Source organism: Pseudophryne corroboree, unplaced genomic scaffold (genome assembly GCF_028390025.1).
Source record: "Pseudophryne corroboree isolate aPseCor3 unplaced genomic scaffold, aPseCor3.hap2 scaffold_397, whole genome shotgun sequence".
Classification (NCBI taxonomy): domain Eukaryota; kingdom Metazoa; phylum Chordata; class Amphibia; order Anura; family Myobatrachidae; genus Pseudophryne; species Pseudophryne corroboree.
In genome coordinates this window covers 446,706-590,078 of record NW_026970038.1, presented here as the reverse complement: position 1 = coordinate 590,078, position 143,373 = coordinate 446,706, and the positions used below count along the sequence as shown (strand labels likewise).

At 47.1% G+C, this 143,373-nt stretch overlaps 26 non-coding genes and 2 pseudogenes across 26 annotated transcripts; all 28 read left to right on the top strand.

The window, feature by feature from the left end:
- Positions 1-42,172: 42,172 nt before the first annotated feature.
- On the top strand, positions 42,173-42,335 carry LOC135023463 (U1 spliceosomal RNA). The gene has a single exon (XR_010220412.1). It is a non-coding gene; the product is annotated as a U1 spliceosomal RNA (small nuclear RNA).
- A 671-nt stretch (positions 42,336-43,006) lies between these two features.
- Positions 43,007-43,170, top strand: LOC135023440 (U1 spliceosomal RNA). Its single transcript, XR_010220390.1, has one exon. It is a non-coding gene; the product is annotated as a U1 spliceosomal RNA (small nuclear RNA).
- Positions 43,171-43,322: 152 nt separating this feature from the next.
- LOC135023470 (U1 spliceosomal RNA) lies at positions 43,323-43,485 on the top strand. Its single transcript, XR_010220418.1, has one exon. It is a non-coding gene; the product is annotated as a U1 spliceosomal RNA (small nuclear RNA).
- A 675-nt stretch (positions 43,486-44,160) lies between these two features.
- On the top strand, positions 44,161-44,324 carry LOC135023442 (U1 spliceosomal RNA). The gene has a single exon (XR_010220392.1). It is a non-coding gene; the product is annotated as a U1 spliceosomal RNA (small nuclear RNA).
- Positions 44,325-44,476: 152 nt separating this feature from the next.
- LOC135023474 (U1 spliceosomal RNA) lies at positions 44,477-44,639 on the top strand. The gene has a single exon (XR_010220422.1). It is a non-coding gene; the product is annotated as a U1 spliceosomal RNA (small nuclear RNA).
- Positions 44,640-45,315: 676 nt separating this feature from the next.
- LOC135023453 (U1 spliceosomal RNA) lies at positions 45,316-45,479 on the top strand. Its single transcript, XR_010220402.1, has one exon. It is a non-coding gene; the product is annotated as a U1 spliceosomal RNA (small nuclear RNA).
- Positions 45,480-45,631: 152 nt separating this feature from the next.
- Positions 45,632-45,782, top strand: LOC135023479 (U1 spliceosomal RNA; annotated as a pseudogene).
- Positions 45,783-46,470: 688 nt separating this feature from the next.
- On the top strand, positions 46,471-46,634 carry LOC135023446 (U1 spliceosomal RNA). Its single transcript, XR_010220396.1, has one exon. It is a non-coding gene; the product is annotated as a U1 spliceosomal RNA (small nuclear RNA).
- Positions 46,635-46,786: 152 nt separating this feature from the next.
- LOC135023434 (U1 spliceosomal RNA) lies at positions 46,787-46,948 on the top strand. The gene has a single exon (XR_010220384.1). It is a non-coding gene; the product is annotated as a U1 spliceosomal RNA (small nuclear RNA).
- Positions 46,949-47,623: 675 nt separating this feature from the next.
- LOC135023444 (U1 spliceosomal RNA) lies at positions 47,624-47,787 on the top strand. The gene has a single exon (XR_010220394.1). It is a non-coding gene; the product is annotated as a U1 spliceosomal RNA (small nuclear RNA).
- A 152-nt stretch (positions 47,788-47,939) lies between these two features.
- On the top strand, positions 47,940-48,102 carry LOC135023468 (U1 spliceosomal RNA). The gene has a single exon (XR_010220416.1). It is a non-coding gene; the product is annotated as a U1 spliceosomal RNA (small nuclear RNA).
- A 7,802-nt stretch (positions 48,103-55,904) lies between these two features.
- Positions 55,905-56,067, top strand: LOC135023458 (U1 spliceosomal RNA). Its single transcript, XR_010220407.1, has one exon. It is a non-coding gene; the product is annotated as a U1 spliceosomal RNA (small nuclear RNA).
- Positions 56,068-69,296: 13,229 nt separating this feature from the next.
- LOC135023478 (U1 spliceosomal RNA) lies at positions 69,297-69,438 on the top strand (annotated as a pseudogene).
- Positions 69,439-70,130: 692 nt separating this feature from the next.
- On the top strand, positions 70,131-70,294 carry LOC135023441 (U1 spliceosomal RNA). The gene has a single exon (XR_010220391.1). It is a non-coding gene; the product is annotated as a U1 spliceosomal RNA (small nuclear RNA).
- A 152-nt stretch (positions 70,295-70,446) lies between these two features.
- Positions 70,447-70,609, top strand: LOC135023477 (U1 spliceosomal RNA). Its single transcript, XR_010220425.1, has one exon. It is a non-coding gene; the product is annotated as a U1 spliceosomal RNA (small nuclear RNA).
- A 673-nt stretch (positions 70,610-71,282) lies between these two features.
- Positions 71,283-71,446, top strand: LOC135023452 (U1 spliceosomal RNA). The gene has a single exon (XR_010220401.1). It is a non-coding gene; the product is annotated as a U1 spliceosomal RNA (small nuclear RNA).
- Positions 71,447-71,598: 152 nt separating this feature from the next.
- Positions 71,599-71,761, top strand: LOC135023469 (U1 spliceosomal RNA). The gene has a single exon (XR_010220417.1). It is a non-coding gene; the product is annotated as a U1 spliceosomal RNA (small nuclear RNA).
- A 673-nt stretch (positions 71,762-72,434) lies between these two features.
- LOC135023443 (U1 spliceosomal RNA) lies at positions 72,435-72,598 on the top strand. Its single transcript, XR_010220393.1, has one exon. It is a non-coding gene; the product is annotated as a U1 spliceosomal RNA (small nuclear RNA).
- Positions 72,599-72,750: 152 nt separating this feature from the next.
- Positions 72,751-72,913, top strand: LOC135023471 (U1 spliceosomal RNA). The gene has a single exon (XR_010220419.1). It is a non-coding gene; the product is annotated as a U1 spliceosomal RNA (small nuclear RNA).
- Positions 72,914-73,583: 670 nt separating this feature from the next.
- LOC135023437 (U1 spliceosomal RNA) lies at positions 73,584-73,747 on the top strand. The gene has a single exon (XR_010220387.1). It is a non-coding gene; the product is annotated as a U1 spliceosomal RNA (small nuclear RNA).
- Positions 73,748-73,899: 152 nt separating this feature from the next.
- Positions 73,900-74,062, top strand: LOC135023466 (U1 spliceosomal RNA). Its single transcript, XR_010220414.1, has one exon. It is a non-coding gene; the product is annotated as a U1 spliceosomal RNA (small nuclear RNA).
- A 670-nt stretch (positions 74,063-74,732) lies between these two features.
- Positions 74,733-74,896, top strand: LOC135023436 (U1 spliceosomal RNA). Its single transcript, XR_010220386.1, has one exon. It is a non-coding gene; the product is annotated as a U1 spliceosomal RNA (small nuclear RNA).
- A 152-nt stretch (positions 74,897-75,048) lies between these two features.
- Positions 75,049-75,211, top strand: LOC135023464 (U1 spliceosomal RNA). The gene has a single exon (XR_010220413.1). It is a non-coding gene; the product is annotated as a U1 spliceosomal RNA (small nuclear RNA).
- A 670-nt stretch (positions 75,212-75,881) lies between these two features.
- Positions 75,882-76,045, top strand: LOC135023451 (U1 spliceosomal RNA). Its single transcript, XR_010220400.1, has one exon. It is a non-coding gene; the product is annotated as a U1 spliceosomal RNA (small nuclear RNA).
- A 152-nt stretch (positions 76,046-76,197) lies between these two features.
- LOC135023467 (U1 spliceosomal RNA) lies at positions 76,198-76,360 on the top strand. Its single transcript, XR_010220415.1, has one exon. It is a non-coding gene; the product is annotated as a U1 spliceosomal RNA (small nuclear RNA).
- A 671-nt stretch (positions 76,361-77,031) lies between these two features.
- On the top strand, positions 77,032-77,195 carry LOC135023439 (U1 spliceosomal RNA). Its single transcript, XR_010220389.1, has one exon. It is a non-coding gene; the product is annotated as a U1 spliceosomal RNA (small nuclear RNA).
- Positions 77,196-77,347: 152 nt separating this feature from the next.
- On the top strand, positions 77,348-77,510 carry LOC135023432 (U1 spliceosomal RNA). Its single transcript, XR_010220383.1, has one exon. It is a non-coding gene; the product is annotated as a U1 spliceosomal RNA (small nuclear RNA).
- A 12,271-nt stretch (positions 77,511-89,781) lies between these two features.
- Positions 89,782-89,855, top strand: TRNAN-AUU (transfer RNA asparagine (anticodon AUU)). Its single transcript has one exon. It is a non-coding gene; the product is annotated as a tRNA-Asn (tRNA).
- The last annotated feature ends 53,518 nt before the right edge of the window (positions 89,856-143,373 follow it).

Genomic DNA, 143,373 nt, shown 5'->3' with positions numbered 1-143,373 from the left:
CGAGGTGGAATTCAACCCTCTATATGCTTCAGAGGTTGGAGGAGCAGCAAAAGGCCATTCAAGCCTATACAATTAAGCACGATATAGGAGGTGGAATGCACCTGTCTCAAGTGCAGTGGAGAATGATTTCAACGTTGTGCAAGGTTCTGATGCCCTTTGAACTTGCCACACGTGAAGTCAGTTCAGACACTGCCAGCCTGAGTCAGGTCATTCCCCTCATCAGGCTTTTGCAGAAGAAGCTGGAGGCATTGAAGAAGGAGCTAAAAGGGAGCGATTCCGCTAGGCATGTGGGACTTGTGGATGCAGCCCTTAATTCGCTTAACAAGGATTCACGGGTGGTCAATCTGTTGAAATCAGAGCACTACATTTTGGCCACCGTGCTCGATCCTAGATTTAAAGCCTACCTTGGATCTCTCTTTCCGGCAGACACAAGTCTGCTGGGGTGCAAAGACCTGCTGGTGACAAAATTGTCAAGTCAAGCGGAACGCGACCTGTCAACATCTCCTCCTTCACATTCTCCCGCAACTGGGGGTGCGAGGAAAAGGCTCAGAATTCCGAGCCCACCCGCTGGCGGTGATGCAGGGCAGTCTGGAGCGACTGCTGATGCTGACATCTGGTCCGGACTGAAGGACCTGACAACGATTACGGACATGTCGTCTACTGTCACTGCATATGATTCTCTCAACATTGATAGAATGGTGGAGGATTATATGAGTGACCGCATCCAAGTAGGCACGTCACACAGTCCGTACTTATACTGGCAGGAAAAAGAGGCAATTTGGAGGCCCTTGCACAAACTGGCTTTATTCTACCTAAGTTGCCCTCCCACAAGTGTGTACTCCGAAAGAGTGTTTAGTGCCGCCGCTCACCTTGTCAGCAATCGGCGTACGAGGTTACATCCAGAAAATGTGGAGAAGATGATGTTCATTAAAATGAATTATAATCAATTCCTCCGCGGAGACATTGACCAGCAGCAATTGCCTCCACAAAGTACACAGGGAGCTGAGATGGTGGATTCCAGTGGGGACGAATTGATAATCTGTGAGGAGGGGGATGTACACGGTGATATATCGGAGGGTGAAGATGAGGTGGACATCTTGCCTCTGTAGAGCCAGTTTGTGCAAGGAGAGATTAATTGCTTCTTTTTTGGGGGGGGTCCAAACCAACCCGTCATATCAGTCACAGTCGTGTGGCAGACCCTGTCACTGAAATGATGGGTTGGTTAAAGTGTGCATGTCCTGTTTTGTTTATACAACATAAGGGTGGGTGGGAGGGCCCAAGGACAATTCCATCTTGCACCTCTTTTTTCTTTTCTTTTTCTTTGCATCATGTGCTGATTGGGGAGGGTTTTTTGGAAGGGACATCCTGCGTGACACTGCAGTGCCACTCCTAGATGTGCCAGGTGTTTGTGTCGGCCACTAGGGTCGCTAATCTTACTCACACAGTCAGCTACCTCATTGCGCCTCTTTTTTTCTTTGCGTCATGTGCTGTTTGGGGAGGGTTTTTTGGAAGGGACATCCTGCGTGACACTGCAGTGCCACTCCTAGATGGGCCCGGTGTTTGTGTCGGCCACTAGGGTCGCTAATCTTACTCACACAGCTACCTCATTGCGCCTCTTTTTTTCTTTGCGTCATGTGCTGTTTGGGGAGGGTTTTTTGGAAGGGACATCCTGCGTGACACTGCAGTGCCACTCCTAGATGGGCCCGGTGTTTGTGTCGGCCACTAGGGTCGCTTATCTTACTCACACAGCGACCTCGGTGCAAATTTTAGGACTAAAAATAATATTGTGAGGTGTGAGGTATTCAGAATAGACTGAAAATGAGTGTAAATTATGGTTTTTGAGGTTAATAATACTTTGGGATCAAAATGACCCCCAAATTCTATGATTTAAGCTGTTTTTTAGTGTTTTTTTTAAAAAAACACCCGAATCCAAAACACACCCGAATCCGACAAAAAAAATTCGGTGAGGTTTTGCCAAAACGCGTTCGAACCCAAAACACGGCCGCGGAACCGAACCCAAAACCAAAACACAAAACCCGAAAAATTTCAGGTGCTCATCTCTACTTTCTATAACCATCACTGCATTACTGACCCCTCTTTAGAGATGTGCACTTGAAATTTTTCAGGTTTTGTGTTTTGGTTTTGGGTTCGGTTCCGCGGCCGTGTTTTGGGTTCGACCGCGTTTTGGCAAAACCTCACCGAATTTTTTTTGTCGGATTCGGGTGTGTTTTGGATTCGGGTGTTTTTTTCAAAAAACACTAAAAAACAGCTTAAATCATAGAATTTGGGGGTCATTTTGATCCCAAAGTATTATTAACCTCAAAAACCATAATTTCCACTCATTTTCAGTCTATTCTGAACGCCTCACACCTCACAATATTATTTTTAGTCCTAAAATTTGCACCGAGGTCGCTGGATGACTAAGCTAAGCGACCCTAGTGGCCGACACAAACACCTGGCCCATCTAGGAGTGGCACTGCAGTGTCACGCAGGATGGCCCTTCCAAAAAACACTCCCCAAACAGCATATGACGCAAAGAAAAAAAGAGGCGCAATGAGGTAGCTGTGTGAGTAAGCTAAGCGACTCTAGCGGCCGACACAAACACCTGGCCCATCTAGGAGTGGCACTGCAGTGTCACGCAGGATGGCCCTTCCAAAAAACCCTCCCCAAACAGCACATGACGCAAAGAAAAAAAGAGGCGCAATGAGGTAGCTGTGTGAGTAAGATAAGCGACCCTAGTGGCCGACACAAACACCTGGCCCATCTAGGAGTGGCACTGCAGTGTCACGCAGGATGGCCCTTCCAAAAAACACTCCCCAAACAGCACATGACGCAAAGAAAAAAAGAGGCGCAATGAGGTAGCTGTGTGAGTAAGATAAGCGACCCTAGTGGCCGACACAAACACCGGGCCCATCTAGGAGTGGCACTGCAGTGTCACGCAGGATGTCCCTTCCAAAAAACCCTCCCCAAACAGCACATGATGCAAAGAAAAAAAGAGGCGCAATGAGGTAGCTGTGTTAGTAAGATAAGCGACCCTAGTGGCCGACACAAACACCTGGCCCATCTAGGAGTGGCACTGCAGTGTCACGCAGGATGGCCCTTCAAAAAAATACTCCCCAAACAGCACATGACGCAAAGAAAAATGAAAGAAAAAAAAGAGGTGCAAGATGGAATTGTCCTTGGGCCCTCCCACCCACCCTTATGTTGTATAAACAGGACATGCACACTTTAACCAACCCATCATTTCAGCGACAGGGTCTGCCACACGACTGTGACTGAAATGACGGGTTGGTTTGGACCCCCACCAAAAAAGAAGCAATAAATCTCTCCTTGCACAAACTGGCTCTACAGAGGCAAGATGTCCACCTCATCATCATCCTCCGATATATCACCGTGTACATCCCCCTCCTCACAGATTATCAATTCGTCCCCACTGGAATCCACCATCTCAGCTCCCTGTATACTTTGTGGAGGCAATTGCTGCTGGTCAATGTCTCCACGGAGGAATTGATTATAATTCATTTTAATGAACATCATCTTCTCCACATTTTCTGGAAGTAACCTCGTACGCCGATTGCTGACAAGGTGAGCGGCGGCACTAAACACTCTTTCGGAGTACACACTTGTGGGAGGGCAACTTAGGTAGAATAAAGCCAGTTTGTGCAAGGGCCTCCAAATTGCCTCTTTTTCCTGCCAGTATAAGTACGGACTGTCTGACGTGCCTACTTGGATGCGGTCACTCATATAATCCTCCACCATTCTTTCAATGGGGAGAGAATCATATGCAGTGCCAGTAGACGACATGTCCGACTCCGTAATCGTTGTCAGGTCCTTCAGTCCGGACCAGATGTCAGCATCAGCAGTCGCTCCAGACTGCCCTGCATCACCGCCAGCGGGTGGGCTCGGAATTCTGAGCCTTTTCCTCGCACCCCCAGTTGCGGGAGAATGTGAAGGAGGAGATGTTGACAGGTCGAGTTCCGCTTGACTTGACAATTTTCTCACCAGCAGGTCTTTGAACCCCAGCAGACTTGTGTGTGCCGGAAAGAGAGATCCAAGGTAGGTTTTAAATCTAGGATCGAGCACGGTGGCCAAAATGTAGTGCTCTGATTTCAACGGATTGACCACCCGTGAATCCTTGTTAAGCGAATTAAGGGCTCCATCCACAAGTCCCACATGCCTAGCGGAATCGCTTTGTGTTAGCTCCTCCTTCAATGTCTCCAGCTTCTTCTGCAAAAGCCTGATGAGGGGAATGACCTGACTCAGGCTGGCAGTGTCTGAACTGACTTCACGTGTGGCAAGTTCAAAGGGCAGCAGAACCTTGCACAACGTTGAAATCATTCTCCACTGCGCTTGAGACAGGTGCATTCCACCTCCTATATCGTGCTCAATTGTATAGGCTTGAATGGCCTTTTGCTGCTCCTCCAACCTCTGAAGCATATATAGGGTTGAATTCCACCTCGTTACCACTTCTTGCTTCAGATGATGGCAGGGCAGGTTCAGGCGTTTTTGGTGTTGCTCCAGTCTTCTGTACGTGGTGCCTGTACGCCGAAAGTGTCCCGCAATTCTTCTGGCCACCGACAGCATCTCTTGCATGCGCCTCTCGTTTTTTAAATAATTCTGCACCAACAAATTCAAGGTAGAGATGAGCGCCTGAAATTTTTCGGGTTTTGTGTTTTGGTTTTGGGTTCGGTTCCGCGGCCGTGTTTTGGGTTCGAACGCGTTTTGGCAAAACCTCACCGAATTTTTTTTGTCGGATTCGGGTGTGTTTTGGATTCGGGTGTTTTTTTCCAAAAACACTAAAAAACAGCTTAAATCATAGAATTTGGGGGTCATTTTGATCCCAAAGTATTATTAACCTCAAAAACCATAATTTACACTCATTTTCAGTCTATTCTGAATACCTCACACCTCACAATATTATTTTTAGTCCTAAAATTTGCACCGAGGTCGCTGTGTGAGTAAGATAAGCGACCCTAGTGGCCGACACAAACACCGGGCCCATCTAGGAGTGGCACTGCAGTGTCACGCAGGATGTCCCTTCCAAAAAACCCTCCCCAAACAGCACATGACGCAAAGAAAAAAAGAGGCGCAATGAGGTAGCTGTGTGAGTAAGATTAGCGACCCTAGTGGCCGACACAAACACCGGGCCCATCTAGGAGTGGCACTGCAGTGTCACGCAGGATGTCCCTTCCAAAAAACCCTCCCCAAACAGCACATGACGCAAAGAAAAAAAGAGGCGCAATGAGGTAGCTGTGTGAGTAAGATTAGCGACCCTAGTGGCCGACACAAACACCGGGCCCATCTAGGAGTGGCACTGCAGTGTCACGCAGGATGTCCCTTCCAAAAAACCCTCCCCAAACAGCACATGACGCAAAGAAAAAAAGAGGCGCAATGAGGTAGCTGTGTGAGTAAGTTTAGCGACCCTAGTGGCCGACACAAACACCGGGCCCATCTAGGAGTGGCACTGCAGTGTCACGCAGGATGTCCCTTCCAAAAAACCCTCCCCAAACAGCACATGACGCAAAGAAAAAAAGAGGCGCAATGAGGTAGCTGACTGTGTGAGTAAGATTAGCGACCCTAGTGGCCGACACAAACACCGGGCCCATTTAGGAGTGGCACTGCAGTGTCACGCAGGATGTCCCTTCCAAAAAACCCTCCCCAATCAGCACATGATGCAAAGAAAAAGAAAAGAAAAAAGAGGTGCAAGATGGAATTGTCCTTGGGCCCTCCCACCCACCCTTATGTTGTATAAACAAAACAGGACATGCACACTTTAACCAACCCATCATTTCAGTGACAGGGTCTGCCACACGACTGTGACTGATATGACGGGTTGGTTTGGACCCCCCCAAAAAAGAAGCAATTAATCTCTCCTTGCACAAACTGGCTCTACAGAGGCAAGATGTCCACCTCATCATCACCCTCCGATATATCACCGTGTACATCCCCCTCCTCACAGATTATCAATTCGTCCCCACTGGAATCCACCATCTCAGCTCCCTGTGTACTTTGTGGAGGCAATTGCTGCTGGTCAATGTCTCCGCGGAGGAATTGATTATAATTCATTTTAATGAACATCATCTTCTCCACATTTTCTGGATGTAACCTCGTACGCCGATTGCTGACAAGGTGAGCGGCGGCACTAAACACTCTTTCGGAGTACACACTTGTGGGAGGGCAACTTAGGTAGAATAAAGCCAGTTTGTGCAAGGGCCTCCAAATTGCCTCTTTTTCCTGCCAGTATAAGTACGGACTGTGTGACGTGCCTACTTGGATGCGGTCACTCATATAATCCTCCACCATTCTATCAATGTTGAGAGAATCATATGCAGTGACAGTAGACGACATGTCCGTAATCGTTGTCAGGTCCTTCAGTCCGGACCAGATGTCAGCATCAGCAGTCGCTCCAGACTGCCCTGCATCACCGCCAGCGGGTGGGCTCGGAATTCTGAGCCTTTTCCTCGCACCCCCAGTTGCGGGAGAATGTGAAGGAGGAGATGTTGACAGGTCGCGTTCCGCTTGACTTGACAATTTTCTCACCAGCAGGTCTTTCAACCCCAGCAGACTTGTGTCTGCCGGAAAGAGAGATCCAAGGTAGGCTTTAAATCTAGGATCGAGCACGGTGGCCAAAATGTAGTGCTCTGATTTCAACAGATTGACCACCCGTGAATCCTTGTTAAGCGAATTAAGGGCTCCATCCACAAGTCCCACATGCCTAGCGGAATCGCTCCGTGTTAGCTCCTCCTTCAATGTCTCCAGCTTCTTCTGCAAAAGCCTGATGAGGGGAATGACCTGACTCAGGCTGGCAGTGTCTGAACTGACTTCACGTGTGGCAAGTTCAAAGGGCATCAGAACCTTGCACAACGTTGAAATCATTCTCCACTGCGCTTGAGACAGGTGCATTCCACCTACTATATCGTGCTCAATTGTATAGGCTTGAATGGCCTTTTGCTGCTCCTCCAACCTCTGAAGCATATAGAGGGTTGAATTCCACCTCGTTACCACTTCTTGCTTCAGATGATGGCAGGGCAGGTTCAGTAGTTTTTGGTGGTGCTCCAGTCTTCTGTACGTGGTGCCTGTACGCCGAAAGTGTCCCGCAATTCTTCTGGCCACCGACAGCATCTCTTGCACGCCCCTGTCGTTTTTTAAAAAATTCTGCACCACCAAATTCAAGGTATGTGCAAAACATGGGACGTGCTGGAATTTGCCCATATTTAATGCACACACAATATTGCTGGCGTTGTCCGATGCCACAAATCCACAGGAGAGTCCAATTGGGGTAAGCCATTCCGCGATGATCTTCCTCAGTTGCCGTAAGAGGTTTTCAGCTGTGTGCGTATTCTGGAAAGCGGTGATACAAAGCGTAGCCTGCCTAGGAAAGAGTTGGCGTTTGCGAGATGCTGCTACTGGTGCCGCCGCTGCTGTTCTTGCGGCGGGAGTCCATACATCTACCCAGTGGGCTGTCACAGTCATATAGTCCTGACCCTGCCCTGCTCCACTTGTCCACATGTCCGTGGTTAAGTGGACATTGGGTACAACTGCATTTTTTAGGACACTGGTGAGTCTTTTTCTGACGTCCGTGTACATTCTCGGTATCGCCTGCCTAGAGAAGTGGAACCTAGATGGTATTTGGTAACGGGGGCACACTGCCTCAATAAATTGTCTAGTTCCCTGTGAACTAACGGCGGATACCGGACGCACGTCTAACACCAACATAGTTGTCAAGGCCTCAGTTATCCGCTTTGCAGCAGGATGACTGCTGTGATATTTCATCTTCCTCGCAAAGGACTGTTGAACAGTCAATTGCTTACTGGAAGTAGTACAAGTGGGCTTACGACTTCCCCTCTGGGATGACCATCGACTCCCAGCGGCAACAACAGCAGCGCCAGCAGCAGTAGGCGTTACACGCAAGGATGCATCGGAGGAATCCCAGGCAGGAGAGGACTCGTCAGAATTGCCAGTGACATGGCCTGCAGGACTATTGGCATTCCTGGGGAAGGAGGAAATTGACACTGAGGGAGTTGGTGGGGTGGTTTGCGTGAGCTTGGTTACAAGAGGAAGGGATTTACTGGTCAGTGGACTGCTTCCGCTGTCACCCAAAGTTTTTGAACTTGTCACTGACTTATTATGAATGCGCTGCAGGTGACGTATATGGGAGGATGTTCCGAGGTGGTTAACGTCCTTACCCCTACTTATTACAGCTTGACAAAGGGAACACACGGCTTGACACCTGTTGTCCGCATTGCTGGTGAAATACCTCCACACCGAAGAGCTGATTTTTTTGGTATTTTCACCTGGCATGTCAACGGCCATATTCCTCCCACGGACAACAGGTGTCTCCCCGGGTGCCTGACTTAAACAAACCACCTCACCATCAGAATCCTCCTGGTCAATTTCCTCCCCAGCGCCAGCAACACCCATATCCTCCTCATCCTGGTGTACTTCAACACTGACATCTTCAATCTGACTATCAGGAACTGGACTGCGGGTGCTCCTTCCAGCCCTTGCAGGGGGCGTGCAAATGGTGGAAGGCGCATGCTCTTCACGTCCAGTGTTGGGAAGGTCAGGCATCGCAACCGACACAATTGGACTCTCCTTGTGGATTTGGGATTTCGAAGAATGCACAGTTCTTTGCTGTGCTGCTTTTGCCAGCTTGAGTCTTTTCATTTTTCTAGCGAGAGGCTGAGTGCTTCCATCCTCATGTGAAGCTGAACCACTAGCCATGAACATAGGCCAGGGCCTCAGCCGTTCCTTGCCACTCTGTGTCGTAAATGGCATATTGGCAAGTTTACGCTTCTCCTCCGACAATTTTATTTTAGGTTTTGGAGTCCTTTTTTTTCTGATATTTGGTGTTTTGGATTTGACATGCTCTGTACTATGACATTGGGCATCGGCCTTGGCAGACGACGTTGCTGGCATTTCATCGTCTCGGCCATGACTAGTGGCAGCAGCTTCAGCACGAGGTGGAAGTGGATCTTGATCTTTCCCTAATTTTGGAACCTCAACATTTTTGTTCTCCATATTTTAATAGGCACAACTAAAAGGCACCTCAGGTAAACAATGGAGATGGATACTAGTATACAATTATGGACTGCCTGCCGAGTGCAGACACAGAGGTAGCCACAGCCGTGAACTACCGTACTGTACTGTGTCTGCTGCTAATATAGACTGGTTGATAAAGAGATAGTATACTCGTAACTAGTATGTATGTATAAAGAAAGAAAAAAAAACCACGGTTAGGTGGTATATACAATTATGGACGGGCTGCCGAGTGCCGACACAGAGGTAGCCACAGCCGTGAACTACCGCACTGTACTGTGTCTGCTGCTAATATATAGACTGGTTGATAAAGAGATAGTATACTCGTAACTAGTATGTATGTATAAAGAAAGAAAAAAAAACCACGGTTAGGTGGTATATACAATTATGGACGGGCTGCCGAGTGCCGACACAGAGGTAGCCACAGCCGTGAACTACCGCACTGTACTGTGTCTGCTGCTAATATAGACTGGTTGATAAAGAGATAGTATACTCGTAACTAGTATGACTATAAAGAAAGAAAAAAAAAACACGGTTAGGTGGTATATACAATTATGGACGGGCTGCCGAGTGCCGACACAGAGGTAGCCACAGCCGTGAACTACCGCACTGTACTGTGTCTGCTGCTAATATATAGACTGGTTGATAAAGAGATAGTATACTCGTAACTAGTATGTATGTATAAAGAAAGAAAAAAAAACCACGGTTAGGTGGTATATACAATTATGGACGGGCTGCCGAGTGCCGACACAGAGGTAGCCACAGCCGTGAACTACCGCACTGTACTGTGTCTGCTGCTAATATAGACTGGTTGATAAAGAGATAGTATACTCGTAACTAGTATGTATGTATAAAGAAAGAAAAAAAAAACACGGTTAGGTGGTATATACAATTATGGACGGGCTGCCGAGTGCCGACACAGAGGTAGCCACAGCCGTGAACTACCGCACTGTACTGTGTCTGCTGCTAATATAGACTGGTTGATAAAGAGATAGTATACTCGTAACTAGTATGACTATAAAGAAAGAAAAAAAAACCACGGTTAGGTGGTATATACAATTATGGACGGGCTGCCGAGTGCCGACACAGAGGTAGCCACAGCCGTGAACTACCGCACTGTACTGTGTCTGCTGCTAATATAGACTGGTTGATAAAGAGATAGTATACTACTAATATTATATATACTGGTGGTCAGGTCACTGGTCACTAGTCACACTGGCAGTGGCACTCCTGCAGCAAAAGTGTGCACTGTTTAATTTTAATATAATATTATGTACTCCTGGCTCCTGCTATAACCTATAACTGGCACTGCAGTGCTCCCCAGTCTCCCCCACAATTATAAGCTGTGTGAGCTGAGCACAGTCAGATATATATATACATTGATGCAGCACACTGGGCTGAGCAGTGCACACAGATATGGTATGTGACTGAGTCACTGTGTGTATCGTTTTTTTTCAGGCAGAGAACGGATATATTAAATAAAACAAACAACTGCACTGTCTGGTGGTCACTGTGGTCGTCAGTCACTAAACTCTGCACTCTCTTCTACAGTATCACAGCCTCAGGTCAATCTCTCTCTCTCTCTCTCAACCCTAATCTAAATGGAGAGGACGCCAGCCACGTCCTCTCCCTATCAATCTCAATGCACGTGTGAAAATGGCGGCGACGCGCGGCTCCTTATATAGAATCCGAGTCTCGCGATAGAATCCGAGCCTCGCGAGAATCCGACAGCGTCATGATGACGTTCGGGCGCGCTCGGGTTAACCGAGCAAGGCGGGAAGATCCGAGTCGCTCGGATCCGTGTAAAAAAAGCTGAAGTTCGGGCGGGTTCGGATTCCGAGGAACCGAACCCGCTCATCTCTAATTCAAGGTATGTGCAAAACATTGGACGTGCTGGAATTTGCCCATATTTAATGCACACACAATATTGCTGGCGTTGTCCGATGCCACAAATCCACAGGAGAGTCCAATTGGGGTAAGCCATTCCGCGATGATCTTCCTCAGTTGCCGTAAGAGGTTTTCAGCTGTGTGCGTATTCTGGAAACCGGTGATATAAAGCGTAGCCTGCCTAGGAAAGAGTTGGCGTTTGCGAGATGCTGCTACTGGTGCCGCCGCTGCTGTTCTTGCGGCGGGAGTCCATACATCTACCCAGTGGGCTGTCACAGTCATATAGTCCTGACCCTGCCCTGCTCCACTTGTCCACATGTCCGTGGTTAAATGGACATTGGGTACAACTGCATTTTTTAGGACACTGGTGAGTCTTTTTCTGACGTCCGTGTACATTCTCGGTATCGCCTGCCTAGAGAAGTGGAACCTAGATGGTATTTGGTAACGGGGGCACACTACCTCAAGAAATTGTCTAGTTCCCTGTGAACTAACGGCGGATACCGGACGCACGTCTAACACCAACATAGTTGTCAAGGCCTCAGTTATCCGCTTTGCAACAGGATGACTGCTGTGATATTTCATCTTCCTCGCAAAGGACTGTTGGACAGTCAATTGCTTGGTGGAAGTAATAAAAGTGGGCTTACGACTTCCCCTCTGGGATGACCATCGACTCCCAGCAGCAACAACAGCAGCGCCAGCAGCAGTAGGCGTTACACGCAAGGATGCATCGGAGGAATCCCAGGCAGGAGAGGACTCGTCAGAATTGCCAGTGACATGGCCTGCAGGACTATTGGCATTCCTGGGGAAGGAGGAAATTGACACTGAGGGAGTTGGTGGGGTGGTTTGCGTGAGCTTGGTTACAAGAGGAAGGGATTTACTGGTCAGTGGACTGCTTCCGCTGTCGCCCAAAGTTTTTGAACTTGTCACTGACTTATTATGAATGCGCTGCAGGTGACGTATAAGGGAGGATGTTCCGAGGTGGTTAACGTCCTTACCCCTACTTATTACAGCTTGACAAAGGCAACACACGGCTTGACACCTGTTGTCCGCATTTCTGTTGAAATACTTCCACACCGAAGAGCTGATTTTTTTGGTATTTTCACCAGGCATGTCAATGGCCATATTCCTCCCACGGACAACAGGTGTCTCCCCGGGTGCCTGACTTAAACAAACCACCTCACCATCAGAATCCTCCTGGTCAATTTCCTCCCCAGCGCCAGCAACACCCATATCCTCCTCATCCTGGTGTACTTCAACACTGACATCTTCAATCTGACTATCAGGAACTGGACTGCGGGTGCTCCTTCCAGCACTTGCAGGGGGCGTGCAAATGGTGGAAGGCGCATGCTCTTCACGTCCAGTGTTGGGAAGGTCAGGCATCGCAACCGACACAATTGGACTCTCCTTGTGGATTTGGGATTTCAAAGAACGCACAGTTCTTTGCTGTGCTTTTGCCAGCTTGAGTCTTTTCATTTTTCTAGCGAGAGGCTGAGTGCTTCCATCCTCATGTGAAGCTGAACCACTAGCCATGAACATAGGCCAGGGCCTCAGCCGTTCCTTGCCACTCCGTGTGGTAAATGGCATATTGGCAAGTTTACGCTTCTCCTCTGACAATTTTATTTTAGATTTTTGAGTCCTTTTTTTACTGATATTTGGTGTTTTGGATTTTACATGCTCTGTACTATGACATTGGGCATCGGCCTTGGCAGACAACGTTGCTGGCATTTCATCGTCTCGGCCATGACTAGTGGCAGCAGCTTCAGCACGAGGTGGAAGTCGATCTTGATCTTTCCCTATTTTTGGAACCTCAACATTTTTGTTCTCCATATTTTAATAGGCACAACTAAAAGGCACCTCAGGTAAACAATGGAGATGGATGGATACTAGTATACTTATGGATGACGAGCGACTGCCGACACAGAGGTAGCTACAGCCGTGGACTACCGTACTGTGTCTGCTGCTAATATAGACTGGATGATAATGAGATAAAATTTAAATATATATATATATATCACACTAGTACTGCAGCCGGACAGGTATATATTATGTAATGACGGACCTGCTGGACACTGTCTGTCAGCACTGCAGACTCCTAAAGTAAGCTACTAGTATCAAGAAGATAGAAAAAAAAAAAAACACGGGTAGGTGGTATACAATTATGGATGGACGAGCGACTGCCGACACAGAGGTAACTACAGCCGTGGACTACCGTACTGTGTCTGCTGCTAATATAGACTGGATGATAATGAGATAAAATTAAAATATATATATATATATCACACTAGTACTGCAGCCGGACAGGTATATATTATGTAATGACGGACCTGCTGGACACTGTCTGTCAGCACTGCAGACTCCTAAAGTAAGCTACTAGTATCAAGAAGATAGAAAAAAAAAAAACACGGGTAGGTGGTATACAATTATGGATGGACGAGCGACTGCCGACACAGAGGTAGCTACAGCCGTGGACTACCGTACTGTGTCTGCTGCTAATATAGACTGGATGATAATGAGATAAAATTAAAATATATATATATATCACACTAGTACTGCAGCCGGACAGGTATATATTATGTAATGACGGACCTGCTGGACACTGTCTGTCAGCACTGCAGACTCCTTAAGTAAGCTACTAGTATCAAGAAGATAGAAAAAAAAAAAAAAACACGGGTAGGTGGTATACAATTATGGATGGACGAGCGACTGCCGACACAGAGGTAGCTACTACAGCCGTGGACTACCGTACTGTGTCTGCTGCTAATATAGACTGGATGATAATGAGATAAAATTAAAATATATATATATATATATATATATCACACTAGTACTGGCGCCGGACAGGTATATATTATGTAATGACGGACCTGCTGGACACTGTCTGTCAGCACTGCAGACTCCTAAAGTAAGCTACTAGTATCAAGAAGATAGAAGAAAAAAAAAAACACGGGTAGGTGGTATACAATTATGGATGGACGAGCGACTGCCGACACAGAGGTAGCTACAGCCGTGGACTACCGTACTGTGTCTGCTGCTAATATAGACTGGATGATAATGAGATAAAATTAAAATATATATATATTATATATCACACTAGTACTGCAGCCGGACAGGTATATATTATGTAATGACGGACCTGCTGGACACTGTCTGTCAGACTCAGCACTGCAGACTCCTAAAGTAAGCTACTAGTATCAAGAAGATAGAAAAAAAAAACCACGGGTAGGTGGTATACAATTATGGATGGACGAGCGACTGCCGACACAGAGGTAGCTACAGCCGTGGACTACCGTACTGTGTCTGCTGCTAATATAGACTGGATGATAATGAGATAAAATTAAAATATATATATATATCACACTAGTACTGCAGCCGGACAGGTATATATTATGTAATGACGGACCTGCTGGACACTGTCTGCAGAATGCGTTTATAAAAACACCACACGACGAGTGTTTAACTTTTTCAGGCAGACAATCACAATATACTGGTGGTCAGCAGACAATCACAATACTGGTGGTCAGTGGTCACTGGTCAGTCACACTGGCAGTGGCACTCTGGCAGCAAAAGTGTGCACTGTACTTAAAATATGTACTCCTGCTATAACTGCTCCCCAGTCTCCCCCACAATTAAGCTGTGTGAGCAGTGAGCACTCAGCACAGTCAGATAATGATATACAGTATTACATATAATGCAGCACACTGGGCTGAGCACAGATATGGTATGTGACTGTGTCACACTGTGTATCGTTTTTTTTCAGGCAGAGAACGGATTAATTAAACTGGTGGTCACTGGTCACACTATCAGCAGCAAGTAGTACTCCTCCTAATAATATGCTCCCCAAAATTTGTGTCTCTCTCTAGTACTCTAGTCTAAACGGAGAGGACGCCAGCCACGTCCTCTCCCTATCAATCTCAATGCACGTGTGAAAATGGCGGCGACGCGCGGCTCCTTATATAGAATCCGAGTCTCGCGATAGAATACGAGCCTCGCGAGAATCCGACAGCGGGATGATGACGTTCGGGCGTGCTCGGGTTAACCGAGCAAGGCGGGAAGATCCGAGTCGCTCGGCCCCGTGTAAAAAAACCTGAAGTTCGGGCGGGTTCGGATTCCGAGGAACCGAACCCGCTCATCTCTACCCTCTATACAGTACACTGACCTCTATATACCTGCTAGTACATCCTTGATGCCTATATTCCCTAAGCTAAATCCCTGACGCCTCTATTCCCTACGCTACATCCCTGACGCCTCTATTCCCTATGCTACATTCCTGACGCCTCTATACCCTACGCTACATCCCTGATGCCTCTATTCCCTACGCTACATTCCTGATGCCTCTATAACCTACGCTACATCCCTGACGCCTCTATACCCTACGCTACATCCCTGACGCCTCTATACAGTACAATGCATTACTGATCCCTCTAGACCATACATCCTCATTACATCAGAGAGATAGTGAAACACTGGAAAAAATAAGGATAAAGTGGACTACAGAAACTGATGCTCTAAACAAAGGAGAGAGAGAGAGAAAAGCACAAGGGAAAGTGGGCAATCGGAACACCATAGAGAGAGGAGAGATAGAAATGCCTGAAAAAGTAAAGGGGGTTGGGTATGGCATCCGGCGCTCGGGATTCCAGCAGTCATATGATACCTAATCCTAACCCTCTGGGGGGGTGGCGGATAGGGCTAACCCTCAGGGGGTGGCAGCTAGGACTAACCCCCCCCCCCTCCTAGTGCCTTCCCTAACACCCCCTCCCCCGGTCCTAACCCTCCCTCCAATACTCGCCTTCTGGATGTTGGCTGTCTGTGTGCCGGCACCAGTCTCCCAAGTGGTGTCAGGATTCCAACATCGGTCAAATGACCGCCGGTATACCGTCTGCCGGGATGGTAAATGTATCCTGAGGACAGGTAGTGAGTGTGGAGGGATAGGTGGTTCAGTAAAATGTAACAGCTCAAACTGCGATCATTCACTGATAAATTGATTTATAGCTCTCCCTTTTTAACCATTGCAGTCATAAAAGCAATGTTTTTTAAACTTTTAAATAAAGCTTGTTAGCATCCCCAGCACACTGTATATGCTGGGAGATGTAGTTCTCAATATGAAAACATTTAATTACTGTATGAACTCTAATTCCCCAACTGAAACCTCTCACAAACACACACTCCTAAATCTAGTACACACACACACACACATTTCCCCAGTACTGACAACTCTCATCACTTCCACACACTGACAACTCCCTCCTGCTCCTCTCCCCACTGACACTGACAGCTCCCTCACAGTCACACACATCCTCCACCCCCCCACACACACACTGATAGCACACACCCCCCCCTCCTCGACACTAACTGTCACGGACTGCTTGGGCAGCAGGGGGCAGGCTCTGACTTGAAGTGCTGAAATTCAACAGCTCTCTCGAACTTGCAAGGCATGGCTGTGCAGCTGTCTCCAGCCATCTCCTTGCCCACTGTGTAATTTGTGGCGTTCTCTGATGTTCCCCGCTCTGCCTCTACAACCGGCACATAATGTACAGCAGTGGTGACTCCTGAGTATGGGCCTGGAGAACTCCGCCTACCGGGGGGTAGGGATTAATAATTTCAAAGGGGCAGAGCTAGGAGTGAAGCAGTGGACAGCAGTTGAGGGGCGTTTCAAACTGTAACAGGGTTGGGACAATTTCAGTATCCTTCCCTCACCGTCTAATTGGTCAGTCCCACGCCGAGACTGCAGAACTCTATCCCTTAGCCACGGTTGGCACAGCTGGATGGTGCCCCTGGCAAGTGCCATCCTGGCCAAGGGGTAGATACGCCCCTGAGGGTCAGGGCCAGCAACAGAAATCTCGGGGCCCAGTACACTGATATCTCTGGGGCCCCCTCAACCCCCCCTTAACTTGGCAGAGGGATCTTTAAAAAAAAATGGAGCCTTTGACTCGGACCGTCAGTGAGGCCGGCAGGTGGTTTTCATACTGGGCTATCCAGCTCTTCGGTGGCGGTGGCAGGGACATTCAGAAAAGGGCCAGCACAGCAACATGCATAATAATGGCAATACAGTATGGACCACAGGGACTGGACAAAGTGATGGGGTAAAAGGAGGGGGGAGGGTTTAGTTGGCCTGTTAATTGTTTTCCTGCTTAAATTGAGCAGTTGGTGGATACACTTTAAAAAGCAATATTGGCACTGTGGCCCCATTATTTCTGTTCTTAATACTTGGAGCCCTGAACAAGTGTCCCCTTTGTCCCCCCTGTCACCGGGCCTGTTCAGGCGTTACCTATGGAGAAGCTGCGACATGACATCCTAGGACACGATACTGCACCATGCATCACCATTATATTTCAGTGTGCCTTGTCAATATTTAAATCTTGTTCTGTGTGACGTGAGTTGTAAATGGTTGAAAATCTCTGTGCTACAGTATCGTCACCATGTAGTTATAACAACACCGCAAAACCACCAAAAGACGTGTTTTGGTAGAGGGACTGCTGGAGGGGCCCATTGGGGCCCCCAGTTTGCTACCCCACCCCAGTATACCTGTGCTGTAGCCAGTGGAAGGGGCACTATCTTCCCGGTGATCTCTTCGGGAAGATGGTGCCGCACATAGAAAGCAAAGACTCTGGCTGCACTCTCCTGCCCTCGCTCTAAGCAAGGTGATCGGGCCACAAAAGCACCCCTGTCGGACCCCGGCCTGTGGGCCACAAAAGGATGCATTGGGGGCGGCATGCGGCCCATGGGTTTGACACCCCTGCCCTAGAGTATCACAATTTGTTTCACGGCACCCCTAGGCCAAAGTTTTTTTTATTGAGAAATTCAGAAAAAAATATAAAATTAAGTAAATTGTGTTTATAGCATGTCATCCTCAGGTTCAGTTATGTTGTGAGGGAATGGTTTTGCCAATTTAATAAAGTATAAATAATTTTAATTGGTCCTGGACCACCAAACTATGCTACCAGTGCAAGAACCCCAGTTTGGAAACTACTGCCATAAAATAAACCTTTTTTGTTTTTTTTAAACTACATGTAATACACCTTCGATCTCAGTTCCTAAAAGGTTTTAAACCTTTGCATACAGTAAACTACACATATTTAAAAATCCTACACCGGGCACAAGTGCTCACGGGCCAATTTCATGGCAGTCTCGGATAGGAGGGCATTGTGGATTCACCAAGGGAATGCTGATGCTGACTCCAAGAAGAAAGGGAGTCTCTTCCCTATGAAGGTGAAGCCTTGTTTGGCGACGGCCTAGTTAATTTGATCTCGGCAGCTCCCGCAGGTAAGTCATCCTTCTTGCCCTATGTTCCCTCTCAACGGATGAAGACGCATCATTATCTGACGCAGTCATTTCGTCCCAATAGATATGCAAGAAGTTAAGATTCCCCTTTCTTTGCAGGTAGAGGAAGGAAAAGAGGGAAGAGGTCTGTAGCCTCTTCAAGATCGCAGGAGCAGAGATCGTCCTCTGCTTTTGCCAAATCCACTGCATGACGCTGGGGCTCTCTTGCAGGAGCCCGCACCAGTGGGGGGCACGTCTAAAACTCTTCAGTCAGTTCTGGATTCATTCGGACCTGGACTCGTGGGTTTTACAAATAGTGTCCCAAGGGTACAAACTGGGGTTTCAAGACGTTCCCCCTCACCGATTGTTCAAATCAGCCTTAGTCAGCAGGGAGAAGGTTTTTATTCAAGCCTCTTCGTGGTCCCGAAGCCGGACGGCTCAGTCAGACCAATCTTAAATCTGAAATCCCTTAATTTCTACCTAAAGAAATTCAATTTCAAGATGGAATCTCTCAGGGTAGTGATCTCCAGTCCGGGGGATAAAGGAGATTTCATGGTTTTGGTAGACATAAAGGATGCCTACTTATATGTTCCCATTTAGCCACTGCATCAAGCTACCTGAGGTTTGCAATTCAGGATTGTCATTACCAATTTCAGACGTTGCCGTTTGGTCTGTCCACGGCTCCGAGGATTTTCACCAGGGTGATGGCGGAAATGATGGTTCTCCTTCGCAAGCAAGGAGTCACAATTATCCCGTACTTGGATGATCTCCTGATAAAGGCGAGATCCAGGGACCAGTTGGTGCAAAACATCTACTCTCCCTGACAGTTCTTCAACAACATGGTTGGCTCCTAAACTTGCCAAAATCGCAGTTGGTCCCAATGACGCGGTTGTTGTTTTTGGGAGTGATACTGGACACAGAAGAGGTTTTCTTCTAGTGGAAAGGCTCTGGAGATCCAGAGTCTGGTCAAACAAATTCTGAAACCAGCAAGAGTGTTAATCCATCATTGCATTCAGTTGCTGGGGAAGATGGTTGCGGCCTACGAGGCCATTCAGTTTGACAGGTTCCATGCCAGAGTGTTCCAGTGGGACCTGTTGGACAAGTGGTCCGGATCCCACCTACACATGCACCGGAGGATAATCCTGTCTTCCAAGACCAGAATCTCACTCCATTGGTGGCTGCACAGTTCTCACCACCTAGAGGGGCGATGGTTCGGGATCCAGGACGGGATCCTAGGGACCACGGATGCAACCCTCTGAGGCTGGAGAGCAGTCACACAGGGGGAAAACATCCAAGGAAGATGGTCAAGTCTTCCTTGGATGTTTTCATCTCCACATAAATGTTCTGGAGTTAAGGGCCATTTAATAACTGCAGACACAGTACGCACTGGGACGGGTGCCCAGCATCCTCTACGGACTAAGAGAAAAGGATTTACCGGTAGGTATTAAAATCCTATTTTCTCTAACGTCCTAGAGGATGCTGGGGACTCCGTAAGGACCATGGGGATAGACGGGCTCCGCAGGAGACATGGGCACTTTAAGAAAGACTTTAGTTCTGGGTGTGCACTGGCTCCTCCCTCTATGCCCCTCCTCCAGACCTCAGTTTGATACTGTACCCAGTGGAGACTGGGTGCTTTTCAGGAGCTCTCCTGAGCTTTCTGACAGAAAGTATTTTGTTAGGTTTTTCATTTTCAGGGAGCACTGCTGGCAACAGACTCCCTCATCGAGGGACTGAGGGGAGAGAAGCAGCCCTACTCTCTGAGTTGCAAGGTCCTGCTTCTTAGGCTACTGGACACCATTAGCTCCAGTGGGATTGGTACGCAGGATCTCACCCTCGCCGTCCGTCCCAGAGCCGCGCCGCCGTCCCCCTCGCAGAGCCGGAAGATAGAAGCCGGGTGAGTATGAGAAGAAAAGAAGACTTCAGAGGCGGCAGAAGACTTCATGATCTTCACTGAGGTAACGCACAGCACTGCAGCTGTGCGCCTTTGCTCCCATACACCTCACATACTCCGGTCACTGTAAGGGTGCAGGGCGCAGGGGGGGCGCCCTGGGCAGCAATATAAACCTCTTTAGCAAAAATATAACATATATACAGCTGGGCACTTTATATATGTATAAGCCCCCCACCAATTTTACAGTTTAAGCGGGACAGAAGCCCGCCTCCGAGGGGGCGGGGCTTCTCCCTCAGCACTCACCAGCGCCATTTTTTCTCCACAGCACCGCTGAGAGGAAGCTCCCCGGACTCTACCCTGCTTATACCACGTTAGACAAGAGGGTTGAAAAGAGGGGGGGGGGGGGGCACATAATTCGCAAATTACATACAGCAGCACTACTGGGCAAACATTAAGTTACTGTTTTATTCCTGGGTTATATAGTGCTGGGGGGTGTGCTGGCATACTCTCTCTCTGTCTCTCCAAGGGGCCTTGTGGGGAAACTGTCTTCAGAAAAAGCATTCCCTGTGTGTGAAGTGTGTCGGTACACGTGTGTCGACATGTCTGAGGAAGAAGGCTATATTAGAGAGGAGCGGGAGCAAATGAATGTGGTGTCTCCGCCGACAGCTGATTGGATGGATATGTGGAATGTTTTAAATGCTAGTGTAAACTCATTGCACAAAAGATTAGACAAGGCAGAAGCTTTGGGACAGTCAGGGTTTCAACCCATGCCTGATCCTATGTTGCAGGGACTGTCAGGGTCTCATAAGCGCCCACTATCCCAGATTGTTGACACAGATACCGACACGGATTCTGACTCCAGTGTCGATTACGATGATGCAAAGTTACAGCCAAAATTGGCAAAATCCATTCGATTTATGATTATGGCAATAAAAGATGTTTTGCACATCACAGAGGAACCCCCTGTCGCTGACAAGAGGGTACATATGTACAAGGGAAAGAAGCCTGAGGTAACCTTTCCCCCCTCACACGAGCTGAACGAGTTATGTGAAAAAGCTTGGGAATCTCCAGATAAAAGACTGCAGATTTCCAAAAGGATTCTTATGGCGTATCCTTTCCCATCAACGGATAGGTTACGATGGGAATCCTCCCCTAGGGTGGACAAAGCATTAACACGCTTATCCAAGAAGGTAGCCCTCCCGTCCCAGGATACGGCTACCCTCAAAGAGTGTGCTGACCGCAAACAGGAGATTACCCTGAAGTCCATTTATACACATTCAGGTACCTTACTCAGACCGGCAATTGCGTCGGCCTGGGTGTGTAGTGCTGTAGCGGCATGGACAAATACCTTATCTGAGGGGATGGATAGCCTAGACAAGGATACTATTTTATTGACCCTGGGGCATATAAGAGATGCTGTCCTATATATGTGTGTATGCAAACTACAGGTGGTGCTGCAGGGCCCACACCCTTTTACTTGTCTTGTAGAGCAGCTCTGAAGCTGTTACAGTGCCCAGCTGCTGCAAGAAATCAGCTTGAATGCTTCAGGGGCTTGGGCATGGCCAACATGAGCCCCACACCGAAGGAGGGTGGGGGTGTTTAATGCAAACTTGGGGTTATCCAAGCGCCGCAAAAGGCCGCCATGCCCTGCATGCCCCTTTTCTCTTTTCATATACAGATGAGGGTTCCAGCCAACTTTGGCCCACTGCTTGGATGACATCACCGTATGCAAATCCGTCTGCTGCAGACCTTCCCCCAGGAATGCTTGCAATAGTTGTTGCATATGGTTTAATGTCTGAGGGTGCTTCAGTATTAGGCAGCCTTCCGCCCTCCCATGTTCATCTGAAAAGATGTGGTCTCCCTGCAGTTGTTGTCCCCAGACGAGAGTTCCCTTGTGCTTCCTCAGTTAAATCTCCTTAACTTGACGGGGGTGTGCCCGAGCAGCCACCCTCCCCAGCCCTATCCCAACACATACTTATCTTGCATATGAGATCTCTTGATCATGAAGATAGTTCTCACAGGTTGAGGTTCATCCTGGCCCCGCTCCCCGCTGGAGAGGGCTTCAGCAGAAGGGTGAGTACGTGTGGCCAGAGACCTCCCTTCCCATGTGCAGGCCTGCAGAGTCTGCCGCGCAGGATGGGGCATGTGGCATGTGGCACTCTCCCTCCCAGGGGCTCTTCCAGATGTAGCTCCTCAGCAGTATTTTTCCCGGGCTGCGCGGCGCTCTCCCCGACTGGCATCCGCCCTGGAACACTGCCTTCCTCAACGCAACATCAGCAGGGGGCCCTGGCCTCATCTTTCTCATGTATGTATCATGTATGTGTGTGTGATATATGTATGAATCATATATGTTTGTGATATCTATCTATCTATCTATCTATCTATCTATCTATCTATCTATCGTATGTGTGTGTATATATATGTATCTATCATGTATGTATGTATGTATGTATCTATCTTGTATGTATGGGTTCTATCTATCTATCTATCTATCTATCTATCTATCGTGTGTGTGATATATGTATGTATCTATCATGTATGTGTTATATGTATGTATCACACCTTCCTCTATACATATACATACATACATACATACATACATACATACATACACACACCTATATCTGTACGTACACTGACATACACACACCAACATCTATACATTAACACGCTGACCCCTAAACGTACACCAACGTACCCACACCTGCATCTATACCTACACATGCTGACACGTGGACGTACACCGGCTTACCCACATGTGAATCTATACATACATGTGCTGACACCTGGACATACACTGATGTACCCACACCTAACATCTATACATACACATGCTAACACCTGGACGTATACAGACGTACCCACATTTGCATCCATGCATATATAGATGTAGGTGTGTGTACGTCAGTGTACGTCCAGGTGTCAACGCGTGTATGTATAGATGCAGGTGTGGGTACGTCTGTGTATGTCCAGGTGTCAGAATGTGTATGTATAGATGCAGGTGTGGGAAGGTCAGTGTAGGTTCAGGTGTCAGCGCGTGTATGTATAGATGCAGGTGCTTGTATGTCCAGATGTCAGTGCATGTATGTATAGATGCAAGTGTGGGTACGTCGGTGTATGTCCATTTGTCAGCGCGTGTATATATAGATGCAGGTGCTTGTATGTTGGTGTATGTCCAGGTGTCAGCATGTGTATGTATAGATGCAGGTGTGGGAATGTTGGTGTATCTCCAGGTGTCAGGGCGTGTATGTATGGATATTAGGTGTGGGTACATCAGTGTATGTCCAGGTGTTAGCGCATGTATGTATAGATGTATATATACACACACATACGATAGATAGATAGATAGATAGATAGATAGATAGATAGATAGATAGATAGATAGATAGATAGATACATATTATAAGGGCACGGTCGTGCCCTTATATTAAGGCTGAATCGAACAAACGGAATTCTCCCATAGGGAACTTCTGAGATGGGGGCATGGTGTTTGAGGGGCTACACCTCAAAACTGATTGGACGTACTGAGCTGAAATTTGGCATGGGCGTGTAGAATCGTCACCCGGTGCTGCATGCCAAATTTCAGGGCAAAATAATAAAAAATGAGGAATTGGGAGTAACCTAAAGTTCCAACTGTCAGTTTTTTTCTGTGACTTCCTTTGTGGCTTTTTGACACCGTTTTCCTATAGAGTGAATTAGATATTTTTTGGGAAGGCATAACTCCGGATAGAGGACGAATTAAGACTTGGGGTTTGTTTTACTAGATAGAGTATGCCCCAGTGTAGTGCCTTTTGGGGTTGTGGTTTTTCAGAAAGTTATAGGGTTTTTTTAATTAAGAGAAATATGCCCCATTATAGAGATAGGGCTTTTCAATTTGTTGCGGCTGCGCAGTGGCCGCCAGGAGAGCGAGCGAGAGTGAGTGAGGGAAGGGGTCTCGTGCAGGCTGAGGTTATAAAAGTAGCTGCTGGCGGCGGGAGGAGAGCCAGCGGTTCCTGGTTGTGTGCACCTGCGGTCCCTTACAGACTGCAGCGACCCATTAGGACTGTGGAGGAGAGGGGTAGCGGCATAGCAGCCGCAGGCTTACCGAAAGTGCTCACTACTGAGCAATATGGTCCCCTTACCCGAAGTGGGAGCCGCAGCGGGAGGAATAGCTGGAGTTGCGCCGCAGGAGAAAGTCAGAGGACATCCAGAAGAGACATCCGGTGCAGCGCTGACTCCTGACTGACAGCGCTTGCCTACTGAGCGGTGTGGTACCCCCACACCTGAAGCGGGAGCGGCAGCCGGAGAAGACAGCTGTGCTGCACGGAAGAAGTCAGGCAGCAGCAGCACCAGCGGGCTGAGGTGGGGAGGATCAGTATGGTCCCTTACGTGCGGCTCACATTCAGATCCATCCGGCTCCCTTCCCCTCCTCCCCTGCACCCTTAGCAGCCTGCCCCCACATCTCATTCACCCACCGCCGCAGACTCCTCCCCCACACGGTTATTATAATAAGGCCACCCCCCTACCCCCTTCCCTCCCTGCTGTGTGTCCAGCCACCCCCCCCTCTCACCTGCTGTGTGTCCGGCCTACCCCCCCCCTCACCTGCTGTGTGTCCAGCCCCCCCCCTCACCTGCTGTGTGTCCAGCCCCCCCCCTCACCTGCTGTGTGTCCGGCCTACCCCCCCTCCCTGCTGTGTGTCCAGCCACCACCCCCTCACCTGCTGTGTGTCCGGCCTACCCCCCCCCCTGCTGTGTGTCCAGCCCCCCCCTCCCTGCTGTGTGTCCGGCCTACCCCCCCCCCCCCTCCCTGCTGTTTGTCCGGCCTACCCCCCCTCCCTGCTGTGTGTCCAGCCCCCCCCCCCTCACCTGCTGTGTGTCCAGCCACCCCCCCCCCCCTCACCTGCTGTGTGTCCGGCCTACCCCCCCCCCTCCCTGCTGTTTGTCCGGCCACCCTCCCCTCCCCTGCTGTGTGTCCGGCGGCCTACCCCCCCCCTCCCTGCTGTGTGTCCGGCCTACCCCCCCCTCACCTGCTGTGTGTCCAGCCCCCCCCCTCACCTGCTGTGTGTCCAGCCCCCCCCTCCTCCCCTGCTGTGTGTCCGGCCTACCCCCCCCCCTCCCTGCTGTTTGTCCGGCCACCCTCCCCTCCCCTGCTGTGTGTCCGGCCACCCTCCCATCCCCTGCTGTGTGTCCGGCCACCCTCCCCTCCCCTGCTGTGTGTCCGGCCACCCTCCCCTCCCCTGCTGTGTGTCCGGCCACCCTCCCCTTCCCTGCTGTGTGTCCGGCCTACCCCCCCCTCCCCTGCTGCGTGTCCAGCCCCCCCCTCACCTGCTGCGTGTCCAGCCCCCCCCCCTCACCTGCTGTGTGTCCAGCCCCCCCCCTCACCTGCTGTGTGTCCAGCCCCCCCCTCACCTGCTGTGTGTCCAGCCCCCCCCCTCACCTGCTTTGTGTCCAGCCCCCCCCCTCACCTGCTTTGTGTCCAGCCCCCCCCTCACCTGCTGTGTGTCCAGCTCCCCCCCCTCACCTGCTGTGTGTCCAGCCCCCCCTCACCTGCTGTGTGTCCAGCCACCCCCCCCCCTGCTGTGTGTCCGGCCTACCCCCCCCCTCCCTGCTGTTTGTCCGGCCACCCTCCCCTCCCCTGCTGTGTGTCCTGCCTACCCCCCCCTCCCTGCTGTGTGTCCAGCCACCCCCCCCCTCACCTGCTGTGTGTCCGGCCTACCCTCCCCTCCCCTCCCCTGCTGTTTGTCTGGCCACCATCCCCTCCCCTCCCCTGCTGTGTGTTCGGCCACCCCCTACCCCCTCCCCTCCCTGCCGTGTGTCCGGTCACCCTCCCCTCTCTGCTGTGTGTCCAGCCACCCCCCCCCCCTCTCTGCTGTGTGTCCGGCCACCCCCCCAGACACGCAGCGCCTGAGACACACAGACATGCAACGCCTGACACGCATACGCATATGCAGCGCCTGACACACACGCACACACACAGCACCTGACACACACACACACACACACACACACAGCACCTGACACACACGCACACACACAGCACCTGACACACACACACACAGCACCTGACACTCACACGGACCTGACACACGCGCACACACACTCACACGCAGCACCTGACACACACGCAGCACCTGACACATGCACACAGACGCAGCATCTGACACTCACACGGACCTGACACACACGCACACACTCACACGCGGCGCCTGACGCACATAGACATGCGGCGCCTGACGCACACGCGGCGCCTGACTCACACGCGGCGCCTGACGCACACGCGGCGCCTGACGCACACGCGGCGCCTGACGCACACGCGGCGCCTGACAGACACGCGGCGCCTGACACACACGCACAGGCAGCGCCTGGCACACACGCACAGGCAGCGCCTGGCACACACGCACAGGCAGCGCCTGACACACACGCAGCGCCTGACACACACAGACACGCAGCGCCTGACACACACAGACACGCAGCGCCTGACACACACAGACACGCAGCGCCTGACGCACAGGCAGTGCCTGACACACACGCACCTGCACAGGCAGCGCCTGACACACGCAGCGCCTGACACACGCAGCGCCTGACACACACACGCACCTGACACTCACATGCTCCTGACACACGCAGCACCTGACATACTCACGCGCAGCACCTGACACACACGCAGACATGCAGCATCTGACACACACACACGCAGCACCTGACACACACACGCAGCACCTGACACACAAACACGCAGACACGCAGCGCCTGACACACACGCAGACACGCAGCGCCTGACACACACGCAGACACGCAGCGCCTGACACACATGCAGACACGCAGCGCCTGACACACACGCAGCGCCCGACACACACGCAGCGCCTGACACACACGCAGAGCCTGACACACACGCAGACACGCAGCGCCTGACACACACGCAGACACGCAGCGCCTGACACACACGCACACACGCAGCGCCTGACACACACGCAGCGCCTGACACACACGCAGACACGCAGCGCCTGACACACACGCAGACACGCAGCGCCTGACAAACACGCAGCGCCTGACACACACGCAGCGCCTGACACACACGCAGACACGCAGCGCCTGACAGACACGCAGCGCCTGACAGACACGCAGCGCCTGACACACACGCAGACACGCAGCGCCTGACACACACGCAGACACGCAGCGCCTGACACACACGCAGACACGCAGCACCTAACACACACGCAGACACGCAGCACCTGACAGACACGCGCACACACACACACACACACACACACCACCTGACACAGATATGCAGCGCCTGACACACACACGCAGACATACAGCGCCTGACACACACACACGCAGACATGCAGCACCTGACACACACATGCAGCACCTGACAGACACACACACCCACACACACACACAGACATGCAGCACCTGACACACCCACACACACATGCATCACCTGACACACCCACACACACAGACATGCATCACCTGACACACCCACACACATATACAGACATGCAGCACCTGACACACACACACACACACACACAGACATGCAGCGCCTGACACACACACACATACAGACATGCAGCACCTGACACACACACACACACACATACAAACATGCAGCACCTGACACACACACACACGCAGCACCTGACACACATATATACATGTGGCATTTAACGCACACACGCACAGCACCTGACACACAATCATATACACTCAGAGCACCTAACACACACATACACTCGCAGCACCTCACACACACTCGTATACACACGCAGCACCTGCCACTCACACATATATACACATGCAGCACCTGCCACTCCCACATACATGAACAGCACCTGACACACACATACACGCGCAGCACCTGACAGTCACACACATACAGATGCGACAGCTGACACAAACACATACACGCTCAACACCTGACACCCACGTGGCAGCTGACGCATACAAATGCAGCACCTGAAATACACACATATACACGTGCAGCACCTGAGACACACACATACACGTACAGCACCTGAGACACACACACACACATGTATGTACACGCGCGGCTCCAGGCACACACATACGTACGTACACACGCGGCACTTGACACACACACGTACACGCGCGGCACCTGACACACACACACACACACACGTACGTACGTACGTACGTACATGTGTGGCACCTGACACACACACGTATGCACACGTGTGGCTCCTGACACACACGCGCGTTGCTCCTGACACACACACATGTACGTACACGCTCGGCTCCTGACACACACGTATGTATACGCGCGGCACCTGAAACCTACACGTATGTACGTATACGCGCGGCTCCTGACACCCTCACGCATGTACACGCGTGGCTCCTGGCACACACACACACACACACACACACACACACGTACGTACACGCGCGGCACCTGACACATACACGCGTGTACGTACACACATGCACAGCACCTGACATACACACATGTAGGTACGCGCCACCTGACACACACACACGTACACGCACGACACCTGACACACACGTACGTACGTACGTACGTACGTACGTACGCGCACGGCACCTGACACACACGTACATACTAGTGATGAGTGGGTTCGGTTCGTCGGAATCCGGACCCCCCGAACTTCACCCATTTTACATGGGTCCGAGGCAGGTTCGAACCTTCCCGCCTTGCTCGGCTAACCCGAGCGCGCCCGTACGTCATCATCCCGCTGTCGGATTCCCGCGAGATTCGGATGTCTGCATTCGTGGAAAGGGGTCCCATGTGTAAACATGGGACCCCTTTCAGTCCGTCTGGTCCGGGTGTTCGGTTTGTTGTTTTGCCAAGTACGTGGATTTAATATGGAACCTGGATCAGGTGAGTATAATTATCTTTTATTTTCAGGTACCCGTGGATTCTACTTGGAGAAGAGGACCGACTGCTTCGTGTCAACATAGGTAAGTATGTGTGTGTCGGCAGGTGTGAAATAAAGTTATACTTTCACGGTGTCTGTGTCCTGTTTTTATTTGGGTATTTTTTCCCCAGTAGAACTACAGGTACCAGCGGGCCCATTTTTCTCCCGCATGCTGGTACTTGTGGTTCTCAAAGTACCAGATTGAGGGGGAGGCTTGCTGGGACTTGTAGTACTACTGGAAAAAACAATATTCTTTCAATTTTCTCAAGGCTATCAGCCTCCCATCCGCAGCCCTCGGGCTTCAGCCCTGGCCCTTGGGTGGCTGGGGGGGGGACCCCTTGATTGAAGGGGTCCCCACTCCCCCAGGGTACCCCGGCCAGGGGTGACTAGTTGGATATTTAATGCCACGGCCGCAGGGCACTGTATAAAAGTGACCCCCGGCTGTGGCATTATCTGTCCAGCTAGTGGAGCCCGATGCTGGTGTAAAAATAATGGGGGACCCTACTCTTTTTGTCCCCCGTATTTTTTGCACCAGCACCAGGCGCAGAGCCCGGAGCTGGTTTTAAAAATACGGGGGATCCCCTGTCCGTTTTTCCCCCGGATTTTTAGAACCAGGACCGGCTCGAAGAGCCCGAGGCTGGTTATGCTTTGGAGGGGGGACCCCACGCAATTTTTCTTTTCCGGGTTTTTCACATTCCATTTAAAAAAAAATAATAATAATAATAATAATCTTTTAAAAAATATATAAATAATACTTGTGCCTCCAAAAAAGACAAATAAAGTACCTAATCCCTTCTAATATAAATAGATATGCTATTACCCCAAAAAAAACATGTTTTAAATTTTTTTTATTAGATTCCGCCTGCAAAGTGTGGCGGATTGAAAATGACGAATTTACTGTTTAAAAGCACTGTTGTCGAATTTACAAACTTCAATTGAATATACTTTTGTTGAATTGCCGCATTTGTACCATTGCAGAAAAGTCGAATTTGTCAAATGTCGAATTTTAAAAAGTCGAATTTTGAAAGGATGCAAGAATAGGCCCCGCCCCCTTCTTCACATCAGCCGTCCCCTTCTACCCCTGTACATTGCTCTCTCCTGTCTGTGCTCTCTCCCGTCTGTAGGACTAGGCCCCGCCCCCTTCTTACCCTCCAGTGACTGCTCTCTCCTGACAAGTGGACCAGGCTTGCCCCCTACACGCTGCTGGTGTCTTCATTGTTACTTGGTCTGGAGCTCCGTTGGGGAGAGAACTCACGTGAGCTCATTAAGAATGAGGAACTGGGATGTTTTAATTTTATTGTGAGTAGTGTAGTGTGGTGATGTAGTATGTTGTATGGGGGGTATAGTGTAACTATGAAGTGCAGCATATGGGAGGGCTATAGCATAGTGATGTAGTGTGGCATATGGGGGGTGGTAGCGCATAGGCGTGCGTACAGGGGGTGCCTGGTGCGCACAGGCACTCCCTAATGTCCAGCACCGCTGCACGCCACGCTTGCTGTGGCACAGTGATCGCTGAGTGTGTGATCGGTGGAGCCTAGCCTGTAGCTCATTTCCGTACCTCCCACCACCGCTGCGCCCGCCCCTCCCTCTGCCTGCTGCTAATACTATGCTGAGTGCATTCGTCGGCGGCCTCACTGGGGGGACTGGTGTCACCTTGCAATGTGACGTGGTGATGTCCGCCTATGCTCTCCTCCCGCCCACCCGTGCTTTCCTCCCGCTGCGGTCTCTCAGTCCTAGTGTGCCGCGGCTGCCACACCACTGGCAGTGTTCCTCTAGGGGGGACTGGGAGCCGCCGGCAGACACATTCTGCTGAGACTTACTTGTCAGTGCGGGTTCCGGATGGCAGGCGGCGGGTGGGAGGGCAGACGGGGAGCAGGTGTCACAAGGAGTGTGTGGGTAACTAATTCACAATACTTCCGCTCAACGTGGCACTGCTGGTCCTTCATCTCCCATGTCTCTTCACCAGGTGGCGGGCGGCCCGGAAATTAAGTGATGTGTTGTGCAGCAGTCAGTGTGAAGTGACTGTGAGTAACACTGATGGTGCTGATGATGCTGCTGCAGAATCGGGAAGCAATTAATTCATAAATATAATGTACTCAGTGTATTATACATACATAAACTAGAGATGAGCGCCTGAAATTTTTCGGGTTTTTTGTTTTGGTTTTGGGTTCGGTTCCGCGGCCGTGTTTTGGGTTCGAACGCGTTTTGGCAAAACCTCACCGAATTTTTTTTGTCGGATTCGGGTGTGTTTTGGATTCGGGTGTTTTTTTCAAAAAACACTAAAAAACAGCTTAAATCATAGAATTTGGGGGTCATTTTGATCCCAAAGTATTATTAACCTCAAAAACCATAATTTACACTCATTTTCAGTCTATTCTGAATACCTCACACCTCACAATATTATTTTTAGTCCTAAAATTTGCACCGAGGTCGCTGTGTGAGTAAGATAAGCGACCCTAGTGGCCGACACAAACACCGGGCCCATCTAGGAGTGGCACTGCAGTGTCACGCAGGATGTCCCTTCCAAAAAACCCTCCCCAAACAGCACATGACGCAAAGAAAAAAAGAGGCGCAATGAGGTAGCTGTGTGAGTAAGATTAGCGACCCTAGTGGCCGACACAAACACCGGGCCCATCTAGGAGTGGCACTGCAGTGTCACGCAGGATGGCCCTTCCAAAAAACCCTCCCCAAACAGCACATGACGCAAAGAAAAAAAGAGGCGCAATGAGGTAGCTGTGTGAGTAAGATTAGCGACCCTAGTGGCCGACACAAACACCGGGCACATCTAGGAGTGGCACTGCAGTGTCACGCAGGATGGCCCTTCCAAAAAACCCTCCCCAAACAGCACATGACGCAAAGAAAAAAAGAGGTGCAATGAGGTAGCTGACTGTGTGAGTAAGATTAGCGACCCTAGTGGCCGACACAAACACCGGGCCCATCTAGGAGTGGCACTGCAGTGAATTGTCCTTGGGCCCTCCCACCCACCCTTATGTTGTACAAACAAAACAGGACATGCACACTTTAACCAACCCATCATTTCAGTGACAGGGTCTGCCACACGACTGTGACTGATATGACGGGTTGGTTTGGACCCCCCCCAAAAAAGAAGCAATTAATCTCTCCTTGCACAAACTGGCTCTACAGAGGCAAGATGTCCACCTCATCTTCACCCTCCGATATATCACCGTGTACATCCCCCTCCTCACAGATTATCAATTCGTCCCCACTGGAATCCACCATCTCAGCTCCCTGTGTACTTTGTGGAGGCAATTGCTGCTGGTCAATGTCTCCGCGGAGGAATTGATTATAATTCATTTTAATGAACATCATCTTCTCCACATTTTCTGGATGTAACCTCGTACGCCGATTGCTGACAATTCTCCATATTCTCCATATTTTAATAGGCACAACTAAAAGGCACCTCAGGTAAACAATGGAGATGGATGGATTGGATACTAGTATACAATTATGGACGGGCTGCCGAGTGCCGACACAGAGGTAGCCACAGCCGTGAACTACCGCACTGTACTGTGTCTGCTGCTAATATATAGACTGGTTGATAAAGAGATAGTATACTCGTAACTAGTATGTATGTATAAAGAAAGAAAAAAAAACCACGGTTAGGTGGTATATATAATTATGGACGGGCTGCCGAGTGCCGACACAGAGGTAGCCACAGCCGTGAACTACCGCACTGTACTGTGTCTGCTGCTAATATATAGACTGGTTGATAAAGAGATAGTATACTCGTAACTAGTATGTATGTATAAAGAAAGAAAAAAAAACCACGGTTAGGTGGTATATACAATTATGGACGGGCTGCCGAGTGCCGACACAGAGGTAGCCACAGCCGTGAACTACCGCACTGTACTGTGTCTGCTGCTAATATATAGACTGGTTGATAAAGAGATAGTATACTCGTAACTAGTATGTATGTATAAAGAAAGAAAAAAAAACCACGGTTAGGTGGTATATACAATTATGGACGGGCTGCCGAGTGCCGACACAGAGGTAGCCACAGCCGTGAACTACCGCACTGTACTGTGTCTGCTGCTAATATATAGACTGGTTGATAAAGAGATAGTATACTCGTAACTAGTATGTATGTATAAAGAAAGAAAAAAAAACCACGGTTAGGTGGTATATACAATTATGGACGGGCTGCCGAGTGCCGACACAGAGGTAGCCACAGCCGTGAACTACCGCACTGTACTGTGTCTGCTGCTAATATATAGACTGGTTGATAAAGAGATAGTATACTCGTAACTAGTATGTATGTATAAAGAAAGAAAAAAAAACCACGGTTAGGTGGTATATACAATTATGGACGGGCTGCCGAGTGCCGACACAGAGGTAGCCACAGCCGTGAACTACCGCACTGTACTGTGTCTGCTGCTAATATATAGACTGGTTGATAAAGAGATAGTATACTCGTAACTAGTATGTATGTATAAAGAAAGAAAAAAAAACCACGGTTAGGTGGTATATACAATTATGGACGGGCTGCCGAGTGCCGACACAGAGGTAGCCACAGCCGTGAACTACCGCACTGTACTGTGTCTGCTGCTAATATATAGACTGGTTGATAAAGAGATAGTATACTCGTAACTAGTATGTATGTATAAAGAAAGAAAAAAAAACCACGGTTAGGTGGTATATACAATTATGGACGGGCTGCCGAGTGCCGACACAGAGGTAGCCACAGCCGTGAACTACCGCACTGTACTGTGTCTGCTGCTAATATATAGACTGGTTGATAAAGAGATAGTATACTCGTAACTAGTATGTATGTATAAAGAAAGAAAAAAAAACCACGGTTAGGTGGTATATACAATTATGGACGGGCTGCCGAGTGCCGACACAGAGGTAGCCACAGCCGTGAACTACCGCACTGTACTGTGTCTGCTGCTAATATATAGACTGGTTGATAAAGAGATAGTATACTCGTAACTAGTATGTATGTATAAAGAAAGAAAAAAAAACCACGGTTAGGTGGTATATACAATTATGGACGGGCTGCCGAGTGCCGACACAGAGGTAGCCACAGCCGTGAACTACCGCACTGTACTGTGTCTGCTGCTAATATATAGACTGGTTGATAAAGAGATAGTATACTCGTAACTAGTATGTATGTATAAAGAAAGAAAAAAAAACCACGGTTAGGTGGTATATACAATTATGGACAGGCTGCCGAGTGCCGACACAGAGGTAGCCACAGCCGTGAACTACCGCACTGTACTGTGTCTGCTGCTAATATATAGACTGGTTGATAAAGAGATAGTATACTCGTAACTAGTATGTATGTATAAAGAAAGAAAAAAAAACCACGGTTAGGTGGTATATACAATTATGGACGGGCTGCCGAGTGCCGACACAGAGGTAGCCACAGCCGTGAACTACCGCACTGTACTGTGTCTGCTGCTAATATATAGACTGGTTGATAAAGAGATAGTATACTACTAATATTATATACTGGTGGTCAGGTCACTGGTCACTAGTCACACTGGCAGTGGCACTCCTGCAGCAAAAGTGTGCACTGTTTAATTTTAATATAATATTATGTACTCCTGGCTCCTGCTATAACCTATAACTGGCACTGCAGTAGTGCTCCCAAGTCTCCCCCACAATTATAAGCTGTGTGAGCTGAGCAGTCAGACAGATATATAATATATATAGATGATGCAGCACACTGGCCTGAGCCTGAGCAGTGCACACAGATATGGTATGTATGTGACTGAGTCACTGTGTGCTGTGTATCGCTTTTTTCAGGCAGAGAACGGATTATAAATAAAAGTGGTGGTCACTGGTCACTATCAGCAAAACTCTGCACTGTACACTACTGAGTACTCCTAATGCTCCCCAAAATTAGTAAATCAAGTGTCTAAACGGAGAGGACGCCAGCCACGTCCTCTCCCTATCAATCTCAATGCACGTGTGAAAATGGCGGCGACGCGCGGCTCCTTATATAGAATCCGAGTCTCGCGATAGAATCCGAGCCTCGCGAGAATCCGACAGCGTCATGATGACGTTCGGGCGCGCTCGGGTTAACCGAGCAAGGCGGGAAGATCCGAGTCGCTCGGACCCGTGAAAAAAAACATGAAGTTCTGGCGGGTTCGGATTCAGAGAAACCGAACCCGCTCATCTCTAACATAAACATGTACATACGTGTATTTGTGTATACATGTATATACATGAGTGTGTGTGCATATATATATATATATATATATATATATATATACACAGCCAGTTCCCAGGAACAAAAGTCCTCCCCCGCTTCCGCTAAGTCCACAGCATGACGCTGGGGCTCCACTGGTGGAGCCAGGTGCGGTGGGGGCCCGTCTCAAGTGCTTCAGCAATCAGTGAGCTTGCTCACAGGTGGATCCCTGGATTCTACAAGTAGTGTCTCAGGGATTCAAGCTGGAATTCGAGACGTCGTCCCCTCGCCGTTTCCTAAAATCTGCCTTGCCAACATCTCCCTTGGACAGGGAGGCTGTGATAGAGGCAAATTCACAAGCTGTATTTGCAGCAGGTGATAGTCAAGGTACCCCTCCTTCAACAAGGAAGGGGTTACTATTCCACAATGTTTGTGGTACCGAAACCGGACGGTTCGGTGAGACCCATTTTAAATTTTAAATCTTTGAACACGTATATAAAACGGTTCAAGTTCAAGATGGAATCGCTCAGGGCGGTTATCTCAAGCCTGGAGGAAGGGGATTACATGGTATCACTGGCCATCAAGGATGCTTACCTGCATGTCCCCATTTACTCTCCTCACCAGGAGTACCTCAGATTTGTGGTACAGGACTGTCATTCTGCGGCGGGACTGCCGCATTCTAGATCAGTAAAAGCCCATTCCACGAGGAAGGTGGGCTCTTCTTGGGCGGCTGCCCGAGGGGTCTCTGCTTTACAACTTTGCCGAGCTGCTACTTGGTCGGGGTCAAACACATTTGCAAGATTTTACAAGTTTGACACCCTGGCTGAGGAGGACCTGGAGTTCGCTCATTCGGTGCTGCAGAGTCATCCGCACTCTCCCTCCCGTTTGGGAGCTTTGATATAATCCCCATGGTCCTTACGGAGTCCCAGCATCCACTTAGGACGTCAGAGAAAATAAGATTTTACTCACCGGTAAATCTATTTCTCGTAGTCCGTAGTGGATGCTGGGCGCCCATCCCAAGTACTTGTACATAGTTATTGTTAACAAAAGGGTTATTGTTGAGAGCCATCTGTGCAGAGGCTCCGTTGTTGTCATACTGTTAACTGGGTATAATATCACGAGTTGTACGGTGTGATTGGTGTGGCTGGTATGAGTCTTACCCGGGATTCAAAATCCTTCCTTAGTGTCAGCTCTTCCGGGCACAGTATCCTAACTAAGGCCTGGAGGAGGGTCATAGGGGGAGGAGCCAGTGCACACCAGGTAGTCCTAAAGCTCTCTTTAGTTGTGCCAAGTCTCCTGCGGAGCCGCTATTCCCCATGGTCCTTACGGAGTCCCAGCATCCACTACGGACTACGAGAAATAGATTTACCGGTGAGTAAAATCTTATTATATATATATATATATATATATATATGACTTGGGGTTTGTTTTATTAGATAGAGCATGTCCCTGTGAAGTGCCTTTTGGGGTTGTGGTTTTTCAGAAAGTTACAGGTTTTTTTTAATTAAGAGAAATATGCCCCATTATAGAGATCGGGCATTTCAATTTGTTGCCTGCGCAGTGTCCGCCAGCAGGGGGTGTACTAGAGTGCCTTCTCTTGAGAGCCGCAATATGGCCGCCTTCTCCCCGGTTATTCTGTAAATAGGAAAATAACCTCACAGGTTCACATAGGGCAGAGTTGCCACTACTAGTGCAGGGCTGTAACTTACAGTACTAAGGAAAAGCCATATACTAAAGCGGCACGGTGACCTCACCCCTCTCAGAGACACCAGGGCGCAGCACACTGGTACACACACCTGTTAGCTCAGGGCAGCACTATAGGACCCTCCTGTAATGCTGTGCTGGCGGCGTGTAGTGATCAGGGCACTGGGAGACTGGCTGGCTGGTCTCCGTCTCTGCTGCCTATAGAACTTCCACCTCTGTTATATATCAGGGCTGCTCTCCTGTTGTTATGATTCCAATACTCTGGTCTGGGGATATCTTATAGCAAGGACCTGAGTACTGGAACGTAATGCTTGGAAAGGGAGTGGGAACGGGAATAGCCCCTGGCGCCCTATCTCCGTTGTCTCGCCCGTGCTGTCAGAAATCTCTTGCGAGACTATGGTTGCTTGGGCCCATGGCAGCCGCGTTTGAAGGGCGGATTACGTCTGCCCAACTCCGATGCCCCCTCAGGTCTTAATGGGAGACCAAGAGAAATCCGAGACAGGGTGATAACAAGGGGCCCTCTACTAAACAACAAAGCCAGGGGCTCAAAACTAACTTTAAACTAGAGTATGTGCGGAAAACCGCCAGGGAAAAGGACAACCAAAATACCCACTTGTCCACTCTTCTACCCGGCACCGGCGAGTTCCGGAGAGGAGTGTGGGAGCGTAAACCTCCGCAAATGCACCAACACAGAATACAAAATAAAGCGGCCTAGGCCGCAGCACGCGGCAGAGCCGCCACTCACGAAAACCACACGAGATCCTCTAGCGACTGTTGCGGGTAAATGAGGACTGGAAGACTCCTTGGGAAGAGATGACAACACTAAGATTCAGGAACTCTGAGGACAGGAATGACCGGACACAGCAGAACTGGAACAGACGTCAGCAAACCAAAGCAGCATGCAGGAAGCTATTACCGGCGTCTGTGTGAAGCACTGAAAAGGTATTTAGCAGGGAGTCCTTCAATCAGAAGTTCAGAGCCTGATTAGCACAATGCCGTGCAGCTGCCTTGCTGCACGACCAGAAGACAAGTGTGTGTGTGTAGTTCACTTGATTGACCCTGCAAGGGGAGCGCAGTCCGTCCATGGCGTCCCCGTTGCTAGGGTCCAGGCGGCTCAGCGCGCCCGGCGTCCTAGCGTTGCTAGGGAGCCGGCGGCTAGCACGCTTGGCGTCCCTAGTTGCTAGGCGCCGGGCCGCGAGGACATCGCGGACCACGGCGCCTAACACCTGTGTGTTCTCTTCCTCTCCTACCTCACACTGGAACTGGCTGCCCAGAGAACGAGAGGGCAGCGGCTGACATCAGAGAGGGTGCAGCAATCTGTGTGGGCAGAGCCCCTCACAGCAAGGTGTCCTTATGCTGTGCCCCGTGTAATCACTGTGATCCATACAGACTCTCACCCTGGTATGCTCTCTATTATTTATTTTTTTACACTGCGGCATGCTCGAGGGAAGGGAGCAGGCACCACCCCACCGCCACTACTCCTCCGCCAGCATCACTGCCGAGCCGGTCAGTGTTCCGGCGGCAATGAGCAGTAGGCAGCCACCAGCAACAACAGTCAGGAAGCTGTTACTCCCGGCAGCAGTAGCGTCAAGCTGCAATTCAGCCAGCGGCACGATGATCCGGGAGACAGTGGCAGCACAGGGAAGCAGTACCCCCTCCAATCGCAGCACCAACTAGGAGACTGAGGCAGCAACCTGCCCCCAGCAGCAGCACCACCCTGATGATAGGTAAGATGCATTTTGGTGTCACAAGAAGGTGGCCGGAGTAGTGGCTGGCTGTGGTCACACCCCGGGGAAAAGTGATAGTGATTTCAGTGTTCCCTTGCGCGGGGATTGGATGTGTAGATGTATGGAGGCTATGTATGTATAGATGTGAGCGGCAGTGTGCGGATGTATGAGAGCGGCAGTGTGCGGATGTATGAGAGCGGCAATGTACGGCTGTATGAGTGCGATGGTGTGCGGCTGTATGAGTGCGATGGTGTGCGGCTGTATGCGTGCGGCGGTGTGCGGCTGTAAGAGTGCGGCAGTGTGCGGCTGTAAGAGTACGGCTGTAAGAGTACGGCTGTAAGAGTGCGGCTGTAAGAGTACGGGGTTGTACGGATGTATGAGAGCGGGGTTGTACGGATGTATGAGAGCGGGGTTGTACGGATGTATGAGAGCGGGGTTGTACGGATGTATGAGAGCGGGGTTGTACGGATGTATGAGAGCGGCAGTGTATGGATGTATGAGAGCAACAGTGTACAGTTGTGTGAGAGCGGCAGTGTGCGGATGTATGAGAGTGGCGGTGTACGGATGTATGAGAGCGGCAGTGTATGGATGGCAGCGTCATAGGGAGGGATGTCGGAATGCTGTTATAGGGTTCCTAATACAAAATGCCACGTTGGGCTTGATGGGCAGGTAGTGCGGCAAGCACACCCAAATTGGCATCTGACGTCGCCTGCAGTCCACACTGTTGTGAGGAGTCAGAGTTAATTTTGACTGTGTAGTGTACTCACAGAGGACCTACCGCCCGTCCCCTCCTCGCATCTGAGCAGCAGGTCAGGCTCTTATTTTCTTTTTAATCAGGAGAGGCCGAGTGAACTGTGAGCAGGGGGGCAGAGCTACATGGGACCCAGAGGGGCTGCTGTGCTGTCAGAGAGGGAGAGGAAGAGAGAGATGAAGCTACTGCAGATCCCCAGCTGATTGTGAGGTGCCGGGTTGAAGGGTGATGTGATCACCCTTCTCCCTCGCTGCCGCTGGGGACCGCATCTAGGCTTCCTCCATCGAGGGCATGCGGCGCAGCAGTGGGCAGCGTGTAATGAGTTTGTCTGACTCATTATACTGCTGCCTGTTGTGGACACCTCCGTCCGTACGGACTGGTGTACATGCCCAGCACAGAGGTGACAGTGTTGGTGGAAGTGCTGCCCAGTTCTGACCCTGCAGGCCTCCCTGATCTGACTGCGGCCGCTGCTACTGCTGCGGCCCGAAACCCCTGCCGGTCCCCCCCATAGACTTCTGCCTGTCCAGCGCTGAGGTACTAGGGGTATCCCAGCTACGGGAAGGGTATGTCTCTGGCTTTCTCTCCGGCAGGGGAAGGTGACAGCGGCGGAGGAAGTGTTGCCCACCTCAGACACTGCAGGCCTCCCCGATCCAGCTGCGGCCACAGCTGATGCTGCCAGAACCCCCTGCTGGTCTCCTTTGTTGACTGCCGCATGGCCAGTGCTGAAGTACTGGGGGTAGGCCAGCTACGGGAAGAGTGTATCTGCCTCGGGCTCTCTCTCTCTGTCAGGGGAAGGAAGGGCTGATTCTCTGGCACAACAGGGAGGGCTAGGCTGCAGGAACACAGCACTGGAAGAAACAGGAGGCCGAACTCATGACCAAAAAGTGAGCAGTGCAGTGATCAGCCCCCTAGTCTTTCCCTCTCTCTGGGTGCAGAGCTGTATTCTACAGAGAGAGCTGGGATGGGAAGAAGGGGAACGGCACCTGACACACACATACACGCGCGGCACCTGACACACACATACACGCGCAACACCTGACACACACACATACACGTGCGGCACCTGACACACACACACACGTAGCATCAGACACAATAAAATAAACATGCAGCACCTGACCCACACATACACGCGCAACACCTGACACACACACACATACACGTGCGGCACCTGACACACACACACGTAGCATCAGACACAATAAAATAAACATGCAGCACCTGACCCACACATACACGCGCAACACCTGACACACACACACATATACACGTGCGGCACCTGACACACACACGTACCATCAGACACAATAAAATAAACATGCAGCACCTGACACATGCATATACACGCAGCACCTGACACATGCATATACACGCAGCACCTGACACATGCATATACACGCAGCACCTGACACATGCATATACACGCAGCACCTGACACATGCATATACACGCAGCACCTGACACATGCATATACACGCAGCACCTGACACATACATATACACGCACACCATCAGACACACACATACACACGCAGTGCCTTACTCACACACACATAGACACGTGCAGCACCTGAGGCACACTCATGTACACACGCAGCACCTGACGCACACTCATGTACACGCGCAGCACCTAATGCACACTCATGTACACGCGCAGCACCTGACGCACACTCATGTACACGCGCATCACCTGACACAGACATACGTATTCATGCACAGCACCAGACATACACTTGTACACACGCGGAGCACCTGATACTCACACACATATACACCCGCAACACCTGACACACACACACACACGTGCGGCAGCTGACGCATACACACGCACCATCAGACACACTCATATATACACGCAGCACCTGACACACACATACACACAGGAGCTGACACACACATACACAGGCAGCACCTGACACACACACACATATACACGCGCAGCACCTGACACCACGCACTCACACGTACAAGCAATGCATTTCACGCCTACCTCCAGCCTCAGTTACAGGCTGCTGCCGCCTACCCCCCTCCCTGCATCAGCTGCAAAATATTTTGACCAAAGTCTAAAGGCCCGTACACATTAAACGATGTCGCTCTGTGAGCTACATCGTCTAATGTTTCCCCTCCCGGGCCGGCCGGCGGCCGACCGCTCATATCACTCAGTGACGTCACGCCCCCGCCAGCCCTGCATGAAGGTCGTGGACGACAGTCCACATCCTTCCTGCATGCCCTACCGACAGCGAAGATTGTTGCCGACCCGCGGGGCCGCGCATCGTTTGTCGCTGGCTGCATACACACTTAACGATAAAATGAGCGACGTCGCTCATTAAATCGTTAAGTGTGTACGGACCTTAAACAATTTGGTTTGGTTAATAAAATAATTTTGCACAGAACAGTGATGTTATACGAACATTTTCATTAAACATTTAAAAAATCAAATGTTTATTCTTACAGTGAAATTTTACATTTCTGAATAAAAAAAATAAATTTAAAAAAAGCGATGAAATTCCATAGACAAAAAACCTTACGGTTTCACATGTCCCATTAAGGCTTCTTAGACATGATCGAAATTTCAGAAACCTGTTGTAACTCTTCCACTCAAACTCCAAAAAGCAATGAAATTCCGATCATTAAGGCTGACGCCTTAATGGACGTGTTCCTTGCGCAATACAGATATGGTATGCCATCACAGCCTGTGGGTAAGTGCAGATTCAGCACTCTCACAGAGTGAGATTGCTGTCACTCACACAATGGTGGAGCTGCTAATTCACAGATTTGTGTGCTCATTGGAATACACACATGCAGTCTATGCTGCCTCAGTTGGATCTCCTTCACTTGACAGGGGGGTGCCCGAGCAGCGACCCTCCCCAGCTCTAGCCCAACTCCTACTTACCTGCCAGGTGAGATACTATGATCATGAAGGTGCTTCTCCCAGGGCAAGGCTCACCCATTGCACTCTGGGTGTGCTGCTCCTGCGATTTCCCCAAATGTGGGACACTTGACTGCATAATTTGTGTTTCCTCTGGTCGGCTCTCGTATAATTCAGATCTCTTTGTCTCAGGTCTCTCTCCAGCCTAGTTTGCTGTCTGTTTCCACTTCTCTTTTCTTGAGCCGCTCCCTTCTATGCCCTTGCGCACTATCCTGACTTCTCCCGTCTGCTTACTTTGTGCCATCCAACGCACAATGCGAACTTCAGGTAGTGCTGCAGGGCCCACACTCTTTTAGTTGCCTTACAGAGCAGCTCTGGAGCTGTTACAGTGCTCAGCTGCTGGAAGAAATCAGCTTGAATGCTTCAGTTGCTGGGGCATAGCCAACATGAGCCCCACACCGAAGGAGGATGGAGGTGTTTAATGCGAATTAGGGGTCATCCAAGCGCCGCAAAAGGCCGCCATGCCCTGCACATCCCTTTTTTCTTTTCATATGCAGACGAGGGTTGAAGCCAACTTTGACCCACTGCTTGGATGACATCACCATATGCAAATCCATCTGCTGCAGGCCTTCCCCCAGGAATGCTTGCACTAGTTGTTGCATTTGGTTTGTTGTTTGGGGGTGCTTCAGTATTAGGCAGCCTTCTGCCCTCCCATGTTCATCTGAAAATATGTGTTCTCCCTGTAGTTGTTGTCCCCAGATGAGAGTTCCCTTGTGCTGCCTCAGTTGAATCTCCTTTACTTGACAGAGATGTGCCTGAGCAGCGGCCCTCCCCAGCCCTATCCCAAATCATACTTATTTTGCATAGGAGATACCATGGTCATGAAGATTGTTCTCCCAGGGTGAGGTTCATTCATTGCATTCTGGGTATGCTGACCCCTGTGATTTCCCCAAATGTGGGAAACTCGACTGCATTATTTGTGGTAGTGGGGGACTGTGTTTGTGCTTTCCTCTGGTCAGCTCTGGTAAAAGTCAGATTTATTTGTCTCAGATCTTCCTCTAGCCTTGTTCTTCTTTCGAGAGTTCCCTTGTGCTGCCTCAGTTGGATCTCCTTCACTTGACAGGGGGGTGCCCGAGCAGCGACCCTCCCTAGCTCTAGCCCAAATCCTACTTACCTGCCAGGTGAGATACTATGATCATGAAGGTGCTTCTCCCAGGGCAAGGCTCACCCATTGCACTCTGGGTGTGCTGCCCCTGTGATTTCCCCAAATGTGGGAAACTTGACTGCATAATTTGTGTTTCCACTGGCCGGCTTTCATATAATTCAGATCTCTTTGTCTAAGGTCTCTCTCCAGCCTAGTTTGCTGTCTGTTTCCACTTCTTTTTTTTTTGAGCCCCTCCCTTCTATACCCTTGTGCACTATCCTGACTTCTCCTCCTGTCTGCTTACTTTGTGCCTTCCAATGCACAATGCAAACTACAGGTAGTGCTGCAGGGCCCACAACCTTTTACTTGCCTTACAGAGCAGCTCTGGAGCTGTTACAGTGCCAAGCTGCTGCAAGAAATCAGCTTGAATGCTTCAGGGGCTGGGGCATTGCCAACATGAGCCCCACACCGAAGGAGGGTGGGGGTGTTTAATGTGAACTAAGGGTCATCCAAGCGCCGCAAAAGGCCGCCATGCCCTGCATACCCCTTTTCTCTTTTCATATGCAGATGAGGGTTCCAGCCAACTTTGGCCCACTGCTTGGATGACATCACTGTATGCAAATCCGTCTTCTGCAGACCTTCCCCCAGGAATGCTTGTACTAGTTGTTGCATTTGGTTTGTTGTTTGGGGGTGCTTCAGTATTAGGCAGCCTTCTGCCCTCCCATGTTCATTTGAAAATATGTGTTCTCCCTGCAGTTGTTGTCCCCAGATGAGAGTTCCCTTGTGCTGCCTCAGTTGAATCTCCTTTACTTGACAGAGATATGCCTGAGCAGCGGCCCTCCCCAGCCCTATCCCAAATCATACTTATTTTGCATAGGAGATACCATGGTCATGAAGATTGTTCTCCCAGGGTGAGGTTCATTCATTGCATTCTGGGTATGCTGACCCCTGTGATTTCCCCAAATGTGGGAAACTCGACTGCATTATTTGTGGTAGTTGGGGACTGTGTTTGTGCTTTCCTCTGGTCAGCTCTGGTAAAAGTCAGATTTCTTTGTCTCAGATCTTCCTCTAGCCTTGTTCTTCTTTCGAGAGTTCCCTTGTGCTGCCTCAGTTGGATCTCCTTCACTTGACAGGGGGGTGCCCGAGCAGCGACCCTCCCCAGCTCTAGCCCAACTCCTTCTTACCTGCCAGGTGAGATACTATGATCAGGAAGGTGCTTCTCCCAGGGCAAAGCTCACCCATTGCACTCTGGGTGTGCTGCTCCTGCGATTTCCCCAAATGTGGGACACTTGACTGCATAATTTGTGTTTCCTCTGGTCGGCTCTCGTATAATTCAGATCTCTTTGTCTCAGGTCTCTCTCCAGCCTAGTTTGCTGTCTGTTTCCACTTCTTTTTTTTTTTGAGCCCCTCCCTTCTATACCCTTGTGCACTATCCTGACTTCTCCTCCTGTCTGCTTACTTTGTGCCTTCCAATGCACAATGCAAACTACAGGTAGTGCTGCAGGGCCCACAACCTTTTACTTGCCTTACAGAGCAGCTCTGGAGCTGTTACAGTGCCAAGCTGCTGCAAGAAATCAGCTTGAATGCTTCAGGGGCTGGGGCATAGCCAACATGAGCCCCACACTGAAGGAGGGTGGAGGTGTTTAATGCGAACTAGGGGTCATCCAAGTGCCGCAAAAGGCCGCCATGCCCTGCACGCCCCTTTTCTCTTTTCATATGCAGATGAGGGTTGAAGCCAACTTTGACCCACTGCTTGGATGACATCACCGTATGCAAATCCATCTGCTGCAGGCCTTCCCCCAGGAATGCTTGTACTAGTTGTTGCATTTGGTTTGTTGTTTGGGGGTGCTTCAGTATTAGGCAGCCTTCTGCCCTCCCATGTTCATCTGAAAATATGTGTTCTCCCTGCAGTTGTTGTCCCCAGATGAGAGTTCCCTTGTGCTGCCTCAGTTGAATCTCCTTTACTTGACAGAGATGTGCCTGAGCAGCGGCCCTCCCCAGCTCTATCCCAAATCATACTTATTTTGCATAGGAGATACCATGGTCATGAAGATTGTTCTCCCAGGGCGAGGTTCATTCATTGCATTCTGGGTATGCTGACCCCTGTGATTTCCCCAAATGTGGGAAACTCGACTGAATTATTTGTGGTAGTGGGGGACTGTGTTTGTGCTTTCCTCTGGTCAGCTCTGGTAAAAGTCAGATTTCTTTGTCTCAGATCTTCCTCTAGCCTTGTTCTTCTTTCGAGAGTTCCCTTGTGCTGCCTCAGTTGGATCTCCTTCATTTGACAGGGGGGTGCCCGAGCAGCGACCCTCCCCAGGTCTAGCTCAACTCCTACTTACCTGCCAGGTGAGATACTATGATCATGAAGGTGCTTCTCCCAGGGCAAGCTCACCCATTGCACTCTGGGTGTGCTGCTCCTGCGATTTCCCCAAATGTGGGAAACTTAACTGCATAATTTGTGTTTCCCCAGGTCAGCTCTCGTATAATTCAGATCTCTTTGTCTCAGGTCTCTCTCCAGCCTAGTTTGCTGTCTGTTTCCACTTCTTTTTTTTTTTTGAGCCCCTCCCTTCTATACCCTTGTGCACTATCCTGACTTCTCCTCCTGTCTGCTTACTTTGTGCCTTCCAATGCACAATGCAAACTACAGGTAGTGCTGCAGGGCCCACAACCTTTTACTTGCCTTACAGAGCAGCTCTGGAGCTGTTACAGTGCCAAGCTGCTGCAAGAAATCAGCTTGAATGCTTCAGGGGCTGGGGCATTGCCAACATGAGCCCCACACCGAAGGAGGGTGGGGGTGTTTAATGCGAACTAGGGGTCATCCAAGCGCCGCAAAAGGCTGCCATGCCCTGCACGCCCCTTTTCTCTTTTCATATGCAGACGAGGGTTGAAGCCAACTTTGACCCACTGCTTGGATTACATCACCATATGCAAATCCATCTGCTGCAGGCCTTCCCCCAGGAATGCTTGCACTAGTTGTTGCATTTGGTTTGTTGTTTGGGGGTGCTTCAGTATTAGGCAGCCTTCTGCCCTCCCATGTTCATCTGAAAATATGTGTTCTCCCTGCAGTTGTTGTCCCCAGATGAGAGTTCCGTTGTGCTGCCTCAGTTGAATCTCCTTTACTTGACAGAGATGTGCCTGAGCAGCGGCCCTCCCCAGTCCTATCCCAAATCATATTTATTTTGCATAGGAGATACCATGGTCATGAAGATTGTTCTCCCAGGGTGAGGTTCATTCATTGCATTCTGGGTATGCTGACCCCTATGATTTCCCCAAATGTGGGAAACTCGACTGCATTATTTGTGGTAGTGGGGGACTGTGTTTGTGCTTTCCTCTGGTCAGCTCTGGTAAAAGTCAGATTTCTTTGTCTCAGATCTTCCTCTAGCCTTGTTCTTCTTTCGAGAGTTCCCTTGTGCTGCCTCAGTTGGATCTCCTTCACTTGACAGGGGGGTGCCCGAGCAGCGACCTTCCCCAGCTCTAGCCCAACTCCTACTTACCTGCCAGGTGAGATACTATGACCATGAAGGTGCTTCTCCCAGGGCAAGACTCACCCATTGCACTCTGGGTGTGCTCCCCTGTGATTTCCCCAAATGTGGGAAACTTGACTGCATAATTTGTGTTTCCACTGGTCGGCTTTCATATAATTCAGATTTCTTTGTCTTAGGTCTCTCTCCAGCCTAGTTTGCTGTCTGTTTCCACTTCTTTTTTTTTGAGCCCCTCCCTTCTATACCCTTGTGCACTATCCCGACTTCTCCTCCTGTCTGCTTACTTTGTGCCTTCCAATGCACAATGCAAACTACAGGTAGTGCTACAGGGCCCACAACATTTTACTTGCCTTACAGAGCAGCTCTGGAGCTGTTACAGTGCCAAGCTGCTGCAAGAATTCAGCTTGAATGCTTCAGGGGCTGGGGCATTGCCAACATGAGCCCCACACCGAAGGAGGGTGGGGGTGTTTAATGCAAACTAAGGGTCAGCCAAGCGCCGCAAAAAGGCCGCCATGCCCTGCATACCCCTTTTCTCTTTTCATATGCAGATGAGGGTTCCAGCCAACTTTGGCCCACTGCTTGGATGACATCACTGTATGCAAATCCGTCTTCTGCAGACCTTCCCCCAGGAATGCTTGTACTAGTTGTTGCATTTGGTTTGTTGTTTGGGGGTGCTTCAGTATTAGGCAGCCTTCTGCCCTCCCATGTTCATTTGAAAATATGTGTTCTCCCTGCAGTTGTTGTCCCCAGATGAGAGTTCCCTTGTGCTGCCTCAGTTGAATCTCCTTTACATGACAGAGATATGCCTGAGCAGCGGCCCTCTCCAGCCCTATCCCAAATCCTACTTATTTTGCATAGGAGATACCATGGTCATGAAGATTGTTCTCCCAGGGTGAGGTTCATTCATTGCATTCTGGGTATGCTGACCCCTGTGATTTCCCCAAATGTGGGAAACTCGACTGCATTATTTGTGGTAGTGGGGGACTGTGTTTGTGCTTTCCTCTGGTCAGCTCTGGTAAAAGTCAGATTTCTTTGTCTCAGATCTTCCTCTAGCCTTGTTCTTCTTTCGAGAGTTCCCTTGTGCTGCCTCAGTTGGATCTCCTTCACTTGACAGGGGGGTGCCCGAGCAGCGACCCTCCCCAGCTCTAGCCCAACTCCTACTTACCTGCCAGGTGAGATACTATGATCAGGAAGGTGCTTCTCCCAGGGCAAGGCTCACCCATTGCACTCTGGGTGTGCTGCTCCTGCGATTTCCCCAAATGTGGGACACTTGACTGCATAATTTGTGTTTCCTCTGGTCGGCTCTCGTATAATTCAGATCTCTTTGTCTCAGGTCTCTCTCCAGCCTAGTTTGCTGTCTGTTTCCACTTCTCTTTTCTTGAGCCGCTCCCTTCTATGCCCTTGCGCACTATCCTGACTTCTCCCGTCTGCTTACTTTGTGCCTTCCAACGCACAATGCGAACTACAGGTAGTGCTGCAGGGCCCACACCCTTTTAGTTGCCTTACAGAGCAGCTCTGGAGCTGTTACAGTTAGAGATGAGCGGGTTCGGTTTCTCTGAATCCGAACCCGCCAGAACTTCATGTTTTTTTTCACGGGTCCGAGCGACTCGGATCTTCCCGCCTTGCTCGGTTAACCCGAGCGCGCCCGAACGTCATCATGACGCTGTCGGATTCTCGCGAGGCTCGGATTCTATCGCGAGACTCGGATTCTATATAAGGAGCCGCGCGTCGCCGCCATTTTCACACGTGCATTGAGATTGATAGGGAGAGGACGTGGCTGGCGTCCTCTCCGTTTAGAATAGATTAGAGAGACACTTGATTTACTAATTTTGGGGAGCATTAGGAGTACTCAGTACAGTGCAGAGTTTTGCTGATAGTGACCAGTGACCACCAGTTTTATTTATAATCCGTTCTCTGCCTGAAAAAAGCGATACACAGCACACAGTGACTCAGTCACATACCATATCTGTGTGCACTGCTCAGGCTCAGGCCAGTGTGCTGCATCATCTATTATCTATATATAAATAATATTATATATATCTGTCTGACTGCTCAGCTCACACAGCTTATAATTGTGGGGGAGACTGGGGAGCACTACTGCAGTGCCAGTTATAGGTTATAGCAGGAGCCAGGAGTACATAATATATTATATAGTGAGTGACCACCAGACACACAGTGCAGTTTATTTAATATATCCGTTCTCTGCCTGAAAAAAGCGATACACACAGTGACTCAGTCAGTCACATACCATATCTGTGTGCACTGCTCAGGCTCAGGCCAGTGTGCTGCATCATCTATATATATTATATATCTGTCTGACTGCTCAGCTCACACAGCTTATAATTGTGGGGGAGACTGGGGAGCACTACTGCAGTGCCAGTTATAGGTTATAGCAGGAGCCAGGAGTACATAATATTATATTAAAATTAAACAGTGCACACTTTTGCTGCAGGAGTGCCACTGCCAGTGTGACTAGTGACCAGTGACCTGACCACCAGTATATATAATATTAGTAGTATACTATCTCTTTATCAACCAGTCTATATTAGCAGCAGACACAGTACAGTGCGGTAGTTCACGGCTGTGGCTACCTCTGTGTCGGCACTCGGCAGCCCGTCCATAATTGTATATACCACCTAACCGTGGTTTTTTTTTCTTTCTTTATACATACATACTAGTTACGAGTATACTATCTCTTTATCAACCAGTCTATATATTAGCAGCAGACACAGTACAGTGCGGTAGTTCACGGCTGTGGCTACCTCTGTGTCGGCACTCGGCAGCCCGTCCATAATTGTATATACCACCTAACCGTGGTTTTTTTTTCTTTCTTTATACATACATACTAGTTACGAGTATACTATCTCTTTATCAACCAGTCTATATTAGCAGCAGACACAGTACAGTGCGGTAGTTCACGGCTGTGGCTACCTCTGTGTCGGCACTCGGCAGCCCGTCCATAATTGTATATACCACCTAACCGTGGTTTTTTTTTCTTTCTTTATACATACATACTAGTTACGAGTATACTATCTCTTTATCAACCAGTCTATATTAGCAGCAGACACAGTACAGTGCGGTAGTTCACGGCTGTGGCTACCTCTGTGTCGGCACTCGGCAGCCCGTCCATAATTGTATATACCACCTAACCGTGGTTTTTTTTTCTTTCTTTATACATACATACTAGTTACGAGTATACTATCTCTTTATCAACCAGTCTATATATTAGCAGCAGACACAGTACAGTGCGGTAGTTCACGGCTGTGGCTACCTCTGTGTCGGCACTCGGCAGCCCGTCCATAATTGTATATACCACCTAACCGTGGTTTTTTTTCTTTCTTTATACATACATACTAGTTACGAGTATACTATCTCTTTATCAACCAGTCTATATATTAGTAGCAGACACAGTACAGTGCGGTAGTTCACGGCTGTGGCTACCTCTGTGTCGGCACTCGGCAGCCCGTCCATAATTGTATATACCACCTAACCGTGGTTTTTTTTTCTTTCTTTATACATACATACTAGTTACGAGTATACTATCTCTTTATCAACCAGTCTATATATTAGCAGCAGACACAGTACAGTGCGGTAGTTCACGGCTGTGGCTACCTCTGTGTCGGCACTCGGCAGCCCGTCCATAATTGTATATACCACCTAACCGTGGTTTTTTTTTCTTTCTTTATACATACATACTAGTTACGAGTATACTAACTCTTTATCAACCAGTCTATATATTAGCAGCAGACACAGTACAGTGCGGTAGTTCACGGCTGTGGCTACCTCTGTGTCGGCACTTGGCAGCCCGTCCATAATTGTATATACCACCTAACCGTGGTTTTTTTTCTTTCTTTATACATACATACTGGTTACGAGTATACTATCTCTTTATCAACCAGTCTATATATTAGCAGCAGACACAGTACAGTGCGGTAGTTCACGGCTGTGGCTACCTCTGTGTCGGCACTCGGCAGCCCGTCCATAATTGTATATACCACCTAACCGTGGTTTTTTTTTCTTTCTTTATACATACATACTAGTTACGAGTATACTATCTCTTTATCAACCAGTCTATATTAGCAGCAGACATAGTACAGTGCGGTAGTTCACGGCTGTGGCTACCTCTGTGTCGGCACTCGGCAGCCCGTCCATAATTGTATATACCACCTAACCGTGGTTTTTTTTTCTTTCTTTATACATACATACTAGTTACGAGTATACTATCTCTTTATCAACCAGTGTATATATTAGCAGCAGACACAGTACAGTGCGGTAGTTCACGGCTGTGGCTACCTCTGTGTCGGCACTTGGCAGCCCGTCCATAATTGTATATACCACCTAACCGTGGTTTTTTTTTCTTTCTTTATACATACATACTAGTTACGAGTATACTATCTCTTTATCAACCAGTCTATATATTAGCAGCAGACACAGTACAGTGCGGTAGTTCACGGCTGTGGCTACCTCTGTGTCGGCACTCGGCAGCCCGTCCATAATTGTATACTAGTATCCAATCCATCCATCTCCATTGTTTACCTGAGGTGCCTTTTAGTTGTGCCTATTAAAATATGGAGAACAAAAATGTTGAGGTTCCAAAATTAGGGAAAGATCAAGATCCACTTCCACCTCGTGCTGAAGCTGCTGCCACTAGTCATGGCCGAGACGATGAAATGCCAGCAACGTCGTCTGCCAAGGCCGATGCCCAATGTCATAGTACAGAGCATGTCAAATCCAAAACACCAAATATCAGTAAAAAAAGGACTCCAAAACCTAAAATAAAATTGTCGGAGGAGAAGCGTAAACTTGCCAATATGCCATTTACCACACGGAGTGGCAAGGAACGGCTGAGGCCCTGGCCTATGTTCATGGCTAGTGGTTCAGCTTCACATGAGGATGGAAGCACTCAGCCTCTCGCTAGAAAAATGAAAAGACTCAAGCTGGCAAAAGCAGCACAGCAAAGAACTGTGCATTCTTCGAAATCCCAAATCCACAAGGAGAGTCCAATTGTGTCGGTTGCGATGCCTGACCTTCCCAACACTGGACGTGAAGAGCATGCGCCTTCCACCATTTGCACGCCCCCTGCAAGTGCTGGAAGGAGCACCCGCAGTCCAGTTCCTGATAGTCAGATTGAAGATGTCAGTGTTGAAGTACACCAGGATGAGGAGGATATGGGTGTTGCTGGCGCTGGGGAGGAAATTGACCAGGAGGATTCTGATGGTGAGGTGGTTTGTTTAAGTCAGGCACCCGGGGAGACACCTGTTGTCCGTGGGAGGAATATGGCCGTTGACATGCCAGGTGAAAATACCAAAAAAATCAGCTCTTCGGTGTGGAGGTATTTCACCAGAAATGCGGACAACAGGTGTCAAGCCGTGTGTTCCCTTTGTCAAGCTGTAATAAGTAGGGGTAAGGACGTTAACCACCTCGGAACATCCTCCCTTATACGTCACCTGCAGCGCATTCATAATAAGTCAGTGACAAGTTCAAAAACTTTGGGTGACAGCGGAAGCAGTCCACTGACCAGTAATTCCCTTCCTCTTGTAACCAAGCTCACGCAAACCACCCCACCAACTCCCTCAGTGTCAATTTCCTCCTTCCCCAGGAATGCCAATAGTCCTGCAGGCCATGTCACTGGCAATTCTGACGAGTCCTCTCCTGCCTGGGATTCCTCCGATGCATCCTTGCGTGTAACGCCTACTGCTGCTGGCGCTGCTGTTGTTGCCGCTGGGAGTCGATGGTCATCCCAGAGGGGAAGTCGGAAGACCACTTGTACTACTTCCAGTAAGCAATTGACTGTCCAACAGTCCTTTGCGAGGAAGATGAAATATCACAGCAGTCATCCTGCTGCAAAGCGGATAACTCAGGCCTTGGCAGCCTGGGTGGTGAGAAACGTGTTTCCGGTATCCACTGTCAATTCACAGGGAACTAGAGACTTGATTGAGGTACTGTGTTCCCGGTACCAAATACCATCTAGGTTCCATTTCTCTAGGCAGGCGATACCGAGAATGTACACGGACGTCAGAAAAAGACTCACCAGTGTCCTAAAAAATGCAGTTGTACCCAATGTCCACTTAACCACGGACATGTGGACAAGTGGAGCAGGGCAGGGTCAGGACTATATGACTGTGACAGCCCACTGGGTAGATGTATGGACTCCCGCCGCAAGAACAGCAGCGGCGGCACCAGTAGCAGCATCTCGCAAACGCCAACTCTTTCCTAGGCAGGCTACGCTTTGTATCACCGCTTTCCAGAATACGCACACAGCTGAAAACCTCTTACGGCAACTGAGGAAGATCATCGCGGAATGGCTTACCCCAATTGGACTCTCCTGTGGATTTGTGGCATCGGACAACGCCAGCAATATTGTGTGTGCATTAAATATGGGCAAATTCCAGCATGTCCCATGTTTTGCACATACCTTGAATTTGGTGGTGCAGAATTTTTTAAAAAAAGACAGGGGCGTGCAAGAGATGCTGTCGGTGGCCAGAAAAATTGCGGGACACTTTCGGCGTACAGGCACCACGTACAGAAGACTGGAGCACCACCAAAAACTACTGAACCTGCCCTGCCATCATCTGAAGCAAGAAGTGGTAACGAGGTGGAATTCAACCCTCTATATGCTTCAGAGGTTGGAGGAGCAGCAAAAGGCCATTCAAGCCTATACAATTGAGCACGATATAGTAGGTGGAATGCACCTGTCTCAAGTGCAGTGGAGAATGATTTCAACGTTGTGCAAGGTTCTGATGCCCTTTGAACTTGCCACACGTGAAGTCAGTTCAGACACTGCCAGCCTGAGTCAGGTCATTCCCCTCATCAGGCTTTTGCAGAAGAAGCTGGAGGCATTGAAGAAGGAGCTAAAAGGGAGCGATTCCGCTAGGCATGTGGGACTTGTGGATGCAGCCCTTAATTCGCTTAACAAGGATTCACGGGTGGTCAATCTGTTGAAATCAGAGCACTACATTTTGGCCACCGTGCTCGATCCTAGATTTAAAGCCTACCTTGGATCTCTCTTTCCGGCAGACACAGGTCTGCTGGGGTTGAAAGACCTGCTGGTGACAAAATTGTCAAGTCAAGCGGAACGCGACCTGTCAACATCTCCTCCTTCACATTCTCCCGCAACTGGGGGTGCGAGGAAAAGGCTCAGAATTCCGAGCCCACCCACTGGCGGTGATGCAGGGCAGTCTGGAGCGACTGCTGATGCTGACATCTGGTCCGGACTGAAGGACCTGACAACGATTACGGACATGTCGTCTACTGTCACTGCATATGATTCTCTCAACATTGATAGAATGGTGGAGGATTATATGAGTGACCGCATCCAAGTAGGCACGTCACACAGTCCGTACTTATACTGGCAGGAAAAAGAGGCAATTTGGAGGCCCTTGCACAAACTGGCTTTATTCTACCTAAGTTGCCCTCCCACAAGTGTGTACTCCGAAAGAGTGTTTAGTGCCGCCGCTCACCTTGTCAGCAATCGGCGTACGAGGTTACATCCAGAAAATGTGGAGAAGATGATGTTCATTAAAATGAATTATAATCAATTCCTCCGCGGAGACATTGACCAGCAGCAATTGCCTCCACAAAGTACACAGGGAGCTGAGATGGTGGATTCCAGTGGGGACGAATTGATAATCTGTGAGGAGGGGGATGTACACGGTGATATATCGGAGGGTGAAGATGAGGTGGACATCTTGCCTCTGTAGAGCCAGTTTGTGCAAGGAGAGATTAATTGCTTCTTTTTTTGGAGGGGGTCCAAACCAACCCGTCATATCAGTCACAGTCGTGTGGCAGACCCTGTCACTGAAATGATGGGTTGGTTAAAGTGTGCATGTCCTGTTTTGTTTATACAACATAAGGGTGGGTGGGAGGGCCCAAGGACAATTCCATTTTGCACCTCTTTTTTCTTTTCTTTTTCTTTGCATCATGTGCTGATTGGGGAGGGTTTTTTGGAAGGGACATCCTGCGTGACACTGCAGTGCCACTCCTAGATGGGCCCGGTGTTTGTGTCGGCCACTAGGGTCGCTAATCTTACTCACACAGTCAGCTACCTCATTGCGCCTCTTTTTTTCTTTGCGTCATGTGCTGTTTGGGGAGGGTTTTTTGGAAGGGCCATCCTGCGTGACACTGCAGTGCCACTCCTAGATGGGCCCGGTGTTTGTGTCGGCCACTAGGGTCGCTAGTCTTACTCACACAGCTACCACATTGCGCCTCTTTTTTTCTTTGCGTCATGTGCTGTTTGGGGAGGGTTTTTTGGAAGGGACATCCTGCGTGACACTGCAGTGCCACTCCTAGATGGGCCCGGTGTTTGTGTCGGCCACTAGGGTCGCTTATCTTACTCACACAGCGACCTCGGTGCAAATTTTAGGACTAAAAATAATATTGTGAGGTGTGAGGTATTCAGAATAGACTGAAAATGAGTGTAAATTATGGTTTTTGAGGTTAATAATACTTTGGGATCAAAATGACCCCCAAATTCTATGATTTAAGCTGTTTTTTAGTGTTTTTTGAAAAAAACACCCGAATCCAAAACACACCCGAATCCGACAAAAAAAATTCGGTGAGGTTTTGCCAAAACGCGTTCGAACCCAAAACACGGCCGCGGAACCGAACCCAAAACCAAAACACAAAACCCGAAAAATTTCAGGCGCTCATCTCTAGTTACAGTGCCCAGCTGCTGCAAGAAATCAGCTTGAATGCTTCAGGGGCTGGGGCATAGCCAACATGAGCCCCACACCGAAGGAGGGTGGAGGTGTTTAATGCGAATTAGGGGTCATCCAAGCGCCGCAAAAGGCCGCCATGCCCTGCACATCCCTTTTTTCTTTTCATATGCAGACGAGGGTTGAAGCCAACTTTGACCCACTGCTTGGATGACATCACCATATGCAAATCCATCTGCTGCAGGCCTTCCCCCAGGAATGCTTGCACTAGTTGTTGCATTTGGTTTGTTGTTTGGGGGTGCTTCAGTATTAGGCAGCCTTCTGCCCTCCCATGTTCATCTGAAAATATGTGTTCTCCCTGCAGTTGTTGTCCCCAGATGAGAGTTCCCTTGTGCTGCCTCAGTTGAATCGCCTTTACTTGACAGAGATGTGCCTGAGCAGCGGCCCTCCCCAGCCCTATCCCAAATCATACTTATTTTGCATAGGAGATACCATGGTCATGAAGATTGTTCTCCCAGGGTGAGGTTCATTCATTGCATTCTGGGTATGATGACCCCTGTGATTTCCCCAAATGTGGGAAACTCGACTGCATTATTTGTGGTAGTGGGGGACTGGGTTGTGCTTTCCTCTGGTCAGCTCTGGTAAAAGTCAGATTTCTTTGTCTCAGATCTTCCTCTAGCCTTGTTCTTCTTTCGAGAGTTCCCTTGTGACTACTGGGCAAACATTAAGTTACTGTGTATTCCTGGGTTATATAGCGCTGGGGTGTGTGCTGGCATACTCTCTCTCTGTCTCTCCAAAGGGCCTTGTGGGGAAACTGTCTTCAGAAAAAGCATTCCCTGTGTGTGTGGTGTGTCGGTACACGTGTGTCGACATGTCTGAGGAAGAAGGCTATATTAGAGAGGAGCAGGAGCAAATGAATGTGGTGTCTCCGCCGACAGCTGATTGGATGGATATGTGGAATGTTTTAAATGCTAGTGTAAACTCATTGCACAAAATATTAGACAAGGCTGAAGCTTTGGGACAGTCAGGGTCTCAACCCATGCCTGATCCTATGTTGCAGGGACTGTCAGGGTCTCATAAGCGCCCACTATCCCAGATTGTTGACACAGATACAGACACGGATTCTGACTCCAGTGTCGATTACGATGATGCAAAGTTACAGCCAAAATTGGCAAAATCCATTCGATATATGATTATGGCAATAAAAGATGTTTTGCACATCAGAAAGGAACCCCCTGTCCCTGACAAGAGGGTACATATGTACAAGGTGAAAAAGCCTGAGGTAACCTTTGAGGGGGTCACACGAGCTGAACGAGTTATGTGAAAAAGCTTGGGAATCTCCAGATAAAAGACTGCAGATTTCCAAAAGGATTCTTATGGCGTATCCTTTCCCATCAATGGATTGGTTACGATGGGAATCCTCCCCTAGGGTGGACAAAGCATTAACACGCTTATCCAAGAAGGTAGCCCTCCCATCCCAGTATACGGCTACCCTCAAAGAGTCTGCTGACCGCAAACAGGAGATTACCCTGAAGTCCATTTATACACATTCAGGTACCTTACTCAGACCGGCAATTGCGTCGGCCTGGGTGTGTAGTGCTGTAGCGGCATGGACGGATACCTTATCTGAGGGGATGGATACCCTAGATAAGGATACTATTTTATTGACCCTGGGGCATATAAGAGATGCTGTCCTATATATGTGTGTATGCAAACTACAGGTGGTGCTGCAGGGCTCACACACTTTTACTTGTCTTGTAGAGCAACTCTGGAGCTGTTTCTGGGTCCAGCTGCTGCAAGAAATCAGCTTGAATGCTTCAGGGGCTGGGGCATGGCCAACATGAGCCCACACTGATGGGGGGTGGGGGTGTATAAAGCGATTTAGGGGTCATCCAAGCGCAACCCCACAAAGGCCGCCATGCCCTGCGTGACCCTTTTCTCTTTTCATATGCAGACGAGGGTTGACGCCAACTATGCCCACTGCTTGGATGACATCACTATTAGAGATGAGCGGGTTCGGTTTCTCTGAATCCGAACCCGCACGAACTTCATGTTTTTTTTCACGGGTCCGAGCGACTCGGATCTTCCCGCCTTGCTCGGTTAACCCGAGCGCGCCCGAACGTCATCATGACGCTGTCGGATTCTCGCGAGGCTCGGATTCTATCGCGAGACTCGGATTCTATATAAGGAGCCGCGCGTCGCCGCCATTTTCACACGTGCATTGAGATTGATAGGGAGAGGACGTGGCTGGCGTCCTCTCCGTTTAGAATAGATTAGAGAGACACTTGATTTACTAATTTTGGGGAGCATTAGGAGTACTCAGTACAGTGCAGAGTTTTGCTGATAGTGACCACCAGTTTTATTTTTAATCCGTTCTCTGCCTGAAAAAAGCGATACACAGCACACAGTGACTCAGTCACATACCATATCTGTGTGCACTGCTCAGGCTCAGGCCAGTGTGCTGCATCATCTATTATCTATATATAATATTATATATATCTGATTATCTGTCTGACTGCTCAGCTCACAAAGCTTATAATTGTGGGGGAGACTGGGGAGCACTACTGCAGTGCCAGTTATAGGTTATAGCAGGAGCCAGGAGTACATAATATATTATATAGTGAGTGACCACCAGACACACAGTGCAGTTTATTTAATATATCCGTTCTCTGCCTGAAAAAAGCGATACACACAGTGACTCAGTCAGTCACATACCATATCTGTGTGCACTGCTCAGGCTCAGGCCAGTGTGCTGCATCATCTATATATATTATATATCTGTCTGACTGCTCAGCTCACACAGCTTATAATTGTGGGGGAGACTGGGGAGCACTACTGCAGTGCCAGTTATAGGTTATAGCAGGAGCCAGGAGTACATAATATTATATTAAAACAGTGCACACTTTTGCTGCAGGAGTGCCACTGCCAGTGTGACTAGTGACCAGTGACCTGACCACCAGTATATATAATATTAGTAGTATACTATCTCTTTATCAACCAGTCTATATTAGCAGCAGACACAGTACAGTGCGGTAGTTCACGGCTGTGGCTACCTCTGTGTCGGCACTCGGCAGCCCGTCCATAATTGTATATACCACCTAACCGTGGTTTTTTTTTCTTTCTTTATACATACATACTAGTTACGAGTATACTATCTCTTTATCAACCAGTCTATATTAGCAGCAGACACAGTACAGTGCGGTAGTTCACGGCTGTGGCTACCTCTGTGTCGGCACTCGGCTGCCCGTCCATAATTGTATATACCACCTAACCGTGGTTTTTTTTTCTTTCTTTATACATACATACTAGTTACGAGTATACTATCTCTTTATCAACCAGTCTATATTAGCTATATGTCTATATGTGCTGATTGGGGAGGGTTTTTTGGAAGGGCCATCCTGCGTGACACTGCAGTGCCACTCCTAGATGGGCCCGGTGTTTGTGTCGGCCACTAGGGTCGCTAATCTTACTCACACTGCTACCTCATTGCGCCTCTTTTTTTCTTTGAGTCATGTGCTGTTTGGGGAGGGTTTTTTGGAAGGGACATCCTGCGTGACACTGCAGTGCCACTCCTAGATGGGCCCGGTGTTTGTGTCGGCCACTAGGGTCGCTTATCTTACTCACACAGCGACCTCGGTGCAAATTTTAGGACTAAAAATAATATTGTGAGGTGTGAGGTATTCAGAATAGACTGAAAATGAGTGTAAATTATGGTTTTTGAGGTTAATAATACTTTGGGATCAAAATGACCCCCAAATTCTATGATTTAAGCTGTTTTTTAGTGTTTTTTGAAAAAAACACCCGAATCCAAAACACACCCGAATCCGACAAAAAAAATTCGGTGAGGTTTTGCCAAAACGCGTTCGAACCCAAAACACGGCCGCGGAACCGAACCCAAAACCAAAACACAAAACCCGAAAAATTTCAGGCGCTCATCTCTAATCACTATATGCAAATCCATCTGCTGCAGGCCTTCCCCCAGGAATGCTTGCAGTAGTTGTTGCATTTGGTTTGTTGTTTGGGGGTGCTTCAGTATTAGGCAGCCTTCTGCCCTCCCACATTCGTCTGAAAATGTGTTCTCCCTGCAGTTGTTGTTCCCAGATGAGAGTTCCCTTGTGCTTCCTCAGTTGAATCTCCTTAAGTTGACAGGGGTGTGCCCGAGCAGCCGCCCTCCACAGCCCTATCCCAACACATACTTATCTTGCATATGAGATCTCTTGATCATGAAGATAGCTCTCACAGGGTGAGGTTCATCCATTACATTTTAAAGTAGGAAGGTACAAATTACATATTCAAATTACATATATGTGCTGGATTCAAATGTTTTCCCCCCTTCCTTTCTCAATTGTGCCCATCAGCAGCTATTCTAATGTTGCTGCCAATGGGTGTGACGCATTCATTTCTTCTGTGGGGTACACTGGACTCCACAAGGATTCACATTGTATATGTACACCAGAGTAGGATCTTGATCTGAGGCACCAACAGGCTCAAAGCTTTTGACTGTTCCCAAGATGCTCAGCGCCCCCTCCTCTATAACCTCGCTTCCATGAACAGGGAGCTCAGTTTGTAGTTGGTGCCTTCAGTAGCAGGCCACTTAACAGGGGGCTGCCTCAGGCAGCCTATTCTTAGCTATTAATTTTGGCAAGAAAAGAAGAACTTTTTTTATAAGAATCTACAAGGGCTGCAGCAGGCTAGGTCTAATAGACCTCTTTACTGCAGCTCCATCACTCCCAGTGGCGCAGTATACTCCCGTGCCCCGGTTGCTGGGTCACTGCAGCGGAGGCTCCGGTTTCTTCCTAAGGTCAGTCACACACACACCGCCCTCCGGGATATCGAGGCCGCTGATGGGGGCGGGCCGTGTGCGCACTGGCGTGGACACTGATTACTGGGCAGCCGCTCCACTAGCCACCAGGGACAGTTAAGGAACACAGCTCTGGGTTTTTTTTCTCCTATATTAACCCCATTTTGTACTACCCACAGTGCATTGTGATAGGTAATGGGGCCTGATTCAGGTTGGATCGCAATCCAACTGCAAAAACTGCTAAGAGCATACGCATCCGCCTGCATTTTCTGCGGCACCCCGCAGATAATGCGATCACCTCTGCCTGTGAATCGGTGAAGGGGGGGGGGGGAGGGGGGTCAACAACACTCCATTTCCAAGTCGGAGATGGAGCGGTGCGGGGGCACGGTTTCAAAATGGGGTCGGCAACGGAGAAACAGGAGGCGTGGTCAGAGCAGCTGCATGACATCACATGGGCCGGACTCTGCCAGTGGAGCCCCAGCGTCATGAGGTAGATTTTGAAGAGACCGGGGAGGACTTCTGTTCCTGGGAACTAGCTGTGTTGTGCAGCTTTATTCCTCTGCCCCTACCTCTGGCAAGAAAGGACGCACCTCGCACTTTCTTGTTTCTTTGTGACCGAAAGGACTGCATTTGATAATGCGGAGCTTTCTTATGCTGTGAGGGAACATAAGGTAAAAAATTTGATTTTCCAACTGTAGCTGTGCGTGTTAATGCTTTGTCCATCCTACGGGAGGATTTCCATCGTAACCTATCCGTTGATGGAAAAGGATACGCCATAAGAATCCTTTTGGAAATCTGCAGTCTTTTATCTGGAGATTCCCAAGCTTTTTCACATAACTCGTTTAGCTCGTGTGACCCCCTCAAAGGTTACCTCAGGCTTCTTTCCCTTGTACATATGTACCCTCTTGTCAGGGACAGGGGGTTCCTCTGTGATGTGCAAAACATCTTTTATTGCCATAATCATATATCGAATGGATTTTGCCAATTTTGGCTGTAACTTTGCATCATCGTAATCGACACTGGAGTCAGAATCCGTGTCGGTATGTGTTTCAACAATCTGGGATAGTGGGCGCTTATGAGACCCTGACAGTCCCTGCAACATAGGATCAGGCATTGGTTGAGTCCCTGACTGTCCCAAAGCTTCAGCCTTGTCTAATCTTTTGTACAATGAGTTTACACTAGCATTTAAAACATTCCACATATCCATCCAATCAGGTGTCAGCGGAGACACCACATTCATTTGCTCCCGCTCCTCTCTAATATAGCCTTCTTCCTCAGACATGTCGACACACGTGTACCGACACACCACACACACAGGGAATACTTTTTCTGAAGACAGTTTCCCCACAAGGCCCTTTGGAGAGACAGAGAGAGAGTATGCCAGCACACTCCCCAGCGCTATATAACCCAGGAATAACACAGTAACTTAATGTTTGTCCAGTAGCGCTGCTGTATGTAATTTGCGCCGAATTATGTGCCCCCCCTCTCTTTTCAACCCTCTTCTCTACCGTGGTATAAGCAGGGGAGAGTCCGGGGAGCTTCCTCTCAGCGGTGCTGTTGAGAAAAAATGGCGCTGGTGAGTGCTGAGGGAGAAGCCCCGCCCCCTCGGCGGCGGGCTTCTGTCCCGCTTAAACTGTAAAATTGGTGGGGGCTCATACATATATACAGTGCCCAGCTGTATATATGTTATATTTTTGCCAAAAAGAGGTTTATATTGCTGCCCAGGGCGCCCCCCCTGCGCCCTGCACCCTTACAGTGACCGGAGTATGTGAGGTGTATGGGAGCAATGGCGCACAGCTGCAGTGCTGTGCGCTACCTCAGTGAAGATCATGAACTCTGTGGAGCCCGTCTATCCCCATGGTCCTTACGGAGTCCCCAGCATCCTCTAGGACGTTAGAGAAACTAGGATTTTAATACCTACCGGTAAATCCTTTTCTCTTAGTCTGTTGAGGATGCTGGGCACCCGTCCCAGTGTGTACTGTGTCTGCAGTTATTAAATGTCCCTTAACTCCAGAACATTTATGTGGAGACAACTTTCCTGACTTGACCATCTTCCTTGGACGTTTTCCCCCTGTGTGACTGCTCCCCAGCCTCGGAGGGTTGCATCTGTGGTCCCTAGGATCCAGTCCTGGATCCCGAACCATCGCCCCTCTAGGAGGTGAGAACTGTGCAGCCACCAATGGAGTGAGATTCTGGTCTTGGAAGACAGGATTATCCTCCGGTGCATGTGTAGGTGGGATCCGGACCACTTGTCCAACAGGTCCCACTGGAACACTCTGGCATGGAACCTGCCAAACTGAATGGCCTCGTAGGCCACAACCATCTTCCCCAGCAACTGAATGCATTGATGGATTAACACTCTTGCTGGTTTCAGAATTTGTTTGACCAGACTCTGGATCTCCATAGCCTTTCCACTGGAAGAAAACCTCTTCTGTGTCCAGTATGTGTTATGATTCCAGCACTCTGGTCAGAGAAGATCTTATGGCAAGGACCGGAGCACTGGAACGGAATGCTGGGGAAGGGAGCAGGACAGGAAAATAGCCCCTGGCGCCCTAACTCTGTTGTCTCACCCGTGTTGTCAGAAATCCCCTGCGAGACTATGGTTTCTTGAGCCCTTGGCAGCCACGTTTGAAGGGCGGATTATGTCTGCCCAACTTCGATGCCCCCCGGTCTTAATGAGAGACAAAGGGAAACCCGAGACAGGGTGATAACAAGAGGCCCTCTAACTAAACAACCAGGCCAGGGGCTAAGCAAACTCAAAACTATAATATGTGCGGAGAAACCGCCAGGAAAAAGGACAACCAAAATATCCACTTGTCCAATTCTCCTACCCGGCACCGCCGAGTACCAGAGAGGACTTGTGGAAGCGGAACCCTCCGCAAATGCTCCAAACACAAAATATAAAAGGTAAAGCGGCTGAGCCGCAACACACGGCAGAGCCGCAACTCACGAACACCACTGGATATAAAACGGTGATCAGTCAGGACTCCAGGGAACCAAACGACCTCTTGGGATGAGATGACAACTCCCGAATACCGGACTTCTGCGGACTGGAATGACCGGATACAGCAGGACTGGAAACAGACTCTCAGCAAACAAAGGCAGCATGCAGGAAGCTATTACCGGCATCTGTGAGAAGCCCTGGGAGTGTATTTAACAAGGAGTCCTCCAATCAGCTGCTAATGGCTGATTAGAATAAATGCTGTGCAGCTGCCTTGCTGCACGGCCAGAGAGCAGGTGAATATCTTAATTTCCTAAAGCCTAGCAACGGGGAACGCGGTCCGCCAGTGGCGTCCCCGTTGCTAGGGTCCGTGCGGCTCAGCGCGCCCGGCGTCTAGCATTGCTAGGGAGCCGGCGGCTGTACGTGCACGGCATCGCTAGTTGCTAGGGGCCGGGCCGCGCAGACCATCAAGCGGACCCCGGCGCCTAACAGTACCCCCCCCTTGAGGAGGGGTCAAGGAACCCCTAAAGCCAGGTTTCTGAGGAAATTCCCGAAAAAATGCCCTCTTGAGCCTCGGGGCATGAAGATCCTTATCCAGGACCCAAGACCTTTCCTCCGGACCATAGCCTTTCCAGTGAACCAGAAAATACAGCCGATCCCGGGACAATTTGGAATCGAGAACCTTCTCTACCAAGAACTCCTGTTGTCCCTGTACATCCACTGGAGATCTACCCTGAGAGATCTTCCGAGGAAATCTACTGGAAGAAACATATTGTTTCAACAGGGAACAATGAAACGTATTTCCAATCCTGAGAGATCTTGGTAAACGTAACCGAAAGGCAACTGGGTTGACTCTTTTAATAATAAGAAATGGCCCAATAAATTTGGGTCCCAGTCTAGCCGAGGATTGTCGAAGCCTGATGTTGCGAGTCGACAACCACACCCTATCTCCCACCTTAAAAGTGCAAGGACGTCGGAGCCTGTCAGAAAATTTCTTCTCTGGAAAGGCCGCTTTTCTGAGAGCAAGGTGCACCTTTTTCCAAATGGCTCTGAGATGGGTGGTTAAGGTAAGCGAGGAGACTGAGGAATGATGAAAAAAAGAATTAGCTCTGGGGTGAAAACCAAAAACTGAAAAGAATGGAGACTCTTTAGTGGAGGAATGACAAGAATTATTGTAAGCAAATTCAGCCAACGGAAGAAACTCGGACCAATCATTCTGGAGTTTGGCTGAATACAAGCGCAAATATTGTTTCAATGATTGGTTAACTCGTTCGGTTTGCCCGTTGGATTGTGGGTGGTAACCGGATGTTAACGACAATTTCATCTTCAATGAGGCACAAAAACATTTCCAGAATTGTGCGATGAATTGTGGACCCCGATCAGAAACAATATCAGTAGGCAACCCATGAAGCCTGAATACATGGCGGAGAAACAAAACTGCCAACCCTTGGGCAGAAGGCAATCAGGGAAGAGCAATAAAATGAGCCATTTTACTAAAACGGTCCACTACCACCCATATGACTCAGAATCCGGCTGAAAGGGGAAGGTCAACCACAAAATCCATGGAAATATGAGACCACGGCCTGAGAGGAACATTTAAGGGCATAAGTTGCCCGATGGGCAAGGAACGGGGAACCTTATGCTGTGCACAAACCTGACATGAATAAACAAATTCCTTGACGTCTTTAGAAAGACCAGGCCACCATACTGAGCGAGAGACTAACTCCAATGTCTTAGAGACTCCTGGATGCCCTGAAACTTTGTTATCATGGAATTCCGTTAAAACAGTAACTCTCAAAAACTCAGGGACGTAAAGACGACCAGCAGGAGTAATTCTAGGAGCTTGGTGTTGAAGCTGTTTTAACTGGGTAAATAAATCTTGTGTGAGGCCCGCCCAGATGACCGAAGATGGAAGTATGGGGGTAACAGGATTGTTATTGTGAACCGGAAAGGGCATCAGCCTTAGTATTCTTGGAACCAGGCCTGAAAGTGATTATAAATTTGAAATGCGTAAAAAATAATGCCCAACGTGCCTGCCGGGCATTAAGCCGCTTAGCCGATTCAATGTATTGCAGGTTCTTATGGTCAGTCAATACCGAAATAGTATGTTTTGCTCCCTCCAGCCAATGCCTCCACTCCTCGAAAGCCCATTTTACCGCCAGTAACTCCCGATTACCAACGTCATAGTTGGATTCAGCGGAGGAGAATTTCCTGGACATAAAGGCACAAGGATGTAACTCCAGAGACTCCGGATCCTTTTGAGAAAGGATAGCCCCCACTCCAACCTCCGAGGCATCAACCTCCACCACAAAGGGCAATTCCGGATTAGGATGTCTGAGGACTGGAGCCGAGACAAAGGCTTGTTTCAAGGCCCGGAAGGACAACTCAGCTTCACGCGACCAGTTGGTAGGATCCGCTCCTTTCTTTGTCAGAGCTACAATGGGAGCAACCAGGTCAGAAAAAGAATGAATGAACCTCCTATAATAATTCGCAAACCCTAAAAAACGCTTAATTGCTTTTAAATTGGTGGGTTGCGCCCAACTAAGGATGGCCTGGAGTTTCTTTGGTTCCATGGAAAATCCCTGAGGGGAAATTATGTACCCTAAAAAAGATACTGCCGTGACATGAAACTCACACTTCTCCAGCTTGGCATATAAATGATTCTCACATAACTTTTGAAGAACCAGACGCACCTGGGTAACATGTTGTTCCATTGATTTAGAAAAAATCAGGATGTCGTCTAAGTAAACGACCACGAATTTCCCTAGGAAGTCACGGAGCACATCGTTAATGAGGTCTTGAAAAACTGCCGGAGCATTGGACAGGCCGAACGGCATCACCAGGTATTCGTAGTGACCCGACTGAGTACTGAAGGCCGTTTTCCACTCATCTCCAGATTTAATTCAGATGAGGTTGTACGCTCCTCTAAGGTCAATTTTAGAAAAAATCACAGCAGAACGTAACTGATCAAAGAGTACAGAAATCAACGGCAAAGGATAGGTGTTTTTAACTGAGATCTTATTCAGGGCTCTAAAATCAATGCAAGGTCTAAGCGAGCCATCCTTTTTCTCCACAAAGAAGAAGCCTGCACTTAAAGGAGATTTTGATGGTCTAATAAATCCTTTCTCAAGGCTCTCCTTTACATAATCATTCATAGCCGCAGTTTCTGGCCCGGATAATGCATATAATCTTCCCTTTGGCAATGCGGCACCAGGAATTAACTCAATAGCACAATCATAAGGCCGATGGGGAGGCAGAATGTCCGCATTGCCTTTGGAGAAAACATCAGCAAACTCCTGGTATTCCACCGGAATGAGTTCTGGAATGATAGCTGCTACTCTGACTGGAAACGTGATACATTCCTTATCACAAAAAGTACCCCAATGTGAAATCTCCCCCGACCGCCAATCAATGGTGGGATTATGAAAGGCCAGCCAAGGGTGACCCAGAACAACTGGAACTGCTGGGCAATGTGTAAGAAAGAACTCGATTTTCTCGGAATGTAGAGCTCCTACTGTAAGTAGTACAGGGGGTGTACGGAGAGAAATAATCCCATTAGACAGCGGACTCCCATCTAAGCCATGCATGGTGACACACCTACCCAAAGGTAACTGAGGAATGCCTAAGGCCTTAGCCCAAGTTAAATCCATAAAGTTTCCTGCAGCTCCACTGTCAACAAAAGCCGACACCGAAGAACTGAGGCTGCCAAAGGAAACTTTAACTGGGACTAAAAGGGAGTTATTCGAGGAGATAAGCTGCAGACCTAGGTGAACCCCCTCACAATTCACCTGGTCAAAGCGTTTCCCGACTTGTTCGGACAATTACGAGCAAAATGTCCCTTACCCCCACAGTACAGACAAAGACCAGAATTTTGCCTTCTGGCTCTTTCTTCAGGAGACAGCCGGGAGAGACCCATCTGCATGGTCTCCTCTACGTCTTCAGGAATGGAATATACACACGGACTTGACCTTACAGGTGCTCCTTTTTCAGCCCTCCGCTCTCTGAGACGACGATCAATCTTAATAGAAAGCTCCATGAGTTTATCGAGAGTCTCAGGAGCGGGGTACTGAAGGAGACTGTCTTTTATAGACTCTGATAAGCCGAGGCGAAACTGACTGCGCAGGGCTGGGTCATTCCAGCCACAGTCGTTCGACCAACGGCGAAACTCCGTACAATAAACCTCTGCAGGATTTCTACCCTGTCTGAGAGCGCGCAACTGACTTTCAGCGGACGCCTCTCTATCAGGGTCATCATACAAGAGCCCTAAAGACTCAAAAAAAGCGTCAACTGACAACAATGCCGGATCCTCTGCTCTTAAACCAAATGCCCAGGTCTGAGGATCCCCCTGGAGCAAAGAAATAATAAACCCGACCCGCTGAGATTCAGTACCCGAGGAAGTCGGTCTTAAACGAAAATAAAGTTTACAGGATTCTTTAAAATTAAAAAACTCTTTTCTATCACCAGAAAAACGGTCAGGCAAATGCATCTTTGGTTCAGGGACTACCCTTGGGGAAGCTCGCAAAAGATCTTCCTGCGACTTCACCCGAAGAGAAAGATCCTGAACCATCTGAGTAAGTTCTTGAATCTGGCTGACTAAGAGCTGACCAGGATTTGGCCCTAAACCTGTTGGATTCATGAGGCCGATAAACTCTCACAAAACTGAATGAGAAAAAATTAAACCCCGTTTAATTTTAAGTTTTGGTATGGCCGGTAATAATGTTATGATTCCAGCACTCTGGTCAGAGAAGATCTTATGGCAAGGACTGGAGCACTGGAACGGAATGCTGGGGAAGGGAGCAGGACAGGAAAATAGCCCCTGGCGCCCTAACTCTGTTGTCTCACCCGTGTTGTCAGAAATCCCCTGCGAGACTATGGTTTCTTGAGCCCTTGGCAGCCGCGTTTGAAGGGCGGATTATGTCTGCCCAACTTCGATGCCCCCCGGTCTTAATGAGAGACAAAGGGAAACCCGAGACAGGGTGATAACAAGAGGCCCTCTAACTAAACAACCAGGCCAGGGGCTAAGCAAACTCAAAACTATAATATGTGCGGAGAAACCGCCAGGAAAAAGGACAACCAAAATATCCACTTGTCCAATTCTCCTACCCGGCACCGCCGAGTACCAGAGAGGACTTGTGGAAGCGGAACCCTCCGCAAATGCTCCAAACACAAAATATAAAAGGTAAAGCGGCTGAGCCGCAACACACGGCAGAGCCGCAACTCACGAACACCACTGGATATAAAACGGTGATCAGTCAGGACTCCAGGGAACCAAACGACCTCTTGGGATGAGATGACAACTCCCGAATACCGGACTTCTGCGGACTGGAATGACCGGATACAGCAGGACTGGAAACAGACTCTCAGCAAACAAAGGCAGCATGCAGGAAGCTATTACCGGCGTCTGTGAGAAGCCCTGGGAGTGTATTTAACAAGGAGTCCTCCAATCAGCTGCTAAAGGCTGATTAGAATAAATGCCGTGCAGCTGCCTTGCTGCACGGCCAGAGAGCAGGTGAATATCTTAATTTCCTAAAGCCTAGCAACGGGGAACGCGGTCCGCCAGTGGCGTCCCCGTTGCTAGGGTCCGTGCGGCTCAGCGCGCCCGGCGTCTAGCGTTGCTAGGGAGCCGGCGGCTGTACGTGCACAGCGTCTCTAGTTGCTAGGCGCCGGGCCGCGCAGACCATCAAGCGGACCCCGGCGCCTAACAGTATGACTCCCAAAAACAACAACCGCGTCATTGGGACCAACTGCGATTTTGGCAAGTTTAGGAGCCAACCATGTTGTTGAAGAACTGTCAGGGAGAGTGCAATGTTTTGCACCAACTGGTCCCTGGATCTCGCCTTTATCAGGAGATCATCCAAGTACGGGATAATTGTGACTCCTTGCTTGCGAAGGAGAACCATAATTTCCGCCATCACCCTGGTGAAAATCCTCGGAGCCGTGGACAGACCAAACGGCAATGTCTGAAATTGGTAATGACAATCCTGAATTGCAAACCTTAGGTAGCTTGATGCAGTGGCTAAATGGGAACATGTAAGTAGGCATCCTTTATGTCTACCAAAACCATGAAATCTCCGTCCTCCGGACTGGAGATCACTGCCCTGAGAGATTCCATCAACTCCTACTTACCTGCCAGGTGAGATACTATGATCATGTAGGTGCTTCTCCCAGGGCAAGGCTCACCCATTGCACTCTGGGTGTGCTGCCCCTTTGATTTCCCCAAATGTGGGAAACTTGACTGCATAATTTGTGTTTCCCCTGGTCGGCTCTCATATAATTCAGATCTCTTTGTCTCAGGTCTCTCTCCAGCCTAGTTTGCTGTCTGTTTCCACTTCTCTTTTCTTGAGCCGCTCCCTTCTATGCCCTTGCGCACTATCCTGACTTCTCCCGTCTGCTTACTTTGTGCCTTCCAACGCACAATGCGAACTACAGGTAGTGCTGCAGGGCCCACACCCTTTTACTTGCCTTACAGAGCAGCTCTGGATCTGTTACAGTGCCCAGCTGCTGCAAGAAATCAGCTTGAATGCTTCAGGGGCTGGGGCATAGCCAACATGAGCCCCACACCGAATGAGGGTGGAGGTGTTTAATGCGAACTAGGGGTCATCCAAGCGCCGCAAAAGGCCGCCATGCCCTGCACGCCCCTTTTCTCTCTTCATATGCAGATGAGGGTTGAAGCCAACTTTGACCCACTGCTTGGATGACATCACCATATGCAAATCCATCTGCTGCAGGCCTTCCCCCAGGAATGCTTGTACTAGTTGTTGCATTTGGTTTGTTGTTTGGGGGTGCTTCAGTATTAGGCAGCCTTCTGCCCTCCCATGTTCATCTGAAAATATGTGTTCTCCCTGCAGTTGTTGTCCCCAGATGAGAGTTCCCTTGTGCTGCCTCAGTTGAATCTCCTTTACTTGACAGAGATGTGCCTGAGCAGCGGCCCTCCCCAGCCCTATCCCAAATCATACTTATTTTGCATAGGAGATACCATGGTCATGAAGATTGTTCTCCCAGGGTGAGGTTCATTCATTGCATTCTGGGTATGCTGACCCCTGTGATTTCCCCAAATGTGGGAAACTCGACTGCATTATTTGTGGTAGAGGGGGACTGTGTTTGTGCTTTCCTCTGGTCAGCTCTGGTAAAAGTCAGATTTCTTTGTCTCAGATCTTCCTCTAGCCTTGTTCCTCTTTCAAGAGTTCCCTTGTGCTGCCTCAGTTGGATCTCCTTCACTTGACAGGGGGGTGCCCGAGCAGCGACCCTCCCCAGCTCTAGCCCAACTCCTACTTACCTGCCAGGTGAGATACTATGATCATGAAGGTGCTTCTCCCAGGGCAAGGCTCACCCATTGCACTCTGGGTGTGCTGCTCCTGAAATTTCCCCAAATGTGGGACACTTGACTGCATAATTTGTGTTTCCCCTGGTCGGCTCTCGTATAATTCAGATCTCTTTGTCTCAGGTCTCTCTCCAGCCTAGTTTGCTGTCTGTTTCCACTTCTCTTTTCTTGAGCCGCTCCCTTCTATGCCCTTGCGCACTATCCTGACTTCTCCCGTCTGCTTACTTTGTGCCTTCCAATGCACAATGCAAACTACAGGTAGTGCTGCAGGGCCCACACCCTTTTACTTGCCTTACAGAGCAGCTCTGGAGCTGTTACAGTGCCCAGCTGCTGTAAGAAATCAGCTTGAATGCTTCAGGGGCTGGGGCATAGCCAACATGAGCCCCACACCGAAGGAGGGTGGAGGTGTTTAATGCGAACTAGGGGTCATCCAAGCGCCGCAAAAGGCCGCCATGCCCTGCACGCCCCTTTTCTCTTTTTTGATATGCAGACGAGGGTTGAAGCCAACTTTGACCCACTGCTTGGATGGCATTACCATATGCAAATCAATCTGCTGCAGGCCTTCCCCCAGGAATGCTTGCACTAGTTGTTGCATTTGGTTTGTTGTTTGGGGGTGCTTCAGTATTAGGCAGCCTTCTGCCCTCCCATGTTCATCTGAAAATATGTGTTCTCCCTGCAGTTGTTGTCCCCAGATGAGAGTTCCCTTGTGCTGCCTCAGTTGAATCTCCTTTACTTGACAGAGATGTGCCTGAGCAGCGGCCCTCCCCAGCCCTATCCCAAATCATACTTATTTTGCATAGGAGATACCATGGTCATGAAGATTGTTCTCCCAGGGTGAGGTTCATTCATTGCATTCTGGGTATGCTGACCCCTGTGATTTCCCCAAATGTGGGAAACTCGACTGCATTATTTGTGGTAGAGGGGGACTATGTTTGTGCTTTCCTCTGGTCAGCTCTGGTAAAAGTCAGATTTCTTTGTCTCAGATCTTCCTCTAGCCTTGTTCCTCTTTCAAGAGTTCCCTTGTGCTGCCTCAGTTGGATCTCCTTCACTTGACAGGGGGGTGCCCGAGCAGCGACCCTCCCCAGCTCTAGCCCAACTCCTACTTACCTGCCAGGTGAGATACTATGATCATGAAGGTGCTTCTCCCAGGGCAAGGCTCACCCATTGCACTCTGGGTGTGCTGCTCCTGCAATTTCCCCAAATGTGGGACACTTGACTGCATAATTTGTGTTTCCCCTGGTCGGCTCTCGTATAATTCAGATCTCTTTGTCTCAGGTCTCTCTCCAGCCTAGTTTGCTGTCTGTTTCCACTTCTCTTTTCTTGAGCCGCTCCCTTCTATGCCCTTGCGCACTATCCTGACTTCTCCCGTCTGCTTACTTTGTGCCTTCCAATGCACAATGCAAACTACAGGTAGTGCTGCAGGGCCCACACCCTTTTACTTGCCTTACAGAGCAGCTCTGGAGCTGTTACAGTGCCCAGCTGCTGTAAGAAATCAGCTTGAATGCTTCAGGGGCTGGGGCATAGCCAACATGAGCCCCACACCGAAGGAGGGTGGAGGTGTTTAATGCGAACTAGGGGTCATCCAAGCGCCGCAAAAGGCCGCCATGCCCTGCACGCCCCTTTTCTCTTTTTTGATATGCAGACGAGGGTTGAAGCCAACTTTGACCCACTGCTTGGATGGCATTACCATATGCAAATCAATCTGCTGCAGGCCTTCCCCCAGGAATGCTTGCACTAGTTGTTGCATTTGGTTTGTTGTTTGGGGGTGCTTCAGTATTAGGCAGCCTTCTGCCCTCCCATGTTCATCTGAAAATATGTGTTCTCCCTGCAGTTGTTGTCCCCAGATGAGAGTTCCCTTGTGCTGCCTCAGTTGAATCTCCTTTACTTGACAGAGATGTGCCTGAGCAGCGGCCCTCCCCAGCCCTATCCCAAATCATACTTATTTTGCATAGGAGATACCATGGTCATGAAGATTGTTCTCCCAGGGTGAGGTTCATTCATTGCATTCTGGGTATGCTGACCCCTGTGATTTCCCCAAATGTGGGAAACTCGACTGCATTATTTGTGGTAGTGGGGGACTGTGTTTGTGCTTTCTTCTGGTCAACTCTGGTAAAAGTCAGATTTCTTTGTCTCAGATCTTCCTCTAGCCTTGTTCTTCTTTCGAGAGTTCCCTTGTGCTGCCTCAGTTGGATCTCCTTCACTTGACAGGGGGGTGCACGAGCAGCGACCCTCCCCAGCTCTAGCCCAACTCCTATTTACCTGCCAGGTGAGATACTATGATCAGGAAGGTGCTTCTCCCAGGGCAAGGCTCACCCATTGCACTTTGGGTGTGCTGCTCCTGCGATTTCCCCAAATGTGGGACACTTGACTGCATAATTTGTGTTTCCTCTGGTCGGCTCTCATATAATTCAGATCTCTTTGTCTCAGGTCTTTCTCCAGCCTAGTTTGCTGTCTGTTTCCACTTCTCTTTTCTTGAGCCGCTCCCTTCTATGCCCTTGCGCACTATCCTGACCTCTCCCGTCTGCTTACTTTGTGCCTTCCAATGCACAATGCATACTACAGGTAGTGCTGCAGGGCCCACACCCTTTTACATGCTTTACAGAGCAGCTCTGGAGCTGTTACAGTGCCCAGCTGCTGCAAAAAATCATCTTGAATGCTTCAGGGGCTGGGGCATAGCCAACATGAGCCCCACACCGAAGGAGGGTGGAGATGTTTAATGCGAATTAGGGGTCATCCAAGCGCCACAAAAGGACGCCATGCCCTGCACATCCCTTTTTTCTTTTCATATGCAGACGAGGGTTGAAGCCAACTTTGACCCACTGCTTGGATGACATCACCATATGCAAATCCATCTGCTGCAGGCTTTCCCCAGGAATGCTTGCACTAGTTGTTGCATTTGGTTTGTTGTTTGGGGGTGCTTCAGTATTAGGCAGCCTTCTGCCCTCCCATGTTCATCTGAAAATATGTGTTCTCCCTGCAGTTGTTGTCCCCAGATGAGAGTTCCCTTGTGCTGCCTCAGTTGAATCTCCTTTACTTGACAGAGATGTGCCTGAGCAGCGGCCCTCCCCAGCCCTATCCCAAATCATACTTATTTTGCATAGGAGATACCATGGTCATGAAGATTGTTCTCCCAGGGTGAGGTTCATTCATTGCATTCTGGGTATGCTGACCCCTGTGATTTCCCCAAATGTGGGAAACTCAACTGCATTATTTGTGGTAGTGGGGGACTGTGTTTGTGCTTTCCTCTGCTCAGCTCTGGTAAAAGTCAGATTTCTTTGTCTCAGATCTTCCTCTAGCCTTGTTCTTCTTTCGAGAGTTCCCTTGTGCTGCCTCAGTTGGATCTCCTTCACTTGACAGGGGGGTGCCCGAGCAGCGACCCTCCCCAGCTCTAGCCCAACTCCTACTTACCTGCCAGGTGAGATATTATGATCAGGAAGGTGCTTCTCCCAGGGCAAGGCTCACCCATTGCACTCTGGGTGTGCTGCTCCTGCGATTTCCCCAAATGTGGGAAACTTGACTGCATAATTTGTGTTTCCTCTGGTCGGCTCTCATATAATTCAGATCTCTTTGTCTCAGGTCTTTCTCCAGCCTAGTTTGCTGTCTGTTTCCACTTCTCTTTTCTTGAGCCGCTCCCTTCTATGCCCTTGCGCACTATCCTGACCTCTCCCGTCTGCTTACTTTGTGCCTTCCAATGCACAATGCATACTACAGGTAGTGCTGCAGGGCCCACACCCTTTTACATGCTTTACAGAGCAGCTCTGGAGCTGTTACAGTGCCCAGCTGCTGCAAAAAATCATCTTGAATGCTTCAGGGGCTGGGGCATAGCCAACATGAGCCCCACACCGAAGGAGGGTGGAGATGTTTAATGCGAATTAGGGGTCATCCAAGCGCCACAAAAGGACGCCATGCCCTGCACATCCCTTTTTTCTTTTCATATGCAGACGAGGGTTGAAGCCAACTTTGACCCACTGCTTGGATGACATCACCATATGCAAATCCATCTGCTGCAGGCTTTCCCCAGGAATGCTTGCACTAGTTGTTGCATTTGGTTTGTTGTTTGGGGGTGCTTCAGTATTAGGCAGCCTTCTGCCCTCCCATGTTCATCTGAAAATATGTGTTCTCCCTGCAGTTGTTGTCCCCAGATGAGAGTTCCCTTGTGCTGCCTCAGTTGAATCTCCTTTACTTGACAGAGATGTGCCTGAGCAGCGGCCCTCCCCAGCCCTATCCCAAATCATACTTATTTTGCATAGGAGATACCATGGTCATGAAGATTGTTCTCCCAGGGTGAGGTTCATTCATTGCATTCTGGGTATGCTGACCCCTGTGATTTCCCCAAATGTGGGAAACTCAACTGCATTATTTGTGGTAGTGGGGGACTGTGTTTGTGCTTTCCTCTGCTCAGCTCTGGTAAAAGTCAGATTTCTTTGTCTCAGATCTTCCTCTAGCCTTGTTCTTCTTTCGAGAGTTCCCTTGTGCTGCCTCAGTTGGATCTCCTTCACTTGACAGGGGGGTGCCCGAGCAGCGACCCTCCCCAGCTCTAGCCCAACTCCTACTTACCTGCCAGGTGAGATATTATGATCAGGAAGGTGCTTCTCCCAGGGCAAGGCTCACCCATTGCACTCTGGGTGTGCTGCTCCTGCGATTTCCCCAAATGTGGGAAACTTGACTGCATAATTTGTGTTTCCTCTGGTCGGCTCTCATATAATTCAGATCTCTTTGTCTCAGGTCTTTCTCCAGCCTAGTTTGCTGTCTGTTTCCACTTCTCTTTTCTTGAGCCGCTCCCTTCTATGCCCTTGCGCACTATCCTGACCTCTCCCGTCTGCTTACTTGTGCCTTCCAACGCACAATGCATACTACAGGTAGTGCTGCAGGGCCCACACCCTTTTACATGCTTTACAGAACAGCTCTGGAGCTGTTACAGTGCCCAGCTGCTGCAAGAAATCATCTTGAATGCTTCAGGGGCTGGGGCATAGCCAACATGAGACCCACACCGAAGGAGGGTGGAGATGTTTAATGTGAATTAGGGGTCATCCAAGCACCACAAAAGGACGCCATGCCCTGCACATCCCTTTTTTCTTTTCATATGCAGACGAGGGTTGAAGCCAACTTTGACCCACTGCTTGGATGACATCACCATATGCAAATCCATCTGCTGTAGGCCTTCCCCCAGGAATGCTTGTACTAGTTGTTGCATTTGGTTTGTTGTTTGGGGGTGCTTCAGTATTAGGCAGCCTTCTGCCCTCCCATGTTCATCTGAAAATATGTGTTCTCCCAGCAGTTGTTGTCCCCAGATGAGAGTTCCCTTGTGCTGCCTCAGTTGAATCTCCTTTACTTGACAGAGATGTGCCTGAGCAGCGGCCCTCCCCAGCTCTATCCCAAATCATACTTATTTTGCATAGGAGATACCATGGTCATGAAGATTGTTCTCCCAGGGTGAGGTTCATTCATTGCATTCTGGGTATGCTGACTCCTATGATTTCCCCAAATGTGGGAAACTCGACTGCATTATTTGTGGTAGTGGGGGACTGTGTTTGTGCTTTCCTCTGGTCAGCTCTGGTAAAAGTCAGATTTATTTGTCTCAGATCTTCCTCTAGCCTTGTTCTTCTTTCGAGAGTTCCCTTGTGCTGCCTCAGTTGGATCTCCTTCACTTGACAGGGGGGTGCCCGAGCATCGACCCTCCCCAGCTCAAGCCCAACTCCTACTTACCTGCCAGGTGAGATACTATGATCATGAAGGTGCTTCTCCCAGGGCAAGGCTCACCCATTGCACTCTGGGTGTGCTGCTCCTGCGATTTCCCCAAATGTGGGAAACTTGACTGCATAATTTGTGTTTCCCCTGGTCAGCTCTCGTATAATTCAGATCTCTTTGTCTCAGGTCTCTCTCCAGCCTAGTTTGCTGTCTGTTTCAACTTCTCTTTTCTTGAGCCGCTCCCTTCTATGCCCTTGCGCACTATCTTGACTTCTCCCATCTGCTTACTTTGTGCCTTCCAACGCACAATGCGAACTACAGGTAGTGCTGCAGGACCCACACCCTTTTACTTGCCTTACAGAGCAGCTCTGGAGCTATTACAGTGCCCAGCTGCTGCAAGTAATCAGCTTGAATGCTTCAGGGGCTGGGGCATAGCCAACATGAGCCCCACACCGAAGTAGGGTGGAGGTGTTTAATGCGAACTAGGGGTCATCCAAGCGCCGCAAAAGGCCGCCATGCCCTGCACGCCCCTTTTCTCTTTTCATATGCAGACGAGGGTTGAAGCCAACTTTGACCCACTGCTTGGATGACATCACCATATGCAAATCCATCTGCTGCAGGCCTTCCCCCAGGAATGCTTGTACTAGTTGTTGCATTTGGTTTGTTGTTTGGGGGTGCTTCAGTATTAGGCAGCCTTCTGCCCTCCCATGTTCATCTGAAAATATGTGTTCTCCCTGCAGTTGTTGTCCCCAGATGAGAGTTCCCTTGTGCTGCCTCAGTTGAATCTCCTTTACTTGACAGAGATGTGCCTGAGCAGCGGCCCTCCCCAGCCCTATCCCAAATCATACTTATTTTGCATAGGAGATACCATGGTCATGAAGATTGTTCTCCCAGGGTGAGGTTCATTCATTGCATTCTGGGTATGCTGACCCCTGTGATTTCCCCAAATGTGGGAAACTCGACTGCATTATTTGTGGTAGTGGGGGACTGTGTTTGTGCTTTCCTCTGGTCAGCTCTGGTAAAAGCCAGATTTCTGTGTCTCAGATCTTCCTCTAGCCTTGTTCTTCTTTCGAGAGTTCTCTTGTGCTGCCTCAGTTGGATCTCCTTCACTTGACAGGGGGGTGCCCGAGCAGCGACCCTCCTCAGCTCTTGCCCAACTCCTACTTACCTGCCAGGTGAGATACTATGATCATGAAGGTGCTTCTCCCAGGGCAAGGCTCACCCATTGCACTCTGTGTGTGCTGCTCCAGCTATTTCCCCAAATGTGGGAAACTCGACTGCATAATTTGTGTTTCCCCTGGTCGGCTCTCGTATAATTCAGATCTCTTTGTCTCAGGTCTCTCTCCAGCCTAGTTTGCTGTCTGTTTCCACTTCTCTTTTCTTGAGCCGCTCCCTTCTATGCCCTTGCGCACAATCCTGACTTCTCCCGTCTGCTTACTTTGTGCCTTCCAACGCACAATGCAAACTACAGGTAGTGCTGCAGGGCCCACACCCTTTTAGTTGCCTTACAGAGCAGCTCTGGAGCTGTTACAGTGCCCAGCTGCTGCAAGAAATCAGCTTGAATGTTCTTCGTTGATTGATGGAAGAAACATCTTACAAAAACTCTCCAGATTATTGACTTTTTAAAGTTTTTCTAGGAAACGTTCTAGATGAATGCTTATTAGCGTTTGTCAGAATGTACGTTTGCAAAGTGTCTCTGTGGCGCAATCAGTTAGCGTGTTCGGTTATTATCCAAAAGGTTGGTGGTTCAATCCCACCCAGGGACGTAATTTACCTTGTTAGCAGATTTTGGTGATCTTTAAGTAGACAAGTCAAAATTTCAAACCCCCTCTTGTGGTGTAGGGTACCTGGCCTTCTCTGATGTAATCAGAGTTAGATTTGATTAAGTGATTTTATAAAAAAAACAGCTAGGAAGCACAATTTAGCAGTGGGTTGCAGAGAAAAAGAAATATGCTGGCAAAAAAATCCAATTGAGTGATTAAACAGCTCTTCATTTTCTGGCTTTATTTTTATGCTAACAAATTTGTTCTCTGAAAAGTGTCCACAAAGCCAAGTATCTGATTAACACCTTTGTAGGGATGGTTTTTCACCTATTACTAAATTAAACTTGCTTCATTGGAAAGGCAGCAAGATGCATCGTCATTTCAATATCTACTGAAATAATACAGGTTGACACCAGGAAACATTAACGCCACTGCATCCTTGCTGCTTTCTCATGTGGAAGTCTGTTTAATGTGAAAACAAGGTGATATCTAATTAGCACACAGGTAAGGAATTAAGAAAATCTTTATTTAAGGGTGAAGATGTTTCTCACAAAATCGTTGCCCCAATGCATCATTGAAATTCAAGCTGGAAAGATGATTTTAATATATCACTTGTACATTTTGTATTGCTCTTCTGGTGACAATGTAGTTTGTTTTTGTCAATTACCATTTTAATAATAGGGTAAAGAAAATTAAGTGGATTTTTGAAAGAAAACAATACTGTCAATATACTATTAAAACAAATTAAAATGGTAAAAGTTATTGTACTTTAAGTAAAAATAAAAGAGCAAAAATATCAATCCCAGTTTTGAATTACTTTAATTAACAAAAAAAAAAAATGCATATAGCAAAGGATAATTTCAATCTGCCTACCTCTGGGTTATGGGCCCAGCATGCTTCCATTGCAGTACTCTGCTGCACATGTAAGTGCAAGAGATCCTGAAGCACTCACTCATCATGGGAAAGTACCAATGTGTTTCTTCATTGGTTAATGGAAGAAACATCTTACAAAAACTCTCCAGATTATTGACTTTTTAAAGTTTTTCTAGGAAACGTTCTAGATGAATGCTTATTAGCCTTTGTCAGTATGTACTTTTGCAAAGTGTCTCTGTGGCGCAATTGGTTAGTGTGTAAGGCTATTAACAAAAGGTTGGTGGTTCAATCCCACCCAGGAATGTAATTGACCTTGTGATCAGATTTTGGTGATATTTAAGTAGACAAGTCAAAATTTCAAACCCCCTCTTATTGTGTAGGGTACCTGGCCTTCTCTGATGTAATCAGAGTTAGATTTGATTCAGTGATTTTATAAAAAACAGCTAGGAAGCACAATTTAGCAGTGGGTTGCAGATAAAAAAAATATGATGGCAAAAAAATCCAATTGAGTGATTAAACAGCTCTTCATTTTCTGGCTTTATTTTTATGCTAACAAATTTGTTCTCTGAAAAGTGTCCACAAAGCCAAGTCTCTGATTAACACCTTTGTAGGGATGGTTTTTCACCTATTACTAAATTAAACTTGCTTCATTGGAAAGGCAGCAAGATGCATCCTCATTTCAATGTCTACTGAAATAATACAGGTTGACAGCAGGAAACATTAACGCCACTGCATCCTTGCTGCTTTCTCATGTGGAAGTCTGTTTAATGTGAAAACAAGGTGATATCTAATTAGCACACAGGTAAGGAATTAAGAAAATCTTTATTTAAGGGTGAAGATGTTTCTCACAAAATCGTTGCCCCAATGCATCATTGAAATTCAAGCTGGAAAGATGATTTTAATATATCACTTGTACATTTTGTATTGCTCTTCTGGTGACAATGTAGTTTGTTTTTGTCAATTACCATTTTAATAATAGGGTAAAGAAAATTAAGTGGATTTTTGAAAGAAAACAATACTGTCAATATACTATCAAAACAAATTAAAATGGTAAAAGTTATTGTACTTTAAGTAAAAATAAAAGAGCCAAAATATCAATCCCAGTTTTGGATTACTTTAATTAACAAAAAAAATGCATATAGCAAAGGATAGTTTCAATCTGCCTACCTCTGGGTTATGGGCCCAGCATGCTTCCATTGCAGTACTCTGCTGCACATGTAAGTGCAAGAGATCCTGAAGCACTCACTCATCATGGGAATGTACCAATGTGTTTCTTCATTGGTTGATGGAAGAAACATCTTACAAAAACTCTCCAGATTATTGACTTTTTAAAGTTTTTCTAGGAAACGTTCAAGATGAATGCTTATTAGCCTTTGTCAGTATGTACTTTTTGCAAAGTGTCTCTGTGGCGCAATTGGTTAGTGTGTACGGCTATTAACCAAAAGGTTGGTGGTTAAATCCTACCCAGGGACGTAATTGACCTTGTGATCAGATTTTGGTGATATTTAAGTAGACAAGTCAAAATTTCAAACCCCCTCTTATTGTGTAGGGTACCTAGCCTTCTCTGATGTAATCAGAGTTAGATTTGATTCAGTGATTTTATAAAAACAGCTAGGAAGCACAATTTAGCAGTGGGTTGCAGAGAAAAAGAAATATGCTGGCAAAAAAATCCAATTGAGTGATTAAACAGCTCTTCATTTCTTGCTTTATTTTTATGCTAACAAATTTGTTCTCTGAAAAGTGTCCACAAAGCCAAGTCTCTGATTAACACCTTTGTAGGGATGGTTTTTCACCTATTACTAAATTAAACTTGCTTCATTGGAAAGGCAGCAAGATGCATCCTCATTTCAATATCTACTGAAATAATACAGGTTGACACCAGGAAACATTAACGCCACTGCATCCTTGCTGCTTTCTCATGTGGAAGTCTGTTTAATGTGAAAACAAGGTGATATCTAATTAGCACACAGGTAAGGAATTAAGAAAATCTTTATTTAAGGGTGAAGATGTTTCTCACAAAATCGTTGCCCCAATGCATCATTGAAATTCAAGCTGGAAAGATGATTTTAATATATCACTTGTACATTTTGTATTGCTCTTCTGGTGACAATGTAGTTTGTTTTTGTCAATTACCATTTTAATAATAGGGTAAAGAAAATTAAGTGGATTTTTGAAAGAAAACAATACTGTCAATATACTATCAAAACAAATTAAAATGGTAAAAGTTATTGTACTTTAAGTAAAAATAAAAGATCCAAAATATCAATCCCAGTTTTGGATTACTTTAATTAACAAACAAAAAAATGCATATAGCAGAGGATAGTTTCAATCTGCCTACCTCTGGGTTATGGGCCCAGCATGCTTCCATTGCAGTACTCTGCTGCACATGTAAGTGCAAGAGATCCTGAAGCACTCACTCATCATGGGAAAGTACCAATGTGTTTCTTCATTGGTTGATGGAAGAAACATTTTACAAAAACTCTCCAGATTATTGACTTTTTAAAGTTTTTCTAGGAAACGTTCTAGATGAATGCTTATTAGCCTTTGTCAGTATGTACTTTTGCAAAGTGTCTCTGTGGCGCAATTGGTTAGTGTGTACGGCTATTAACCAAAAGGTTGGTGGTTAAATCCTACCCAGGGACGTAATTGACCTTGTGATCAGATTTTGGTGATATTTAAGTAGACAAGTCAAAATTTCAAACCCCATCTTATTGTGTAGGGTACCTGGCCTTCTCTGATGTTATCAGAGTTAGATTTGATTCAGTGGTTTTATAAAAAACAGCTAGGAAGCACAATTTAGCAGTGGGTTGCAGAGAAAAAAAATATGCTGGCAAAAAAATACAATTGAGTGATTAAACAGCTCTTCATTTTCTGGCTTTATTTTTATGCTAACAAATTTGTTCTCTGAAAAGTGTCCACAAAGCCAAGTCTCTGATTAACACCTTTGTAGGGATGGTTTTTCACCTATTACTAAATTAAACTTGCTTCATTGGAAAGGCAGCAAGATGCATCCTCATTTCAATGTCTACTGAAATAATACAGGTTGACACCAGGAAACATTAACGCCACTGCATCCTTGCTGCTTTCTCATGTGGAAGACTGTTTAATGTGAAAACAAGGTGATATCTAATTAGCACACAGGTAAGGAATTAAGAAAATCTTTATTTAAGGGTGAAGATGTTTCTCACAAAATCGTTGCCCCAATGCATCATTGAAATTCAAGCTGGAAAGATGATTTTAATATATCACTTGTACATTTTGTATTGCTCTTCTGGTGACAATGTAGTTTGTTTTTGTCAATTACCATTTTAATAATAGGGTAAAGAAAATTAAGTGGATTTTTGAAAGAAAACAATACTGTCAATATACTATCAAAACAAATTAAAATGGTAAAAGTTATTGTACTTTAAGTAAAAATAAAAGAGCCAAAATATCAATCCCAGTTTTGGATTACTTTAATTAACAAACAAAATGCATATAGCAAAGGATAGTTTCAATCTGCCTACCTCTGGGTTATGGGCCCAGCATGCTTCCATTGCAGTACTCTGCTGCACATGTAAGTGCAAGAGATCCTGAAGCACTCACTCATCATGGGAAAGTACCAATGTGTTTCTTCATTGGTTGATGGAAGAAACATCTTACAAAAACTCTCCAGATTATTGACTTTTTAAAGTTTTTCTAGGAAACGTTCTAGATGAATGCTTATTAGCCTTTGTCAGTATGTACTTTTGCAAAGTGTCTCTGTGGCGCAATTGGTTAGTGTGTAAGGCTATTAACCAAAAGGTTGGTGGTTCAATCCCACCCAGGGACGTAATTGACCTTGTGATCAGATTTTGGTGATATTTAAGTAGACAAGTCAAAATTTCAAACCCCATCTTATTGTGTAGGGTACCTGGCCTTCTCTGATGTAATCAGAGTTAGATTTGATTCATTGATTTTATAAAAACAGCTAGGAAGCACAATTTAGCAGTGGTTTGCAGAGAAAAAAAATATGCTGGCAGAAAAATCCAATTGAGTGATTAAACAGGTCTTCATTTTCTGGCTTTATTTTTATGCTAACAAATTTGTTCTCTGAAAAGTGTCCACAAAGCCAAGTCTCTGATTAACACCTTTGTAAGGATGGTTTTTCACCTATTATTAAATTAAACTTGCTTCATTGGAAAGGCAGCAAGATGCATCCTCATTTCAATGTCTACTGAAATAATACAAGTTGACACCAGGAAACATTAACGCCACTGCATCCTTGCTGCTTTCTCATGTGGAAGTCTGTTTAATGTGAAAACAAGGTGATATCTAATTATCACACAGGTAAGGAATTAAGAAAATCTTTATTTAAGGGTGAAGATGTTTCTCACAAAATCGTTGCCCTAATGCATCATTGAAATTCAAGCTGGAAAGATGATTTTAATATATCACTTGTACATTTTGTATTGCTCTTCTGGTGACAATGTAGTTTGTTTTTGTCAATTACCATTTTAATAATAGGGTAAAGAAAATTAAGTGGATTTTTGAAAGAAAACAATACTGTCAATATACTATCAAAACAAATTAAAATGGTAAAAGTTATTGTACTTTAAGTAAAAATAAAAGAGCCAAAATATAAATCCCAGTTTTGGATTACTTTAATTAACAAAAAAAATGCATATAGCAAAGGATAGTTTCAATCTGCCTACCTCTGGGTTATGGGCCCAGCATGCTTCCATTGCAGTACTCTGCTGCACATGTAAGTGCAAAAGATCCTGAAGCACTCACTCATCATGGGAAAGTACCAATGTGTTTCTTCATTGGTTGATGGAAGAAACATCTTACAAAAACTCTCCAGATTATTGACTTTTTAAAGTTTTTCTAGGAAACGTTCTAGATGAATGCTTATTAGATTTTGTCAGTATGTACTTTTGCAAAGTGTCTCTGTGGAGCAATTGGTTAGTGTGTAAGGCTATTAACCAAAAGGTTGGTGGTTCAATCCCACCCAGGGACGTAATTGACCTTGTGTTCAGATTTTGGTGATCTTTAAGTAGACAAGTCAAAATTTCAAACCCCCTCTTATTGTGTAGGGTACCTGGCCTTCTCTGATGTTATCAGAGTTAGATTTGATTCAGTGATTTTATAAAAAACAGCTAGGAAGCACAATTTAGCAGTAGGTTGCAGAGAAAAAAAATATGCTGGCAGAAAAATCCAATTTAGTGAATAAACAGCTCTTCATTTTCTGGCTTTATTTTTATGCTAACAAATTTGTTCTCTGAAAAGTGTCCACAAAGCCAAGTCTCTGATTAACACCTTTGTAAGGATGGTTTTTCACCTATTACTAAATTAAACTTGCTTCATTGGAAAGGCAGCAAGATGCATCCTCATTTCAATGTCTACTGAAATAATACAGGTTGACACCAGGAAACATTAACGCCACTGCATCCTTGCTGCTTTCTCATGTGGAAGTCTGTTTAATGTGAAAACAAGGTGATATCTAATTAGCACACAGGTAAGGAATTAAGAAAATCTTTATTTAAGGGTGAAGATGTTTCTCACAAAATCGTTGCCCCAATGCATCATTGAAATTCAACCTGGAAAGATGATTTTAATATATCACTTGTACATTTTGTATTGCTCTTCTGGTGACAATGTAGTTTGTTTTTGTCAATTACCATTTTAATAATAGGGTAAAGAAAATTAAGTGGATTTTTGAAAGAAAACAATACTGTCAATATACTATTAAAACAAATTAAAATGGTAAAAGTTATTGTACTTTAAGTAAAAATAAAAGAGCAAAAATATCAATCCCAGTTTTGGATTACTTTAATTAACAAAAAAAATGCATATAGCAAAGGATAGTTTCAATCTGCCTATCTCTGGGTTATGGGCCCAGCATGCTTCCATTGCAGTACTCTGCTGCACATGTAAGTGCAAGAGATCCTGAAGCACTCACTCATCATGGGAAAGTACCAATGTGTTTCTTCATTGGTTGATGGAAGAAACATCTTACAAAAACTCTCCAGATTATTTACTTTTTAAAGTTTTTCTAGGAAACGTTCTTGATGAATGCTTATTAGCCTTTGTCAGTATGTACTTTTTGCAAAGTGTCTCTGTGGTGCAATTGGTTAGTGTGTAAGGCTATTAACCAAAAGGTTGGTGGTTCAATCCCACCCAGGAATGTAATTGACCTTGTGATCAGATTTTGGTGATATTTAAGTAGACAAGTCAAAATTTCAAACCCCCTCTTATTGTGTAGGGTACCTGGCCTTCTCTGATGTAATCAGAGTTAGATTTGATTCAGTGATTTTATAAAAAACAGCTAGGAAGCACAATTTAGTAGTGGGTTGCAGAGAAAAAAAATATGCTGGCAAAAAAAATCCAATTGAGTGATTAAACAGCTCTTCATTTTCTGGCTTTATTTTTATGCTAACAAATTTGTTCTCTGAAAAGTGTCCACAAAGCCAAGTCTCTGATTAACACCTTTGTAGGGATGGTTTTTCACCTATTACTAAATTAAACTTGCTTCATTGGAAAGGCAGCAAGATGCATCCTCATTTCAATGTCTACTGAAATAATACAAGTTGACACCAGGAAACATTAACGCCACTGCATCCTTGCTGCTTTCTCATGTGGAAGTCTGTTTAATGTGAAAACTAGGTGATATCTAATTATCACACAGGTAAGGAATTAAGAAAATCTTTATTTAAGGGTGAAGATGTTTCTCACAAAATCGTTGCCCCAATGCATCATTGAAATTCAAGCTGGAAAGATGATTTTAATATATCACTTGTACATTTTGTATTGCTCTTCTGGTGACAATGTAGTTTGTTTTTGTCAATTACCATTTTAATAATAGGGTAAAGAAAATTAAGTGGATTTTTGAAAGAAAACAATACTGTCAATATACTATCAAAACAAATTAAAATGGTAAAAGTTATTGTACTTTAAGTAAAAATAAAAGAGCCAAAATATAAATCCCAGTTTTGGATTACTTTAATTAACAAAAAAAATGCATATAGCAAAGGATAGTTTCAATCTGCCTACCTCTGGGTTATGGGCCCAGCATGCTTCCTTTGCAGTACTCTGCTGCACATGTAAGTGCAAAAGATCCTGAAGCACTCACTCATCATGGGAAAGTACCAATGTGTTTCTTCATTGGTTGATGAAAGAAACATCTTACAAAAACTCTCCAGATTATTGACTTTTTAAAGTTTTTCTAGGAAACGTTCTAGATGAATGCTTATTAGATTTTGTCAGTATGTACTTTTGCAAAGTGTCTCTGTGGCGCAATTGGTTAGTGTGTAAGGCTATTAACCAAAAGGTTGGTGGTTCAATCCCACCCAGGGACGTAATTGACCTTGTGTTCAGATTTTGGTGATCTTTAAGTAGACAAGTCAAAATTTCAAACCCCCTCTTATTGTGTAGGGTACCTGGCCTTCTCTGATGTTATCAGAGTTAGATTTGATTCAGTGATTTTATAAAAAACAGCTAGGAAGCACAATTTAGCAGTAGGTTGCAGAGAAAAAAAATATGCTGGCAGAAAAATCCAATTTAGTGAATAAACAGCTCTTCATTTTCTGGCTTTATTTTTATGCTAACAAATTTGTTCTCTGAAAAGTGTCCACAAAGCCAAGTCTCTGATTAACACCTTTGTAAGGATGGTTTTTCACCTATTACTAAATTAAACTTGCTTCATTGGAAAGGCAGCAAGATGCATCCTCATTTCAATGTCTACTGAAATAATACAGGTTGACACCAGGAAACATTAACGCCACTGCATCCTTGCTGCTTTCTCATGTGGAAGTCTGTTTAATGTGAAAACAAGGTGATATCTAATTAGCACACAGGTAAGGAATTAAGAAAATCTTTATTTAAGGGTGAAGATGTTTCTCACAAAATCGTTGCCCCAATGCATCATTGAAATTCAACCTGGAAAGATGATTTTAATATATCACTTGTACATTTTGTATTGCTCTTCTGGTGACAATGTAGTTTGTTTTTGTCAATTACCATTTTAATAATAGGGTAAAGAAAATTAAGTGGATTTTTGAAAGAAAACAATACTGTCAATATACTATTAAAACAAATTAAAATGGTAAAAGTTATTGTACTTTAAGTAAAAATAAAAGAGCAAAAATATCAATCCCAGTTTTGGATTACTTTAATTAACAAAAAAAATGCATATAGCAAAGGATAGTTTCAATCTGCCTATCTCTGGGTTATGGGCCCAGCATGCTTCCATTGCAGTACTCTGCTGCACATGTAAGTGCAAGAGATCCTGAAGCACTCACTCATCATGGGAAAGTACCAATGTGTTTCTTCATTGGTTGATGGAAGAAACATCTTACAAAAACTCTCCAGATTATTTACTTTTTAAAGTTTTTCTAGGAAACGTTCTTGATGAATGCTTATTAGCCTTTGTCAGTATGTACTTTTTGCAAAGTGTCTCTGTGGTGCAATTGGTTAGTGTGTAAGGCTATTAACCAAAAGGTTGGTGGTTCAATCCCACCCAGGAATGTAATTGACCTTGTGATCAGATTTTGGTGATATTTAAGTAGACAAGTCAAAATTTCAAACCCCCTCTTATTGTGTAGGGTACCTGGCCTTCTCTGATGTAATCAGAGTTAGATTTGATTCAGTGATTTTATAAAAAACAGCTAGGAAGCACAATTTAGTAGTGGGTTGCAGAGAAAAAAAATATGCTGGCAAAAAAAATCCAATTGAGTGATTAAACAGTTCTTCATTTTCTGGCTTTATTTTTATGCTAACAAATTTGTTCTCTGAAAAGTGTCCACAAAGCCAAGTCTCTGATTAACACCTTTGTAGGGATGGTTTTTCACCTATTACTAAATTAAACTTGCTTCATTGGAAAGGCAGCAAGATGCATCCTCATTTCAATGTCTACTGAAATAATACAAGTTGACACCAGGAAACATTAACGCCACTGCATCCTTGCTGCTTTCTCATGTGGAAGTCTGTTTAATGCGAAAACAAGGTGATATCTAATTAGCACACAGGTAAGGAATTAAGAAAATCTTTATTTAAGGGTGAAGATGTTTCTCACAAAATCGTTGCCCCAATGCATCATTGAAATTCAAGCTGGAAAGATGATTTTAATATATCACTTGTACATTTTGTATTGCTCTTCTGGTGACAATGTAGTTTGTTTTTGTCAATTACCATTTTAATAATAGGGTAAAGAAAATTAAGTGGATTTTTGAAAGAAAACAATACTGTCAATATACTACTAAAACAAATTAAAATGGTAAAAGTTATTGTACTTTAAGTAAAAATAAAAGAGCCAAAATATCAATCCCAGTTTTGGATTACTTTAATTAAAAAAAAAAAGCATACAGCAGAGGATAGTTTCAATCTGCCTACCTCTGGGTTATGAGCCCAGCATGCTTCCATTGCTGTACTCTGCTGCACATGTAAGTGCAAGAGATCCTGAAGCACTCACTCATCATGGGAAAGTACCAATGTGTTTCTTCGTTGGTTGATGGAAGAAACATCTTACAAAAACTCTCCAGATTATTGACTTTTTAAAGTTTTTCTAGGAAACGTTTTAGATGAATGTTTATTAGCCTTTGTCAGTATGCACTTTCGCAAAGTGTCTCTGTGGCGCAATCAGTTAGTGTGTACGGCTAATAACTAAAAGGTTGGTGGTTCAATCCCACCCAGAGATGTAATTGATCTTGTTATCAGATTTTGGTGATCTTTAAGTATACAAGTCAAAATTTCAAACCCCCTCTTATGGTGTAGGGCAGTGGTTCTCAAACTCGGTCCTCAGGACCCCACACAGTGCATGTTTTGCAGGTAACCCAGCAAGTGCACAGGTGTATTAATTACTCACTGACACATTTTAAAAGGTCCACAGGTGGAGCTAATTATGTCACTTGTGATTCTGTGAGGAGACCTGCAAAACATGCACTGTGTGGGGTCCTGAGGACCGAGTTTGAGAACCTGTGGTGTAGGGTACCTGGCCTTCTCTGATGTAATCAGAGTTAGATTTGATTCAGTGATTTTATAAAAACATCTAGGAAGCACAATTTAGCAGTGGGTTGCAGAGAAAAAGAAATATGCTTGCAAAAAAATCAAATTGCTTGATTTAACAGCTCTTAATTTCCTTGCTTTATTTTTATGCTAACAAATTTGTTCTCTGAAAAGTGTCCACAAAGCCAAGTCTCTGATTAACACCTTTGTAGGGATGGTTTTTCACCTATTACTAAATTAAACTTGCTTCATTGGAAAGGCAGCAAGATGCATCCTCATTTCAATGTCTACTGAAATAATACAGGTTGACACCAGGAAACATTAACGACACTGCATCCTTGCTGCTTTCTCATGTGGAAGTCTGTTTAATGTGAAAACAAGGTGATATCTAATTAGCACACAGGTAAGGAATTACGAAAATCTTTATTTAAGGGTGAAGATGTTTCTCACAAAATTGTTGCCCCAATGCATCATTGAAATTCAAGCTGGAAAGATGATTTTAATATATCACTTGTACATTTTGTATTGCTCTTCTGGTGACAATGTAGTTTTTTTTGTCAATTACCATTTTAATAACAGGGTAAAGAAAATTAAGTGGATTTTTGAAAGAAAACTATACTGTCAATATACTATTAAAACAAATTAAAATGGTAAAAGTTATTGTACTTTAAGTAAAAATAAAAGAGCAAAAATATCAATCCCAGTTTTGATTACTTAAATTAACAAAAAAAATGCATATAGCAAAGGATAGTTTCAATCTGCCTACCTCTGGGTTATGGGTCCAGCATGCTTCCATTGCAGTACTCTGCTGCACATGTAAGTGCAAGAGATCCTGAAGCACTCACTCATCATGGGAAAGTACCAATGTGTTTATTCGTTGGTTGATGGAAGAAACATCTTACAAAAACTCTCCAGATTATTGATTTTTTAATGTTTTTCTAGGAAACGTTCTAGATGTATGCTTATTAGCCTTTGTCAGTAAGCACTTTTTGCAAAGTGTCTCTGTGGCGCAATCGGTTAGTGTGTTCGGCTATTAACCGAAAGGTTGGTGGTTCAATCCCACCCAGGGACGTAATTAAACTTGTGATCAGATTTTGGTGATATTTAAGTAGACAAGTCAAAATTTCAAACCCCCTCTTATGGTGTAGGGTACATGGCCTTCTCTGATGTAATCAGAGTTAGATTTGATTCAGTGATTTTATAAAAAAACAGCTAGGAAGCACAATTTAGCAGTGGGTTGCAGAGAAAAAAAATATGCTGGCAGAAAAATCCAATTGAGTGATTAAACAGCTCTTTATTTTCTGGCTTTATTTTTATGCTAACAAATTTGTTCTCTGAAAAGTGTCCACAAAGCCAAGTCTCTGATTAACACCTTTGTAGGGATGGTTTTTCACCTATTACTAAATTAAACTTGCTTCATTGGAAAGGCAGCAAGATGTATCCTCATTTCAATGTCTACTGAAATAATACAGGTTGACACCAGGAAACATTAACGCCACTGCATCCTTGCTGCTTTCTCATGTGGAAGTCTGTTTAATGTGAAAACAAGGTGATATCTAATTAGCACACAGGTAAGGAATTAAGAAAATCTTTATTTAAGGGTGAAGATGTTTTCTCACAAAATCGTTGCCCCAATGCATCATTGAAATTCAAGCTGGAAAGATGATTTTAATATATCACTTGTACATTTTGTATTGCTCTTCTGGTGACAATGTAGTTTGTTTTTGTCAATTACCATTTTAATAATAGGGTAAAGAAAATTAAGTGGATTTTTGAAAGAAAACAATACTGTCAATATACTATTAAAACAAATTAAAATGGTAAAAGTTATTGTACTTTAAGTAAAAATAAAAGAGACAAAATATCAATCCCAGTTTTGGATTACTTTAATTAACAAAAAAAAAATGCATATAGCAAAGGATAGTTTCAATCTGCCTACCTCTGGGTTATGGGCCCAGCATGCTTCCATTGCAGTACTCTGCTGCACATGTAAGTGCAAGAGATCCTGAAGCACTCACTCATCATGGGAAAGTACCAATGTGTTTCTTCATTGGTTGATGGAAGAAACATCTTACAAAAACTCTCCAGATTATTGACTTTTTAAAGTTTTTCTAGGAAAAGTTTTAGATGAATGCTTATTAGCCTTTGTCAGTAAGTACTTTTTCAAAGTGTCTCTGTGGCGCAATCAGTTAGTATGTACGGCTATTAACCATAAGGTTGGTGGTTCAATCCCACCCAGGGACCTAATTTCCCTTGTTATCAGATTTTGGTGATCTTTAAGTAGACAAGTCAAAATTTCAAACCCCCTGTTACGGTGTAGGGTACCTGGCCTTCTCTGATGTAATCAGAGTTAGATTTGATTCAGTGATTTTATAAAAACAGCTAGGAAGCACAATTTAGCAGTGGGTTGCAGAGAAAAAAAATATGCTGGCAGAAAAATCCAATTGAGTGATTAAACAGCTCTTCATTTTCTGGCTTTATTTTTATGCTAACAAATTTGTTCTCTGAAAAGTGTCCACAAAGCCAAGTCTCTGATTAACACCTTTGTAAGGATGGTTTTTCACCTATTACTAAATTAAACTTGCTTAATTGGAAAGGCAGCAAGATGCATCCTCATTTCAATGTCTACTGAAATAATACAAGTTGACACCAGGAAACATTAACGCCACTGCATCCTTGCTGCTTTCTCATGTGGAAGTCTGTTTAATATGAAAACAAGGTGATATCTAATTAGCACACAGGTAAGGAATTAAGAAAATCTTTATTTAAGGGTGAAGATGTTTCTCACAAAATTGTTGACCCAATGCATCATTGAAATTCAAGCTGGAAAGATGTTTTTAATATATCACTTGTACATTTTGTATTGCTCTTCTGGTGACAATGTAGTTTGTTTTTGTCAATTACCATTTTAATAATAGGGTAAAGAAAATGAAGTGGATTTTTGAAAGAAAACAATACTGTCAATATACTATTAAAACAAATTAAAATGGTAAAAGTTATTGTACTTTAAGTAAAAATAAAAGAGACAAAATATCAATCCCAGTTTTGGATTACTTTAATTAACAAAAAAAAATGAATATAGCAGAGGATAGTTTCAATCTGCCTACCTCTGGGTTATGGGCCCAGCATGCTTCCATTGCAGTACTCTGCTGCACATGTAAGTGCAAGAGATCCTGAAGCACTCACTCATCATGGGAAAGTACCAATGTGTTTCTTCGTTGGTTGATGGAAGAAACATCTTACAAAAACTCTCCAGATTATTGACTTTTTAAAGTTTTTCTAGGAAACGTTTTAGATGAATGCTTATTAGCCTTTGTCAGTAAGGACTTTTTCAAAGTGTCTCTGTGGCGCAATCAGTTAGTATGTACGGCTATTAACCATAAGGTTGGTGGTTCAATCCCACCCAGGGACCTAATTGACCTTGTTATCAGATTTTGGTGATCTTTAAGTAGACAAGTCAAAATTTCAAACCCCCTGTTACGGTGTAGGGTACCTGGCCTTCTCTGATGTAATCAGAGTTAGATTTGATTCAGTGATTTTATAAAAACAGCTAGGAAGCACAATTTAGCAGTGGGTTGCAGAGAAAAAAAATATGCTGGCAGAAAAATCCAATTGAGTGATTAAACAGCTCTTCATTTTCTGGCTTTATTTTTATGCTAACAAATTTGTTCTCTGAAAAGTGTCCACAAAGCCAAGTCTCTGATTAACACCTTTGTAAGGATGGTTTTTCACCTATTACTAAATTAAACTTGCTTCATTGGAAAGGCAGCAAGATGCATCCTCATTTCAATGGTAAGTCAACCTTCTTGCCCTATGTTCCCTGTCAACGGATGAAGACGCATCATTATCTACCGCAGTCATTTTGGCCCAATAGATATGCAAGAAGTTTAGATTCCCCTTTCTTTGCAGGTAGAGGAAGGAAAAGGAAGAGGTCTGTAGCCTCTTCAAGATCGCAGGACCAGAGATTGTCCTCTGCTTCTGCCAAATCCACTGCATGACACTGGGGCTTTCTTGCAGGAGCCCACACCAGTGGGGGCACGTCTAAAACTCTTCAGTCAGTTCTGGATTCATTCGGACCTGGACTCGTGGGTTTTACAAATAGTGTCCCAAGGGTACAAACTGGGGTTTCAAGACGTTCCCCCTCACCGATTGTTCAAATTGGCCTTAGTCAGCAGGGAGAAGGTTTTTATTCAAGCCTCTTCGTGGTCCCGAAGCCGGACGGCTCAGTCAGACCAATCTTAAATCTGAAATCCCTCAATTTCTTCCTAAAGAAATTCAATTTCAAGATGGAATTTCTCAGGGCAGTGATCTCCAGTCCGGAGGACGGAGATTTCATGGTTTTGGTAGACATAAAGGATGCCTACTTACATGTTCCCATTTAGCCACTGCCTCAAGCTACCTAAGGTTTGCAATTCAGGATTGTCATTACCAATTTCAGACATTGCCGTTTGGTCTGTCCACGGCTCCGAGGATTTTCACCAGGGTGATAGCGGAAATTATGGTTCTCCTTCGCAAGCAAGGAGTCACAATTATCCCGTACTTGGATGATCTCCTAATAAAGGCGAGATCCAGGGACCAGTTGGTGCAAAACATTGCACTCTCCCTGACAGTTCTTCAACAACATGGTTGGCTCCTAAACTTTCCAAAATCGCAGTTGGTCCCAATGACGCGGTTGTTGTTTTTGGGAGTCATACTGTTAGGCGCCGGGGTCCGCTTGATGCTCTGCGCGGCCCGGCGCCTAGCAACTAGAGACGCCATGCACGTACAGCCGCCGGCTCCCTAGCAACGCTAGACGCCGGGCGCGCTGAGCCGCACGGACCCTAGCAACGGGGACGCCACTGGCGGACCGCGTTCCCCGTTGCTAGGCTTTAGGAAATTAAGATATTCACCTGCTCTCTGGCCGTGCAGCAAGGCAGCTGCACGGCATTTATTCTAATCAGCCTTTAGCAGCTGATTGGAGGACTCCTTGTTAAATACACTCCCAGGGCTTCTCACAGACGCCGGTAATAGCTTCCTGCATGCTGCCTTTGTTTGCTGAGAGTCTGTTTCCAGTCCTGCTGTATCCGGTCATTCCAGTCCGCAGAAGTCCGGTATTCGGGAGTTGTCATCTCATCCCAAGAGGTCGTTTGGTTCCCTGGAGTCCTGACTGATCACCGTTTTATATCCAGTGGTGTTCGTGAGTTGCGGCTCTGCCGTGTGTTGCGGCTCAGCCGCTTTACCTTTTATATTTTGTGTTTGGAGCATTTGCGGAGGGTTCCGCTTCCACAAGTCCTCTCTGGTACTTGGCGGTGCCGGGTAGGAGAATTGGACAAGTGGATATTTTGGTTGTCCTTTTTCCTGGCGGTTTCTCCGCACATATTATAGTTTTGAGTTTGCTTAGCCCCTGGCCTGGTTGTTTAGTTAGAGGGCCTCTTGTTATCACCCTGTCTCAGGTTTCCCTTTGTCTCTCATTAAGACCGGGGGGCATCGAAGTTGGGCAGACATAATCCGCCCTTCAAACGCGGCTGCCAAGGGCTCAAGAAACCATAGTCTCGCAGGGGATTTCTGACAACATGGGTGAGACAACAGAGTTAGGGTGCCAGGGGCTATTTTCCTGTCCTGCTCCCTTCCCCAGCATTCCGTTCCAGTGCTCCAGTCCTTGCCATAAGATCTTCTCTGACCAGAGTGCTGGAATCATAACATTATTACCGGCCATACCAAAACTTAAAATTAAACGGGGTTTAATTTTTTCTCATTCAGTTTTGTGAGAGTTTATCGGCCTCATGAATCCAACAGGTTTAGGGCCAAATCCTGGTCAGCTCTTAGTCAGCCAGATTCAAGAACTTACTCAGATGGTTCAGGATCTTTCTCTTCGGGTGAAGTCGCAGGAAGATCTTTTGCGAGCTTCCCCAAGGGTAGTCCCTGAACCAAAGATGCATTTGCCTGACCGTTTTTCTGGTGATAGAAAAGAGTTTTTTAATTTTAAAGAATCCTGTAAACTTTATTTTCGTTTAAGACCGACTTCCTCGGGTACTGAATCTCAGCTGGTCGGGTTTATTATTTCTTTGCTCCAGGGGGATCCTCAGACCTGGGCATTTGGTTTAAGAGCAGAGGATCCGGCATTGTTGTCAATTGACGCTTTTTTTGAGTCTTTAGGGCTCTTGTATGATGACCCTGATAGAGAGGCGTCCGCTGAAAGTCAGTTGCGCGCTCTCAGACAGGGTAGAAATCCTGCAGAGGTTTATTGTACGGAGTTTCGCCGTTGGTCGAACGACTGTGGCTGGAATGACCCAGCCCTGCGCAGTCAGTTTCGCCTCGGCTTATCAGAGTCTATAAAAGACAGTCTCCTTCAGTACCCCGCTCCTGAGACTCTCGATAAACTCATGGAGCTTTCTATTAAGATTGATCGTCGTCTCAGAGAGCGGAGGGCTGAAAAAGGAGCACCTGTAAGGTCAAGTCCGTGTGTATATTCCATTCCTGAAGACGTAGAGGAGACCATGCAGATGGGTCTCTCCGGGCTGTCTCCTGAAGAAAGAGCCAGAAGGCAAAATTCTGGTCTTTGTCTGTACTGTGGGGGTAAGGGACATTTTGCTCGTAATTGTCCAAACAAGTCGGGAAACGCTTTGACCAGGTGAATTGTGAGGGGGTTCACCTAGGTCTGCAGCTTATCTCCTCGAATAACTCCCTTTTAGTCCCAGTTAAAGTTACCTTTGGCAGCCTCAGTTCTTTGGTGTCGGCTTTTGTTGACAGTGGAGCTGCAGGAAACTTTATGGATTTAACTTGGGCTAAGGCCTTAGGCATTCCTCAGTTACCTTTGGGTAGGTGTGTCACCATGCATGGCTTAGATGGGAGTCCGCTGTCTAATGGGATTATTTCTCTCCGTACACCCCCTGTACTACTTACAGTAGGAGCTCTACATTCCGAGAAAATCGAGTTCTTTCTTACACATTGCCCAGCAGTTCCAGTTGTTCTGGGTCACCCTTGGCTGGCCTTTCATAATCCCACCATTGATTGGCGGTCGGGGGAGATTTCACATTGGGGTACTTTTTGTGATAAGGAATGTATCACGTTTCCAGTCAGAGTAGCAGCTATCATTCCAGAACTCATTCCGGTGGAATACCAGGAGTTTGCTGATGTTTTCTCCAAAGGCAATGCGGACATTCTGCCTCCCCATCGGCCTTATGATTGTGCTATTGAGTTAATTCCTGGTGCCGCATTGCCAAAGGGAAGATTATATGCATTATCCGGGCCAGAAACTGCGGCTATGAATGATTATGTAAAGGAGAGCCTTGAGAAAGGATTTATTAGACCATCAAAATCTCCTTTAAGTGCAGGCTTCTTCTTTGTGGAGAAAAAGGATGGCTCGCTTAGACCTTGCATTGATTTTAGAGCCCTGAATAAGATCTCAGTTAAAAACACCTATCCTTTGCCGTTGATTTCTGTACTCTTTGATCAGTTACGTTCTGCTGTGATTTTTTCTAAAATTGACCTTAGAGGAGCGTGCAACCTCATCCGAATTAAATCTGGAGAAGAGTGGAAAACGGCCTTCAGTACTCAGTCGGATCACTACGAATACCTGGTGATGCCGTTCGGCCTGTCCAATGCTCCGGCAGTTTTTCAAGACCTCATTAACGATGTGCTCCGTGACTTCCTAGGGAAATTCGTGGTCGTTTACTTAGACGACATCCTGATTTTTTCTAAATCAATGGAACAACATGTTACCCAGGTGCGTCTGGTTCTTCAAAAGTTATGTGAGAATCATTTATATGCCAAGCTGGAGAAGTGTGAGTTTCATGTCACGGAAGTATCTTTTTTAGGGTACATAATTTTCCATGGAACCAAAGAAACTCCAGGCCATCCTTAGTTGGGCGCAACCCACCAATTTAAAAGCAATTAAGCGTTTTTTAGGGTTTGCGAATTATTATAGGAGGTTCATTCATTCTTTTTCTGACCTGGTTGCTCCCATTGTAGCTCTGACAAAGAAAGGAGCGGATCCTACCAACTGGTCGCGTGAAGCTGAGTTGTCCTTTCGGGCCTTGAAACAAGCCTTTGTCTCGGCTCCAGTCCTCAGACATCCTAATCCGGAATTGCCCTTTGTGGTGGAGGTTGATGCCTCGGAGGTTGGAGTGGGGGCTATCCTTTCTCAAAAGGATCCGGAGTCTCTGGAGTTACATCCTTGTGCCTTTATGTCCAGGAAATTCTCCTCCGCTGAATCCAACTATGACGTTGGTAATCGGGAGTTACTGGCGGTAAAATGGGCTTTCGAGGAGTGGAGGCATTGGCTGGAGGGAGCAAAACATACTATTTCGGTATTGACTGACCATAAGAACCTGCAATAGATTGAATCGGCTAAGCGGCTTAATGCCCGGCAGGCACGTTGGGCATTATTTTTTACGCGTTTCAAATTTATAATCACTTTCAGGCCTGGTTCCAAGAATACTAAGGCTGATGCCCTGTCACATAGCTTTCTTCCGGTTCACAATAACAATCCTGTTACCCCCATACTTCCATCTTCGGTCATCTGGGCGGGCCTCACACAAGATTTATTTACCCAGTTAAAACAGCTTCAACACCAAGCTCCTAGAATTACTCCTGCTGGTCGTCTTTACGTCCCTGAGTTTTTGAGAGTTACTGTTTTAACGGAATTCCATGATAACAAAGTTTCAGGGCATCCAGGAGTCTCTAAGACATTGGAGTTAGTCTCTCGCTCAGTATGGTGGCCTGGTCTTTCTATAGACGTCAAGGAATTTGTTTATTCATGTCAGGTTTGTGCACAGCATAAGGTTCCCCGTTCCTTGCCCATCGGGCAACTTATGCCCTTAAATGTTCCTCTCAGGCCGTGGTCTCATATTTCCATGGATTTTGTGGTTGACCTTCCCCTTTCAGCCGGATTCCGAGTCATATGGGTGGTAGTGGACCGTTTTAGTAAAATGGCTCATTTTATTGCTCTTCCCCGATTGCCTTCTGCCCAAGGGTTGGCAGTTTTGTTTCTCCGCCATGTATTCAGGCTTCATGGGTTGCCTACTGATATTGTTTCTGATCGGGGTCCACAATTCATCGCACAATTCTGGAAATGTTTTTGTGCCTCATTGAAGATGAAATTGTCGTTAACATCCGGTTACCACCCACAATCCAACGGGCAAACCGAACGAGTTAACCAATCATTGAAACAATATTTGCGCTTGTATTCAGCCAAACTCCAGAATGATTGGTCCGAGTTTCTTCCGTTGGCTGAATTTGCTTACAATAATTCTTGTCATTCCTCCACTAAAGAGTCTCCATTCTTTTCAGTTTTTGGTTTTCACCCCAGAGCTAATTCTTTTTTTCATCATTCCTCAGTCTCCTCGCTTACCTTAACCTCCCATCTCAGAGCCATTTGGAAAAAGGTGCACCTTGCTCTCAGAAAAGCGGCCTTTCGAGAGAAGAAATTTTCTGACAGGCTCCGACGTCCTTGCACTTTTAAGGTGGGAGATAGGGTGTGGTTGTCGACTCGCAACATCAGGCTTCGACAATCCTCAGCTAGACTGGGACCCAAATTTATTGGGCCATTTCTTATTATTAAAAGAGTCAACCCAGTTGCCTTTCGGTTACGTTTACCAAGATCTCTCAGGATTGGAAATACGTTTCATTGTTCCCTGTTGAAACAATACGTTTCTTCCAGTAGATTTCCTCGGAAGATCTCTCAGGGTAGATCTCCAGTGGATGTACAGGGACAACAGGAGTTCTTGGTAGAGAAGGTTCTCGATTCCAAATTGTCCCGGGATCGGCTGTATTTTCTGGTTCACTGGAAAGGCTATGGTCCGGAGGAAAGGTCTTGGGTCCTGGATAAGGATCTTCATGCCCCGAGGCTCAAGAGGGCATTTTTTCGGGAATTTCCTCAGAAACCTGGCATTAGGGGTTCCTTGACCCCTCCTCAAGGGGGGGGTACTGTTAGGCGCCGGGGTCCGCTTGATGGTCTGCGCGGCCCGGCGCCTAGCAACTAGAGATGCCGTGCACGTACAGCCGCCGGCTCCCTAGCAACGCTAGACGCCGGGCGCGCTGAGCCGCACGGACCCTAGCAACGGGGACGCCACTGGTGGACCGCGTTCCCCGTTGCTAGGCTTTAGGAAATTAAGATATTCACCTGCTCTCTGGCCGTGCAGCAAGGCAGCTGCACGGCATTTATTCTAATCAGCCTTTAGCAGCTGATTGGAGGACTCCTTGTTAAATACACTCCCAGGGCTTCTCACAGATGCCGGTAATAGCTTCCTGCATGCTGCCTTTGTTTGCTGAGAGTCTGTTTCCAGTCCTGCTGTATCCGGTCATTCCAGTCCGCAGAAGTCCGGTATTCGGGAGTTGTCATCTCATCCCAAGAGGTCGTTTGGTTCCCTGGAGTCCTGACTGATCACCGTTTTATATCCAGTGGTGTTCGTGAGTTGCGGCTCTGCCGTGTGTTGCGGCTCAGCCGCTTTACCTTTTATATTTTGTGTTTGGAGCATTTGCGGAGGGTTCCGCTTCCACAAGTCCTCTCTGGTACTCGGCGGTGCCGGGTAGGAGAATTGGACAAGTGGATATTTTGGTTGTCCTTTTTCCTGGCGGTTTCTCCGCACATATTATAGTTTTGAGTTTGCTTAGCCCCTGGCCTGGTTGTTTAGTTAGAGGGCCTCTTGTTATCACCCTGTCTCGGGTTTCCCTTTGTCTCTCATTAAGACCGGGGGGCATCGAAGTTGGGCAGACATAATCCGCCCTTCAAACGCGGCTGCCAAGGGCTCAAGAAACCATAGTCTCGCAGGGGATTTCTGACAACACGGGTGAGACAACAGAGTTAGGGCGCCAGGGGCTATTTTCCTGTCCTGCTCCCTTCCCCAGCATTCCGTTCCAGTGCTCCGGTCCTTGCCATAAGATCTTCTCTGACCAGAGTGCTGGAATCATAACACATACTGGACACAGAAGAGGTTTTCTTCCAGTGGAAAGGCTATGGAGATCCAGAGTCTGGTCAAGCAAATTCTGAAACCAGCAAGAGTGTTAATCCATCAATGCATTCAGTTGCTGGGGAAGATGGTTGTGGCCTACGAGACCATTCAGTTTGGCAGGTTCCATGCCAGAGTGTTCCAGTGGGACCTGTTGGACAATTGGTCCGGATCCCACCTACACATGCACCGGAGGATAATCCTGTCTTCCAAGACCAGAATCTCACTCCATTGGTGGCTGCACAGTTCTCACCTCCTAGAGGGGCGATGGTTCGGGATCCAGGACTGGATCCTAGGGACCACAGATGCAACCCTCCGAGGCTGGGGAGCAGTCACACAGGGGGAAAACGTCCAAGGAAGATGATCAAGTCAGGAAAGTTGTCTCCACATAAATGTTCTGGAGTTAAGGGCCATTTAATAACTGCAGACACAGTACACACTGGGACGGGTGCCCAGCATCCTCAACAGACTAAGAGAAAAGGATTTACCGGTAGGTATTAAAATCCTAGTTTCTCTAACGTCCTAGAGGATGCTGGGGACTCCGTAAGGACCATGGGGATAGACGGGCTCCACAGAGTTCATGATCTTCACTGAGGTAGCGCACAGCACTGCAGCTGTGCGCCATTGCTCCCATACACCTCACATACTCCGGTCACTGTAAGGGTGCAGGGCGCAGGGGGGGCGCCCTGGGCAGCAATATAAACCTCTTTTTGGCAAAAATATAACATATATACAGCTGGGCACTGTATATATGTATGAGCCCCCACCAATTTTACAGTTTAAGCGGGACAGAAGCCCGCCGCCGAGGGGGCGGGGCTTCTTCCTCAGCACTCACCAGCGCCATTTTTCTCCACAGCACCGCTGAGAGGAAGCTCCCCGGACTCTCCCCTGCTTATACCACGGTAGAGAAGAGGGTTGAAAAGAGAGGGGGGGCACATAATTCGGCGCAAATTACATACAGCAGCGCTACTGGACAAACATTAAGTTACTGTGTTATTCCTGGGTTATATAGCGCTGGGGAGTGTGCTGGCATACTCTCTCTCTGTCTCTCCAAAGGGCCTTGTGGGGAAACTGTCTTCAGAAAAAGTATTCCCTGTGTGTGTGGTGTGTCGGTACACGTGTGTCGACATGTCTGAGGAAGAAGGCTATATTAGAGAGGAGCGGGAGCAAATGAATGTGGTGTCTCTGCTGACACCTGATTGGATGGATATGTGGAATGTTTTAAATGCTAGTGTAAACTCATTGTACAAAAGATTAGACAAGGCTGAAGCTTTGGGACAGTCAGGGACTCAACCCATGCCTGATCCTATGTTGCAGGGACTGTCAGGGTCTCATAAGCGCCCACTATCCCAGATTGTTGACACAGATACCGACACGGATTCTGACTCCAGTGTCGATTACGATGATGCAAAGTTACAGCCAAAATTGGCAAAATCCATTCGATATATGATTATGGCAATAAAAGATGTTTTGCACATCACAGAGGAACCCCCTGTCCCTGACAAGAGGGTACATATGTACAAGGGAAAGAAGCCTGAGGTAACCTTTGAGGGGGTCACACGAGCTGAACGAGTTATGTGAAAAAGCTTGGGAATCTCCAGATAAAAGACTGCAGATTTCCAAAAGGATTCTTATGGCGTATCCTTTTCCATCAACGGATAGGTTACGATGGAAATCCTCCCGTAGGATGGACAAAGCATTAACACGCACAGCTATAGTTGGAAAATCAAATTTTTTACCTTATGTTCCCTCACAGCATAAGAAAGCTCCGCATTATCAAATGCAGTCCTTTCGGTCACAAAGAAACAAGAAAGTGCGAGGTGCGTCCTTTCTTGCCAGAGGTAGGGGCAGAGGAATAAAGCTGCACAACACAGCTAGTTCCCAGGAACAGAAGTCCTCCCCGGCCTCTACAAAATCTACCTCATGACGCTGGGGCTCCACTGGCAGAGTCCGGCCCATGTGATGTCATGCAGCTGCTCTGACCACGCCTCCTGTTTCTCCGTTGCCGACCCCATTTTGAAACCGTGCCCCCGCACCGCTCCATCTCCGACTTGGAAATGGAGTGTTGTTGACCCCCCTCCCCCCCCCCCTTCACCGATTCACAGGCAGAGGTGATCGCATTATCTGCGGGGTGCCGCAGAAAATGCAGGCGGATGCGTATGCTCTTAGCAGTTTTTGCAGTTGGATTGCGATCCAACCTGAATCAGGCCCCATTACCTATCACAATGCACTGCGGGTAGTACAAAATGGGGTTAATATAGGAGAAAAAACCCCAGAGCTGTGCTCCTTAACTGTCCCTGGTGGCTAGTGGAGCGGCTGCCCAGTAATCAGTGTCCACGCCAGTGCGCACACGGCCCGCCCCCATCAGCGGCCTCGTGATCCCGGAGGGCGGTGTGTGTGTGACTGACCTTAGGAAGAAACCGGAGCCTCCGCTGCAGTGACCCAGCAACCGGGGCACGGGAGTATACTGCGCCACTGGGAGTGATGGAGCTGCAGTAAAGAGGTCTATTAGACCTAGCCTGCTGCAGCCCTTGTAGATTCTTATAAAAAAAGTTCTTCTTTTCTTGCCAAAATTAATAGCTAAGAATAGGCTGCCTGAGGCAGCCCCCTGTTAAGTGGCCTGCTACTGAAGGCACCAACTACAAACTGAGCTCCCTGTTCATGGAAGCGAGGTTATAGAGGAGGGGGCGCTGAGCATCTTGGGAACAGTCAAAAGCTTTGAGCCTGTTGGTGCCTCAGATCAAGATCCTACTCTGGTGTACATATACAATGTGAATCCTTGTGGAGTCCAGTGTACCCCACAGAAGAAATGAATGCGTCACACCCATTGGCAGCAACATTAGAATAGCTGCTGATGGGCACAATTGAGAAAGGAAGGGGGAAAACATTTGAATCCAGCACATATATGTAATTTGAATATGTAATTTGTACCTTCCTACTTTAAAATGTAATGGATGAACCTCACCCTGTGAGAACTATCTTCATGATCAAGAGATCTCATATGCAAGATAAGTATGTGTTGGGATAGGGCTGTGGAGGGCGGCTGCTCGGGCACACCCCTGTCAAGTTAAGGAGATTCAACTGAGGAAGCACAAGGGAACTCTCATCTGGGAACAACAACTGCAGGGAGAACACATTTTCAGACGAATGTGGGAGGGCAGAAGGCTGCCTAATACTGAAGCACCCCCAAACAACAAACCAAATGCAACAACTACTGCAAGCATTCCTGGGGGAAGGCCTGCAGCAGATGGATTTGCATATAGTGATGTCATCCAAGCAGTGGGCATAGTTGGCTGCAACCCTCGTCTGCATATGAAAAGAGAAAAGGGTCACGCAGGGCATGGCGGCCTTTGTGGGGTTGCGCTTGGATGACCCCTAAATCGCTTTATACACCCCCATCAGTGTGGGCTCATGTTGGCCATGCCCCAGCCCCTGAAGCATTCAAGCTGATTTCTTGCAGCAGCTGGACCCAGAAACAGCTCCAGAGTTGCTCTACAAGACAAGTAAAAGGGTGTGAGCCCTGCAGCACCACCTGTAGTTTGCATACACACATATATAGGACAGCATCTCTTATATGCCCCAGGGTCAATAAAATAGTATCCTTATCTAGGGTATCCATCCCCACAGATAAGGTATCCGTCCATGCCGCTACAGCACTACACACCCAGGCCGACGCAATTGCCGGTCTGAGTAAGGTACCTGAATGTGTATAAATGGACTTCAGGGTAATCTCCTGTTTGCGGTCAGCAGACTCTTTGAGGGTAGCCGTATACTGGGACGGGAGGGCTACCTTCTTGGATAAGCGTGTTAATGCTTTGTCCACCCTAGGGGAGGATTCCCATCGTAACCTATCCATTGATGGGAAAGGATACGCCATAAGAATCCTTTTGGAAATCTGCAGTCTTTTATCTGGAGATTCCCAAGCTTTTTCACATAACTCGTTCAGCTCGTGTGACCCCCTCAAAGGTTACCTCAGGCTTTTTCACCTTGTACATATGTACCCTCTTGTCAGGGACAGGGGGTTCCTCTCTGATGTGCAAAACATCTTTTATTGCCATAATCATATATCGAATGGATTTTGCCAATTTTGGCTGTAACTTTGCATCATCGTAATCGACACTGGAGTCAGAATCCGTGTCTGTATCTGTGTCAACAATCTGGGATAGTGGGCGCTTATGAGACCCTGACAGTCCCTGCAACATAGGATCAGGCATGGGTTGAGACCCTGACTGTCCCAAAGCTTCAGCCTTGTCTAATCTTTTGTGCAATGAGTTTACACTAGCATTTAAAACATTCCACATATCCATCCAATCAGCTGTCGGCGGAGACACCACATTCATTTGCTCCTGCTCCTCTCTAATATAGCCTTCTTCCTCAGACATGTCGACACATGTGTACCGACACACCACACACACAGGGAATGCTTTTTCTGAAGACAGTTTCCCCACAAGGCCCTTTGGAGAGACAGAGAGAGAGTATGCCAGCACACACCCCAGCGCTATATAACCCAGGAATACACAGTAACTTAATGTTTGCCCAGTAGTACTGCAGCATGTAATTTGCGCCAAATTATGTGCCCCCCCCCCCCCCTCTTTTCAACTCTCTTGTCTACCGTGGTATAAGCAGGGGAGAGTCCGGGGAGCTTCCTCTCAGCGGTGCTGTGAAGAAAAAATGGCGCTGGTGAGTGCTGAGGGAGAAGCCCCGCACCCTCGGCGGCTGGCTTCTGTCCCGCTTAAACTGTAAAATTGGCGGGGGCTCATACATATATACAGTGCCCCGCTGTATATGTGTTATATTTTTGCCAAAAAGAGGTTTATATTGCTGCCCAGGGTGCCCCCCTGCGCCCTGCGCCCTGCACCCTTACAGTGACCGGAGTGTGTGAGGTGTATGGGAGCAATGGCGCACAGCTGCAGTGCTGTGCGTTACTTCAGTGAAGATCATGAAGTCTTCTGCCGCCTCTGAAGTCTTCTTTTCTTCTCATACTCACCCGGCTTCTATCTTCCGGCTCTGCAAGGGGGACGGAGGCGCGGCTCTGGGACGGACGGCGAGGGTGAGATCCTGCGTACCAATCCCTCTGGAGCTAATGGTGTCCAGTAGCCTAAGAAGCAGGACCTTGCAACTCAGAGAGTAGGGCTGCTTCTCTCCCCTCAGTCCCTCGATGAGGGAGTCTGTTGCCAGCAGTGCTCCCTGAAAATTAAAAACCTAACAAAATACTTTCTGTCAGAAAGCTCAGGAGAGCTCCTGAAAAGCACCCAGTCTCCACTGGGCACAGTATCAAACTGAGGTCTGGAGGAGGGGCATAGAGGGAGGAGCCAGTGCACACCCAGAACTAAAGTCTTTCTTAAAGTACCCATGTCTCCTGCGGAGCCTATCTATCCCCATGGTCCTTACGGAGTCCCCAGCATCCTCTAGGACGTTAGAGAAAATAGGATTTTAATACCTACCGGTAAATCCTTTTCTCTTAGTCCGTAGAGGATGCTGGGCACCCGTCCCAGTGCGTACTGTGTCTGCAGTTATTAAATGGCCCTTAACTCCAGAACATTTATGTGGAGAAAACTTTCCTGACTTGACCATCTTCCTTGGATGTTTTCCCCCTGTGTGACTGCTCCCCAGCCTCGGAGGGTTGCATCCATGGTCCCTAGGATCCAGTCCTGGATCCCGAACCATCGCCCCTCTAGGAGGTGAGAACTGTGCAGCCACCAATGGAGTAAGATTCTGGTCTTGGAAGACAGGATTATCCTCCGGTGCATGTGTAGGTGGGATCCGGACCACTTGTCCAACAGGTCCCACTGGAACACTCTGGCATGGAACCTGCCAAACTGAATGGCCTCGTAGGCCGCAACCATCTTCCCCAGCAACAGAATGCATTGATGGATTAACACTCTTGCTGGTTTCAGAATTTGTTTGACCAGACTCTGGAACTCCATAGCCTTTCCACTGGAAGAAAGCCTCTTCTGTGTCCAGTATGACTCCCAGAAACAACAACCGCGTCATTGGGACCAACTGCGATTTTGGCAAGTTTAGGAGCCAACCATGTTGTTGAAGAACTGTCAGGGAGAGTAGATGTTTTGCACCAACTGGTCCCTGGATCTCGCCTTTATCAGGAGATCATCCAAGTACGGCATAATTGTGACTCCTTGCTTGCGAAGGAGAACCATCATTTCCACCATCACCCTGGTGAAAATCCTCGGAGCCGTGGACAGACCAAACGGCAACGTCTGAAATTGGTAATGACAATCCTGAATGGCAAACCTCAGGTAGCTTGATGCAGTGGCTAAACGGGAACATGTAATTAGGCATCCTTATGTCTACCAAAACCATGAAATCTCCTTCCTCCGGACTGGAGATCCCAACCCTGAGAGATTCCATCTTGAAATTGAATTTCTTCAGGTAGAAATTGAGGGATTTCAGATTTAAGATTGGTCTGACTGAGCCGTCCGGCTTCGAGAGCACGAAGAGGCTTGAATAAAAACCTTCTCCCGGCTGACTAAGGCCGATTTGAACAATCGGTGAGGGGGAACGTCTTGAAACCCCAGTTTGTACCCTTGTGACACTATTTGTAAAACCCACAAGTCCAGGTCCAAATTAATCCAGAACTGACTGAAGTGTTTTAGACGTGCCCCCACTGGTGTGGGCTCCTGCAAGAGAGCCCCAGCGTCATGCAGTGGATTTGGCAGAAGCAGAGGACGATCTCTGCTCCTGCGATCTTGAAGAGGCTACAGACCTCTTCCCTCTTCTCCTTCCTCTACCTGCAAAGAAAGGGGAATCTTAACTTCTTGCATATCTATTGGGACAAAATGACTGCGTTAGACAATGATGCGTCTTCATCCGTTGAGAGGGAACATAGGGCAAGAAGGATGACTTACCTGCGGGAGCTGCCGAGATCAAATTAACTAGGCCGTTGCCAAACAAGGCTTCACCTTCATAGGGAAGAGACTCCCTTTCTTCTTGGAGTCAGCATCAGCATTCCCTTGGTGAATCCACAATCCGCCCGTCCCCTCCTCGCATCTGAGCAGCAGGTCAGGCTCTTATTTTCTTTTTAATCAGGAGAGGCCGAGTGAACTGTGAGCAGGGGGGCAGAGCTACATGGGACCCAGAGGGGCTGCTGTGCTGTCAGAGAGGGAGAGGAAGAGAGAGATGAAGCTACTGCAGATCCCCAGCTGATTGTGAGGTGCCGGGTTGAAGGGTGATGTGATCACCCTTCTCCCTCGCTGCCGCTGGGGACCGCATCTAGGCTTCCTCCATCGAGGGCATGCGGCGCAGCAGTGGGCAGCGTGTAATGAGTTTGTCTGACTCATTATACTGCTGCCTGTTGTGGACTCCTCCGTCCGTACGGACTGGTGTACATGCCCAGCACAGAGGTGACAGTGTTGGTGGAAGTGCTGCCCAGTTCTGACCCTGCAGGCCTCCCTGATCTGACTGCGGCCGCTGCTACTGCTGCGGCCCGAAACCCCTGCCGGTCCCCCCCATAGACTTCTGCCTGTCCAGCGCTGAGGTACTAGGGGTATCCCAGCTACGGGAAGGGTATGTCTCTGGCTTTCTCTCCGGCAGGGGAAGGTGACAGCGGCGGAGGAAGTGTTGCCCACCTCAGACACTGCAGGCCTCCCCGATCCAGCTGCGGCCACAGCTGATGCTGCCAGAACCCCCTGCTGGTCTCCTTTGTTGACTGCCGCATGGCCAGTGCTGAAGTACTGGGGGTAGGCCAGCTACGGGAAGAGTGTATCTGCCTCGGGCTCTCTCTCTCTGTCAGGGGAAGGAAGGGCTGATTCTCTGGCACAACAGGGAGGGCTAGGCTGCAGGAACACAGCACTGGAAGAAACAGGAGGCCGAACTCATGACCAAAAAGTGAGCAGTGCAGTGATCAGCCCCCTAGTCTTTCCCTCTCTCTGGGTGCAGAGCTGTATTCTACAGAGAGAGCTGGGATGGGAAGAAGGGGAACGGCACCTGACACACACATACACGTGCGGCACCTGACACACACATACACGCGCAACACCTGACACACACACATACACGTGCGGCACCTGACACACACACACACACGTAGCATCAGACACAATAAAATAAACATGCAGCACCTGACCCACACATACACGCGCAACACCTGACACACACACATACACGTGCGGCACCTGACACACACACACACACGTAGCATCAGACACAATAAAATAAACATGCAGCACCTGACCCACACATACACGCGCAACACCTGACACACACACACACATATACACGTGCGGCACCTGACACACACACGTACCATCAGACACAATAAAATAAACATGCAGCACCTGACACATGCATATACACGCAGCACCTGACACATGCATATACACGCAGCACCTGACACATGCATATACACGCAGCACCTGACACATGCATGTACACGCAGCACCTGACACATGCATATACATGCAGCACCTGACACATGCATATACACGCAGCACCTGACACATGCATATACACGCAGCACCTGACACATACATATACACGCACACCATCAGACACACACATACACACGCAGTGCCTTACTCACACACACATAGACACGTGCAGCACCTGAGGCACACTCATGTACACACGCAGCACCTGACGCACACTCATGTACACGCGCAGCACCTAATGCACACTCATGTACACGCGCAGCACCTGACGCACACTCATGTACACGCGCATCACCTGACACAGACATACGTATTCATGCACAGCACCAGACATACACTTGTACACACGCGGAGCACCTGATACTCACACACATATACACCCGCAACACCTGACACACACACACACACACACACACACACACACACACGTGCGGCAGCTGACGCATACACACGCAGCATCAGACACACTCATATATACACGCAGCACCTGACACACACATACACACAGGAGCTGACACACACATACACAGGCAGCACCTGACACACACACACATATACACGCGCAGCACCTGACACCACGCACTCACACGTACAAGCAATGCATTTCACGCCTACCTCCAGCCTCAGTTACAGGCTGCTGCCGCCTACCCCCCTCCCTGCATCAGCTGCAAAGGCAGCAAAATATTTTGACCAAAGTCTAAAGGCCCGTACACATTAAACGATGTCGCTCTGTGAGCTACATCGTCTAATGTTTCCCCTCCCGGGCCGGCCGCTCATATCGCTCAGTGATGTCACGCCCCCGCCAGCCCTGCATGAAGGTCGTGGACGACAGTCCACATCCTTCCTGCATGCCCTACCGACAGCGAAGATTGTTGCCGACCCGCGGGGCCGCGCATCGTTTCTCGCTGGCTGCATACACACTTAACGATAAAATGAGCGACGTTGCTCATTAAATCGTTAAGTGTGTACGGACCTTAAACAATTTGGTTTGGTTAATAAAATAATTTTGCACAGAACAGTGATGTTATACGAACATTTTCATTAAACATTCAAAAAATCAAATGTTTATTCTTACAGTGAAATTTTACATTTCTGAATAAAAAAAATAAATTTAAAAAAAGCGATGAAATTCCATAGACAAAAAACCTTACGGTTTCACATGTCCCATTAAGGCTTCTTAGACATGATCGAAATTTCAGAAACCTGTTGTAACTCTTCCACTCAAACTCCAAAAAGCAATGAAATTCCGATCATTAAGGCTGACGCCTTAATGGACGTGTTCCTTGCGCAATACAGATATGGTATGCCATCACAGCCTGTGGGTAAGTGCAGATTCAGCACTCTCACAGAGTGAGATTGCTGTCACTCACACAATGGTGGAGCTGCTAATTCACAGATTTGTGTGCTCATTGGAATACACACATGCAGTCTATGCAACTGAAGGTCTGAGCGGAAGACAAAGCTGCTCAGATGAGGTAAGAGTGTTGTTGATTGGAGGGAGGAGAGCGGTGTGGATGGGGGAACAGAAGTGTGTGGATAGAGGGAACACTAAGCAGCACTAATGGGGGGGACAGAGAAACACAGGGGGTAATTCAGACCGCAGCAGCAGCAGCGATTGCAGTCTGAATTAGTTTGTGAGGTGCGCACGTGCAATGGCCGCACTGCGCGTGCGTACCCCAGGAGCCCAGTGAGATGCTATCACCCTGCCTGATTGATAGGCAGAGGTGGTTGCGGGGAAGGAGGGGGGCGTGCAAACAGCGTTAGAATGCCATTGGCAGGGCATGGTCTGCACAACGGAGGCGTTTCCGGACCACTGGGGGGTGGGCTGTGGCGGTTATCCCCCTGCCAAGAGCGCAGGATCCACTAAATTTACCTTCAGGATGTCAGCTACATGAATAGGGTAAGAGTGGTGTGGATAGGGGGTAGATTAAGCAGCAAGTATGGGAAGGGAGACAGAGCGGTGCAGATGGGGGAAATGGTGCAGATGGGTTGAAAACACTGGCATGGATGGGTAGAAAACTGGTGCAGATGGGAGAGAAGACAGTGTGCCATGTACTGGAGGAGGCAGAGTGACGTTGAAGAAGGAAACACTGAGCAGCACAGAGAGAAGGAAACGGTGGTACAGACAATGCACAGGTGGGGAAAGACAGATGGTACAGATAAGTTAGTACAGACTAGCACAGATGGGAGAACACAGCAGTAGGGATTGGGGAAGACCGGGCAGCATGGGGGTGTATAGGGGAAGTAAGTGTAGATGCATAGACCGTAGATGGGGTATTATAGTTTAGCAATTAACCAAGATTTTTGAGGGAGCTAAATGTGTATACTAAGTGAGATGGATGTATGGAGTTAGAAGGATGTTGTAACAAGGTGGCTTTGTTGTGTTGACTGAATGGGATGGTTGTGGGCACTGTGTGGGATGGGAGCACCACAAAACTGCTCAGACCTTCAGTTGCATAGACTGCATGTGTGTATTCCAATGAGCACACAAATCTGTGAATTAGCAGCTCCACCATTGTGTGAGTGACAGCAATCTCACTCTGTGAGAGTGCTGAATCTGCACTTACCCACCGGCTGTGATGGCATACCATATCTGTATTGCGCAAGGAACACGTCCATTAAGGCGTCAGCCTTAATGATCGGAATTTCATTGCTTTTTGGAGTTTGAGTGGAAGAGTTACAACAGGTTTCTGAAATTTCGATCATGTCTAAGAAGCCTTAATGGGACATGTGAAACCGTAAGGTTTTTTGTCTATGGAATATATATATATATATCACAAACATATATGATTCATACATATATCACACACACATACATGATACATACATGAGAAAGACCTGGGATGGTGATGAGGCCAGGGCCCCCTGCTGATGTTGCGTTGAGGAAGGCAGTGTTCCAGGGCGGATGCCAGTCGGGGAGAGCGCCGCGCAGCCCGGGAAAAATACTGCTGAGGAGCTACATCTGGAAGAGCCCCTGGGAGGGAGAGTGCCACATGCCCCATCCTGCGCGGCAGACTCTGCAGGCCTGCACATGGGAAGGGAGGTCTCTGGCCACACATACTCACCCTTCTGCTGAAGCCCCGCTGCTGTCCCCATCAGCAATCTCCAGCGGGGAGCGGGGCCAGGATGAACCTCAACCTGTGAGAACTATCTTCATGATCAAGAGATCTCATATGCAAGATAAGTATGTGTTGGGATAGGGCTGGGGAGGGCGGCTGCTCGGGCACACCCCCGTCAAGTTAAGGAGATTTAACTGAGGAAGCACAAGGGAACTCTCGTCTGGGGACAACAACTGCAGGGAGACCACATCTTTTCAGATGAACATGGGAGGGCGGAAGGCTGCCTAATACTGAAGCACCCTCAGACATTAAACCATATGCAACAACTATTGCAAGCATTCCTGGGGGAAGGTCTGCAGCAGACGGATTTGCATACGGTGATGTCATCCAAGCAGTGGGCCAAAGTTGGCTGGAACCCTCATCTGTATATGAAAAGAGAAAAGGGGCATGCAGGGCATGGCGGCCTTTTGCGGCGCTTGGATAACCCCAAGTTTGCATTAAACACCCCCACCCTCCTTCGGTGTGGGGCTCATGTTGGCCATGCCCAAGCCCCTGAAGCATTCAAGCTGATTTCTTGCAGCAGCTGGGCACTGTAACAGCTTCAGAGCTGCTCTACAAGACAAGTAAAAGGGTGTGGGCCCTGCAGCACCACCTGTAGTTTGCATACACACATATATAGGACAGCATCTCTTATATGCCCCAGGGTCAATAAAATAGTATCCTTGTCTAGGCTATCCATCCCCTCAGATAAGGTATTTGTCCATGCCGCTACAGCACTACACACCCAGGCCGACGCAATTGCCGGTCTGAGTAAGGTACCTGAATGTGTATAAATGGACTTCAGGGTAATCTCCTGTTTGCGGTCAGCACACTCTTTGAGGGTAGCCGTATCCTGGGATGGGAGGGCTACCTTCTTGGATAAGCGTGTTAATGCTTTGTCCACCCTAGGGGAGGATTCCCATCGTAACCTATCCGTTGATGGGAAAGGATACGCCATAAGAATCCTTTTGGAAATCTGCAGTCTTTTATCTGGAGATTCCCAAGCTTTTTCACATAACTCGTTCAGCTCGTGTGAGGGGGGAAAGGTTACCTCAGGCTTCTTACCCTTGTACATATGTACCCTCTTGTCAGCGACAGGGGGTTCCTCTGTGATGTGCAAAACATATTTTATTGCCATAATCATAAATCGAATGGATTTTGCCATTGTTGGCTGTAACTTTGCCTCATCGTAATCGACACTGGAGTCAGAATCCGTGTCGGTATCTGTGTCAACAATCTGGGATAGTGGGCGCTTATGAGACCCTGACAGTCCCTGCAACATAGGATCAGGCATGGGTTGAAACCCTGACTGTCCCAAAGCTTCTGCCTTGTCTAATCTTTTGTGCAATGAGTTTACACTAGTATTTAAAACATTCCACATATCCATCCAATCAGCTGTCGGCGGAGACACCACATTCATTTGCTCCCGCTCCTCTCTAATATAGCCTTCTTCCTCAGACATGTCGACACACGTGTACCGACACACTACACACACAGGGAATGCTTTTTCTGAAGACAGTTTCCCCACAAGGCCCTTTGGAGAGACAGAGAGAGAGTATGCCAGCACACCCCCCAGCGCTATATAACCCAGGAATAAAACAGTAACTTAATGTTTGCCCAGTAGTGCTGCTGTATGTAATTTGCGAATTATGTGCCCCCCCCCCTCTTTTCAACCCTCTTGTCTAACGTGGTATAAGCAGGGGAGAGTCCGGGGAGCTTCCTCTCAGCGGTGCTGTGGAGAAAAAATGGCGCTGGTGAGTGCTGAGGGAGAAGCCCCGCCCCCTCGGAGGCGGGCTTCTGTCCCGCTTAAACTAAAATTGGTGGGGGCTTATACATATATAAAGTGCCCAGCTGTATATATGTTATATTTTTGCGAAAGAGGTTTATATTGCTGCCCAGGGCGCCCCCCCTGCGCCCTGCACCCTTACAGTGACCGGAGTATGTGAGGTGTATGGGAGCAAAGGCGCACAGCTGCAGTGCTGTGCGTTACCTCAGTGAAGATCATGAAATCTTCTGCCGCCTCTGAAGTCTTCTTTTCTTCTCATACTCACCCGGCTTCTATCTTCCGGCTCTGCGAGGGGGACGGTGGCGCGGCTCTGGGACGGACGGCGAGGGTGAGATCCTGCGTACCAATCCCACTGGAGCTAATGGTGTCCAGTAGCCTAAGAAGCAGGACCTTGCAACTCAGAGAGTAGGGCTGCTTCTCTCCCCTCAGTCCCTCGATGAGGGAGTCTGTTGCCAGCAGTGCTCCCTGAAAATTAAAAACCTAACAAAATACTTTCTGTCAGAAAGCTCAGGAGAGCTCCTGAAAAGCACCCAGTCTCCACTGGGTACAGTATCAAACTGAGGTCTGGAGGAGGGGCATAGAGGGAGGAGCCAGTGCACACCCAGAACTAAAGTCTTTCTTAAAGTGCCCATGTCTCCTGCGGAGCCCGTCTATCCCCATGGTCCTTACGGAGTCCCCAGCATCCTCTAGGACGTTAGAGAAAATAGGATTTTAATACCTACCGGTAAATCCTTTTCTCTTAGTCCGTAGAGGATGCTGGGCACCCGTCCCAGTGCGTACTGTGTCTGCAGTTATTAAATGGCCCTTAACTCCAGAACATTTATGTGGAGATGAAAACATCCAAGGAAGACTTGACCATCTTCCTTGGATGTTTTCCCCCTGTGTGACTGCTCTCCAGCCTCGGAGGGTTGCATCCGTGGTCCCTAGGATCCCGTCCTGGATCCCGAACCATCGCCCCTCTAGGTGGTGAGAACTGTGCAGCCACCAATGGAGTGAGATTCTGGTCTTGGAAGACAGGATTATCCTCCGGTGCATGTGTAGGTGGGATCCGGACCACTTGTCCAACAGGTCCCACTGGAACACTCTGGCATGGAACCTGCCAAACTGAATGGCCTCGTAGGCCGCAACCATCTTCCCCAGCAACTGAATGCATTGATGGATTAACACTCTTGCTGGTTTCAGAATTTGTTTGACCAGACTCTGGATCTCCAGAGCCTTTCCACTAGAAGAAAACCTCTTCTGTGTCCAGTATCACTCCCAAAAACAACAACCGCGTCATTGGGACCAACTGCGATTTTGGCAAGTTTAGGAGCCAACCATGTTGTTGAAGAACTGTCAGGGAGAGTAGATGTTTTGCACCAACTGGTCCCTGGATCTCGCCTTTATCAGGAGATCATCCAAGTACGGGATAATTGTGACTCCTTGCTTGCGAAGGAGGACCATCATTTCCACCATCACCCTGGTGAAAATCCTCGGAGCCGTGGACAGACCAAACGGCAACGTCTGAAATTGGTAATGACAATCCTGAATTGCAAACCTCAGGTAGCTTGATGCAGTGGCTAAATGGGAACATATAAGTAGGCATCCTTTATGTCTACCAAAACCAAGAAATCTCCTTTATCCCCCGGACTGGAGATCACTACCCTGAGAGATTCCATCTTGAAATTGAATTTCTTTAGGTAGAAATTAAGGGATTTCAGATTTAAGATTGGTCTGACTGAGCCGTCCGGCTTCGGGACCACGAAGAGGCTTGAATAAAAACCTTCTCCCTGCTGACTAAGGCTGATTTGAACAATCGGTGAGGGGGAACGTCTTGAAACCCCAGTTTGTACCCTTGGGACACTATTTGTAAAACCCACGAGTCCAGGTCCGAATGAATCCAGAACTGACTGAAGAGTTTTAGACGTGCCCCCCACTGGTGCGGGCTCCTGCAAGAGAGCCCCAGCGTCATGCAGTGGATTTGGCAAAAGCAGAGGACGATCTCTGCTCCTGCGATCTTGAAGAGGCTACAGACCTCTTCCCTCTTTTCCTTCCTCTACCTGCAAAGAAAGGGGAATCTTAACTTCTTGCATATCTATTGGGCCGAAATGACTGCGTCAGATAATGATGCGTCTTCATCCGTTGAGAGGGAACATAGGGCAAGAAGGATGACTTACCTGCGGGAGCTGCCGAGATCAAATTAACTAGGCCGTCGCCAAACAAGGCTTCACCTTCATAGGGAAGAGACTCCCTTTCTTCTTGGAGTCAGCATCAGCATTCCCTTGGTGAATCCACAATGCCCTCCTATCCGAGACTGCCATGAAATTGGCCCGTGAGCACTTGTGCCCGGTGTAGGATTTTTAAATATGTGTAGTTTACTGTATGCAACGGTTTAAAACCTTTTAGGAACTGAGATCTAAGGTGTATTACATGTAGTTTAAAAAAAAAAAAAAAAAGGTTTATTTTATGGCAGTAGTTTCCAAACTGGGGTTCTTGCACTGGTAGCATAGTTTGGTGGTCCAGGACCAATTAAAATTATTTATACTTTATTAAATTGGCAAAACCATTCCCTCACAACATAACTGAACCTGAGGATGACATGCTATAAACACAATTTACTTAATTTTATATTTTTTTCTGAATTTCTCAATAAAAAAAACTTTGGCCTAGGGGTGCCGTGAAACAAATTTTGATACTCTAGGGCAGGGGTGTCAAACCCATGGGCCGCATGCCGCCCCCAATGCATCCTTTTGTGGCCCACAGGCCAAGGTCCGACAGGGGTCCTTTTGTGGCCCGATCACCTTGCTTAGAGCGAGGGCAGGAGAGTGCAGCCAGAGTCTTTGCTTTCTATGTGCGGCACCATCTTCCCGAAGAGATCACCGGGAAGATAGTGCCCCTTCCACTGGCTACAGCACAGGTATACTGGGGTGGGGTAGCAAACTGGGGGCCCCAATGGGCCCCTCCAGCAGTCCCTCTACCAAAACACGTCTTTTGGTGGTTTTGCGGTGTTGTTATAACTACATGGTGACGATACTGTAGCACAGAGATTTTCAACCATTTACAACTCACGTCACACAGAACAAGATTTAAATATTGACAAGGCACACTGAAATATAATGGTGATGCATGGTGCAGTATCGTGTCCTAGGATGTCATGTCGCAGCTTCTCCATAGGTAACGCCTGAACAGGCCCGGTGACAGGGGGGACAAAGGGGACACTTGTTCAGGGCTCCAAGTATTAAGAACAGAAATAATGGGGCCACAGTGCCAATATTGCTTTTTAAAGTGTATCCACCAACTGCTCAATTTAAGCAGGAAAACAATTAACAGGCCAACTAAACCCTCCCCCCTCCTTTTACCCCATCACTTTGTCCAGTCCCTGTGGTCCATACTGTATTGCCATTATTATGCATTTTGCTGTGCTGGCCCTTTTCTGAATGTCCCTGCCACCGCCACCGAAGAGCTGGATAGCCCAGTATGAAAACCACCTGCCGGCCTCACTGACGGTCCGAGTCAAAGGCTCCATTTTTTTTAAAGATCCCTCTGCCAAGTTAAGGGGGGGTTGAGGTGGCCCCAGAGATATCAGTGTACTGGGCCCCGAGATTTCTGTTGCTGGCCCTGACCCTCAGGGGCGTATCTACTAGAGATGAGCGGGTTCGGTTTCTCTGAATCCGAACCCGCACGAACTTCATGTTTTTTTTTCACGGGTCCGAGCGACTCGGATCTTCCCGCCTTGCTCGGTTAACCCGAGCGCGCCCGAACGTCATCATGACGCTGTCGGATTCTCGCGAGACTCGGATTCTATATAAGGAGCCGCGCGTCGCCGCCATTTTCACACGTGCATTGAGATTGATAGGGAGAGGACGTGGCTGGCGTCCTCTCCATTTAGATTAGGAGAGAGAGAGAGAGAGATTGACCTGAGGCTGATACTGTAGAAGAGAGTGCAGAGTTTAGTGACTGACCACAGTGACCACCAGCAGTGCAGTTGTTTTATTTAATATATCCGTTCTCTGCCTGAAAAAAACGGTACACACAGTGACTCAGTCACATACCATATCTGTGTGCACTGCTCAGCCCAGTGTGCTGCATGCCTGCATCATCTATGTATATATTATATATCTGACTGTGCTCAGCTCACACAGCTTATAATTGTGGGGGAGACTGGGGAGTACTGCAGTGCCAGTTATAGGTTATAGCAGGAGCCAGGAGTACAAGACAGTCACATACCATATCTGTGTGCACTGCTCAGCCCAGTGTGCTGCATCATCTATGTATATATATTATATATCTGACTGTGCTCAGCTCACACAGCTTATAATTGTGGGGGAGACTGGGGAGCACTGCAGTGCCAGTTATAGGTTATAGCAGGAGCCAGGAGTACATATTATATTAAAATTAAACAGTGCACACTTTTGCTGCAGGAGTGCCACTGCCAGTGTGACTGACCAGTGACCTGACCACACTGACCACCAGTATAGTTAGTAGTATACTATATTGTGATTGCCTGAAAAAGTTAAACACTCGTCGTGTGACTTCACTTGTGTGGTGTTTTTTTTTTTATTCTATAAAAAACTCATTCTGCTGACAGACAGTGTCCAGCAGGTCCGTCATTATATAATATATATACCTGTCCGGCTGCAGTAGTGATATATATATATTTTTTATATCATTATTTATCATCCAGTCGCAGCAGACACAGTACGGTAGTTCACGGCTGTAGCTACCTCTGTGTCGGCACTCGGCAGTCCATCCATAATTGTATACCACCTAACCGTGGTTTTTTTTTCTTTCTTCTTTATACATACATACTACTACATCTCTTTATCAACCAGTCTATATTAGCAGGAGACACAGTACAGTACGGTAGTTCACGGCTGTGGCTACCTCTGTGTCGGCACTCGGCAGTCCGTCCATAATTGTATACCACCTAACCGTGGTTTTTTTTTCTTTCTTCTTTATACATACATACTACGACATCTCTTTATCAACCAGTCTATATTAGCAGCAGACACAGTACAGTACGGTAGTTCACGGCTGTGGCTACCTCTGTGTCGGCACTCGGCAGTCCGTCCATAATTGTATACCACCTAACCGTGGTTTTTTTTTCTTTCTTCTTCATACATACATACTACGACATCTCTTTATCAACCAGTCTATATTAGCAGCAGACACAGTACAGTACGGTAGTTCACGGCTGTGGCTACCTCTGTGTCGGCACTCGGCAGTCCGTCCATAATTGTATACCACCTAACCGTGGTTTTTTTTTTCTTTCTTCTTCATACATACATACTACGACATCTCTTTATCAACCAGTCTATATTAGCAGCAGACACAGTACAGTACGGTAGTTCACGGCTGTGGCTACCTCTGTGTCGGCACTCGGCAGTCCGTCCATAATTGTATACCACCTACCCGTGGTTTTTTTTTCTTTCTTCTTCATACATACATACTACGACATCTCTTTATCAACCAGTCTATATTAGCAGCAGACACAGTACAGTACGGTAGTTCACGGCTGTGGCTACCTCTGTGTCGGCACTCGGCAGTCCGTCCATAATTGTATACCACCTAACCGTGGTTTTTTTTTCTTTCTTCTTCATACATACATACTACGACATCTCTTTATCAACCAGTCTATATTAGCAGCAGACACAGTACGGTAGTTCACGGCTGTAGCTACCTCTGTGTCGGCACTCGGCAGTCCGTCCATAATTGTATACTAGTATCCATCCATCTCCATTGTTTACCTGAGGTGCCTTTTAGTTGTGCCTATTAAAATATGGAGAACAAAAATGTTGAGGTTCCAAAATTAGGGAAAGATCAAGATCCACTTCCACCTCGTGCTGAAGCTGCTGCCACTAGTCATGGCCGAGACGATGAAATGCCAGCAACGTCGTCTGCCAAGGCCGATGCCCAATGTCATAGTACAGAGCATGTCAAATCCAAAACACCAAATATCAGTAAAAAATGGACTCCAAAACCTAAAATAAAATTGTCGGAGGAGAAGCGTAAACTTGCCAATATGCCATTTACCACACGGAGTGGCAAGGAACGGCTGAGGCCCTGGCCTATGTTCATGGCTAGTGGTTCAGCTTCACATGAGGATGGAGGCACTCAGCCTCTCGCTAGAAAAATGAAAAGACTCAAGCTGGCAAAAGCAGTAGCACCGCAAAGAACTGTGCGTTCTTCGAAATCCCAAATCCACAAGGAGAGTCCAATTGTGTCGGTTGCGATGCCTGACCTTCCCAACACTGGACGTGAAGAGCATGCGCCTTCCACCATTTGCACGCCCCCTGCAAGTGCTGGAAGGAGCACCCGCAGTCCAGTTCCTGATAGTCAGATTGAAGATGTCAGTGTTGAAGTACACCAGGATGAGGAGGATATGGGTGTTGCTGGCGCTGGGGAGGAAATTGACCAGGAGGATTCTGATGGTGAGGTGGTTTGTTTAAGTCAGGCACCCGGGGAGACACCTGTTGTCCGTGGGAGGAATATGGCCGTTGACATGCCTGGTGAAAATACCAAAAAAATCAGCTCTTCGGTGTGGAACTATTTCAACAGAAATGCTGACAACAGGTGTCAAGCCGTGTGTTCCCTTTGTCAAGCTGTAATAAGTAGGGGTAAGGACGTTAACCACCTCGGAACATCCTCCCTTATACGTCACCTGCAGCGCATTCATAATAAGTCAGTGACAAGTTCAAAAACTTTGGGTGACAGCGGAAGCAGTCCACTGACCAGTAAATCCCTTCCTCTTGTAACCAAGCTCACGCAAACCACCCCACCAACTCCCTCAGTGTCAATTTCCTCCTTCCCCAGGAATGCCAATAGTCCTGCAGGCAATGTCACTGGCAATTCTGACGAGTCCTCTCCTGCCTGGGATTCCTCCGATGCATCCTTGCGTGTAACGCCTACTGCTGCTGGCGCTGCTGTTGTTGCTGCTGGGAGTCGATGGTCATCCCAGAGGGGAAGTCGTAAGCCCACTTGTACTACTTCCAGTAAGCAATTGACTGTTCAACAGTCCTTTGCGAGGAAGATGAAATATCACAGCAGTCATCCTGCTGCAAAGCGGATAACTGAGGCCTTGACAACTATGTTGGTGTTAGACGTGCGTCCAGTATCCGCCGTTAGTTCACAGGGAACTAGACAATTTATTGAGGCAGTGTGCCCCCGTTACCAAATACCATCTAGGTTCCACTTCTCTAGGCAGGCGATACCGAGAATGTACACGGACGTCAGAAAAAGACTCACCAGTGTCCTAAAAAATGCAGTTGTACCCAATGTCCACTTAACCACGGACATGTGGACAAGTGGAGCAGGGCAGGGTCAGGACTATATGACTGTGACAGCCCACTGGGTAGATGTATGGACTCCCGCCGCAAGAACAGCAGCGGCGGCACCAGTAGCAGCATCTCGCAAACGCCAACTCTTTCCTAGGCAGGCTACGCTTTGTATCACCGGTTTCCAGAATACGCACACAGCTGAAAACCTCTTACGGCAACTGAGGAAGATCATCGCGGAATGGCTTACCCCAATTGGACTCTCCTGTGGATCTGTGGCATCGGACAACGCCAGCAATATTGTGTGTGCATTAAATATGGGCAAATTCCAGCACGTCCCATGTTTTGCACATACCTTGAATTTGGTGGTGCAGAATTATTTAAAAAACGACAGGGGCGTGCAAGAGATGCTGTCGGTGGCCAGAAAAATTGCGGGACACTTTCGGCGTACAGGCACCACGTACAGAAGACTGGAGCACCACCAAAAACTACTGAACCTGCCCTGCCATCATCTGAAGCAAGAAGTGGTAACGAGGTGGAATTCAACCCTCTATATAATTCAGAGGTTGGAGGAGCAGCAAAAGGCCATTCAAGCCTATACAATTGAGCACGATATAGGAGGTGGAATGCACCTGTCTCAAGCGCAGTGGAGAATGATTTCAACGTTGTGCAAGGTTCTGATGCCCTTTGAACTTGCCACACGTGAAGTCAGTTCAGACACTGCCAGCCTGAGTCAGGTCATTCCCCTCATCAGGCTTTTGCAGAAGAAGCTGGAGACATTGAAGGAGGAGCTAACACGGAGCGATTCCGCTAGGCATGTGGGACTTGTGGATGGAGCCCTTAATTTGCTTAACAAGGATTCACGGGTGGTCAATCTGTTGAAATCAGAGCACTACATTTTGGCCACCGTGCTCGATCCTAGATTTAAAGCCTACCTTGGATCTCTCTTTCCGGCAGACACAAGTCTGCTGGGGTTGAAAGACCTGCTGGTGAGAAAATTGTCAAGTCAAGCGGAACGCGACCTGTCAACATCTCCTCCTTCACATTCTCCCGCAACTGGGGGTGCGAGGAAAAGGCTCAGAATTCCGAGCCCACCCGCTGGCGGTGATGCAGGGCAGTCTGGAGCGACTGCTGATGCTGACATCTGGTCCGGACTGAAGGACCTGACAACGATTACGGACATGTCGTCTACTGTCACTGCATATGATTCTCTCACCATTGAAAGAATGGTGGAGGATTATATGAGTGACCGCATCCAAGTAGGCACGTCACACAGTCCATACTTATACTGGCAGGAAAAAGAGGCAATTTGGAGGCCATTGCACAAACTGGCTTTATTCTACCTAAGTTGCCCTCCCACAAGTGTGTACTCCGAAAGAGTGTTTAGTGCCGCCGCTCACCTTGTCAGCAATCGGCGTACGAGGTTACATCCAGAAAATGTGGAGAAGATGATGTTCATTAAAATGAATTATAATCAATTCCTCCGTGGAGACATTGACCAGCAGCAATTGCCTCCACAAAGTACACAGGGAGCTGAGATGGTGGATTCCAGTGGGGACGAATTGATAATCTGTGAGGAGGGGGATGTACACGGTGATATATCGGAGGGTGATGATGAGGTGGACATCTTGCCTCTGTAGAGCCAGTTTGTGCAAGGAGAGATTAATTGCTTCTTTTTTTGGGGGGGTCCAAACCAACCCGTCATATCAGTCACAGTCGTGTGGCAGACCCTGTCACTGAAATGATGGGTTGGTTAAAGTGTGCATGTCCTGTTTTGTTTATACAACATAAGGGTGGGTGGGAGGGCCCAAGGACAATTCCATCTTGCACCTCTTTTTTCTTTTATTTTTCTTTGCATCATGTGCTGTTTGGGGAGGGTTTTTTGGAAGGGACATCCTGCGTGACACTGCAGTGCCACTCCTAAATGGGCCCGGTGTTTGTGTCGGCCACTAGGGTCGCTAATCTTACTCACACAGTCAGCTACCTCATTGCGCCTCTTTTTTTCTTTGCGTCATGTGCTGATTGGGGAGGGTTTTTTGGAAGGGACATCCTGCGTGACACTGCAGTGCCACTCCTAAATGGGCCCGGTGTTTGTGTCGGCCACTAGGGTCGCTAATCTTACTCACACAGTCAGCTACCTCATTGCGCCTCTTTTTTTCTTTGCGTCATGTGCTGATTGGGGAGGGTTTTTTGGAAGGGACATCCTGCGTGACACTGCAGTGCCACTCCTAAATGGGCCCGGTGTTTGTGTCGGCCACTAGGGTCGCTAATCTTACTCACACAGTCAGCTACCTCATTGCGCCTCTTTTTTTCTTTGCGTCATGTGCTGATTGGGGAGGGTTTTTTGGAAGGGACATCCTGCGTGACACTGCAGTGCCACTCCTAAATGGGCCCGGTGTTTGTGTCGGCCACTAGGGTCGCTAATCTTACTCACACAGTCAGCTACCTCATTGCGCCTCTTTTTTTCTTTGCGTCATGTGCTGATTGGGGAGGGTTTTTTGGAAGGGACATCCTGCGTGACACTGCAGTGCCACTCCTAAATGGGCCCGGTGTTTGTGTCGGCCACTAGGGTCGCTAATCTTACTCACACAGTCAGCTACCTCATTGCGCCTCTTTTTTTCTTTGCGTCATGTGCTGATTGGGGAGGGTTTTTTGGAAGGGACATCCTGTGTGACACTGCAGTGCCACTCCTAAATGGGCCCGGTGTTTGTGTCGGCCACTAGGGTCGCTTATCTTACTCACACAGTCAGCTACCTCATTGCGCCTCTTTTTTTCTTTGCGTCATGTGCTGATTGGGGAGGGTTTTTTGGAAGGGACATCCTGCGTGACACTGCAGTGCCACTCCTAGATGGGCCAGGTGTTTGTGTCGGCCACTAGTGTCGCTTAGCTTAGTCATCCAGCGACCTTGGTGCAAATTTTAGGACTAAAAATAATATTGTGAGGTGTGAGGTATTCAGAATAGACTGAAAATGAGTGGAAATTATGGTTTTTGAGGTTAATAATAATATGGGATCAAAATGACCCCCAAATTCTATGATTTAAGCTGTTTTTTAGTGTTTTTTTAAAAAAACACCCGAATCCAAAACACACCCGAATCCGACAAAAAAAATTCGGTGAGGTTTTACCAAAACGCGGTCGAACCCAAAACACGGCCGCGGAACCGAACCCAAAACCAAAACACAAAACCCGAAAAATTTCAGGCGCTCATCTCTAGTATCTACCCCTTGGCCAGGATGGCACTTGCCAGGGGCACCATCCAGCTGTGCCAACCGTGGCTAAGGGATAGAGTTCTGCAGTCTCAAAAGGGCGCTATGGCAATCAGCGTGGGACTGACCAATTAGACGGTGAGGGAAGGATACTGAAATTGTCCCAACCCTGTTACAGTTTGAAACGCCCCTCAACTGCTGTCCACTGCTTCACTCCTAGCTCTGCCCCTTTGAAATTATTAATCCCTACCCCCCGGTAGGCGGAGTTCTCCAGGCCCATACTCAGGAGTCACCACTGCTGTACATTATGTGCCGGTTGTAGAGGCAGAGCGGGGAACATCAGAGAACGCCACAAATTACACAGTGGGCAAGGAGATGGCTGGAGACAGCTGCACAGCCATGCCTTGCAAGTTCGAGAGAGCTGTTGAATTTCAGCACTTCAAGTCAGAGCCTGCCCCCTGCTGCCCAAGCAGTCCGTGACAGTTAGTGTCGAGGAGGGGGGGATTTGTGCATGTGTGCTATCAGTGTGTGTGTGGGGGGGGTGGGGGGGTGGAGGATGTGTGTGACTGTGAGGGAGCTGTCAGTGTCAGTGGGGAGAGGAGCAGGAGGGAGTTGTCAGTGTGTGGAAGTGATGAGAGTTGTCAGTACTGGGGAAATGTGTGTGTGTGTGTGTGTGTGTGTGTGTGTGTGTGTGTGTGTGTACTAGATTTAGGAGTTTGTGTTTGTGAGAGGTTTCAGTTGGGGAATTAGAGTTCATACAGTAATTAAATGTTTTCATATTGAGAACTACATCTCTCAGCATATACAGTGTGCTGGGGATGCTAACAAGCTTTATTTAAAAGTTTAAAAAACATTGCTTTTATGACTGCAATGGTTAAAAAGGGAGAGCTATAAATCAATTTATCAGTGAATGATCGCAGTTTGAGCTGTTACATTTTACTGAACCACCTATCCCTCCACACTCACTACCTGTCCTCAGGATACATTTACCATCCCGGCAGACGGTATACCGGCGGTCATTTGACCGATGTTGGAATCCTGACACCACTTGGGAGACTGGTGCCGGCACACAGACAGCCAACATCCCGAAGGCGAGTATTGGAGGGAGGGTTAGGACCGGGGGAGCGGGTGTTAGGGAAGGCACTAGGAGGGGGGGGGGGTTAGTCCTAGCTGCCACCCCCTGAGGGTTAGCCCTATCCGCCACCCCCCCAGAGGATTAGGATTAGGTATCATGTGACTGCTGAAATCCCGAGCGCCGGATGCCATACCCAACCCCCTTTACTTTTTCAGGCATTTCTATCTCTCCTCTCTCTATGGTGTTCCGATTGCCCACTTTCCCTTGTGCTTTTCTCTCTCTCTCTCTCTCTCTCTCCTTTGTTTAGAGCATCAGTTTCTGTAGTCCACTTTATCCTTATTTTTTCCAGTGTTTCACTATCTCTCTGATGTAATGAGGATGTATGGTCTAGAGGGATCAGTAATGCATTGTACTGTATAGAGGCGTCAGGGATGTAGCGTAGGGTATAGAGGCGTCAGGGATGTAGCGTAGGTTATAGAGGCATCAGGAATGTAGCGTAGGGAATAGAGGCATCAGGGATGTAGCATAGGGTATAGAGGCGTCAGGGATGTAGCATAGGGAATAGAGGCGTCAGGGATGTAGCATAGGGAATAGAGGCGTCAGGGATGTAGCGTAGGGAATAGAGGCGTCAGGGATTTAGCTTAGGGAATATAGGCATCAGGGATGTACTAGCAGGTATATAGAGGTCAGTGTACTGTATAGAGGGGTCAGTAATGCAGTGATGGTTATAGAAAGGTCAGTGATGTAGTGTAGGGTATAGAGGGGTCAGTTATGTAGTGTGGGGTAAAGAGGGGTCAGTAAAGATACTAAGCTGAAGTACTTAGAACACTTCTTGAATTAAGACACAACCTGCAAGAAAAAGTATGCAATATGGGTGAAAAGGCAAATGTCAGAGGTCTGATACAAGTGACCAGCTCCACACCTTGCACCACATAGCGTTATATTAAACTGGGATATGTTCTTTTTTGGTGTGTGTGTGTGTGTGTGGGGGGGTGCCAAAGGAAATTTTTGCCATTGGCTCCTTTGGTCTAGAACCAGCCCTGATCACAAAATATTTTTGTCTGAGCAGACTGGACACTGATCAGCGTTGGCTCATTCTCAGCCCCCCGCCCAGCCTCTGCTGCCAACAGACTGCTATTAGCTAGTTAACCTTCTGCCTTCCCTATCTATGACACAGACTGCTGCTAATGCTACCAGACTGTTCCCAGTGGCTTCACACCAACAGTGAATCCCAGCCGATGATGTAGGGCAGCGTGTGGGGGAGGGGGTCAGTTGCTGTGGCTCCAACATGGTAACCGCCAATGGACTGCAATGCTTTATCGAAAGGGGGGGCGCCAGTCCCTTACTTTGCCAGGGGCGCTTGGACCCCTAGCTACACCTCTGTTGACCCTAAACGATACCCCTAAACTAACCATAATTCCTGCAGTAAAAATCCATGTTTCTATGTATATAGGGGGTCATTCCGAGTTGATCGCATGCTGCCGTTGTTCGCTGCGTAGCAATCAGTTGAAAAAAAATGGCTAATCTGTGCATGCGCATGCTCCGTAATGTGCATGCGCATCGTACGGGTACAAAGTCCATTGTGGTTTTGCACTAGTTCTAGCGATTATTCCAATCACAGAACAGGCCACAAGGAGATTGACAGAAAGAGGGTGTTTCTGGGTGTCAACTGACCGTTTTCAGGGAGTGCTTGGAAAAATGCAGGCGTGGCAGAAGAAATGCAGACGTGGCTGGGCATTCGCTGGATGGGTGTGTGACATCAAAAGCCGTCCCTCGGTTGTTAGAATCAACGCACACGAAGTGTAACTACAGTGCTGGTCTTATTTTGAAACGATTTTGCAGGCGCTCTGCTGCTCAAGTGTTCGCACTTCTCCAAAGTGAATATACACTCTCCAGTGGGCAGCGACAATGCGTTTGCATGGCTGCTAAAAACTGCTAGCGAGCAATCAACTCAGAATGACCCCCATAGTGTATTGCAAGAAAATATCTGTAAATCCAATGGTACCGTAAGTGCGGTATATACTCGCACTTCTTTGCGGGGTGAGAACATCTCCCCTAAGTGAAGTCAGCCCTATGAATAGAGTTTGTGTGATCCCTGTGCAGCAGTCACAGAAAGGGTTCATCTCTGCAGTTTGTCACTCAAATTACATTGCTGCATTTTTTCTAGAAGTGGATCTGAGAGCTGTTACCCGCAGACCAGCTACAATAATTATCCTGGGTACTCACTAGACCAGTGGTTCTCAAACTGCACCCTGGGGTGCCTCAGGACACTTGCAGGGGTGCCTTGGATTGGTGGTCCAGGACCAATTCAAAATATTTATAGTTAGTGTTATAGGCAAAACCAGTGCTGTTGGCTGGCAATCATAACATATGTGCACAAGCAGAAGCAAATCCTGTCCCCTACCAAAGGGCCAGTGCTAGGGTGTTTGGCGCCTCCCTGCAAACTATTAATTTGGGCCCTCCAATACTTAATAAAGGGACAGTGCGCTCCTTAAAAAAAGAAGGTGTGGTATCACAAGGAAGGGGCATGGCCACACAATAGCACCCCAAATCAAAATACGCCACACAGTAGCACTATCTTATTGTCATTACACCGCATGTAATAATAATAATAATAATACCCACAGTCGCAGTGACCTTTATACACATAACCACCATATCAGTGCAGCTTACACACATAATGCCAACAGTAGCAGTGCCCCTTCTACACATGCCCACGGTGGCAATCCTTTACATGGCAAATATCAACCTGGTTTTGCCATGTAAAGGATTGCCACTTTAAAAACAAACAATCAAACAAAAACAAAAAAAACAACAGGAAAAAACACAAAATCTCTCACTTTCTGATTCTCACACCCTATTACATTCCTCCCTATACAGGTTGAGTCTCCCTTATTCAAAATGCTTGGGACCAGAGGTATTTTGGATAAGGGATTTTTCCGTATTTTGGAATAATTGCATACCATAATGAGATATCATGGTGATGGGACCTAAATCTAAGCACAGAATGTATTTATGTTACATATACACCTTATACACACAGCCTGAAGGTAATTTTAGCCAATATTTTTTATAACTTTGTGCATTAAACAAAGTGTGTCTGCATTCACACATTTCATTTATGTTTCATATACACCTTATACACACAGCCTGAAGGTCATTTAATACAATATTATTAATAACTTTGTGTATTAAACAAAGTTTGTGTACATTGAGCCATCAAAAAACAAAGGTTTCACTATCTCACTCTCACTCAAAAAAGTCCGTATTTCGGAATATTCCGTATTTCGGAATATTTGGATATGGGATACTCAACCTGTATATTTAAATGTTTCTATTACTGTATGTTCCCTCTTCCCTTCTCCAAACTATACACATCAAAATTTTTTAGTATTTCCAGGTAAGTTTTGTGATGTAGGCCATGCACAATTTTAGTTGCCCTAATGTATTTACAGCCTTCTGGAGATATGGCTTCTGGAACTGAACACAGGATTCTAAATGTGGCTGTACCAAGGACCTATACAGTGGCATTACAGGTTGAGTATCCCTTATCCAAAATGCTTGGGACCAGAGGAATTTTGGATATCGGATTTTTCTGTATTTTGGAATAATTGCATACCATAACGAGATATTATGGTGATGGGACCTAAATCTAAGCACAGAAGGCATTTATGTTTCATATACACCTTATACACACAGCCTGAAGGTCATTTTAGCCAATATTTTTTATAACTTTGTGCATTAAACAAAGTGTGTGTACATTCACAGAATTCATTTATGTTTCATATACACCTTATACACACAGTCTGAAGTTCATTTAATACAATATTTTTAATAACTTTGAGTATTAAACAAAGTTTGTGTACACTGAGCCATCAAAACACAAAGGTTTCACTATCTCAGTCTCACTCAAAAAAGTCCGTATTTCGGAATATTCCGTATTTCGGAATATTTGGATATGGGATACTCAACCTGTATTACTTTTTTCTGCTACTGGTTCTTTAACCTATGCAAACAAGCATCTGACTTGCCTTTCCTATTGCTTTGTTACATTGCTTACCTGAAATAGTAATACTTAGATAGCTTTCCTCTTGCCATTATAATGCCCTTAATATTATAGTTAGCCTTTGCATTTTTGAGACGTGTATGATTTTGCATTTTTTGGCATTAAATGTTGCCATGTTCTTGACCATTCCTCTAGTCCAGGGGCGGAACTGCCAGAGACAACGGAGTCAGTTGCCGCCGGGCTCCAGCCCTAAAGGGGCTTCCTCCATTGCCCCCCGGCTGTTACGTGCCCTTCCTACTAAATAGACAAAGGCGCTACCAGCAGGGTCTCGCAGTTTGTACATTCCATGCCGTAACACCCTTCTTTCCACCTTCACAATGAAGCTATTGGTACTTTGCAAAAAAAAAAAAATTATTAGCATTGCAACTCAGCAGATCAATGCAGTGTGCAGCCACACACTCCATATATCTGCTCAGCCACAAAGCTGATTATTTCTTCACAAAGTACAAGGTGAGCTCCAAATAGAATTCTCTAGCTTAGATTATACCTTTCTATGCAAGGGTAAATAGCTCAATTGTTTGACTGCAATGCCACAGGAAATGGTTTGGATCCAAGACAGTGTGACTGAATAATAAAGAAACCTTAAGATGAGTTCATGAATGTTGTATAAGTATTAGTGAGAGAAGGGGTCAGGAGCATGCTAGGCTGCAAAAAATAAGGTAGGCTGCAAGTGAAAGTAATGATCTCCTATATATTTTCCCAGATCTGTCACTCTGTGTGGCTAACACTGGGGGAAGTCACAGCAATGGGCGGAGACGGCAACTGCAGGACGATACACCAGTGCCAGCAGCAGACCGTAACAAAGTGACAGATCAGGGAGAATATATAGGAGGTAGGGAGGTGGCCATGGTACATGGCTGGCCAAGGGACACTAGCTCATGTACCCCTTTACCACTGAGGCTGGCCACCAATGATGGACCTGTCACCAGTGCACATGCAATAACCTCTTCTGCTGCCCTCTTTGCAACTCAGATTGCCCAGTGCTCCCCTTCGCTAACAGTCCACAAAGTTTCCCCATCTCACGATCTGCCTCCTCACCCCCACTTTCATCTCTACAGCACACGCGCATATCATACAAGATCCCATCATGCGTACGTAGGTCTGAAATGCAAGAGGGAGGTTGGGGGGAGATTGGCATGCGCCAGCAACACCACACAGCTCACTGTGACCACAGTGGAGAGGCGCTGCAACAGGACAATACACCAACCTCGGAGCAAGGAACTGCGTCGGTCAGGAGGAGAACTATTTCAATAGCATAAAAAGGTTAATGCGTCCCACCCTATGGACACCAGACTCATCAAGTTACTGTTGCCAGAGTCTCATACAATGACTCTGAACCTCTAAGCACACTATTTGACTGTCCACACCCTGCTGTGCCTATTACCCATCTCCTCCACCACCCTCAACACTGACCCACACATCATTCACCCACAAAGATACAATAAAGGTAGTTTGGATAAATTAGCTAAATGAAATGGATTTAACCAATTTATCTAAATGACCATTTTTGGATGTTTTCCAGTGTTTGTGAGCAAATGGTCAATTGTCATTTGCTGCCACATATTAGCATAATTTTGTTTCAACTAGAAAAAAAAATTGGACAGATAATCTAAGTGTGGATCCTGTTTAAAGGTCCGTATTCACGGCCCGATTTTGGGGAGAGATGTGTGCTGAGCGAACTGCTCAGCACACATCTCTCCCCCCGCTCAGCACAGCGTGATGTGTGCTGAGCGTACGGTGGGTGGGGGGGGGCGCTCATTTCACCCCCTGTGTAGGGCATTCTGTGTGTATCCAGCTTAACAGGTGTGAGCATCATACAACTACTGACTTGCGAGTAACTATACAGCAGCTCCATACCTTGTGACTTGAAGAAACACCAGTTAACCCCGGGAATGCTGCAGTCAAAGCAACAATTCCTCTTCTTACATTCCGCTGCACTTATTGTGGGGTAGCCGCAATCCCTTCTGCTGTACGGTTCCACATTACATTGTTTCTTGTCACTTCCTGTTGATGCAGTAAGGAAACATCCAGGAATTACAGCAGCTTAGTTTTTTTGTTTTTTTTACTGGGGCAATTTAGCTAGATCACAGGGCAATTTAGCTCCTTTGGTCCTTTTTTAGGACCAGTTAATCAGACAGTTGAGCAAACTGAAAAACAGCTAACAGGAAATTTCCACTTAAATGGTATTTTCTAATCTTATCTGACCATGACTAAGAATAAAGGATACACAAGATAAACTCTTAGAGCCATGGACCTTATCCATGTTTAAGCTCCATCAAATCTGTAATCAATAGCACTACATGCTCCCACTTTACCACTGTACTATATACTCTACCTGTGTTTTTAAGGTAAAAACACCATTTAACCCCAGTGACACTTGAATTAAAGCAGCAGCCTCTGGAATAGCATTCCTTAGCATTAATCCCAGGAAATCTGCAAACTTCACGCTCTTTGATAGCCATGCTACATTGCTGTTTACTTGGATGGAGCAGAGAGCACAACATCAGGACATAGGAAATATTACAATGCATGATAAGAAAGGTGTGAGCTCTACAGCAAGGCCTCTAACCCTTTGCCAGTGTCAAATACATAGGGCTTAACTCAGATCTGATCACAGCAGCAAATTTATTAGCTAAAACCATGTACACTGCAGGGGGGGGGGGGGGTGTATAATATGTGCAGAGAGAGTTAGATTTTGGTGCGGTGTGTTCAAACTGAAATCTAAATTGCAGTGTAAAAACAAAACAGCCAGTATTTACCCTGCACACAAACAATATAACCCACCTAAATCTCTCTGCAATTGTTATATCTGCCCCCCCCCCCCCCCCCATCCCTGCAGTGCACATGGTTTTGCCCACTAGCTAACAAATTTGCTGCATCTGGGAATTACAGCAGCTTAATATTTCTTTTTACAGAAGGTTCAGCAAATTAAATTATTTAGTGAAATACTGTAATCATAACAGTTACAGGGATATTGTAGGTAGATTTATTGTCAGTGGATAAATGTAAAAATTAAACCCTTAGGCATAGTTCCAAAATGCTGTCATTGCAATCCAGATTTTAAGGATATCATGCTTGAGCACAGGTGACTTAATTAGAACTTCGGTCAATGTGAATTAACCATTGGACTCAACCATGGTTATCCTTAAAACCCAGGGGTCTATTTAAGATCGATCTTAATCGATGTTGGGCTTCCAGGTTGAAAAAAACACACACATTTACTAACATTTTAAAATTTATATAAAAAAATCATCTGTTCGTAAATGCAGTGCACATGGTTTTGCCCAACTGCTAACAAAAATCCTGCTGCGATCAACTCAGAATTACCCCCCATGGCCCTCATTCCGAGTTGTTCGCTCGCAAGCTGCTTTTAGCAGCATTGCACACGCTAAGCTGCCGCCTACTGGGAGTGAATCTTAGCATCTTAAAATTGCGAACGAAAGATTTGCAATATTGCGATAAGACATCTCTGTGCAGTTTCTGAGTAGCTCGAGACTTACTCTGCCAGTGCGATCAGTTCAGTGCTTGTCGTTCCTGGTTTGACGTCACAAACACACCCAGCATTCGCCCAGACACTCCTCCGTTTCTCCAGCCAGTCCCGCGTTTTTCCCAGAAACGGTAGCATTTTTTCCCACACGCCCCTAAAGCGGCCTGTTTCCGCCCAGAAACACCCACTTCCTGTCAATCACATTACGATCACCAGAACGATGAAAAAACCGTGAGTAATATTCCTAACTGCATAGCAAATTTACTTGGCGCAGTCGCAGTGTGAACATTGCGCATGCGCATTAAGCGGAAAATCGCTGCGATGCGAAGAAAATTACTGAGCGAACAACTCGGAATGACCACCTATGTGCACTGCAGGGAAGGCAGATTTAACATGTGCAGAGAGAGTTAGATTTGGGTGTGGTGTGTTCAATCTGCAATCTAATTTGCAGTGTAAAAATAAAGCAGTCAGTATTTACCCTGCACAGAAACAAAATAACTCACCCAAATCTAACTCTTTCTGCACATGTTATATCTGCCTCCCCTGCAGTACACATGGTTTTGCCCAACTGCTAACAAAATTCCTGCTGCGATCATCTTGGAATTACCCCCATCGATTGATGTTTTCACACTGCTCGTGTATATAAGACATAGGGCCTAATTCAGTTTGGATCGTAATACGCGTTCCAACCGCAAAAACTATGAAGAGGATGGGGGCATATATGCAGGGTCCATCCTGTGCGTGTGCCTACATTTTCTCCGGGTGCCCCGCAGAAAATGCGAATGCCTCTGCCTGTCAATCAGTAGAGGGCGTACCTTCGCAGGTATATCGCGATCATGAGCCATGTCTCCCATTTTTGTCATTATAGGTGCTCTGTGAGCTGCTGGCCATGCCCCAGTCCCTCTGTCTCCCGTGAATAGACATTGAGGCTTATTCAGACCAGATCGCTTCAATTTATTTTCACCCAGCGGGCAATCTGGTCTGCACTGCACATGCGTATGCGCCACAATGCGTAAGTGCGACGGTCCGGAGATCACAAGAAGATTGACAAGAAGAGGGTGTTTGTGTGGGTGGCAACTGAATGTTTCTAGGGAGTGTCCGGAAAAACACTGGAGGGACCCGGCGTTTTGTGGGAGGATTTGTGACGTCACCTCAATGGCTGAGTAAGTGCTGAGCTGTGCAGCTCTTGTGCACATGTGATCACACACCTGCACAGCAAATTTTCCCTTCCGCTGTAGGCGGCAACTACCTGATTACAGGGATGCAAAAAACACACCCTAGCGATCAGGTCTGAATTACCCACAATGTGCATATTTGCAGAGCAACAAGCTACAGGGAGCCTTCCACCCCCCCCCCCTTCCCCATGGGAAGGGGGGTGGTTGTTTGGGTTAGCTAGACATTCCCCAAAAAAGTGACTGTCCTGCAAAAATTGGGATAGTTGGGAGGTATGTTCAAATACATTTAATGTTTTGCATGCAGGGTAAATACTGGCTTCTTTGACATTTAGCCACAAATGCTGCACAGCTGAATTACAGTATTACACTGCAATTAACAGTTATGCTAGGACATTCCCCCTCCCAAATCTACCTCTCTCTGCATGTTACATCTGTCCCACAGTGGCGTGCGGTGAGGTCAGTGGCTAGTGAGGCACTACAGCCATAATGTCCGCCGAATCCTGCCGATGACCCTTCGCCAATGCCCGCTACTGCCTCTGAGCCGATACCCGCTGCCACCGCCAATGGCTTACAAACTCGCCCACAATCAACTGACCCAGCCCTCCACCACTAATTTCTATCTCAGTCCGATGCCGCCAATGCCCGCTGCCTGCCTGCTCATTGTTCTCGTTATATATTATAAATTTTTAAAGAAAAAAAAATGAGTGTTTGGGACTGGGAAGGGTGAGGGAGGAGGACATGAATGCAATTTTGTTGTCCAGGGCTTCCATTAACTTAAAGGAGAAGGGTCTGAATGGGTTAAAAAAAATGCGTGAGGTCCCCCCTCCTTAGTATAACCAGCCTCGGGCTCTTTGAGCCGGTCCTGGTTATTTAAATACTGGGGGAAAAATTGGACAGGGGTTCCCCGTATTTAGACAACTAGCACCGGGCTCTTAGACCGGTCCAGGTTCCAAAAATACGTGGGACAATAGATGTAGGGGTCCCCCATATTTTTAAAACCAGCACCGGGCTCCACTAGCCAGAGAGATAATGCCACAGCCGGGGGACACTTTTATGTAGGTCCCTGCGGCCCTGGCATTACCCCTCCAACTAGTCACCCCTGGTCGGGGTTCCCTGGAGGAGTGGGGACCCCTTAAATCAAGAGGTTCCTCCCCTCGAGGCACCCAAGGGCCAGGGGTGAAGCCCGAGGCAGTCCCCAGCACCCCTGGGTGGTGGGTGCCGGGCTGATAGCCATGTATGTAAAAAAAGAATATTGTTTTTTCGTTGTGGAACTTCAAGGCCCAGCAAGCCTCCCCCGCTTGCTGGTACTTGGAGAACCTCAAGTACCAGCAGGCGGGGAAATAACGGGCTTGCTGGTACCTGTAGTTCTACAACAACAAAAAATACCCAAATAAAAACACAAACACACACAGCGTGACAGTAAAATTATTGAGACAGGCTGCATGTAACCCTATAAAAGTGATGGATTGGGTGACTATTACAATACCCACTGTTGCTGTCTGAAAAATGATGGATTTATAGATTGCTCTGCCGAGACATGTTTTTTTCTAAAATGCACCACAGGTATGGATGGATAGTATACTTGACGACACAGAGGTAGGTAGAGCAGTGGCCTACTGTACCGTACTGCTATATATTATATTATTTATTATTATTATTATCCTTTATTTATATGGCGCCACAAGGGTTCCGCAGTGCCCAATTACAGAGTACATAAATAATCAAACAGGAAAACAGCAACTTACAGTTGACGACAATATAGGACAAGTACAGGGTAAATAAACATAGCTACATCAGCAGATGACACTGGAATAAGTATCAGGTGGCAGAAGACTGCTGGATTTGGTGCAGCTGAAGATTATTAAAGTAAGAAAAGAGTAAGCACATGAGGGAAGAGGGCCCTGCTCGTGAGAGCTTACATTCTAAAAGGGAGGGGTAGACAGACAGGGGTGAGACAGATGGGGTACATAGAGAGCATGGAACAGAGGTTTAGGATGAGATTTGGCTGGGTTTGGTGAAGAAGTGGGTCTTGAGAGCCCGTTTGAAGTTTTGTAGAGAGGTGGAGAGTCTGAGGGGGAGAGGTAGGGAATTCCAGAGAAGTGGTGCAGCACGTGAAAAATCTTGGAGGTAGGAGTGGGAGGAAGTAATCCGTAGGCAGGAGAGTCGGTGTGCATTAGCAGAGCGAAGAGGACGGGTGGGAGTGTAAAGCGAGATAAGATCAGAGATGTAGATGGGAGAGGAGTGGGTGAGGGCTTTGTAAGCAAGTGTGAGAAGCTTAAAATGGATTCTGAAAGGGAAGGGGAGCCAGTGAAGGACTAGTAAGAGAGGAGAGGTGGACGTAGTGCGTTTGGTGAGGAAAATGAGCCGGGCAGCAGCATTGAGGATAGATTGGAGTGGAGAGAGGTATTTGTCAGGAATGCCAGTCAGGAAGAGATTACAGCAGTCCAGTCTGGAGATGACCAGTGAGTGGATAAGAGTCTTAGTAGCATCCTGGGTCAGAAAGGGTCTGATCCTGGAAATATTTTTTAGATGAAAACGGCAGGTTTGTGAGAGGTGCTGAATGTGTGGTTTGAAGGAGAGGGAGGAGTCAAGGATTACTCCAAGACAGCGCGCTTGGGGGGTAGAGGAGATAGTAGTGCGATTGTAGGAGGTGAGATTATGCGGGAGGGAGGGAAGATGATCAGCTCGGTCTTAGACATGTTAAGTTTAAGAAAGCGCTGGGACATCCAGGAAGAGATAGCAGAGAGACAGTTGGAGATACGAGTGAGGAGAGTAGGGGAGAGGTCTGGAGAGGAAAGATAGATTTGAGTGTCATCAGCATAGAGATGATATTGGAAACCAAAAGAACTAATGAGCTTACCTAGTGAGGACGTATAGAGAGAGAAGAGAAGAGGACCAAGGACAGAACCTTGGGGTACCCCTACAGTTAGTGGAAGTGAGGGGGAGGTGGAGTCATGAGAGGAGACAGAGAATGAACGGTCAGAAAGGTAGGACGACAACCAAGAGAGGACAGTGTTACGCAGACCAATGGAGTGAAGGATTTGCAGTAGGAGAGGATGGTCCACGGTGTCAAAAGCAGCAGAGAGATCAAGTAGAATAAGTAGAGAGTAGTGTCCCTTAGATTTAGCAGCATGGAGGTCATTGCATACTTTTGTAAGGGCAGTTTCAGTGGAGTGGAGAGGACGGAAGCCAGACTGGAATGGGTCAAGCAGTGAGTGTGAGGAAAGAAAGGAAGTAAGGCGGTTGTAGACAATACGCTCAAGGAGTTTGGAGGCAAAAGGGAGGAGAGAGATGGGTCGGTAGTTGGAGAGAGTGTTTGGATCAAGGGTAGGTTTTTTAAGAATAGGAGAGATGAGAGCGTGCTTGAAGGCAGAGGGGACAGTGCCTGATGAGAGGGAGAGATTGAGAAGGTGGGAAAGATGGGAACAAGCAGAAGAAGAGAGGTGGCAAAGGAGGCGGGAGGGGATAGGGTCAAGTGGGGAGGTGGTGAGGGGACAGGAACAAATGAGGGCCATGACTTCCTCTCCAGATGCATGGGAGAAAGATGACAGAGTTGGTACGAGGGATGGGGAGGGTTGGTAAGGGATGGGAGAAGGCTGGTTACTGATAGTCTGGTGTGATGTGATGTCCTGACGTATGGAGTCAATTTTGGATGTGAAGTAAGTGGCAAAGTCAAGAGCAGAGAGTGAGGAAGGGAGACGAGGTGGAGGTGGGCAGAGGAGTGAGTTGAGAGTGGCAAAGAGGCGCCGGGGGTTGGAAGACTGGGAGGAGATGAGGTTCTTGAAGTATGACTGTTTAGCAAGAGAAAGGGCAGCACTGAAGGATGAGAGCATAAGTTTGAAATGGAGGAAGTCTGCCTTAGAGCGTGATTTCCTCCAGTGTCGCTCAGCAGTACATGAGCATTTTTGCAGATATCTGGTGCATTTGGTGTGCCAGGGTTGAGGTGTTAATTTGCAAGGGTGAATAGTGGTTGGTGGAGCAACAGAGTCAAGAGCAGAAGTAAGGGAAGCATTGTATGTGGAAGTGGCTTGTTCAGGGCATGAGAGAGAGAGAATAGGAGAGAGAAGTGAGTCAAACAGGGAGGAAAGGAATGTGGTGTCAATAGCTTCAATGTTACGCTTAGTGATGGTAGCCTTAGGAGGTAGAGATGGGGAAGTCGAGAGAGATAGGTTGAAGGAGAGCAGGTGGTGGTCAGAGAGGGGAAATGGGGAGTTGGAAAAATCAGAAATATCACAGCGGTGAGTGAAGACCAGATCCAGTGAGCTCCCATTCACATGGGAGGGTGAGGAGGTCCACTGGGAGAGACCAAGTGAAGAGGTGAGGTTAAGGAGTTTAGAGGCAGGGGATTGTGTGGGGATGTCAATAGGGATGTTGAAATCGCCTAGGATAATGGTGGGAATGTCAGAAGAGAGGAAGCCAGGAAGCAAAGTTGTCGATGAATTTGGAAGCAGTGCCAGGGGGGGGGGGTAAATGACAGCTACTCTAAGATGGACTGGTTGGAAGAGGCATATGGCGTGGTCCTCAAATGTAGAGAATATAAGGGATGGTTCTGGTGGTATGAGTTGGTAGGAGTAACTAGAAGGTAAAAGGACCCCAACACCACCCCCATGGCGACCCCCAGGTCGGGGTGTGTGTGTGAATGTAAGGCCCCCAGCAGAGAGAGCAGCAGCAGAAGTAGTGTCAGAGGGCGTAATCCAAGTTTCAGTAATGGCTAGTAGGTGTAGGGAGTTGGAAATGAAAAGCTCATGAGTGGGGACCAGTTTGTTACAAACAGATCTGTCATTCCAGAGGGCACAGGATAGGGGGTATGAGTTTGTGGGAGAGATGTGAATTAGATTTTCAGGGTTGCTGTAGCGATGAGGTGGGATTAACTTTGAGGGCAGGGATGATGAGAGAGTAGTGATGGTACGGGTGCCTGAGCTAGGAGGGGAAACTGCAGGAGGTGGGCAGGGAGGGAGGTCAGTGTGATGTGGATGGGGGTGTGGGGAGGTGACAGGGAAGGGAGAGAGGGAGCAGGGCTGAGTTGTGGGGTAGCAGGACCATGGGGCAGAGGTGAATGAAAGTGGGGTAACAGGAAAGGTGGGGGAAGGAAACAGAGGGATGGAGGGGAGACAGAGGAGGGGAGAGAGGAGGAGGTGGAGGAGACTAGTGGGGAAGGATAAAGATACATTATTAGGTAGACACTGAGTGATGTGGGGAGTATAAGAAAACCTTGACATAGTGTTAAGTAGGTAAATAGGTTGAAGTAGTGGAAGTAGGAGAGGAGACTGTAAGGCAATCCGAGCAGAAGAATTGCAGAAATGCAGGTGAGAAAAGCAGTGTAGGCTCAAGGGGTGTAGATTTAGTATGAAATGAGTCAAAAGCGTAGATAAAGTGGGTGCAGAAATGTATTTGGAGTGTAAGAAATGAAAGGATTGTGAGAGGTTTAAGAAGCAATGGTAATTATGTTAGATGTTTTAAGTGTTTGCAGGTAAAATTGCATTGGTGCAGCTGTGCTTAAAAAACAAAATTACAATAATACAGATACAGGCATTTGTAGGTGAAATGGATGGTTCATGAAATGTCCAAGTAAGGTGGTAGTTCTGTGCTATGTAATCAGATGCAACAATCAGGAGGTGAGTGATCTGAGGAGTAAGTGACTCACATTTGTTATTAGTTCTTCAGTTTTCTTTGTTTTGTTAGATTGGTGTGCTTCTGTTTTCCTTCTTTTTCACTTCGATTGAACGCTGATTGAACACTGCTGTTATGTGTCAATTTTATCACGCTTTGATAAAAATGCACGCTTAGATCAATAAATGCACAGCCAAATGGCTTTGCACAGCCTACACCATTGGACTTAAGTAGAAGACTATTACAAGTGAAACCAATAATTTAAATCTGTAACCACACCCCACCCCCTCAAATGCCAGGCAATAAATTACCTTAAAAACAACAACCAGGCATTCCACAAAGATTAAACTGGGTCTATATCATTCAAAACTTTAAAAAAGTACTTCAAAATCACATACTATGCAATAATGTTTCAATTTGCATTACCCAGCAGAATTAGCTTTGCATATATAGATATAGTGCAGCAGAATATATTGGTGGTTGTAGTCAATTGTAATTACCTGGAGGTGACAAGAAGAGAAGAAACGTCAATTCACAATCGATATCAGCTGAAGATAAATTAATGCTGATTGAACACTGCTGTTATGTGTCAATTTTATCACGCTTTGATAAAAATGCATGCTTAGATCAATAAATGCACAGCCTACACCATTGGACTTAAGTAGAAGACTATTACAAGTGAAACCAATAATTGAAATCTGTAACCACACCCCACCCCCTCAAATGCCAGGCAATAAATTACCTTAAAAACAACAACCAGGCATTCCACAAATATTAAACTGGGTCTATATCATTCAAAACTTTAAAAAAGTACTTCAAAATCACATACTATGCAATAATGTTTCAATTTGCATTACCCAGCAGAATTAGCTTTGCATATATAGATATAGTGCAGCAGAATATATTGGTGGTTGTAGTCAATTGTAATTACCTGTAGGTGACAAGAAGAGAAGAAACGTCAATTCACAATCGATATCAGCTGAAGATAAATTAACGCTGATTGAACGCTGCTGTTATGTGTCAATTTTATCACGCTTTGATAAAAATGCACGCTTGGATCAATAAATGCACAGCCAAACGGCTTTGCACAGCCTACACCATTGGACTTAAGTAGAAGACTATTACAAGTAAAACCAATAATTGAAATCTGTAACCAAACCTCCCCCACCTCAAATGCCAGGCAATAAATTACCTTAAAAACAACAACCAGGCATTCCACAAAGATTAAACTGGGTCTTTATCATTCAAAACTTTAAAAAAGTACTTAAAAATCACATACTATGCAATAATGTTTCAATTTGCATTACCCAGCAGAATTAGCTTTGCATATATAGATATAGTGCAGCAGAATATATTGGTGGTTGTAGTCAATTGTAATTACTCAGCAGAATTAGCTTTGCATATATAGATATAGTGCAGCAGAATATATTGGTGGTTGTAGTCAATTGTAATTACCCAGCATAATTAGCTTTGCAAATATAGATATAGTGCAGCAGAATATATTGGTGGTTGTAGTCAATTGTAATTACCCAGCAGAATTAGCTTTGCATATATATAGTGCAGCAGAAAATATTGGTGGTTGTAGTAAATTGTAATTACCCAGCAGCAGCTCTACTGCACTCAACATCACCAGTGCTCACAATATATATAATGCTATATACTATGCCATAGTGGTGCTTACTATATAACACCTCCTACTGCGTTTCCCCTGGCAATGAGCATGACACCCAGAGAGTGAAACCCCTGGCAATGAGCATGACACCCAGCACGTGAAACTCTTGGCGTTGAGCAGTTTTTGTAAAAGTAATTAGAAGCTTTACTGTAGGGCATAGTGTATCACAGATATTGTGGTGTGTGACATAATATGTTCCAAAGGGCATTAATGTGTGGGGCTTAACATGGTGGAAATTACTGTACTTTTTTCCCTGTGGTGGCCGAGGTCTGTTGGTGCAGGGTCAAGAACTAGGGTGTAAGGTAGTCTTTGCCTGCAAGGCTACGCTCATTTTATGGAGACCATACCCATACATTTAAGTGTGGCATATACCTGCGCTTGCTCGCGGGGTGAGAACATCTCCCTAATTGAATTCAGCGATATGAATAGAGGTTGTGCAGCAGCCACAGAAAGGGTTAATCTCTGCAGCTTGTCACTAAATTACATTGTTGCAATTTTAGCTGGGAGCTGCAATAATTACTCTAATACATAACACAGCCAACACTTCTATATTCACACAATATACTGCATGGTGAATATAGAAGTGGTGCTTGCTAAACAGCACCTCCTACTGCATTCCACATCACCGCTGGTCACACTCATATCAGGCCCATAATGCTGTATACTATGCCATAGTGGTGCTTACTATATAACACCAGGTGCTGTGCAGTGGTCAAAACACACTAACTGGTCCCATGCTGTTGTTGAACTAAAGGCCTATACACACGATGAGATTCGGTCTATGCTAATAGGTTTAAAAAGGTTACATAAAAGCTACTTTATGTATTTATTCATTAAAGTTTTTAAGTTGTATTTTACAACCATACAATGATATGATATATAATGTATCGTATAATCATTACATAATGTTGATGGCATTGAATTGTCTCTGCCTTGACTAGTGGCAGCAGCTTCAGCACTAGGTGGAAGTGGATCTTGATCTTTCCCTATTTTACCCTCCACCTTTTTGTTCTCCATTTTTTAATGTGTGGAATTATATGCCAGTAATATATCTGGAATTAGACGGTGGTAATGTCTGGAATTAGATACCACTAGATAGATACCAGATATCACTGTGACTGGAATGATGACATATGCACAGTGACAGGACACTACCACAGCACCCTACAGCAGCCATATGCGAAACAAGACACTGGAGTATTAGTAATGTACTGTAGTATACTGAGCACCACAAGACAATGAGCAGTGATACGGAGCACTGATGAGATTACTAGAACTGACACTGAGCAGCCAGATGCAGCACTGGACTATTAGTAATGTTCTGTAGTATACTGAGCACCACAATGCAGCACAAGACAGTGAGCAGTGATACTGAGCACTGATGAGGATACTAGAACTGACACTGAGCAGCAAGATGCAGCACTGGACTATTAGTAATGTACTCTAGTATACTGAGCACCACATTGCAGCACAAGACAATGAGCAGTGATAATGAGCACTGATGAGGATACTACTGAGAACTGACACTGAGCAGGAGAGACACACTACAATTTCATCTTGCGCCTCTTTTTTTATTTATCTTTGCATCATGTGCTGTTTGGGGCTATTTTTTTAAGTGCCATCCTGTCTGACACTGCAGTGCCACTCCTAGATGGGCCAGGTGTTTGTGCTGCCCACTTGGGTCGCTTAGCTTAGTCATCCAGGGACCTTGGTGCAAATTTTAGGACTAAAAATAATATTGGGAGGTGTGAGGTGTTCAGAATAGACTGGAAAGGAGTAGAAATTATGGTTATTGAGCTTAATACTATAGGATCAAAATTACCCCCAAATTCTATGATTTTAGCTGTTTGAGGTTTTAAAAAAAAATCACCCGAATACAAAACCCGAAAGGGTGGTTTTGCCAAAACGCGTCCGTATCCAAAACACAACTGCGGATCCGAAACCAAAACCAAAACATGAAACACGAAAAATGCCCGCTGCACATCTCTAGTTAGGGGAGAAGCATGTAGCCTTGTAGACTATGCACAGCTATATCTAGAAAAATATACGATCTAATCTTTAACCAACCAATGCAAGAAAGTATTTAATGTGAAAATACGAAACACTAGACTAATTGGAGGTGCGCCCTAAAGCAAATTACAATGTTAGGATTAGGGGGTTCGGAAAGACCTCTAGTGTAAACACTACTATATACATTTTAAGATAGGAAGGTACAAATTACATATTCACATTAGAGATGAGCGCCTGAAATTTTTCGGGTTTTGTGTTTTGGTTTTGGGTTCGGTTCCGCGGCCGTGTTTTGGGTTCGAACGCGTTTTGGCAAAACCTCACCGAATTTTTTTTGTCGGATTCGGGTGTGTTTTGGATTCGGGTGTTTTTTTCCAAAAACACTAAAAAACAGCTTAAATCATAGAATTTGGGGGTCATTTTGATCCCAAAGTATTATTAACCTCAAAAACCATAATTTACACTCATTTTCAGTCTATTCTGAATACCTCACACCTCACAATATTATTTTTAGTCCTAAAATTTGCACCGAGGTCGCTGTGTGAGTAAGATAAGCGACCCTAGTGGCCGACACAAACACCGGGCCCATCTAGGAGTGGCACTGCAGTGTCACGCAGGATGTCCCTTCCAAAAAACCCTCCCCAAACAGCACATGACGCAAAGAAAAAAAGAGGCGCAATGAGGTAGCTGTGTGAGTAAGATTAGCGACCCTAGTGGCCGACACAAACACCGGGCCCATCTAGGAGTGGCACTGCAGTGTCACGCAGGATGGCCCTTCCAAAAAACCCTCCCCAAACAGCACATGACGCAAAGAAAAAAAGAGGCGCAATGAGGTAGCTG